This window comes from Cyprinus carpio, chromosome A24, assembly GCF_018340385.1.
Source record: "Cyprinus carpio isolate SPL01 chromosome A24, ASM1834038v1, whole genome shotgun sequence".
Lineage (NCBI taxonomy): Eukaryota > Metazoa > Chordata > Actinopteri > Cypriniformes > Cyprinidae > Cyprinus > Cyprinus carpio.
In genome coordinates, this window is record NC_056595.1 from 15074716 (window position 1) to 15204373 (window position 129658).

The 129658-nt window shown below is 35.2% G+C and overlaps 9 protein-coding genes and 1 long non-coding RNA gene across 14 annotated transcripts in view; 5 read left to right on the forward strand and 5 right to left on the reverse strand.

The window, feature by feature from the left end:
• The window catches only part of LOC109113266 (vasoactive intestinal polypeptide receptor-like), a 45671-nt gene extending 8945 nt beyond the window's left edge, over positions 1–36726 (reverse strand). Inside the window, 6 exon segments of the mRNA XM_042714317.1 lie at positions 4747–4882; positions 9456–9553; positions 11135–11235; positions 19220–19330; positions 23073–23163; positions 36215–36726. Of these exon segments, the coding sequence (XP_042570251.1) occupies positions 4747–4882; positions 9456–9553; positions 11135–11235; positions 19220–19330; positions 23073–23163; positions 36215–36268 (591 nt within the window). The 5' untranslated portion in view covers positions 36269–36726.
• Positions 36727–59386: 22660 nt separating this feature from the next.
• Positions 59387–65280, reverse strand: LOC109058547. The gene is made up of 8 exons (XM_042714318.1): positions 64802–65280; positions 64046–64627; positions 63345–63966; positions 61412–61485; positions 61111–61290; positions 60407–60567; positions 59644–59734; positions 59387–59549 (listed from the first exon to the last, which is right to left on the reverse strand). Exons 1-8 carry the CDS (start codon positions 65184–65186, stop codon positions 59467–59469), a joined length of 2178 nt encoding a protein of 725 aa, XP_042570252.1. The 5' UTR covers positions 65187–65280; the 3' UTR covers positions 59387–59466.
• A 1752-nt stretch (positions 65281–67032) lies between these two features.
• Positions 67033–71736, reverse strand: LOC109058546. Its single transcript, XM_042714906.1, has 9 exons — positions 71358–71736; positions 70511–70554; positions 70339–70409; positions 70108–70229; positions 69955–70015; positions 69211–69409; positions 69052–69132; positions 67552–67710; positions 67033–67474 (listed from the first exon to the last, which is right to left on the reverse strand). Exons 1-9 carry the CDS (start codon positions 71364–71366, stop codon positions 67033–67035), a joined length of 1188 nt encoding a protein of 395 aa, XP_042570840.1. The 5' UTR covers positions 71367–71736.
• A 2805-nt stretch (positions 71737–74541) lies between these two features.
• LOC109058585 (cystatin-B-like) lies at positions 74542–75275 on the forward strand. Its single transcript, XM_019075785.2, has 3 exons — positions 74542–74725; positions 74819–74920; positions 75107–75275. The coding sequence occupies exons 1-3, from the start codon at positions 74654–74656 to the stop codon at positions 75233–75235; spliced, it is 303 nt and encodes a 100-aa protein (XP_018931330.1). The 5' UTR covers positions 74542–74653; the 3' UTR covers positions 75236–75275.
• A 1299-nt stretch (positions 75276–76574) lies between these two features.
• On the reverse strand, positions 76575–80398 carry LOC109058582 (protein MIX23). Its single transcript, XM_019075783.2, has 5 exons — positions 80123–80398; positions 77355–77480; positions 77081–77227; positions 76930–76989; positions 76575–76847 (listed from the first exon to the last, which is right to left on the reverse strand). The coding sequence occupies exons 1-5, from the start codon at positions 80171–80173 to the stop codon at positions 76797–76799; spliced, it is 435 nt and encodes a 144-aa protein (XP_018931328.1). The 5' UTR covers positions 80174–80398; the 3' UTR covers positions 76575–76796.
• Positions 80399–80544: 146 nt separating this feature from the next.
• LOC109058581 (protein FAM162B-like) lies at positions 80545–83717 on the forward strand. Its single transcript, XM_019075782.2, has 5 exons — positions 80545–80743; positions 81972–82055; positions 82387–82498; positions 83155–83263; positions 83358–83717. The coding sequence occupies exons 1-5, from the start codon at positions 80692–80694 to the stop codon at positions 83472–83474; spliced, it is 474 nt and encodes a 157-aa protein (XP_018931327.2). The 5' UTR covers positions 80545–80691; the 3' UTR covers positions 83475–83717.
• Positions 83718–85237: 1520 nt separating this feature from the next.
• LOC109058580 (karyopherin alpha 1 (importin alpha 5)) lies at positions 85238–94533 on the reverse strand. 4 transcript variants are annotated; one of them, XM_019075778.2, is made up of 14 exons: positions 94381–94533; positions 93408–93544; positions 92683–92796; positions 92491–92590; positions 92306–92400; positions 91906–92037; positions 91718–91806; positions 91541–91640; positions 89964–90127; positions 89281–89359; positions 89064–89189; positions 88510–88637; positions 88209–88384; positions 85238–86997 (listed from the first exon to the last, which is right to left on the reverse strand). In XM_019075778.2, the coding sequence occupies exons 1-14, from the start codon at positions 94493–94495 to the stop codon at positions 86810–86812; spliced, it is 1743 nt and encodes a 580-aa protein (XP_018931323.1). In that variant the 5' UTR covers positions 94496–94533; the 3' UTR covers positions 85238–86809. The 4 variants fall into 4 exon arrangements, with proteins under 4 accessions (XP_018931323.1, XP_042570253.1, XP_042570254.1 ...); XM_042714319.1 differs by having other exon boundaries at positions 92306–92590; XM_042714320.1 differs by having other exon boundaries at positions 92306–92590; positions 93408–93541; positions 94381–94510.
• LOC122135351 lies at positions 92497–92846 on the forward strand. Its single transcript, XR_006153456.1, has 2 exons — positions 92497–92617; positions 92719–92846. It is a non-coding gene; the product is annotated as an uncharacterized LOC122135351 (long non-coding RNA).
• A 4418-nt stretch (positions 94534–98951) lies between the features above and the next one.
• si:ch211-161h7.8 (thiosulfate:glutathione sulfurtransferase) lies at positions 98952–102790 on the forward strand. Its single transcript, XM_019075763.2, has 4 exons — positions 98952–99132; positions 101646–101768; positions 101848–102010; positions 102136–102790. The coding sequence occupies exons 1-4, from the start codon at positions 98997–98999 to the stop codon at positions 102188–102190; spliced, it is 477 nt and encodes a 158-aa protein (XP_018931308.1). The 5' UTR covers positions 98952–98996; the 3' UTR covers positions 102191–102790.
• Positions 102791–104921: 2131 nt separating this feature from the next.
• Positions 104922–121694, forward strand: drd3 (dopamine receptor D3). 2 transcript variants are annotated; one of them, XR_006153457.1, is made up of 9 exons: positions 104922–105582; positions 106375–106675; positions 108081–108193; positions 109769–109905; positions 110970–111163; positions 112618–112689; positions 115704–116067; positions 120267–120587; positions 120674–121694. XR_006153457.1 is itself a non-coding variant. In XM_019075762.2 (8 exons), the coding sequence occupies exons 1-8, from the start codon at positions 105542–105544 to the stop codon at positions 120461–120463; spliced, it is 1419 nt and encodes a 472-aa protein (XP_018931307.1). In that variant the 5' UTR covers positions 104922–105541; the 3' UTR covers positions 120464–121693. The 2 variants fall into 2 exon arrangements, 1 of the variants encoding a protein (XP_018931307.1); XM_019075762.2 differs by having other exon boundaries at positions 120267–121693.
• Positions 121695–129658: the final 7964 nt, after the last annotated feature.

The window sequence follows — 129658 nt, forward strand, 5'->3', positions numbered from 1 at the left end:
CGTATCCTAATAAACTGCACCAAAGTCAACAAAACCATAAATACTTATGATGTAAAGAAACACAGGACCATGAATGACATTTTAAAAAAGACTTTACACACTCCCACTACTGCTATGGTGATGACATCATCTTAACCCCCATCATCAAAAAAAAAAAAAAAAAACATTGACAGTGACAGTTCATTTTAATTAAAAAAAAATATTAATTTAGGGCAGATTTCCAGTTTGTATCAATAAAACATAATTATTATGAATGGAGGCATGCTCCAGGCTGATATTCAGATTAAAAACAAACATTTTTACTTTAAATTTTCTTTTGCATTAAGTCTTCGGTACATGAATGGTAATCTGTTTCTTACAAATGTCAAATCATTTAATTAAAAATGATAAATTAATTTGCAATATAATTTGCAGGTTTACGTATATTAAAATAGTTATATATATGCTGTATATATTAAATACATAATGCATATTTAAGATGTAAAAAGTAAAGGAAGATATGGCTTTTCATTAGTAAAAACTTGTATATAAATATACATATACATACTGTACACATATACATAAGCTATACATACACTGTTTAATTTTTATGTATACTTTAATTCTCACATTACAAACCCTAATTACTGTAGGTACTTATGCATATGTCATGTATTGCCTAGCTAGTGCTTGCCTTTTTTGTGTTCCTTTGACTTCCAAAATAGCAATTTAAGCACTGGTAATAAACTTTGATGAAAGCAGCTGTTTTATTTGGGTAGAACCTGTGGGAGGTAGAGAGGAGTTTGTTGTGTGTGGACAGTGAGACATGTAGGCAGACTCCAGGAGAACTATAGACAAATAACTGTGAGACAAACACACAGCAATGAAATCAGACAGGAGGGTGTAAGTGGCTGAAGGTGAAAAGGAAAAACAGAGCAAAGATACAGCATCATGCTGAAAATGCCATGTCCTCCTGTTTAAAAGCAGAATGAATGAATGACTACTGACTTCTGACTGTTCAATACAAACAAAACCATCATGCTGAGGCCTGTAGATGTGGTGCTGCACAACAGTTTGAACACAGTTAATGATCTGTGATGTTCATATCAATGAAACTACAATATAGGGATAGACAAGATGGATCACTAGTTTGAAACTAGGGGCTGCAAAGAAGGTGAGAAGGTTTTTTTTTTTTTTAAAGCAAGAAAAAACAAATATTCAGTTACTCATAAGAAAGCTAAAATGTTCATTTCTCATTCATTGCAATGTACATACACTATTGTTCACAAGTTTCAGGGTCAGAAAGACTTTTTTAAGAAAATACTTTTATTAAGCAAAGATGCCTTAAATTGGTCAAAGGTGACATTAAAGAAATTTCTAATGATAAAAATATTTCAAATAAATACTTTTCTATTTATCAAAGCATCCTGAAAAAAAAAAAACATCATGGTTACCAAAAATATTAAGCATTGCAACTGTTTATAACACTGATAAAAAAAAAAAAAAAAAAAAAAAAAAAAGTTTCTTGAGCTCCAAATCAGCATATTTCTGAAGGATCATGTGACACTGAAGATTGTGCTGAAATTTCATCTTAAATTAAGTCTTAAAATAATAAACAAACAAATAAAATACATACATTTTGTAAATCAAACATCTTTTTTTACCACACCTTATAAATTAGTCTATGTACATAAATATAGTCACATCCTGTGTGGTGAACGGTACCTAAAATCACCTGTTGAAAGTTTGGTGGAGCCTAATTGTACAGAACTTGCTAAAGATTAACAAGTCGAGTAGTTGTTTTGACACCCACCTTGATTTTGAAAGTATGTAGTTTTGCACTTAAAAATAAAACTCTAAACTCTTTTTCTAAAAATACTTCTTTGAGCTCCATGATCCGAGGATCAAAGATTCTCAAGATTCACACATCTAAAACTTCATTCCTCTCTGCAACACGCTCAAAATGAGAGTGCATGCCTTACAGGCAGGAAAAAAGAATTGGGTGGATGAAGCAATCGACAGTTTAGACAGCAGAAGGGTCTGAATTATGCTTTCTGCTTTCGGGCGTGTAAAATGAGGCAGCGCAGGATGAATGGATCTGGCTCATAGTTCTAATACGCACAAATCATCCCAAATTACTCTGAGAGCCGCAGCCTCTTGCTCAGGGCACGAAATCCCTGAAATAGATAGAAAGCTTTTGCTGCAGGCTCGACCACACAAATGGCTAACAAACACCTTCTGCTGAGGTGAACCTCTCAACAGCCTTTTATCATGCATTTATTATGTATCACAGATAAAACCACTGCAACTAATTCTTTTTATAAAGCTGTTTTCTGGCAATCAGTCATTCTGTCTTTTCCCATGAGCCTACTTTTATTTAAAGGTGAGAGTAACGTTAATAAGACAGCTTGACACACAACCTAGCTGTGAATATTAACTGATTCCACAGGAGATTAGTAATATTTCGCATGCAGATTAAAAGAGACTGATGTAAGACTTTTAAGGAGCACTTTTTAACTACGTAGTTCTTCATAAAAATGTAAGGACTGTAATCTATAGGCTCTGTAAGTAGTGAAAGGAGACCTGGGTTCACATCTAAAACAAACTGAACTGACAGCTTTATATCTTCCAATTGTGAATTTATATCTCACAATGTAACTTTACATCTCTTAATCAATAACTTATTTCAACAACAACAGCAACAAAATTATATCTCATTATTGTGAAATTATTTGTATGAAAGCCTGCTTCATCTTCAGAATAAAAAGAAAAGAAAAAACAAGGTAATTGTGGCTTTTTATCTTTCATTTGTGACTTTACATAACACAATGTGACTATATATGTCATAATAACAACTTTATTAGACTTTATATCCCACAGATATGACTTTAAATCTCTTTATATCTTCCAACTGTGACTTTATATCCCATAATTTATGCTTTATCCTCGGGTTTCATAGACAAGGTTTAAGCCTAGTCCCAGACTAAAATGCACGTCTGGGCTGTTTTAACTGAAAGAAACTTGCACTGACTGATCTTAAAATATGTCAGATTCATTGTTTGTCTCAAGATGTACACCCGTAATGTTTGTATCTAGGCATATTTCTAAAAACTACTTAAATGTCCTAATTGAACTATGGCCTAATCCTGGTTTAACCTAAACCCTGTCTGTGAAACCGGGTCTATATGTCGTAATCACAACTTTACGTCTCACAGTTGTGACTCTGTCTCAAAATTAAATAAATAACTAAACAAATAAATACATAAAGCAAGTTTTATTTTCTATTCCACAAGGACAGAAGATTGTCTCTGATATGTGTGTGTGTGTGTGTTCCTAAAGTTTTTGTACCTAAAAACCTTTGTGGGAGCCATTAAAAAGAATCATGGAGAGGATGTAATGGAACCATATCAATGGCTTTCCTTTCAACTGCCCTTGCGTTCTGCAGGAGGAACTGGTTTACAGTGCTTGAAAGCTTGCTTGTAATTTTTGCAAGAGAAATAAAGCCACAATATGACTTCACTTTATATTTCACAAAGTGAATATTTTGAAATCATGTCTATGAACTATTTCTCACAGTTGCATTGCGGTTTATCACAATGTTACTCTTCTTTATTGTAAACTTAATTTTCTACTCCAAGGTGGAAAAGCTGTCATATACATTTTATTTGACATTTTGTCAAATGGGATAGATAGATAGATAGATTGATTTTGTTCTACAAAAAATATACATAGACATAAAATTTTCAGCAAATAACATGTGAAAACAGCGACTCGATTAGACGGTCTACATTCAGACGTGCATCCTTTGTGCCACAGTGTTTCAGACCTTTTTATACCAACAAAAATCACTGTAAAAAGCCAATTTTAAAGATTTATATAATATTTTCAAAAGTTGCATTTAAAATCCATTTGCTTTAAAAATTCGAAAGAGTCAAAAGCTCATTTTGAAAGAACAATACACTTCTGAAGATCCCACACAGACGGCCTTGATCTATTAAAAATTCCTGCTCAAACTGCAGACATTGAGAGACACCAGATCTAAATACTGGACACGTGTTACAGCACACCCACTCCATACAATATGATAAGGAGCCATGTTTTCATTGACAGCTTTATGCTACTTTGTCAAGTTAAATCAGTCATCATCTTAATAGCTGAGTCATGTCAGAAAAGTCCTTTACCATTACTAGCAGTCAGACGATGCTGTCTAAATACTGTGAAACTGATTTCTCTTATTTTAATAGAGACACTAGTAAATCAGCATAGTAATGGGACACTAGTAAACCAGCATACACTTGTCAGTACAATTGTGTAAAACTAGCACAAACAAAATACCCCATTGCACCAGTGTCAAAAAATGACCCAAAGTTCACATCACTTCTTGTGATTTTGCAATGTTGTGAAAGAAAAATCTGTGAAATTGAGTTAGCTTAAGGGGCTACAACAATAACAGTGGGAGTGCATGTCATCCAGAAACAGAAACATTGGTTCAAACAGAGGTCACCCACAGCAGAGAATTCAGCAGCAAGTGTGAAGTTATGCTCCTGGATGTTTAGTAGCAGACATAACAGTCGAGAGGCCCAAGACCAGTGAGTAAGAAAAAATGTAAACGTGATCAGCTGGGATAGACTATATTTACTAACATTGCTAGATAATTACTTGGTTTTCTGCGAGTGGATGTCACATGATATGCTAACTGAAACTATTACAGACTCCTGGGGGACTTATTAGAAAATAAATAAATAGATTGTGCAATAGTAAACTTACAGAGCCAGTGGAGCAATTTTCAGACTCTTGAATAACATCGTAGAGCACCGCATCTTTGACGAAGACTGCGATGGCTTTCAGAATGAAGGACACAAACAGGTGCATGTGGATGTAGTTCCGCGTGCAGTGGAGTTTCCTGGGGGAATACAAGGAATATAATCAGCCACGCTCACGGACTGAATTTTAAATATGTTAAGCCTGATTGAGAAGTCCCCTTCCCCCTAATTACACCCTGTCCTTGGAACTGATAACGGAAAAAATGACAGCTAATTACACTACAAATGAAATCCTAATTGAGCTTTCTGGTCTGTGTAAGGGGTTCGTTCAACAAGTAATTTGTTGCATTGTGTTGTAGTCCATTTCACACACATTTCTACTCATGGTAAACATGGGAATTCATAAATCTGATTTTAAATGAAAGGTACCTGCTTATTTAATGTCCAACATGCACATTTAATATTTTCAAGCTATGGCAGGCAGTCAAATACTGACCACACTGCATCTACCATGTGGAAAAAAGAAAGTCACGCAGGATTGGGAGCAACATGAGAGTGAGTACATAATGGCATTATTTTCATTTTATGGGTGAACTGTTCTTTTGAGAACACATCCAGAGCTGCTTTATCCAAAACATAAGTGTTTTTAAAACACAGAGAAAGACTATGATATCCCAGAACACCCTGAACATTATGTCTTTTGTTTATAATGTCCATAATTCAGACTAGTAAATCAGCTGACACTTTGTTTAAACGCTCTGGTGAGGTTTTACAGTAATACTCTTAAATACATCTACAAAGTTGTCATGCTGTAGGGATTGTTAGTTTACAACAAGACAATAAAAATGTGTTGTTGGGACTACATTTTTGCAGCACTTTGTGCAGATAAGGCTTGTTGCCTTATTGAAATAATCTAAATAAATCCCATTTAGCCACTATGAGTGGCTAAATGTAATAAACAAATACAGTTATGACTAAAACTTATACTGGCATTCAAAAGTTTGAGGTCTTTAAGAACTTTCAATGTTTTGGAAAAAAGTATGAAAAAATACAGTAAAGCAGTACTGTAATATATCATTACAATTTAAAAGAACTGTTTTCTAATTTAAAATATTTTATGTTATTTATTAATATAATTTATTCCTGTGATGGCAAAGCTGAATTTTCAGCATCATTACTTCTGTCTTCAGTGTAACATTATCCTTCAGAAAACATTATAATATGCTAATTTGCAGCTCAAGAAACATTTCTTATTATTATTAATGTTGAAAACAGTTGTTCAGCACTTGTGGAAATCTGCTTTACATGGAAAATTATATAAGCCAATTTCTCTTTATGAAAATCGTGTTAATATAATTTACATAAAACTTATGTCATACGTTATCAGATATCTCACCACAAGGTTTACATACTGGCACAATGAATGCATGTAATGAAGACCTGTTATCAACTAAGAGTTACAGTAAAAATGTTTTTCAATAGCTTATTATAAAGTCTTTCTTTTGTCTACCAATTACATTACTAAAGACACTACTAAAGAGAGCTGAACTGGATGATGACATCACTGAATCATCAATGAACTGACTTTAACTTGAAAAATGACTCTTTGTTATTGTATATCAGCTTTGTTATAGTTATGTGGCCAGTAAGACGAATTGTGTGGAACAATGTATGGAAAAGTTACTTCATTACTTAAGAAATCAATTTGTTTTGATACTGTGGCAAAAGCCTGCTGAAATGGGCCAAAAACATTATACAATACAGCAGGCAAAATCTAACTTATACAGCTCCTGGTTTGGATGTTTGAAGAGATCCACTGTAGTATATGGATGATAACACTGAATTAAACATATATATAGATATAGAATATAGAATAAATTAGCCCACAGATTTTGTTTGAAAGTGCATTACTGTAGATTTTTGCTTGCTGAGTCTAAATTATTCGACAGCATGTCAAGGATGCTTTTTATAAAGCTTAAATTTGTTTGAATCCATTTACATATAGGTTTTATTAAAATACAGCTTTTGAAGTTTTATATACGTTGTAATTCTCATTACATAACATTGCAGTTTTTACTAACTGACTATAACTTTACATTTTTTTTAATTAAAGTGTGTTTACTTTAACCGAGCACTCATGCACAGTATGAGCTCTGGTTTTCTCATTTCACATGCTGTGATCTGACACTATCAGCATGATCTTATAGACCAATGTTGCATCTCTAGTGCATGGCCATTTGCAGAATCACACCGACATACCACTGACAGATTTGGACACTACAAAAATTTTACCAAGTGTGGCACAATTTAATTAGACCACAGACTGTTTTCACCAAGCAAAGATAACTTGTGACCCGAGCCATTCAATAGAGTGGGAGCAAGTGTTCAAACCGGCAATTATAACAACCTGAGGTGTGATCAGGTCTTCAGTCAAATCCCACATCAGACTGATATCCTCTCAGTTAAGACTGCTTAAGCCTGCAGCTCGAGTGCAGATAGTGTTAACAGACAGGATTAGGAATGATTACATTGCTGGAGAGATGAACATGAGCAGCTTTATCGAGGAGTAGTGCTGCTCTGCCATACTGGTGACACACATGAACCTTATTACTGATGGAAATGATGGCATTTGAGGTGGGATGTGATTGAGCTTAGAGTTGGTAATCAGAAGGAGGGAGCCGTGAACTATCACATTTGTGCCCTCCAGTAAAGCACTTAACCTCAGCATACTCCAGGGAGGATTTACGCTGTGCAAGTTTACAGCAAAACTTATGCACTTTTATAAGTCATCCTCTTATATGTTTGGCAAATCAGTCAAATACTGCTGGGTAAGATTAGGGAAGATGCCAATGTGCATTTACTTTTAAAGTGTAACATATTTAGATACAAGTTAACATGTTTTTGTGCAGATGTTGTTGTATATGATGATTGTTGTTATTGTTGTTATAGTGGAAAAATTTTGATAATTTGTTTGTTTTTTTGTAATGTGTTAAATTGTTTTATAATTTTGTGCCATTTCTGGGTGACCAACTTACCACAAGGATCTAATTTTATCTTTTTACTTAAAAATAAAAACTGTTATTTTTACTCCACAAATCTAAAGGCATACTGATGTGTCCACAAATCCCTCTTTAACAAACACACACACACAAACGTTCTGATATTTAACATAATACACTGTCATATTTAACAGAGACACAAAATTAGGTCAGTTAGCAATTGTTCTGAATTCAAAACAAATTACCCCAAAGATTTTGTTTGTAAGTGCATTACTGTAGATTTTTGCTGGCTGAGTCTTAATTATTCAACAGCATGTCAAGGATGCTTTCTATAAAGCTTAAATTTGATTAAAATACAGCTTTTGAAGTTTTTGAAGCTTTTGAAGTTTTACATAAGTTGCAAAACTAATTGCATAACATTACCGTTTTCCGTAACTGACTATTACTTCATTTTTTTAAGTTAAAGGTCACATCCTTACCACAAATGTTCATAGTCAGATGAAACATAATCTTATCACAAATATTCATCAAAATTCAGATCAAAATTACAAAATAAAAATAACGCAGCCATTCATTAAAAGTGATGAAATGAGAATTTGTGCCCTCTATGGTCAAGATAAAAAATAAAGGTGGGGGGTCATTTTGGCCGGGGGCATCATACCGCATTTTACCCTATAAATATTGCATTTATTATGTTTGATTATGAGTAAGCTACATCCATAGCAGTTACTATAATGAGCATGTCACAGGAATGTGCCATGTCAAAAATTAATCATCCACCAGAAGAGCATCATAAATAATCTGACCCACAAATGTATGCAGTGTTTGAATGCATAAATTATATTGCCTAAACCATCTGAATGCCAACTTGGAGCCACTTAAAGGGTTTTAAACCGTGTTTATGGTTCAAAATATCACTATTGGATTTATGTGAGAGTTGGAATATACATGTAATAAAGCTCTCATCTCTGTCGTTAGCAGGTGAATCTGGGGTTGGCTACAATCACGGATGAAGCACTGTTTTCTGTGTTTAAAGCCTGTTAACCATTAGCTTAATCAAAATGACATCCTTCAATGTGAAACATTAGTAGGACTCAAACTGAGCCCAGTATTTGACAACAAAGACTCATTAATATTAAAAAAAAAAAAAAAAAAAAAAAAAAAAAAAATATAATATATATATATATATATATATATATATATATATATATATATATATATATATATATATATAATATATAATTTTTTTCTTTAGAAACATTCAAATGAATTCTATTCAACATTTTAAATTAGTATTTGAAAATATATATTTAAAATATTAATATTTTAAAAGTATAAATTTTATGTGTTTCACACTACATTTAAATCTCACTATTAAAAAAAGAATAATAGAGAGAGAGAGAGAGAGAGAGAGCACTTGTACCTTGTATTTGTACCCTGTTCTTCGACCTCATGCATTTGATTTGTATAAAAATAAGCAGATGTAATTACTTCACCCTCAGTTCATTTTGAAGAACTGTCAGTTAGGCAGGAAGTAATTTTCCTTAGAAATAATTGCCTTGGATAGGGCTTTAAAACTAGTTAAAGCAAGTACGATCGCATAAACATGACACATCTAGAGAAATGCAAAACTATTTTTGCAAAAGAACATAATTCACCCCTGCACCAGCTAATACATGTTAGCATCAGTTTCAACAAATACAGAATTTCTTACCTGGATATACAAAGTATTACGATGGCAGTGGTGAGAGAAATGAGAGAAACACTGTGCCCGATGGTGTAGCCGATCTTCACCGACCTAAAGAAACTATCCTGCAAAAGAAAAGAAAGAATACAGTTAACTAGTTCAAATAGCACAGAGGATTTTAAATCTTCTTGAATCTTCAAATTACACTACTGTTGGTTTGAGGTCAAGATTGGTTTGTTTGAAAGAAGAAATGAATACTTTTATTGAGCAAGGGCACATTACATTGAAAAGACATTTACAATGTTACAAAAGACTAAATATTTTAAATAATTCCTGTTCTTTTAAACTTTCTATTCTAAATGTTTCTTTAGCAGCAAATCATCATATTAGAATAATTTCTGATGGATCATGTATTTTTAATCTAATAAATGCAGCAGAAGACTTTTTATTAAAGCACAAAAAAATTGTAAAGAATTTGTACTTTTTTAAAGTTTTTTTGGTTTTTGTTGGGTTATTTTTTTTAATGTTTTTTTAAAATTGTTTATTGATGGTTTATTGCAAACCATTATGTTATCTAAATTATTTTGCTTTATGTGTAAATCTACATGATTTTAACAGCATACTGCTCTCAGTACATATGATGACATTGGGGTCAAGCATCAGACACGAACCAACAAAAACATAAAATTTCTTTTAAGTCCCATGCCCACATATTCCCAGTGGGTCAGAAGACCGTGCGTGCTGATTACCCATCCTGTTGATGTGAACACATGCTGGGAAAGCTTTCATCAAAGTACAAAGGTCATTTGCTCTTCACTTAACTAGACTCTGCTCAAAAGATCAAGGTGTTTCAATGTTATATAATTCCTGCTTCAGTGATGGATTATTAGTGTGTTTACAAATGCATCCAAAGCCTGACATGATGTGCAATGCTAAATAAAGGAACTATTATGTTTGGACTTGTTAGTTTGCACTAGGCAATAAAAGGCTGGCTGGAAAAGGAAGCTAAAAGGTTGACTGAAAAAGGGTAAACGTTAAAGTTTGGGTTTTTTGGGTGAGGAACACTCAATATAACATGAGAATGAGCGCTTTCTGTGGGCTAAAAGTTCAATACGTCAAGAGTCGGAGCATTTCAGTGTTGTATAATGCAAGTGGAGTAGAAAACACTAGTTTGACATAACTTTACTAAGATATTTTGCATGTATGATGCTCTCGCAACCACCTTAGAGATGGTTAAAGTAAAAAACAAAGTAAAAACCTGCATTTTTTTACCAGCATAATGATTTGTCAAAATCTGTATAGTATATGTAGAATCACAAGTAGATTTTTCACAATCTGAGGCAAACACTAATATATAGAAGGTGCTTGTTGTCATAAACATAAATATCATGGTAACACATGTGACATTAAAATTACACAATGAACATTAATTTAACAATATAAGATGTAACATAAAACCCTAATGTAACTGATCAAAAAAAGTAAGAAGAAATAGTTATTTTATATGTGAAGGGTCACATAAAGGATTCTGGGAATGTCAATTCATGGATTTCACTGTAAATTATAAGATGACTTGTTCTTTGCACTAAATTTAACAGTATGAAATGTCCAATTAGATTTATTACACTATAGTAAAGGAACTCTTAACCAAATAACAGGTTGTCATATTTTACAGTCTTTTACCATTAAAATTACTTTGTACTTACATCGTCAACAGTGCCATTCAGATTATATCCACAATACACTGCGATTTCCATTGGGTCCATCTCGGTCCAGCCATCAGCAGTGCAGGTCTTTGAGAGGTTACCTGTGTGAGAAATTTAAAGGTCATTAACCTCAAGATACACACACTGGCTGCTCTGTTTAGAAGCTGCATCTGTTTATTACACTCTCAATTTTGACCGCAGTGAGCCCCGATAGCTGGCGTCCTGGAGTGTGTCCAAACAATTAAAGTCAAACAGCTTTATTACTAAAGTAGAGAAATACGGTCCATGTCATCCCTCTCACTGAAGTGTTTCTTGCACAATGCACAATGTCACACTGAATGCAAAACTCTGCATCTGATCAATACACAAAGAGGCCCGACAGAGGACTGTGGCTTACTGAGCGTATTGTTTTTATCTATGCTGTATACAAATATGAACAATGATTATTGAGATGCTTGGAGGAGAAAAAACAACATTTTTCGGGTCATAGGACTTGTGTTGAGGAAGCTACACTGAAAGTGTAGAAACAATTTTCACTTAGAAATTGCTTTCAAATGTACAAAGGCATTATTAACACTTTATTACTATTAAAAACTTTTGTGCAATTAACACATTGAATTAAACATTAACGTTTGAAATAGAAAAGCTGAAATAATATTTTCTTGTAAAACATACTCCAAAAATCTGCAAAAAATATTTTTTGGAATGTACTTTGAAACTGCAATCACAATTTGAATGAGTTAAAATACAGCAAAATACTCGTTGAAAAGGTAGCTAGCTACACTGTAAGAGATTAACTAAATTAATTAACTACACTGAAGGTTTACTTTGAGCATTGTTTTTATAAATAAAAAAAATAAAATAATAAAAATTTTGTAATTTAAGTTTTTGCTGTCACAAAAAAAAAAAAAAAAAATTAGCTTGAATAAGGAAAATTTATACTAAATACAACAAAACATTATAATTTATGTAACCAAATCAAAACCAGTACATACTACTATAGGTATTTAAATTAGAATGGTTTGTTTTAAATCTGTTTATTCAACACAACCAATTTACAAAAATGAATGAGATTTTCCAACTCTACATATGAGAGAGAGAACAATTAAGTTGAACTAATTCACAAGACTGAATCAGACGTTCCAACTCCACATGTAAGAAAGAGAATCATTTAGGTACAATTTTAATTAATTTAGTATCATTTTTTAGCTATATAAGTTAGTTTGGTCAGTTTTTGGTTAATCCACCACTAGAGTAAATTTTTTGATTTTTAAATTATTAGTATGAAAGAGAACTGTTTTTGATATTTTGATTAACTAGAATGAATCAGACTTTCCATAGGATAAATCGATTAACTAGAATGAATCAGACTTTCCAAATCTGGTCCACGAGATCCACTTTCCTGCAGAGTTTAGTTCTTAAAGGGGTCATATGATGCTACATGCACTTTTACAAGTAGTTTGAACTGAAATGTCTTGGCAGTGTGTGTACAAAACCTTGGTATTGTGTTTAAAAAACCACCCTATAATGATTTATTTTTTTATTTTTTTAATTTTTTCTCATTTTGAGATCGGGTTCGGATAAATGACATACCCATGATACTTTGATTGACAGTGGCATTTCAGCACTGACTGGACTGGCGTCTTATAACTTAGACCCACCCTGAGTGAGCTGTCATAAGTCCACCATTGTTTCACGGCCGGAGCAGATGTAAACAAGAATGTTTCCTAAGCAACTGAGGTGTTCTGTTGTTGGATGTAATAATGAACATAGCAGTCGTCATTTACTCCCAACATCTAAGCCGCTGAAGGCATAGTGGATTACGTTTGTTTTTTTACTCCCCGTTTGTTTAAGCGTGCTCTGAAAAGAACTGTTTTTTACAGGGTAAAAAAGTTTTTTTTTTACACTACCATTGAGAAATTTGAACCAAACTATGTTACAGACTTTTCATTAAGACCCTAAAGAATCATATCAACTTGTGGAAAATGGGCATCCTATGACCCCTTTAAACCTAATCAAACACACCTGAGCATGCTAATCAATGCCTTGAGGATCATTAGAAAATCACAGGTAGGTGAGTTTGATCAGGGCTGGAGCTAAACTCTCCAGCGCATTGGCCCTCCAGGGCAAGATTTGAGGAACCCCGATATACAGTATGGAAGAGACAACTATTTTCCCACTTTCCCACTCCACATACAGCATGAGACCACCATTCAAAATGAACTGGTTAGAATGAATCTGACTTTTACATTTGCACTACTCGTTTAAAAAAATTTGCTAAAAAGATTCGCTACTGGAAAAGCTATAGTAATTTGAAAATAACTACTGTTACACAGCTGAAAATGGAGTTGAGACCAATAAACTAGTGTTCAATTAATTCTGAGAGATTTAGATTACACCACAATCTGACTAAAGGGGACATTCAAGGATTAGGTGTAGGTATCCCACCAGGATGATTCATTTAAAGACAGCATTGCCTTACAGTCCACAGAGTTTGAAAAATATGATGTATACTTCAGGAGGAAGGACACATAGTTCCTCCTCAGTGCATTCATAGTGGGTCCCATGTTACAATGCCATGTATTGATCCAAAACTAACCAATCAATTTCACTCAGGCTTGAATTATAGGTGAATGAGTTCTTGTGTGGTTTCCCTTCAGTGTGCTTGTTATGTGAACGCTGAAAGAAGCTGTTTCATAACATTACATAATGAACACTGAATAGAGCTATACAACAGTGTTCTCAAATGGAAACACAGAACACACTTTAAAAACACACACACAAAAAATTACTTTCTAAAGGAACAAATGCCAGCAGAAACAACTTAAATGCTTCATATCTATGCACAAAGACCACCTGTGCCTGCCCCGACAGGAAGTGACCTCCACCTATGTAACAATAATGTCTGCAGCTTTTTTGGGCTCTGACTCACCCTGGGAAGAATCAAGTAAACAACATGAATCTGTAACATTATTATCAAAAAATAAAACAACAACAACATTTTGCTGATATTTTCCCCTTTTCTACATTCAGTGCTTGTGTCAGAATTGAAAATAATAATAATAATGAATAAATAAATGAATAAAAAGCTGGTTTCATAATTGGAAAACACATGCAAAACTTATCTGTTTCTAAACCTTCTAAATCTAGGCAAAAAAAAAAAGAACATTCTGTATTATCTCCCCTATAATTAACCAAAGACAAAATTTTTGTCATTAATATATTTTGTCACTTTAATAAGCTGTTGAGAGTTTTATTGTTCATTTAACGTGTATTGATCTGTTCATGCATCATTTGGAAGATGCACCATAAAAAGTCAATAATGGTAAGTACTAAACAGCTGCAGTATGTCAAGGCTACAAAAGCAGCACTTCTCTGGTACTGTACGTGAAGGTTTCTGTGTCTTCAAGTTAACTGGCTGAATGGCTCATTAAGAAAATAGACCGAATAAATTAACTGACGGAAAGCACAAACAATAAATTACTCAACAGATTAATCAACTAATGCAATGATTAATGAAATGAATAATACACTTTAACATTAACTTGTGATTAACATCAATTAAAGTATTTCTGTTACTGACAATTATACGGTTAATTTAGTGGGCAATAAAAAGAGAATAAAACATGCAGCAGCCTGACAAATTATAGAACAGTAAAACTGAAGCTATTGTAAGATACATTATATAAATTAAAGGGGTCATATGATGCGATTTCAATTTTTCCTTTCCCTTTGGAGTGTTACAAGCTCTTTGGTGCATAAAGAAGATCTGTAAAGTTGCAAAGACTAAAGTCTCAAATCCAAAGAGATTTTGCGATACACAACGCAACACGTAAAAAGACAATATAAGTCATTATAATCAGTAATCATGTCCCCACTGGATGCAACAAATGCCTTGTTTGTAATGGGTTTTATTGGTTTTGTCTCATCCAGCTGGGAGACGCCATCACAGTATGTTAAGGGGCATAACATTTCCTTCACATGCTTGAGGTATTCAGCCAATCACAACACACTGGATAGCTGGCCAATCAGTGTATATGTTGCTTTTTTAGAACGATGAGCTTTGTAAAAATCAATGCGTTTCAGAAAGGTGAGGCATAGAGGAGCAACAATAATGTACATTATGTGGAAAATAATGTTTTTTTTAACCTTAAACTGCATAAACACATTGCAGTACACCAAATACATAGCACAATGTTCTTTTGGCAACTTCATATTTTAGATTACTAAAAAATTGAGGTAACTGCAATTGTTTTGAGATAGCTGGTGGTTCCTGTAGATTTGAGATGTTTTGTGGTCTGCAGATTATATTTTACTCTTGAAGTGAAACTCAAGAGTAATAATATATTATTATAATTATTGTAATATAATATAATTATGTTTTACCTGAAATAGTTTTGAATAAAATAAATAATACACGCATAAACAGCATGCATTTAATAAATAATTTTTCTCTTTTAGAATCTTGCAAGCAAAATGCAAATAATCACAAGACAAGCTGAAAGAACATTATCAGAAGACACAAGACAAAAAAACTTAATTATAACATTAATAATGAAAGGTATATCATGCTTATGATATAGGATTAAGATTATTTTACACTCGCTATTAACTAATCCATCTAATAATTTATGCTGCTTCCTGTTTGATCTGATATGCATATTGTTGTGATTACCAAAAACTAAATTTAATACAGTGCATTTATACAAACATGTTACTTAAAAACCAGCACCTGAAAGCTTGTGTAAATTTATTGAAGGGGATGTTTACTCTCTGCTTTTAGTGTAAGCTTTGTTTGTCATGTAAGGTTGATGCCAACCCTCTCACATTTATCTATGGGTGCAAACACCCACATGCAATATATCCATCCTCACACATTATTCCAGTGGACCTCCGGCTTTGTCATAGGCCACAGAGATCCCATGAAGCAAATCCAAAATGGTACTTTAATCCTTGGTATTAAATTATGAACAGATTATTATCATTCTGAAAAGCATAATTTGTCCTTTCCCATTCAAGAAAGAGCATTGTACGGTGCTTGTATTTTTTTACTGAAAATCCATCAGAAATGTGTGGGACTTAAGTAAAAGAAATTGCTCCTGAATAGTATTTCACCATCTGCACCAGTCCAATATGTATCATTTGCGACAGTGCCTTCTGAATTAAACTTTACAGGATGTTAGACTATATTAAGCTTCCCAATCATAGGGAAGCTTCATTTCAATAGACACTGCAGGTGGCATAGGAAATAATATATCACCTCACAGGAAATGGAGATTAAGTCACTGGTCAATGCATATATAATATAATATAGATATAATAAATGTGATAAAAAGGTTCAGTATTGCATTGACCTTTATTGACTTTACTTGCATTGAAATTCACCTCACCTCACATTCACTTTTGCCTTAATAAACTCATCATTTGTTGCTTATTAATAGTTTATAAGGTAGTTGTTAAGTTTAAGGTTGGGGTAGGATTAAGCAATCACAAATATGGTCATGCAAAATAAGGCATTAATATGTGCTTTATAAGTGCTAATGAACAGCTAATATTCTAGTATTATGGGTATTAAATCAATAGTACTAAATATCATGCAATAGTAATAAATATCTGACTCAAATTTGATGCCATTTCAGTCCATTTCAAATAAACACATTTTGTCAGTTGACAAATATTGCAAACACAACATATAGGGATCCTGTCAATCACAATGCAGCTATAGTTTCCTGGTACTAGGAGCCTGTGATGTGAGTTCATACACTGCTTAGAACATCACAACGATATGTCTACAAACTGGGCTCAGATGGTCTATCTGTTCTTTTTCATTTAACTTAGCTCTGTTGCTACAAAAAACTTGCTCATCAAATGATGATGAAGCACTAGAGGGGCTTCTGTATTTGGCTGTGGGGAGTCATATAAGTTTGCAGAATGCATGACTGATCCACTTTCTGTGAAAGATCAATGAATTTGATTACATGTTCAGCACTTAAATGTGGCCAACTTCATACTCAGCTGCATATGAAAAATTGGCTCTTCATCTTCACAACAACTTCACAAAAACGAATTTCTTTTAGCCTGGAAATGTCACTGGTGTGAAAACTCTTAACACATAGCAGCGATTGTAAACCTCTGTGTTAAACGAAGGGCTGCATCTTCTATCTAGACTGCTAGCTAGGAACCACTATGGCCACATAGTGGTCCACTTTCAACAGTTCCATGTAATTAGCTGCTGCACGAATGAGCAGTTGAAAAAAAAAAAAATGAAAAAGGACATTTCAAAGAAAAATTACAAAATCTTACATTCTCACAGCTGGTCATTCCTAAGGTGTTTAGTGTGTTCAAAAATAATTGCCTAAAATCCAGAGCTCCTCAAAGCAAATGTGCTCTCTTTTTCAAACCTCTTTCACCACTGCAGAAACACTTTTTATCCTCCAACACAGACTGTATTTCTATTATAAGGAATCAACATTGGTTTCCATTAGATTGTACCTTATGCACATTCTGCATTACACATGGACATTTTTGCAAATCTAAATGTATCTACAACATTGCAGATTTTGATGAATGTTACCTTCAACAGTTAATCTACAATATTTACAGTGGAATTAAAAAGTCTAAGGCTACTGGTATAAATAAAATGCTTTTATTTTGCCTTTACAAATTATAATGCATATTATCACTATTAAACTAATGTGTTTTTTATATTTCTTTTGTTAAAATCCTACAGCTTTCGGTTCACGTCCATCATTTTTTAAATCCAGGTTTTCATTATAGGTAACTCAGACACGAATATACCAAATAACATATACAGCAGGACTATAACATATACAACATAAAGGACTATTTTTTAATAAATTAACAGATTAAAAATGCATAGGCACATCTCCTACCATTAGAATGTAGTTCAAATCAATGATTGAATGTGCATTATATGAAAAAAAAAAGTTATCAAGACATCTGGGAGAAATTTATTAAGATCGCCATTTCAGAAGAAAGAATAATTTACAACACGTTATTATTATTATTTATTTTATTGTGCCTGTTCTGTTAACCTCTGTTTGTATTGTGTTTATGTTATGTACAAGGAAACACAATAAAAAAGCACAATATATGTCAGGCAAACAGTTTAACCTAAACTTTAAAAGTAGTAGTAAAGTAAAGGTATTTAATATTTGTAACATGTTCTATTAAGAATTGTATCATTGTTAAAAAATAAGACATTTATATGATCATGATTAAGCTTAGTTAATAGCTGGTTCTTGATCAATATTTTTTAAGATAAAAAAGTTAAAGTGACAAAATTAATAAATTATTATATAAATTGTATATAAATATACATTTTTAAAAACTAGGCTAAATATACCTTTCTAGAACTTTGCACTAAGACATCCTTTGTATAACAGGTTAATGTATGTCTGTTGAACTTTGGTTGCTGCCAGATTTTAATGAGTTTAATGTGGCTGAGACAGAATTCTCAGATAAACAAGTGTGACCTAACAGCAGTACATACTCAATCAATGAGTCTGATTCGCCTCCTAATGAATTAGACATTCCATCCACTCAAAGCAGTGGTTCTGCATATAAAATCTAACCCCAGTCACCAGTTGTATTGCATTTTTATATACTATACAAGATTGCATTGTCTATAATTAGTTTAATGTCTAAAATAACAAAATTCGACAAAACATGCTATTAATGTTTTAAACAACTTGTACATTCATAGTAACATACCACTAAAATCCTGTTTTCTAGAGGGGAAAATTAATTTTTTATTTACTGTCTGACAAATAAGGGTTTGTTTTAAAGTCACCATTTCCCCAATTTCATTACTTTGCCTTGAGAAGTCTGATATCAAGGAAACTACTCCAGTGAGTTTGTGGGAGTTTCAGATTAGCTTCTGAACAACTTCAGACACTGAAGTGCCTCAAAGCATTTGCTTTTGCATCGATGTTACAGCCCATGACAGCCCATGACTGAGGCTGACAAAATGACAAAAGACACTCTGCACTTTTCTTCAAGCGTTACAGCTGTTGCTTAATGCCTTGAAGTTCATTAAAGGTTTTGATGGTGATTTCAACTTACCCTCATGATGATCAGAGAAGTGTCTGAAGTAATTTGGACAGGGAATAACCACATGTTCCCCAACTTTGGCTGATGGCCAGCAAGCAATAATATCCCACATCCCTTTGCAGCCTGGCAAAAGAATAAAGAACAATGCTTAGCATTAACTCAATATCATATTACTCCTGATGTTGTACAAAAGCATAAAACATCATTAGGATTTGAGTATAACTAACTACTGTATGTCTTAAGAATACTTTCTATACATATTGGTAACACATATTCACTATTATCTGATTTATTTGCTACATTAAATTGATATTTTGATAAATTGACGATACTAACTTCCTGCAGAAAAAAAATTACAAATTCATTAGAACACACTGTATAACTTATGATGAAATTCATTGGTAATTTTTAAGGCTGGATTTTTTTTCTGCCATGTTCAACATTATACCAAACCAAATAAATTAATGTTATTGTTTTTTTTAATGTTATTCAAAATTCTACACATCAAGATAGAATCCATTTCTAACTGCAAGAACTGTCAAAAAAATCCCTCTAGATTAATTAGCTACCAAGCTTCTTATCCTTAAACCTTGAGAACCAATCCTTTCAATTAATGCCTAAATGTTCTTTACCTAAAAAAAAAAAAAAAAACTCTACTCTATTCTGTAGCTCAACTGGTGCTAGCAACACCGAGGTCATTGGTTTCAATGCACAAACTAAAAAACAATGTACACCAGTAATGCACTGTTATTCATGTTGGATAAAAGCGTCAGCCAAGTGAATAAACAGAAAGGTAAACTACTGTTTAAACGTTTATGTCACGATTACCAGCTGATGTGCCCTTGATAGCCAACAGAGGGCACTCCCATACCTTTGCCACTCTGTCCTGGACTACATTTCCCATAACCCATTGCCCGGACTCATCATGCCTGATTATTTTCACCTGTTGCTCATTACCTCTGCCTGTATAAGCCTGCTGTCATTCTTTGTAAAGTCTTGCATTTGTCATGCCGCATCTCTTACCCCTGGTATTCTGGTTCTCTGTTTATATATATATATATAAACAAACAAACAACATGGTTTCCTTTGCTTACCTGTGTTTTCTGCTTTGTTGTTGCTTTTGGTCTGTCTCATAGTGTTCTGACCTTTGCCTGTTACTTCAACTATGATTGTGGATTACCCTTTAATGCACTTTAGTACTGCACAACAGCCTTTGTGTCCCCATGCAGCTTTCTGACAGTTTGGATTTAGTAAGACTTTTTTAATCCTTTTTTTTTTATTTTTTTTTTTTTAGAAATTAAACCTTTTAATTCAGTGAGGATGCATTAAATGTATCAAAAGTCACAGTAAAAACATTTATAATGTTGCAAGACAAATGTTGTTCTTTTGAACTTTCTGGTCATCAAAGAATCCTGAAAGGAGTCACAGCAGCACAACTGTTTTCAACATTGATAAATGTATCATGTAAGAAAGATTTTTGAAGAATCAAATGACACCAAAGTAATGGCTGCTGAAAATTCAGCATCAGGAATAAATTACATTTAAAATATATTAAAATAGAAAAAAAGTGTTATTTTAAACTGTAATATTTCACAGCATAATTTTTTTACAATAGTCTTCATCAAATAAACAAAACTCTTTAAATAAATATTTTTTATTGACTTTTGAACTGCTGTAAATTAACCTAAATACTTGCTAGGGTATTTTGGGTGGTTGGGAGGGTGTTTTTAAGTGGTTGCTAAGCTATTCTGGGTGGTTGCTGGGGTGTCTTGAAGGGTTGTTATGGAATTAAGTTGTTTTGGGTGCTTGCTAGAGAGTTGTTCATAACTTGTAGTTTACTGATATAGCTGATATAGGTTTCTGGCCTGGCCCCAATGGTCCATCCCAATCCAAACAGACATTTGAGATACGAAAAGCTTAGTTATATCACATCAAAGGACACTAGAAAAATGCAAGTAAAACAAGTTATTTTTTTAACTCTCAAGTCCATCTTAGAACAATACACATGGACACTACAAGGCTTCACTTCAAACAGTTGCATGAAATGCTTGTGGGCACAACAGATTCTTTCATTCATCCAACTCTTTGTCCATGATGGGGGTCTGACTTTTACAGCTGCCTTCCACTTCAAAAAAATTGCCTTTCATGCCTGATTGCCAGTTCATCTTGTCAACCTGAAGAATGAATCAGTGGAGGATAACCTACTTCATACCTCAAAGGAGCTTGCAGATAATTGTAGATATCTGTACAGTGCAGTGGTCCCTCAACCCTTTGCTGAAAATCAAAAATAATCAGCTAGGCTGATGAATCAGTATTTTGTCAGAACGCTTACAGTCTTATCAGCATGTGCATGATACATCTCATTGTCGTGGATGATGGTAATCAGGCTTTGTAAATGGTGCATTTTGTTTTTTACATTTTTATATTTAAACCATTGGATGGATGAAGCATTTTTTTATTCATAATTATTATATAATAAATTGCATATGTACTATAATATTAATAATAATTTATATATTTTGTATATATGTGATTTTATTTTATTGTTAATATTATATTAATATAAGTATTCAAATACCTTCTAATACTTAAATCTTTTTAATTTATTTAAAAATATTTTTCTACAAAGTAAATATGCATATATGCACATGTAACAAATTTAACGTCTCCCACATTCTCATTTGTGTAAGAAATTGTCATGTGACGAATCTACATTTTGGTGGATAACAGACTATAGTAAAATGCTTGCCTGTGGCATAATATGATATTCAGCATTTTTAACAATGTACTCGAACTGCAGAGAAATCCGGAGACAACAGAAAAACTCAGATGAAGACGTCAGTGATGTGCTTGATGACTCCATAGGACGCCGCCGTTTTAGTGGCTCAGTGTTCTAATTTTATGCACACAATTTACATCCAAATATTATTAATTAACACAGAACAAAACCTATAAATGTGACCCTGGACCACAAAACCAAAAGTCACTGGGGTATATTTTTTAGCAATAGCCAAAAAAAACTTTGTATGGGTCAAAATTATTGATTTTTCTTTCATTCCAAAAATAATTAGGATATTAAGTTAAGATCATGTTCCATGAAGATATTTTGTAAATTTCCTACCATAAATATATCAAAACTTAAGATTTGATTAGTAATATGCTTTGTTAAGAATTCATCTGGACAATTTCAAAGGTGATTTTCTCAGTATTTTGATTTTTTTGCACCCTCAGATTCCAAATTGACATTTAAGAAAGGCAACTGACCAAATCGACCAGTTCGGTTTGGGACCCCAAGGTCAAATGTCAAGCTAAGCCTATGTCAGAAATCATTCTTATATGTTGATTTGATGCTATTATTAACATCAGTGTTAAACATATTCTGTTTAATGTTGTTGTGGAGACTGTAATACATTTTAATTTTTTCAGGATTTTTTGTTGAATAGAAAGTTTTCAGCATTTGTTTAAAAATACATAATTTTGTCATTTTATAAAAATGCCTTCACTGTCACTTTTCACAAATTGAATGCATCAATGCTGAATAAAAGTATTGATCTAATTAAATATAACAGAATTCTCTATGTATACACGTACACCTTTGTTTCTAAATTTTCACTGCTGTGTCATTTTCACCATAATAGACAGTAATAGATTTTTTTTTTCTTTTTACTATAAAAACTACAGTTTACTAGATCTACTAGATTTTTGTTCCACTCAAATAAATTCTAGATATGAATGTAAATGCATTTTGTTTTTGGCCCTGTTTTAGCACCAAATATTAGCTCTCAGTGATCTACAGTTACATCAATGCAAAATTGTTTATTGACTGTGAAAATGGCACAGAGCAATGATATTTTGTGAATATCACCTGATGTGACGTTTCCTGCTGTTTTATTCTCGCACCTCGCTCTTGCCAGCTCAATCTCATTCACCACGTCACATATGTGAACAGCACCAACCTGCAATAGAGACAGCAAGAGACAGGGAGAGAAAGAGAACAATTCAGTTGTTCAACCAAAACACAACCTTCAAAGCTGCAATCTCTTTTATCTCAATATTATTCTCAGGATAGTACTTTAAGATGTCAGCTTTCATCCTGTAAGGCTTTCATTTCATATGCATATTTATGGATTGCAGGGAAATGGGGGCTTATTTTGGCGAAATATTTACAGTGAAGGCCTACTGGGATTTAGATCATCCACTGCTTGAAAAATCCACAAACTGAACTACTTATTAGACTTTTAGCTTGCCATACACCATTCTTATTGACAATCTGACAGTCCAATGTACAACTATACGCTAGCGGCACAGAGACAAAAGACCACCTTTGCAATGTGGAGATGATATCATGCTTGTAGGGGAGAAAAGGTGCGTGGGGCCAGTGAGTAATCGTAGGATTGCTCACTGATGTCCGCTGCTGATGGCAAATTCATGCTGACAGTCAGTGGCAGACAGCCTGTGGGTCAATAAGAATGTGAAAGTCCAACAAACAGCTTGAGAAGGTCAATGAAGACATGGTGCCAGGGAAGAGGGGTGTAATGGACAGAGCCGACTGAATCCCTATACCCTTTCCAAAAAGTAGTATACTTCAAGTTTATTTTATTAAGTATACTTAAGTAAAGTATATTTTTAAGTATACAAATATCAGTGTACAAGTATTTGTAAGTGTACTTTTCCATACCGCTCGGGACTAAATTGGCTCACTTTCTAGTATATAAAAGTATACTTTTAAGTATACTTTAAGTATAACAGTAGTAAACTTTGAATACACAACTAGTTTACCTCTATGTACTAAAAGTGTACTTATAGGTATACTAATAGTTTACTAATTAAATACTTGTAGCATTTTTAGTACACTCTGAAGTATAGTTTCAGTAAACTACTAGTTAAGAAGATTTATACTGCAAGTATACTCATTTGTGATCTTTACATCATACTTTAAGCATACTACTATGTCCCTATTTAAGTATTAATTTGTATATATCTTGTTATATGAATATCTGAACATACAAAACATCGAAAGAACAGGGTTCCTGCTTGTAAACAAAAACATTTTATTCTTTTTTTATAAACACTTGAATGTGTGTAAATTTTATAAATAGTAATAATAAAAAAGAAATCAATAACATTTTGAACAAAAAGCTGAAAATAGACTATTAATTGGATTTAGAATGATAATTAAAATGTAGATGGAGTCGATCAACACTCTAAAGCCTTACAGTTATTATTACCTCTTCATTGGTCGACATTTTATTCAATAATGTTACACAGTTTTGATGCTGTTTTATGTCTGATGATTGTGTTAAATTACATGTGAATGCATCTGTTGTTTCGGTTTCTACTTCATTTGTGTTTTTTTGGAAATTCTGTACAGAAGATGTGTAATAGCGCCCCTACCGTATAACAATGAAAACATGGATTCTTGGAGCACAAGTATAGATATAGTTAGACTTTTTGTGTAAGTGTAAGTCAAGTATACTTAAATGTCATTTTAAGTATATTTCTGAGAAGTACATAAAACCCATGTCTGAGAAGTACATAAAAAGTAGACTGAAAGTATACTTTCCTATTTTTTAGTTTAAAAGAAGTATACTAATAGCACACTAAGGGTAGTGTTAATAATGCTGTATGTGTGTGGGTGTTTGTTTCATGGTCTTTGGGTGTGCGGTATTTATTGTCTTGAGTTAGCATCTAAGCGTACTTCTGTTTGTATATTTGTGCGTGGGCCTGCATTTGTGTGTGTCTGTGAATTTCAACTCGAACAACAGGTTAGTGAGAGATAGAAAGAGTTTGCTGCCGAGTTTGCTGCACTTCTGCTGAGATCAGTACTATTTGACCACTACTGTCACTCAAATGAATGGAAATAATAATCAAGTTTTTGCCATGTATTATAGACCTTGCTGGGCCAAATCACACCTGAGCATGGACAAAGGCACTGAAGACATTTACAAAATAAATATATTTCAGTCAATGCCTTCATAACCAATTGATGGTGGAAAAAGTAGTGTGGTGTTGGAAATACTTTTTAAAAATGTTTTTGAAAGGTCTCTCATGCTCACTAAGGCTGCATTTATTAGATCAAAAATATAGTAAAAACAGTCTCTTTTTTTCTTTAAAGGGATAGTAAACCCAAAAATGAAAAATTTGATGTTTATCTGCCTACCCCCAGGGCATCTAAGATGTAGGTGACTTTGTTTAGGCGGCGGTAATGCACTTATAAGTCTGCGATCCGCCATAAAGCAAGAAGAAGAAGAAGACGCCTCACGCGCCTGCTGCTGAGAACACACACAAAAGGACGTGCTCAGCAGAGTTCTAACAGTTTGGACATTGCATGAATCAGAGGTAAAAAAAAAAAAACTATATAAATACTGTTCAGTTTATTGCACAGACCAATCGTTTTGTGTCTTTACACATCAATGTATTGTCACGAGCCGCAGGGCCTTTAATATAAAGTTTTCTTTTTGAATATACACTCACTTAAAGGATTATTAGGAACACCATACTAATACTGTGTTTGACCCCCTTTCGCCTTCAGAACAGCCTTAATTCTACGTGGCATTGATTCAACAAGGTGCTGAAAGCATTCTTTAGAAATGTTGGCCCATATTGATAGGATAGCATCTTGCAGTTGATGGAGATTTGTGGGATGCACATCCAGGGCACGAAGCTCCTGTTCCACCACATCCCAAAGATGTTCTATTGGGTTGAGATCTGGTGACTGTGGGGGGCCATTTTAGTACAGTGAACTCATTGTCATGTTCAAGAAACCAATTTGAAATGATTCGAGCTTTGTGACATGGTGCATTATCCTGCTGGAAGTAGCCAACAGAGGATGGGTACATGGTGGTCATAAAGGGATGGACATGGTCAGAAACAATGCTCAGGTAGGCCGTGGCATTTAAACAATGCCCAATTGCCACTAAAGGGCCTAAAGTGTGCCAAGAAAACATCCCCCACACCATTACACCACCACCACCACCAGCCTGCACAGTGGTAACAAGGCATGATGGATCCATGTTCTCATTCTGTTTACGCCAAATTCTGACTCAACCATCTGAATGTCTCAACAGAAATCGAGACTCATCAGACCAGGCAACATTTTTCCAGTCTTCAACTGTCCAATTTTGGTGAGCTAGTGCAAATTGTAGCCTCTTTTTTTCTATTTGTAGTGGAGATGAGTGGTACCCGGTGGGGTCTTCTGCTGTTGTAGCCCATCCGCCTCAAGGTTGTGCGTGTTGTGGCTTCACAAATGCTTTGCTGCATACCTCGGTTGTAACGAGTGGTTATTTCAGTCAAAGTTGCTCTTCTATCAGCTTGAATCAGTCGGCCCATTCTCCTCTGACCTCTAGCATCAACAAGGCATTTTCGCCCACAGGACTGCAGCATGCTGGATATTTTTCCCTTTTCACACCATTCTTTGTAAACCCTAGAAATGGTTGTACGTGAAAATCCCAGTAACTGAGCAGACTGTGAAATACTCAGACCGGCCCGTCTGGCACCAACAACCATGCCACGCTCAAAATTGCTTAAATCACCTTTCTTTCCCATTCTGACATTCAGTTTGGAGTTCAGGGGATTGTCTTGACCAGGGACCACACCCCTAAATGCATTGAAGCAACTGCCATGTGATTGGTTGATTAGATAATTGCATTAATGAGAAATTGAACAGGTGTTCCTAATAATCCTTTAGGTGAGTGTATTTTAAAAGGTTATTTATTTCTGTGATGGCAAAGCTGGATTTTCAGTGTCGTTTCTCCAGTCTTTAGTGTCACATGATCCTTCAGAAATCATTTTAGTATGCTGATTAATTCTTATTAATACTAAACACATTTTTAAAATGTTTTTGTGGAAGCTGTAATACTTTTTTTTCAGGATTTTTTGATGAATAGAAAGTTCAAAAGAGCAGCATTTATTTGAAATATAAAAGTTGTGTAACATTGCAAATGTTTTACTGTCACTTTTAAACAATTTCATTCATTCATGCTGCATAAAACGATTTATTTATTTCAATATAAAAGTATTTATTTCAATATATACAAATATATAACAAATTTCTACATTTTCACTGCTGTGTCATTTTTACCACATATCAAATGAAGTGTTGTATTAAACAGCATTCAGTAATTGCCATTGTATTTTTAACATTCTTGGAATAAATTGGCCAATTCCTTCATCTTGCTAAGGCTAATTTCACTTTTTGTGCATCAAATATTATTTTCACACGTTTTGCATATTTTGACAAAATTATGACTGGAAATGGAGCAGAATAAAAAGATTATTTAGGACATTCATAACTATACAATTCAAATAATAAATAACAAATATGTATTATATATTTACAATAAATAAATATATAAAGATTATTTCACTTTAAGATTACTTTCATTTTAAATATAGGCTATAAGCATTTCAAAAGTATAAAAGTGTTAAAAGTATAAAATCTATAAATTGGAAAGGAAAGGGGGAAAAACAAAAAAAGTCAATGTTGATTTCAGAGCTCTTTCAAACCTAGATGAATTTAACTGACCATATCACAAACAGTTTAAGTGAAAATCCACAAAAAGTACACCACTTTCAAAATATCTTGAAGAGAAACCCTGGAATGAATCTGCCTGCTCTGTAACATTGTCAATAACATCTAAATGATGGAGCTGCATTTTATAATAAATATTTAGGAGAAGAGCAGCAGAAATGATGCTGAAAATATAGGTGTTATTTTTACTCAGTTTCAGCTGTCACTCTCCGGTACTTTGGTGCATGGATAATAGGGTCAGCTCAGTGAGAGGCTGCTTCACTGCCATCATCAGTCATGCGTGCACCTATAATCCCCACCAGCAGAAGATTCCATCACACTTTTTATTGCATCATCTGACCTTGTGTGTCTTAAATAGGAGTGGAAGGAAAGAGTACACACACACACACACACACACAAAAAAGTCTTAAATGTGCTAGTCAAGGATGGTAACGTCATTTGGTTCATGGAAACAAATAATAAAATGCTGGTATACATTCTATGGAGCTTCTCCATCTGAGGACAAAGAAGCCATTTAGAGTTGTTTACAATGATTTGCCTAAATTACAATAACAGTGTGCTATTCGTCTGATTATAAATCTCCCAAATTTCTGCAAATATTTCCTCTCAGAGTTACATCAGATAATGGAGGTGCATTCCTTCTTACTCTGCATTGCTGTACTCATCAGGTGCAGGATCCATTGCGTGTGAAAACGACCCAATAAAGCAGTGGGTCAGGCATGGGGGTGATCGCTGATGCATTCCTGGCGAAGCACAAACATTCAGCTTCACATATTTGTGTTTATGCTCAAATTATTTGTGAGAGTTCAACTATGTAAGTGGATTCGCCCCTGCAAAATCCAGCTTAGGATTGCTGTGTTTTGGAACATGATAGCAGGTCTAAGCTGGTCATTAGCTGGTCCAAGCCTTGTGTTTTTACACATTTTTTTCTCAAACAGCTCATTTCCAAAAATATCAGTGCATAATCCGTCTCTCATTGGATATGTCTAGCCTACATTGGGTCAATATGATCTAGCTGGTCTCCCAGCCTGGCCAAACAAGAGTTTGGCTAGTTTAGTTGGTTGGCCAGCAGGTCTCAAAGCTCAAAAACCATTAAACAAAACCAGCTTTGGAGACCAGAAAACCACTTGTTTAAGAAGTTTAAGATGTTTTCTTTTTTTCCAGCAATGGAGACAGACCTTATTAACACTAAAGAAGTCAGTCTGTGAAGGTGTCTCTGCAGTCAACACTTTCAGCTTTGATAAAAGAGTATATTCTTTCTAAGAATCTTAAAACAGTCTTTATGGGTGGTATTGATCTATTTATTTAATGTCAGCCGTGCTTTTCAGTGGCATTTGAGAGAAAGAGACAGAAGGGTGAGGGCTTGCTCCCTGAACAATGACCATGTGGTGACTCAGACCTAGACCTTGGCAACAGAACATCAACCACACAGCTTCTCATTTGCACACCAAATGAGAAGCAAACCAGGAAAAAAAGTATTGCAATACTAGAAATTAAGTTAAATTTAATTTAATTTAATTTAATTAATAACTACATAAATGTCTCTGGACTTTTTATATGCATTAAATCTCTGCAAATAAAACATTTTATTAGTTTCACAAGGTTGTCAAGGTTCTTAACATTGAAAAAATACATTACAAAATACATGCTATTTTCATTGAGGATAATTTGGTCCATATTTGTGTTACGATTAGACAATCAAATTATAATATTCTTGATTTGTACTGATTATGTAATCACTAATCAGTCATTATTAGATTAGTTAAAGCGATTAAAAATGCTTATTCCTCTCCTCTATGGACTCTTTGATTCTGATTGATCAAACATGACATTGTGCAATTTGATATAATGGTGACTAAAAAGCATAACGGACCAATTTCCTACATAATTTTGCTAGTTTGATTCCTCTCATATCCTTCTGTAGTTTCTTATCATGTAATAAAATAATTCAACTGAAATTAACATTTTATGCCCTTCTTTTTCATTTATTCGAAAAGTAAAAGTAAAAGTAGCAAGATAAAATATAGTCAACAGGTCATTATTGCAAAATAAACCCCTTCAGGTTGGTACCAGACCTGATCAGTTTATTTTGAGATAATGGCCAGATAGATGCACTTTATCCCTCACATATTAACTGTTTAGTTTGTCAGTATCAAAATAATAAGACAGTAGGTCTGTGCATGCTTTGATCCAGCTCAAATCCTCAACTAATATCACTAAACACAGCACGCAGGGCTGATATACACACAAAGCTGAGCTGAATAATGAAGTCCTGTGCCTCAGCTGACTTATCGCAACATCTGCTGACCTCTGGGAGGAACCTGCTATGCTCGCTCCTGAGCCAGATAACAGTGCCGCTCTGCTCAAGCCTGTTAGTGTAAGTGCAGGCAGCAGCAGGAGATTCTGCACATAGTGAGAAAGAAACAAACGGCAAATTGCCAAGCAGATGTTCCCTAAAACTGTCTAGTGTAGTGTTACAGAGCTGGCTTAGGAACACAGATTCCTTTACAATTTAAAGGTGGTGTGACTATTTCATGACTATTTGGGAATGCTTAACAGCACTTTGGTAGCACTTTGCCTTACCCCAAAGAGACAAATTTAGTGATGACCACCTCCCTACATCGTTTGAAATTTTTTGTAGTAATGGTTCTAAATTCACTCTTACTAAATCTTTAAGTTTATGGGGGAAGAGAATACCAAGGTATCTTATATCTTGTTTGGGCCACTGAAAGGGAGCCAACTGGAAAAATAACACAGGGCAATAAGCTGTCAAAGGAAGAGCTTCAGATTTAGACCATTCACTTTATAACCAAGCTTAGAGAATGAATTAATAATCTCCAACAAACATGGAACTGACTTTTGAGGCTCTGAGACAAACAACAATGTCATCTGCATACAGGATCAATTTATGAACTCTTCGCCCCACAGAAACCCCAGGAAAGTTTGTAATTGCTCTTATAGCCAGAGGTTCTAAAGCCAAGCAAAACAGTAGGGGAGATGAAGGAGATCCTTGACGGGTCTCTCTTGCTAGTGAGAAATAAGAAGAAATCTGTCCATTAGCCTGTACTAAAGCTTGGGGAAGTGTATACATTTAATCATATCCATTTTAGAAAAACATTCCCAAACACAAAAGTTTTTTAATGTTTAAAATAAATACTCCCACTCCACACAGTCAAAAGCTTTTTCTGCATCCAGTGAGATTGCTGCCACTGGAACATCTGTGTCAGCTACTGACCACATCATATTAATAATTCTCCTAATGTTATCTGGCCCATTTCTACCACGTATAAATCCCTCTGATCCCCATGCACTAAAGAAGTAATAACCCTGTCCAACCTGTTCGCCAGAATTTTTTGTAAGTATTTTAACATCTACAGGAATTAAAGAGATTGGATGATAACCCTTACAATCAGGTGGGTCACTGTCCTTTTATGATTTGGAGATAATTCCATTTTGAATCATGATAATTCATTCATTCATTCATTCATTCATTCAATTTCATCCTCAAGGAAAGTCTTTGCTTGCCCACACTAAGATGTTTTTTTTTATACCAAAATCACGGACTCACTGTATCAAGACCGCCCCATTAGTTTTGCTAATGTTTTTTCCTCTAATTACTTAGATGGTCTGCAAAATGTACATTTTAAGGGTGAGCACTCCCACGTCTTCACAGAAAAAAATATTTTATCCGTAATCTTGCTTGCTTTTATTTTTTCTATTTATATATTTATTTATTTATTATATTTATTTATTATTTCTAAAAGAAAGTGTTTTTTTCCATTCTCTGCAAAGTTCCATTTAGCATTTTTCAAGCAATTATAATTATAAAATAGATAATAATAAAATAAATACATAAATAAACTTCTACTAAAGACATGGGACCAATAATTCTTAGAGAGAAAAAAATGAATGACGTCAATGACAAATTATTTCCATGTCCATGTTTGCTGCAAAATTATGTTTTATTTATTATGTTTATTTTATTATGATAGCATGATGAGAGTATGAGATAGATAGATAGAGCCTTTGGAGAAAATGTCTGAAACTGCACTTGATTTCTGCTGGATGGTTAACTCGAATGATTCTGATAAATCTCATGTCTCCAAAACTCACAAGGGAAGCTAGCAAGGCCAGTAACATTGAAAGTATAACAACAGAAACACTGGTCATCAGTGGATGTAACACTGATCAGCCCATCTGGTAAGTGGTCCCAGCACAATCAAAAGCCAACCCCAACTACAGCTGTTTTCCTAATTCTGCACAAACGCCGCATGCTGAGATTCCCTTTGTTAAGGTATCCATGATTTTGGACTCACACAAGGACTGCTGGTCTATAACGTGCAGGTTTCTTTACAAATATTCAGAGTGACTGTGGACTTGTTATGTAGTCTGCTGAGCACAAAATATTTTTGCTGGCAAGAAGGTCAGAACTGTACTCTTTATAAGCAAAGAATAGAAGGGGAAGAGCATATAAAACTTGAATAAACAGGAAATACATCTGCTGCACACTCACACTACTGCTGTAAGTGAAACCGCCAAATTAATCAGTCAGCAGACTATGCAGAGCAGAGTCATAAATGACCACCCCAGAGAAAACTATAAACTTCCTGCATGCACATCTGCTCTTTGTCACACCAAGAATTTAGATAAGAGAATATTTTGGGGATTTTTCTGCTGCTCCATAACACTGAGGACCATCGACCACTATATAATAACAACATGTCAGGTTTTGTTATTATAAAACTTTTGTATACGACCAAAGCATGACAAAGCTTGCTCAGGGGAGTTACCAGCAGCTGTTTAAATGATTTCACACTAACACTTTCACACTAAAATATGTCAACAAAAGCAGTCTAGACGAGACCAAACCGGCAATATCACATGCAGATGAATGAATAACACTTTCACACTAAAATATGTCAACAAAGCAGTCTAGACGAGACCAAAATTAATAATTACGATTTGATAATCAAAAAGTAATCTGTTAACATAAAATACAGTTATCTCTGTCAATTGAAATTTATTTATTTTTGATTATTAAATTATTGATTTTTATTTCTTTTTAATATGTATTGATTTCTCCAATGATTTTTTTTTTTTTTTTAAAGATTAATGTCTGTGTCCGAAATCACCCCCTATACACTTAAATAGGGCACTATTTGAAGGGACAGCCATTTGTAGTGGTGTACAAAACCGTTGTGGACTTTTTTGAGTGTGCTTATTTATTACCATAATGCACTCCAATAACGAGTGTACAACTGATCTACACTTAACAGCTAGAGAATACCCAAAATGCACTGTGAGGGTTGTTCCGAATGAATTCCCACATCTTGGCAGTAGATGGCGCCTACAACTGAATCATCCTTTCATCCATTTTCCAAACCGCTAAACGTATGTATGTATGAACGTAATGTAGTGAACAGGGAATGAGAGATTTTGAACACAGCAATTGGCTTGCACATATGGGCGCCCAGATAGATAGAGCAACACGACAACCGGAGAAACACGAAGCTCTAAGTGAGTGAAAGACACTAAGCTTTTTTATTTCACACCTGAAGAGTGCTATAAATATAGTGGATTGTACAGAACACAGATGAAGGACGTGGTCACGGTGCTTGAGCAATAGGTATCTCACATCTATTCTTCATGAGCAAGTGAGGTGAACAGAAGTGCATTATGGGGTTTGGGCGCCGGGTGGGAGTGTTCTTGGGAGTGGGAGTGAACAGATGCTGCAGTCAGAGGACTTCTAAAGGTATATATATCTAAAGGTACTTTCTATGGAGTTCCAGCACTAGCTCTTCAGAGAGTGAGTAGCTCTTATTGTCTGGAAAATTTTCTCCACACATGTAGTCTGCTGCCTTAAGCATTTGTTTCCTTCTGTGTGAAGAAACAACTGAACTCAAGTACAAAATAGTTACCCTAGAGAACACATTTATCAAAATATAAATCTAGATCTTTTGATTATATCAAAACAAGATGGCATAGTTTTGCATCAAGAATGTTGTGTGCTGTAACAAAACAACATTATCATAACTCATATACAACTCAGCTGTGAAACTCCTTGTTTGTTTTCTAATGGCCATTTTGTTGACAAAGACGAGCAATTTGCATCAAGAATGTTGTGTGCTGTAACAATATATATATATATACCAAATACCATTTTTTGTACTTAAAAGTAATTGTGTTGTAGTATTGAAATGAGTTGATCTTTTGGATATAGAGATTTTTAGAGACATCTGCTGATAACTTTGCTGGGAAAGTCTTCAAAAAGAGTCCTCCATCTTATTTTAGACCCATTTTTACATAATTTGTGCTTTAATTTATTAATTTATTTGTTTTAATTTAAAATCTTTGAGGAAAGTGGAAACTATGCTTGTTACTTGAAATAAAATAGACTTCAACTGAAATAAAATATAAGAAAACATAAACTTAAATTATTTCAACTAGTTTCCAAGTCAACATTTCTCATTTTCATTTAGTTTATCTTGGTGTACTAAAATGACTAAAACTAAAATAAAAATGATTTAAAACTATATTGAAATGTAATAAAAATTACAAAATACACAGCAAAATTACCAAAAATGAGTAATCACAAGCCTCTAATTGTACTGCAGCTGCTAGTTGCTTCTTAAACACAAGCTTATCTATATTTTAAACACATGCTTAGTTCGAAAATTGTCTCACGCATAATGATCGATTTCTTGTCTTTAAAAGTTTGCCTCCAAGACCATTAGAATTCAGAATAAGTGTGAAGCACACATTAATTTATCTTCAGTGAAGCTGAGTGTCAAGATTCTATCAGTTTGAAAACACGCTCTGTTAAAAGCGTGTTGACCTTAGAATAAAGTAAATAAGTGAAGAAGGCGGTGGCAGAAACCATCCATGAAGCTGATGAGATGCCGACTATCTATCCAGGATAAAAACAATGCCACAAAGCTTAATCAAACATTACAGTCCACCAAAGGCTAACAGTATGTAAACTCAAAACAGCAAAGCCACAGCTTCTTACGGTATATCACACAGCTCAATTACATGCTGATATTGTGTCTAAACTGAAACAAATAAATTTAAAACTAAACTTTGATGCATCTACTGCACTGCAACCAGCTGCTCTCCATCAAGTGTGTTGCTTTTCTCCATTGTGAAACATCCTCTAATACAGTAGTCAACGTGAATTCCCATTTTTGCTGAAATAAATAGCAGCAGGAATGTCTCCTAAAGGATGCTTTTAGCTGATGTTTGGTACATTTAATTCTTGAGTCAGTACCATAATGTCTTTTCATTTAGCTTGTGGCATCTAGTGATGGTGAGAGTGGAAGACCACTGCGACCTTTATCAGTGATTCAAGAGGGTGAAGTGTGCTAAAAGTGCAGATAAGAGGCTTTTGTGAACACTGATGTGTGTATGATTTACACTGTCAGCGAATGCTTCGGGTTATAATTGCCATGTGCCTAATAACTGAACCAGAACTGTACGACATTCTGATTTTGCAGTTTAATTTTTGGTTTTTCTGGTTTTGCAAAGTGCCTTATTTTTCTGTTAATAAGAACATTTGTAAATCTCAATGACTTTACAGTATGGAGATATAGATAGATATAGATGGACATGAGAGAAATCAAATTAATTGAGCAATCAAGCAGTTAAACCTGTGTAATTAACTATTTGATACTCAAAAAGTATTAAATTACTAAAAATACACAATTATGAAACACTTTAAAATGACATTAATATTGTAGATAGATAGATAGATAGATAGATAGATAGATAGATAGATAGATAGCAACAACCATAATAATAATAATAATCAAATAATCATAAAGTTCCTATGTGAAAACCCATATGAGGACAGTTTGCAATGAATAAGCATTCGCTGAGAATAATGTACGGAGGGATGCTATAGTGAATCAATAAAAATGCGTAAAAATCTGTAAAATAGACGAATACAGGATGGGGAAATAATATCATGACCTCGCGTGGTTAAAAACTGTTATTGAAGCCTAAATGAAATTGAATTCAGTTTAACTCAAGTAAATGTTTAGGTACGTGAAGATGACTCCTCATATCTCGACAGGTGCTCTCACCAATTCTAGGAGGTTAAAAAGTAGCCTATTTTAACACATTTAACACAAAAAAAAATAATTACGGATATCTAGCATTTTAAAGACATTATAAATAACTCGCTAAAGTCCACATTATCATGCCTTTATAAAGTAAAAGACACAGTTCCTCCACTCGTGCCGTACGCGCGCACTCCTGCATTGAATCAGCATCCAACTTCTCGATGGCTTTCTAGTCCTATTAATGTTTTTTACTAAATATGCGAAGTATATAATGTTATAGTCCTCCACAAATTAAATATACTTTACACATTTAATATCAATTAAATCACGTAAACACGCCAACAATATCTCATACTGGCTGCAATTAAACAATATCTAGTCATTGTAAAATACCGTAAGATAAAAACAAACACTTACCGGAGAAAAGGAGCTCAATGTTGAAACCAACAAAAACAATTTTGGGGCGTCCATAGCAGCTGCTTTTTCCTCCGTGAATGTTCGTTTACCATGAAAAAAAAAAGAAAAAGAAAAAAACTTTACATTCCGTAAAGTTTTTCCTGCTTTTTTTTTTTTTTTTTACAAGCGCGTAAAAGTAAACTCAGTCAAACTGTCTCATCGGACATGGTGCTGGCAGAGGAGCGAAACCCAAGTTCAGATGTGGGAACATCTTAACAGCCGTAAGGGAGCAGTTCTCCGGGTGAGCGCCTCATATCGTTGCTCGAGCTGCTGACAGTTCAGCAACCAATAGGCGAATCCCAGGCAGACCACGAGAGGAGCTTTACAGCTTCACTACTTGCGAGATATTGACAGTACACTCCAAAGCAGCACTCTAGTTCGTCATCGGCTTACGAGTGTCACTGTTGCGTTAGTGCGAAAGCAATAGACATTTCAAGGTCTCTGCTCTTTGTGAGCACCTGACTGCGGGAAATGACTCTTATGCGAGCTTATGTATGGTTAGCAGAAGGCTGCCATTTAAATAAGTTGTTTAAATATCACAGTATACACAGCATAAGGTTCCTGTGGGAACCCATTCGAGGACATTTTATATACAGTGTGCAATGAATAAGCATTCGCTGAGATTAATGTGGCAGAAGTACAAGTGAATCAATGCTAAGCAAAAATCAATAAAATCGGTGAATACAGGAAGGGGAAATAATACCATGATGTCATGATGACATTTAAAGAAATTGGTCACAGTAGCTATATAAGGTCCTCTGGTAAGAATTACTTAATTATTCATTTTTTTATTTCAAAATATGTTTTTAGATATGAACTGAGAATTTCCTTATAATTTATGGGGGATGAGACATTTCCAGAATTCCCTCATTAATTTGACATATTTAACATAGTTAAAGGAATAATTCACCCAAAAATGAAAATAAGCTGAGAATGTATTCACCATCTGGTCATCAAAGATGTTGAGTTTGTTTCTTCCTCATAACAGATATAGAGAAATGTAGCATTACATCACTTGAACACAGTGGACCCATGCAGTGAATGGGTGCCGTCAGAACACAAGTCCAAACAGTAAGTAATCCACACAATTCCAATCCATTAATTAAAGTATTGTAACGCGACAAGATGTATGTTTGTAAGAAACAAATTTGCAAGTGAACTATTCTATTAATGTTAATAGTATTATTTTAGATTTGAAACCCTGATGGTCTTTGTGTGGTTAACACTGTGGTTAACTATGTTCGAATATTTTAGTATATTAATATTCTATCATAATGTATGATCTCCTGAGATGTTGTTCTTCGACTAAAGAATTAAAAAACTGAAATATTGGTCTGGAAATTTAAACTAAAAACATGCAAATTGGACACACTTGCTTTCTTTGTCATTAGCAGATGCATCTTATCCAAAGTGGCTTTTAACTCTATCAATTGTATAATTGCTGGAACAGCATGAAGTTAAGTGCCATGCTCAAGAAAAGGGCACTGGTTGATTGGGAATGTCATCTGATGACTATTCAGATACAAAATAATATAATTAAAATACTGCTAGAATCCATTATTCTGGATACAAGTTTATTATGTAAGTGCCCAGATTAATATGTTGTTACGTTACATTTCACACAGTAATCCATCAAAATGCAGATCTAAATAGCTTCTGTACCTTCAAATCTGAAATTGTTGCAATTAATTTAAGAGAGCTTTTACAATAACTAATTAACTATGAATTCAGTTTAGTCATATAATTTAATATAATGTGTGTGTGTGTGTGTGTGTGTGTGTGTGTGTGTGTGTGTGTGTGTGTGTGTGTGTATAATATATGGCTATCTGGCCATGGTCACGCATGTGTTTCTCAATTAAATTAAGTTGATATAAAAGTGATTTAGAGACAAGAAAATCTTTCAGCTGTGTGTATGTGAGGCTGGAACACAACTTGTCTTTTGATGAATAAGTTCATTTCTGTGTCTCAGAGCAGAGCTCATTCTAATCATTTTCCATTTAAACTAACTAAATCACATTTGGTGGAAAGAAAACTCACTGTAATATCTGTTTTGACACTGCTGAGGACCCCACTTCTGGCTGTTCAGTGATTGATATGCTCTCTCTCCTATGCATGCAGTTATTGAGAAATTACCATTCTGTGCATGTCGTGTTTTTACTTAAGCTTATTATGCATGTGTGACATCTGTCATAATCTAAATGCTTATTCATTAAAAGTGCATAATTAATGTGCCTGAGATCAGTTATGGTTTCTTTCTTCATGAATACTTGTTTACAACTACTGCTATCATAAAATTACTCAAATGTCCCTTTCAGAGGCGTACAGCATCATTTATATCATTGATTCAATTACACAGCATTTCACATTTTATTTAAACAAAACAAAACAAAACAGAAACAGAAAAATTCCATCACCCTCAAGCCATACAAGATGTAGATGAGTTTGTTTCTTCATCGGAACAGATTTGGAGAAACTTAGCATTACATCATAATTGGATCAGTGTAATGAATGGGTGCCATCAGAATGAGTCCAAACAGCTGGTAAAACATCACAATAATCCACAAGTAAAATGTGTTTGTAATAAACAAATGCATCATCAAGACAGTTTAACAATACAGAATATTCCTTTCTCTTTTGAATCAGGAGAGAAATATGCACAGATCAAGCACTGTTTGCACACACGCACACACACACACACACACACACACACACACACACACACACACACACACACACACAAAACAGTCCAAAAGAGTTCTAAACAAACATGTTGGTGAATTCTGATGTAAGAAGACAACAGGGGATAGACTTTATTATGGATTGGAGATGGAAGTGTTATTGTAGATTATGGACTGGTATATTTTTTGGCCAAAAGCTAGTTTAAAGTTAAAACAATGATGTTTTTATCAGCTGTTTGAACTCTCATTCTGATGGCAACCATACAGAGGATCCTTTGGTGAGCAAGTGATGTAATGCTGAATTTCACTGAAAATCTCTTCATATAAAGAAACTAACTCATCTTGAATGGCCTGAGGGTGAGTAAACTTTCAAAATGTATTTTTTGGGTGAACTGTTCCTTTAACAGAACTGACTGACACAACCAGTCAACATTGCGTTGCATTGTAGTGTCAGTCACCATATAGATTGTGCATTTTATTTTTAATTTTTTTAATGATCTGACACATACCGTCATTACTGCTTTTCAAATGTAGCTTTTTTGTAGCAATTAAATGGATAATACACAATCTTGGTGCATTTTAAGGTCTGACCTGAGTTTATGTGCATGACACATACTCCCTCTAGAGTTTTAAGATGTTAAGATCACTTAAAAAAAATGCAGATGAGAATCTTAATTCCATAACCATTCAAGGGTTGGGCCAGTGAGGGCAGCTGTATTCTTATGCAGATTCTTACCTTTGGGAACCATTGTACTTATCAGATCTGACTGAAAATAGATAACCATTTTTAGGGCATAATTTCCCCTTCCTATTGAAAACCCTTCACTTTTTCAATAAATGCAAATATTGGTCCTGGCAGTGCTCTCATGGCTGTGAAGAAATTACTATTTACAAACTAACATGGTGGCAGCACTTTCAGGCGGCAAACCCAGAAAAGAGTTGTTTTAGAGCTTCAAATTTTGCTAATGGTATCTGGTGATGGTAGATTTTCATTTCACTGAGGTATCTCAGCAAGTCACAAATGCATAGCAAACAGCATACTAGAATACTACTACTATTTCTGAAGTAGTTTGAGGACAGTGGTAAGAAAATGTACGTGAAACATTTTTGAACAGGATAATCAGTGTAAATTGTACTTATTTTGCCTTCTCAGAAACATGTAAGTATCTTCTGTAGCTTCTGAAGGACAATACTAAATGAAAAAATCTGATATTTAAAATTACACAAGAAAAAATGATACATCATCAACTTGTTTAAAAAGTTTATATCCCCGTCTATTAATGCATTGTGTTGCCTTCTTGAGCAACAGTGAATGTTTTCACAGAGCTTCTCAAATTTACGGCCCAAAAAGCCTAAAAAATTTAAGTCACTCAGTATAGGGTTTGGAAGTTCAAAAACTAGAATGGAAGACTTCATATTTTAATTGATATGCCCTTTCACATTTTTTTTCAGCACCTCTGTTTTTCACTGAAAAGAAGCATCTGTTTCCTTGGAGAGTGAGTGAAAATTACCACAGAAGTTACGCTAGAAAAGATTTGTTAAATCTTGGATAAGTCATTAGTGAATATTTCAAGGCTTTGGTAAAAGTCGCAAGCTTGTTATGCAAGCTCATTAAGTGTATATGTGTGGAAGAAAATGTGCAAGTCTTTAATTAACAAAGTTTGTTGTGTTCTGGCAGAATGTCATTACTCATTGCTGTTTAAAATCACTCACTGTAACTTGTAAATGACTTGTAATTTTGCAATAGGCTCCAACATGCTTTTTGTTTTTAACAATCACTTAATTGTTATTGTAAATGACTTGTAATTTTACAATAGGCTCCAACAGAGTGGAAGCAGAGAAAAAACTGGCCTTGTATAGCCTACATATTCATGCAAGCACAGATGAGAAATGGGCAGCCTGTTGTTTATTTGTTTGATTTTTTCAATGTTTTTACTTTTGGAATTTAAAAATTGTTTGGTGGGATGATGAATTGTTTATAGAGTGTGGTGTGCAAATGATCAAGAGCTTATGAGTGTGTTAAGCTTAACGTGTTACAAATAATGTATTTGTATTACATTTAACCCTAAAATTTTTTACTGGGAGCAAAGCGAAGCAAAGCAGATCAGTTATAGGGTATATGTCTGAGTATAAGCTACATAAACTGAAGAGGAAAAACTAAAAGAAAGAAAAAATGTAATGTAATCGTGAACAAATATTAACAAAAATAATTAACCAAATGCTTTTGTAGAGTGAATACATTTATATATTTGCAGTTACAGTGTGTATACATATATACACACTGTTATTGTGTACTTGTGTAATTGTGTACACTGTAATTGTGTATTCACACACTGAGTGAATACATATATACATTTGCAATTACATGTCAACTTTCATTAGAGTATTAGTATACTGCTAGATTCAGTTAGGGCTAGTAGAATAAGTTGACATGTACTTGTACTTGATGTACAGTCAGTAGAAAATGTGTTTTACTAATACCCTAAAGAAAGTTAGTTGATATGTAGTTACAAAGTTACTTATTTTGCAGAATGTCTAAAGTGGACTATCAAAATAAAGTGTTACTCAAAACAGTTATACATATTCATTATTCATAAGGGAACAAAACAAGTGTCTACTCTCTTTATGGTTTTATTAGTGAGTCATTGAAACATTCAGTGATTCATCAAAACACTAATTGCTTCATTTGGAACTATTTTCTTTGGTTGAGCAACAAAATACAAACTTAAGTGACAATATGTGTCCAAAATGTAACTCGATATTAACTTACTGCTTATTAATATGTAGGCCTATCAAAGCAATATCATCATGATATTGCTATCTTGTTATATGTTTCACAGTGCAATGCAATGAAATTTGTCAAACAATGACCATAAAGTTCCCATCACACACAACTTGCACCTATCAACACAATTAGACTGGTTACACACAGAGAAACAAACAACACAAAGGCCTAATTTTACCATAGAACTGCTGCTATGGCAGAACTTTCACCTTGTCTATTTATAGCAGTCATTTTATGTGCAGTAAACACACAATTGAGGCTTAGTGGGCAATCAAGTAACCATAATAAAATGTGTTTGTTTACAGAATGGGGCTGAGGAATGAGGAGCCACACAGGAGACACTATAAACCATGTGAAACAGGGTGCTTTGGAAAAAACGACAACCTTGCACTTCACAGTGCCAGTGCAGTACTAAATAGCCTTGACAGCATAATGGACATATGAAGAAGTGAACAGATATTTTTAGATCCACAGTGTTCACTAAATGTTTATTTTGCCAAGTTTCTCTTTAGAAGTAAGGGTTGCATAGCTGGAATATTAAGTCTGTGAATGTTTGAGACATTTTGTAATATATTAAGTCTACTGGTGGAGAAATATGCTCATAATTCTACCAAAGTTATTCTAATTTGGTTCTCTTTAACCCTGTCTAAGATTCTTAAAAAAGTAGCATATTATGCACTTTAAAGTCAACATGAAATGGTATTTGCAACCCATTTTACTTCTGTAATGTATGTTTCTATATGAAACAATTTTCAACGAGAAAAAAATGTAGGGTAAGACTAGATTTGTATTCCCTGAGAATTGTTTTAATCGTTAAAAGTGGGCTTTATGTACCAAAAAATCAGAGGACTTGGAGATGTCAGTCCAAATTAAAAATCATTTCAGAAGCAGAGATTGAATTGCGATGTGTTGAGGCAGTAGTGTCATAAAAGTGGTTTTGGTTATTCTTACCCTAGATAAAACTATTTTTTGGGGTCCAAACACACCTTATGTCTTATTTGATATCAATCCAAAGCAGATGGCTGGGTTATCTCATGCAAGGATCGTGATTGAGAAAGGATAACATCCTGGTTTGAGGTCATCTGGTAACGCCTCAGTCCTTTTTGAAGTGACAGATTTGAGAAAGATTTTATTCCATGTTGAGACTGTGACACTGAGGGAAGGATAACGTAGTGCTACCTTTCCCAAGAAATGACCAGTAAAAGTGTGATCTACGGAAGTCCAGGTTCCAGGGGAGCATCTATTTAATTCCTATACTAAAAATGTATAAAAGATCTCCAGGCTATTATTTGGCAACCTGTCTTTGATGTTGCTATCAAATCAATGTGGATTGCAGTCATTTACCATCCATCTATTCGCTTTCCAGCGCCACTTCCGAACAAAAGTGGCATCTGATTTTAACTTTCAAAAGAAGCGATGGATCCTCCCAGAGGTCATTATCCTGCCTGCATGAAAGCAGGACCCCATAGATGGCGTACAGCACGGTCACAGACCGCACTCCTAAACAGCCTATTTATATGAGGCTAATTAAACCACAAAGCTGTGAAGCAGACAGCAACTCCTTTTCTTTTCCCGGTGTGTACCCACATGTTAAGGGTTGGAGCAGCTGTGTTAGGATTCACCCCCATTAATGTTCTACCACCTGGTGTTAGAAATCCTCGCATGATACTGTTCCCTCTTGTTCATGGGCACTAGTTGCATTAGTTTTTGAGTCATTCTTTTTCTATTTTTAAAGTGTAAATTTGACAGGAAGCAACTGTCATACAAACTGTTTGCCAACATGCTCAAAGAAACTCAATTACAGTGGGACTTGTTACTTGTTGATTCATGACAGTCAATACTGCAGCATTTCCGTAGTCTAAAAATACATCAGTGTAAACTCGATGTTCACTTTACTTTCGTAACTATTGACTTCAAAAATCCATTGAATCTAACTAGCAGAGCCATGTTTAGCTCACAGAATGCTGTGAATCCAATGGGCCTCTTTAATTAAAAAAATAAATAAAAATTCTACTGTCTTTCTGGTTCTCTTAGAGCCACATTCATGACTCTGAGAACTGAGAAAGTGACTGTAATTCTGCAGTCTTTTTTTACTAAGGAGATTTACTAAGACCCAATCCTGGAAGGACTGATATTGACTGAGTGACTACTCCAAGATGATAGGCAGTAGTTTTTGAGGAATTTTGATTTTGATGCTCTTAATGCTAAATGTCAGTGGCCTTTAATCAGCTTTACTGCCATGAGATCACAAATTTTATATCCGGCTATAATTCTAGAAGTTAGGCTGTGGATTAACCACAAACTTTATATGATACCTAATCTTTAATATTTAATGTTTAGGATATGTGCAAGATACGTAAAAATAGTGTTGTAGTCAATGCCTTTAGTTTTTCTTGTAATTGTTCTTTTTAAGTACATTCAATTTTCTCCATTTTTCATTGAATTAACTAGAATTTTTATTTTACTTATTTGTTTGTTTGTCTACTTAAAATCTTTCGCTGTGGCTAAATTGTTCATGAGAATTTGAGTGTACTTAGAGTTTAAATTAATTTAAAAGATCAATTTTATGTAAATTCTAGATTTATATAAAAAAGTGCTAAATTATGGCAGCAAAATTGCCAGATTATGCTAATATTTATAACTGCTACTTTCCAAACCAATTAGAAATTTATATCTGTTAGTATACTTTAAAATATCTAATATTATAGAAAGAGGTACAAAAACTAACAGCATTTATCTATGTAAAAAAATACAAATAAAAAATATTAATTAATATCGTTTAGAAAATCAAATGCTTTTTATACAATTTTTTTTCATTACTTAAATTGCTAAAAATATTAAAGGTTTTATGAGAGGGACAAAAGTTTTTCCTTTCTCCACTAGATTGTATACTTTGTATTTTCAGTAAATGTTTATCCATTCTATCCATGAGCCTTCAGCAAAATTTACAATTCTAATAAACAACAACATTTTGAACTGTTTACCACTGCTATTGTTATAATAGATGCTGTTCAACATAAAAGCATGCTTTCCTGTTCCTGATAACACCCAGACTCAAGCACAAAATAGATGCAAATGCTCTTATCATGAGTAGTGTAAAAAAAAGAAAAAATTATACTAAGAAATTCTGAATTATAATGCAGTCTCCCATTGCGTGACTCCCATTTGTCAGTTCCTCAATGATCACAGTGCCCATAGTCCAGCATTTTTAAGGAGATCTCTAGGGAAAAAAATATAAAAGGGAGAAACAAAACCGATGAGAAAAACTAGAACCATTTCTGTGCTGATTAAGAGGCCTGTGCCTCAGTATGCAAATATAACGTTTCGAGTATGTACATGACTGAGAGGGTTGACACGCTGTGAGATGCACAATGCATTTTCAATTCTTTATAGAAATTTCACATGGGCCTCACATCAAGCCAAAGTAAACTCATTCAACCTTAGAGAACATAGTGTTTCTCTTAACAAAATATTTTTCTATTTCATCCAATATGAGGATGTTTCCACATAGGCCTGTGCAGAGAACTGATGAAGACAAGTGGATAAAAGAGCAATGAAATGATTCAGATTTTTTAAGTAAAATTAATTTCTACTAAAAGCCCCATTTGATTGAAGCAGACAATGGCTTTATACCCATTCCCTCTCTGACTTCTGAACAGTTACCCCCTCCAGGCTAAACAAAGTCAGCATGCCCGCAACATATTCAGTCATTTGCTACACTAAAATGAAATCACTGCTGTCCAAGGGAACAAGAGACTTGACAGGAGGAGAGATTTCACAGGCCTTTTGACATTAATTGCCTTTGGCTCTGTAAACTCCATATGAGCATAATTCTATAAAGAATACAAACTCATTTGGGCTGTTTACTTATCTTACAAACAAATATTTCAGAGTGAAAAGGCAGTTTTTGTATTTTGAAACATTCCTTTTTTTTAGAAAGTGTTGTTGAAGGGATAGTTCAAAATATGAAAAATCTTTCATCATTTATTCACTTTCATGTCATTGCAAACCTGTATGACATTTTGAGACATATTTCTACAGCTTTTTTGTCCGTACAATGAAAGTCAGTGGGGTCCAAACAGCATTGATTTGACCCAACTGACTTTATGAGAAAGGTTTGGCATTACACTGCCCATTAATTAAAACAGGCAACTTCCACAACTTATATAAATGTAAATAGAACAGAACAGTGATATAAAAGAATGTTAAGAGCTCAAAAATTGTCCATGTTTATACTAAATAATGGGCAAAATACATACATTTAATTTGACGCACTCATAACCAATCAATCACTTTTTATCTCTCGTTGCAGACTTGGAGAATTATTCAAATACAATTTCACTCAGGACAGAAATCAGCATATAAATGAAAGACTGAAACGTCTGCGAGATCAGAAGTTTGAACATCAACAACATGCGTGTGTCATAACTTCCATGAAATAGGCACCTGATTCTGTCATGTGTTCCCTTTGAGTTTGGGAGCCTGAAATATATTTTAGACTCTCGTATTTGACCCAACTCAACCTTGAGTTTTGACGCTGCTAGAAAATTTACATTAAATCTGACTCATACTTATATATTTAGCCAGTAGAAGCTTTTAAAGAGATTAGAGGTTTTTTTTAAGAGCAGAGCGAATTCCATCAAGCTGTCAGGAGTTTCTCCAGTTGTATTAAACCCTTTTATTAGGTCAGACTGACTCTGGATTTATTGATACAATGTGACACAATATGCACATGACAATCCAAATTAGCTTTGTGATATTTGCCAGGACACTTTAATCTTACTCTCAGGAAAAAATAAAACAGCACTGAAGTGTCCTTGTGTCTGTCTTTGCTCAGTATTACCAGAGACTGTGCCAAGCTCTTAGACTGCCAACACGAAAGAGTCACTCACCTACTACTGCATACTTTCGCTGTTTGACTCCGCAGGGACCCCACGAGAGTCAATTAGTACAGCCTCCGAAATTTAGTAGTCACTTAGTATTTTAACAAAACATGTAAAGGATAATTCATACCAGAATAAGTCATCGTTTGCACTAAAAACACACTAGTAGGCTTACTAAAAAAGCCATTAGAAAAGTATAGTGTAGTCAAAAATAAACACTGGACCCCCGTAAATTTTATTCTATGGACATGTATCAAAATATCTCCTGTGTTCTAAAGAAGAAGAACAGGTTTGGAATGTAAATGGGTGAGTAAATGATAACAAAACTGGTTGAACTAACCCTTTATGCATGGTGGAGGGTCTCAGAATCAGCTGTCACTGAGGGGGACCTGGTTTATTATAGTATTTACAAATGGATTCATCTACAGGAAATTACATCATTGGTATGCTCAACATTGTGTAAGCATGTTTTCCAACATTCCTGCAGCTGTTCATCAGACTTGAGGCAGTAGCTTAGGTTATTGCAGGGACAGTGCAGCCCATAAACAGAGATGGTCTTTATGTGCTCTCCTGAAACTGTCTAACATCCCCTACAGGGAAGGGGGGGAGCTGTGATTTCCACTGAATCATGAGAATGTATGCCTTTGAATCATCTGTTTGAAGGTCACATGTGTCCAGCACTTGTGTTTATTAAATAGCACCGTCTACGTTCCTCCATATGATTCATGTGGTCCTTGGCAGAGAGTCTTGAATGTCTCTTGTGCTCTTCCACCATTGGCGTGTGTCTAGTGTGTTTGGGGCAGCTCCTGCTAAATTAATTAAACCATTAATGCAAAAACGCAAAATAAATGACAAAACAAATAAATGAACAACTTACATCACTCTATAAGTTGCCAGATTCAGCAGAGGAAAATTAAGGGACAAAGCTTCTTTATATGACATATTCCGTTTGAGATTCAAGAAAAGCATTGATGCCAGCATATAATTTACTACAGAGTAAGCCTGCAGCTATGTATGTCTCCTAAAATAGGTGCTAAATGCATTTGAGATTCACTTGCTGACATATGACTGCATTGCTGTTGAAAAGATAAATCAATTTTAATGTCTTACTTAAGTGTCACAGACCATTACACGCATCTCAACTTAGCTTCTAGGCAAATTATAATAGTGGAAAATGACTGTAAATAAATGTTTCAGAAGCAATGACTCACACTTTGACATGCTTCGTATTTCAGATATTTTAATTAATGTAGGAACCAATGCAGTTGAAAAATGTGCACCAATGAAATTAAGTAAAAGAATGTCTTTTACTTAATTTCTCTGTTTCCAAAAATACAACTCAAAGTGCAAAAAGCATATAAAAAAAGTGCTGTATCTGTGTAGCAAAGAGCAACATCCAATGTTAGTGCCTTCGTACAGTTTAAAAGGTGTACCACATGCATTCTGCATAAATTGTTTACATTCTAATATGTATTTTAACCTATATTTTGAAGCTAAATATAGGACAAATTGAGTCCCATTAAATAGACAAATTGAGTTCTGATTTAATAGAGAATGCAACTCTGTTTTGTTAAATACAGACTCAAATTCTCTCAGGAATTCTTTAAAAAGGCAGGAAAATAAAAGAGAAATTCATGTGGGGTTCATGATGCCAGAAAATATTACTGCAGAACATATTTTAATGGTTTGTTGTACACAGTACAAATGACAAAGAATTCAGAAGAATCATCTAATATTGCTTAATTTAGATCTTTTGAGATACTGATGCACTTTCCAAAATATGGAGTTTCTTATTAGAAGGCATTTTGCTCATTTACCACAGGCTTGCTGGTGCACATATAAACAAGATTATTTAAGATAATAGGAAGGGCTACAAACAGCTACAGCTGGAGTAAAAATAGGCCTTATTTGATTCGAAGAAACAAGTCCCTTGGCCAAACCACAGGTCAGAGCAATCACTCAAGTTAGCTGTCAGAGCGATTAAAAGATGAAGAGAGATATGATCCTGTATCTGCTGGCCAGGCTGACTGCACCTGATAAGAGATCAGAGCGTTTGACATATGAAGTGATATCAAGCCAAACTGACCAATAGGATTATGCTCATTAATTGTAGGGTTTTTATTATTTTAAGATGTTTGGAAAACACCAGTCACTGTTTCAGCGTGATTCTTTACAGTTAAAAGGATAGATCACCCAAAAATGAAATGAGAATATCTAATCAGGCTTGTGTCATTGCAAATCTATGTGACTTTCTCACTTCTGCAGAACATAAAGGAGTATATTTTGAGAAATGTCTTTTTTGTCCATGCAATGGAAAGTTGTTTGGAACTATCATTCTTCAAAATAATGTGTGTTCCAGCAGAAGAAAGAAATGCATACAGTTTTGAAATGACATGAGGGTCGATAAAATAGATAATTCACCCCAAAATGAAAATGTTGTTGTTTCAAATCCATGGGACAGACATTCTTTCAATATGTTATACAGGATGCTCATATAATGCCCATATAATGAAAATGGATAGTCACCAGGGGCTTTTAAGCTCCAAAAATGATGAAAAGCCCCATAAAAGCACCATAGGTTCATTATTTTTGCATAAATACTTGCCAAATATAATACATCTCAACAGGTTTGCGGTCAAAGATGCCAAATGTTATTGATATTCATGTCTTGTAACTAAATTAAGTGATAAAATGTATTGTGGAAGAGGATTTTTTCAATAAAAAATGAAAACTTAGAAATGTAATGCCACTTTACAGGGCCTTTTTGACCTTTTTTGATCTTGACAGCCCCTGGTCATCATTAACTTCCACTGTGTGAAAAGAACATGAAGATGTTCTGTTTAACACCTCCTTTTATGTTTGACAGAAGACAGTCATATATGTTGGAACAGCATAAGGATTAATACAATTTTGGGGTGAACAACTGTATTCCTTTAATGAACATTCTGAATAACTTTGCTTGAATCAACACATTCTGTACTTATTATAAAAAAATAACACATGATAACAGCATCACATGCTAACAGATGAGAAACAGCCACAGCAAATTAAAATTATAAATCTTGTTTTATGTCTTCAAATAGATTTCACTTGTTCATCCAAATGTTTATGTCATTCTGAGATGGAGCTCTGTTCCCGATCAATAAAAGCTCATACAAAGTGAACTGTTGGCAGGATTGAAGTGAAAAGATAAGAATATATATATATTTGGAAAAACATTAATTCATTTCCATGCAGCTTGTCTGCTAGATTTACTTATCTCTCAGTCCTACTCTTGCTTGAAATCTCATGACATCACAGATGGCATCAGAGCCATATCTTGATATCACACACCCACCATGCAAGCGCCTTTCTGAAAGGGGGACGTGTTGAAATCACTGGCTGTTTACTAGATAACATCTACAGCAGCTAAAATTACTCTAGCCATTAAATGGTTTCTCTGTTGTATTTATAGCTTCAGCCTCCACAGTGAGCAGCTCCTCCTGATGAACAAATGCGCAAAACTCTCAGCGGTAATAAAACAGCAACCTGCACAGTAAGCAGTGTGCCTTATGAACACATCTAATTCATATTAATGTATCTCAGGTGCATTATAAACTACCTGTGTCATATGTGCCATATTGGGACGAGGTTTATCTCTTTGGCCTTATTAAGCCAAAACAGAGCCTGGATTTATCTGGTACCACCTGCAGAATGCTGACTTTTAGGTTTTTTCCAGTTCAAAGCACTTTTTTTCCAGTTCACTGGCCTTATTACTGTAGGTTTAGTCACTACATACACTTTTCACTTATACAGAAAAGAAACCTAAATACATTTATACAAAAGTGACAACTATTCAATCCTTTAAATAAATTATATTTACTTGATGTTTCATAAGAAATACTGTTAGTTACATCTATATAGTTTTCCCCTACATTTTTCAGTTTTAACCAGCATATATATATACATACACACACACACACACACACACACACACACACACACACACACACACACACACACACACACACACATATATATATATATAAAGTTTTTGCAGTGCAGTGAACTAATTTTCCATATTATTAATATATATAACAAGTACACTTTCTTGTAGTGATATTTGGCATATAATTGGTACTGCGCAGACTCTAACGTTCACTACTGTGTTCACATTGTGCATGCACATACACCTCAGACCACACAAAAGAGCAGTAGTAAATAGCCACCTGAGGCCTTACAGCCTTTCGTAATAGACAGTTACTTTTATCTCTTTCAGAGATTCTATTTTAAAGCCCCACAGCTCTTGTTCAACACTAAAACCATCGCTGTGCCACACACTGGTTGAAAATGTCTTATTGATGATATCCCTGAAGCTTTTACATTAATTGGCTCGTTTACGACCGCAGTGAGTGGGGGACAATGGACATTGTGTCCAGAATCTGGAAAGCTCCGAGATCGAACATTGCATTAAACCAGGGCACTCAGCCCAGTTAAGCAGCTCTGAAAGAAATTCAATGTCTTTGCACTAATAGCAGTTCAACAAAACACTTTCAAATAAAAAATTAACTAAATGTACCGAAAAATGAAAACTTACTTTAAAAAAAAAAGTTAGACCTTAAACATGTTGCTAATGAAGTCATCACTGTTGCCAGTGTGCATATGAGTTTTCCATATTATCTTGTGTGTGTGTGAGTGTGTGTGTGTGTGTGTGTGTGTGTGTGTGTGTGTGTGTGTGTGTGTGTGTGTGTGTGTGTGTGTGTGTGTGTGTGCGTGTGTGCGTGTGTGTGTGTCTGTGTGTGTATATATAAGTTGGAATATCAAGAATTTGGAATATTTGGAATAATAGCAAAAACTGTTTTCAATACTGATGATAATAATAAGAACCATTTTTCATAACTGAGCACCAATATTAATTTAACACCAAATTGGCATATTAGAAGGATCATGTGACACTGAGGACTGGAGTAATGGCTACTGAAATTCAGCTTTGCCATCACAGGAATAAATTACATTTTACAATATTAAAAAAGAAAACTGTTACTTGAAATTATAATAATATTTGTCAGTCTGTGACTTTCTTTCAGGCTATGTTCATTATAATATTATTTGCAGAGCTTTTCAGAGGCCTTGGGCAACTTGTTAATTTAATGTATGGCTGCAATATCCTGAGACAGTGAAGTTCACATTACCATTCCATGACATTAATTTTCAGAGCACCTATAAGTGGTGACTTTTTTTACAAAGGTTTTTCATAAATGAGGCACTAATGTGTATGTGAATATGCAGGAACTGGAAATATCTCAGCACACAGAGCAGTTTGCGTTCGGATGAGTCACGTGTCTAGTGAACTCTGTTATAACTGACTTCCCTGTAGCAATATTGCACACAAGGGAAATGAAAGTCGTTTCAGTGATTCTGGGATGTTCACTATTAATAATGAAATAATCCCTAGTTAATTAATGCTTCAGACTGTCGACTTGCAAAGTCAAGCAAAAAGTAGAAATACAACAACTTTCTCAGCACAAACACTCTTCTTGCATCGGGAAATATGCTGATTGTGTGTTAATAATGGAAATACTGACAAACAGGTTGCTGTGGAATATTAAAAAGCATTTCTAAAAAAAAGGAATAATGGCTGAAGAAAATGTCTGTAACATTTAACTATATTCTATTTATTAATTTATACACATTCCCATTCAAAAGGTTTTAAAATATAACAATAATACTTTTATTAAGAAAATTAAATTGATTAAAAATGACAGTAAATACTTCGTTGTTACAAAACATTCATATTTCAAATAAATGCTGTTCTTTTGAAAGTTTTATTCATTAAAGAATCAGCATATCAGCTGCTTTGCCATCACATGAATAAAGTACATTTTAAAATATATTAAAATGGAAAACAGTTATTTAAAATTGTAACAATATTTCAGAATTTGACTGTTTTTACTGTACCTATAATCAAATAAATGCAGCCTTGGTGAGCCTTTTTAAAAATCGTACTGACCACAACGGTTGTGAATACATATATTACTTTATATATATATATATATATATATATATATATTATTTAATGGGACTTATCATATATATCATCACATGAAATATTTTTATTTTACCATGAAATAATTATTTGATTTAATTAGTTTATAATTTCTCATTTAAATATATTAAGATTGCAAGACACTAAATAACTGATTTACTGTATTCTAACATATTGTACCATATAATGAGATGACTCAAAGATTACTTCATAAATGCACAGCCCAGTATGATAATTCAATGAAATGGCAATGTAGTAAACCCCAGGCTTTCTTTCTCAACAAAAATGAGTTCAGACAGAAAAGGTCAGATTTTGCTGAAGCTCAGAAAAAGACGTGTTGGTAATGATGCATCTCTACCTTCCTGCCACCTGCCTGCTTCATTCCCATGCTGCCACGCAGATGGGGATTAGCTATACTTGCTGACTGAGATTAAGCATATGAGAACAATTTCTACAAAAACCTGACATAAACAGTTTTCTATATTAATCACCACGCTTATCAAAAATAAATCTAAGAAGCAAATAAACACAAACAAAACCAACTTAGGTGTAAATCCATCTGTGATGTGGGATCACACCTGCTGCATTTCACCCTGCGGGTGTTGTACATCAGTGCAGATCATGTGCGTGACAGAGCCACTGAAGTAGGAAAGTGGCTGTTTAGTCTGTCATCAGTTTTCTCAGCATCTCAGCCTGAAGATTCAAAAACAAAGTATGAGCCAACATATTCCAACCCTCAATTTGGGGCCAAAGATATCACATAAAAGAATTTCTATTCACTGTTAGTCACGGAAGCTGTAAGCGTGATTATGCAGTGACACAAGTGCATATCCAGAGGAGAAGCAGCAGGCAGAAAATAATGCTAGTGAAGAAAGGGTATTAGCAACATAGTGAGGCTTTTTACAAGGCTTGTGTAACTCGGTGAGGACAAACAGGGTCAACTTAAGAAATGCAGGAAAGGCTGAGGTACAGCTGGGGTTCTTTATCAAAGACACAACCGTTTCAAAGTTTGGAGTAAGAGTTTTAAATGGTTTTGAAAGAAGCCTCTTATGCTCACCAAGGCTGCATTTATATGATACAGTGAAAACAGCAATATTGTGAAATATTATTACAATTTAAAATAACTGTTTTCGATTTTAATACATTTAAAATGTAATTTATTCCTTTGATGTCAAATCTGACTTTTAAGCAGTCATTTCTCCAGTCTTCTGTGTCACATGATCCTTCAGAAATCATTCTAATTTGCTGATTTGCTTCTCAAGAGACATTTATCACTGTTGAAAACAGTTGTGACCCTTAATATTTTTGTGGAAAATGTGATGTATTTTAATTTAGGATTCTCTGTTGGAAATAAATTATAAATTTACATTATAAATTTCTTCACTGTGACTTTTGATCAATTTGATGCATCCTTATGCAGAACACACACTTGTTTTTGTTTTTCATACAAAAAAAAAGTATGCAGTCCAGTTTTGGTCCCCACTTACTTTCACTGTACACACAAAACAGTTGAAAAAAATTTCAAAATATTTTTTTATAAGACCAGTAAGATCAGAAACAGATTGAGAAAATAAATAGGATCAAATTTCATGAATGGTTTTATGCCGACATCAGTAAAGTGATTTAGGAATAGACCCCAGCAGGTTAGTGTTTTTTTTTTTTAAGACAATGCCCGGCTACAGCCCAGGCAGTTTAGATAATCAATGTTTCTTGAAGAAAGGGGCATTACTGGAGCTTCTGTGCTCTGCACAGTTTGATGTCTGTATCATTGACTGTGAACACGTGTGATAATCTCTCATTCACTTGGTGTCTAAGGGATTGAATGTTGCTGTGCTCAGTGATGATATGCAGTGAATTACATGTGTGCATGTAATTGACTTCTGTTTCCGATAAGGAGGGTAGGCTGTATCTTGTCGGCTGGCCCAGACAATTTATTAAAAGAATTGAAATATGTCTACAGAATAAAACATTTTGCATACAACACTGGAGTCCCCTGTAGTGTGTGCACCACCACAGGGTGCAACAATTGACTAGGACATGCCTCATGTCCACTTTGGTCCAATTTCAGCTAACAGCTATAGGAGATCGATTGTCACTCTACAATATAAAGTTCAGCATTTACCACTGCCTAAAGATCGGAAACTCAAGTTTCCTCGATAAACCAGAAACAATTTGCATAATGGAAGTTTACTTTTAGATACTGTTTATGAGCCACTAAATTATCCAAATTGTTAACCATGCACAATTAGTCTCTTGGAGTTAATGAGAATAAATGAGAAGCAGGCAGTGTCAGTATGTCTGTGACAGCAAGACTTTCATACTAAGGTCTAATATGATAAATATGAAAGTCTGTCATAAATATGAAGGGGACTAATGGCAGATTATATCAGGATTTGGAGAATAGATGTTGCAAATATGAGAGAGCTACACATGAACACAAATTCCGCTCCAAGTTCCAGTCCCAGCTTCCGGCTTCCCATACATGGACGGCACATTGTGAACATCAAAATTAACTGACAGGCAGAAAGCGCATCAAAAACATTCTGATTGACTAAACAGGTCTTAGCATTAAAGATGATGGTTTTATTTTACATTTTGGTTTAATGTAAATTTCATATTCACAAATACAAATTTAACTTTTTACAGTGTTTGAGGTAAAAATTAAAAAAAAAAAAGTTCCCACATTTCTTTTTAGTTTACAGAGACTACAGAGACTGTCACAGGGATGAGTATGACATCTCAGTAAAGGTATTTCATTGGGTTCTTTTCGGGAGTAGGATTATTTCTGCATAATATTCCATTAAAAAATCCCTAAAGCACATTTATGTGTGTTGTTTTGGTGTGTTTGCTAATACATTGCTAGGCAGTTATGGTGTTCTGGTGGTTGCTTACTTGACCAGTTTTCCATGATTTGCTGTTCTGGAATTTTCAACCATTTTATCATCCTCCAGGATAAAATTGTAATAGCCCCATCAAATATTAGGGGAAAAATGGTTTTACAGTAAAAAATAACAATAAAACGCAACCCTGACAAAATAGCCTAAGCCTTAATTTTCTGATATTCTTTCTGTGAAAGAATGTCTTGAGCAGACTGCAAGGTCATTTTCTACAAAAGTGAAACTACCTGTGTGCTGACCATGTTCAAAAATGAACTAGTCACACAGGAAGTGTCTCATTCTGGTTTAATTAGATCAAAAGGTATCTGTGGTTTTCTTCGGCCTAAGCTTCCTGGAACAACAAAGCGGAAAGCTGAACTTGATATAAACATAAACACATAAGTACAAACTGTCTAACACCACACTTCCTCTTGAACGTCATATTCACTGATTTTGATGCTTTGCTCAGCCTGTTAGATAATGCCATTGCAATACACACAATTATAAAAAGATATACATCCAAAAAAAACATTCAAATCAGCAAAATTACGTATTTGGTACAAACTTTACTTTTTTCGCCCTAAAAAATCAGCTGCAGCTCTAAGGGCAGAGAGGCTAAAGGACATCAGCGTTCATAACAGATTAGTCTTGTTAAGTGTCTGACATTGGGAATTTCCTTGATTTGTTCAATGCTGCCAAGTCTGCCATCGAGTTCTAAGCGACCGCTTTAGTAAAAGAGATGCATTGTTTAGCTGATTGGATTTTAATGGGCTGAGCTGAAACTAACAGATGTGCACAGCACCAAGCGAACGGGTTAAGAGAAAACTTTCAACAATGGAAGGAAGTTATGCTATACTCTGGATATCCTTTGATAATGTTTGCTGCTGTTCATAAATCCTACACTGCGATTAGCGCCTTCGTAGATTCAGTTCTGATAGGAATTGTGTTCACATTGACATACAGAAAAGGAATGTACACATTAAACCATTAACATGTCAAAGTACACTCTTATAAATGAACGTTGAAACAAGGGGTTTTCGCAGCAAAGCCATAGAAGAACCATTTTTGGTACTCCAAAGAACTAATAAGTGAACCATTCGTAAAGGTGCTGTATGTAAGATTTTGACTCTACTAAAGCATAAAAATACCATAATATGTTTGCAGATATTTAAGAAACATGCTAAGTTAACATACTTCTTTTTCTGAAAAACAATGCTACAGTCAGTTATTCTCCTTTGAAAATGTGCGTTCCAGGCCAGAATTTCAATCTTTGTTTTGGTTTGTGAAACCCGCCCACTGCCAGTTTACCCAATTGTATTTCGGCACCCCGGGTTGCCAGTTGGCGGAAAACACATTCATTTCATTCATTGGTCAATTGTGCCCGTTCCTGTTGGTGTCATCAATCTGGCAACTTGTGTGTGCTCAAGTCTGAGGAGTAGGGGCCGGGTAAAAAAAAAAAAAACCTCTCCAGTATTTTGAATTTGGACTGCAATACCTAGTTCAACCACTCAGTGTCAATTCTACATACAGCACCTTTAAAAAAAAGCACCTTTTTTTTTTTACTTAGTGCGAGTAACATTTTTCCACAAACCTTTTGAGCAATGGAAACGTTCCATTGATGTTAAGGTTTCTTCATGGAACATACCTACTAGATACTTGCTAGTGACATGTTAACACAGAATGTTGCATGGCATAGCATACACACCAAGGCTATGCAAAGATCTCATCTAATGATCCCTTTCTACATATTTGTCAGGATTTTAACCTGTCGAAGCTTTACTCTTCTGGAAATGTTCTTTGGGGAGCAGTGATTCGTCTTCCTCTACATTTATAATTCAGTTTACTACTCTCGGTTGCCCTGCATCTGCTACCCTTTTAGAGCTTCTCTCAACTCTGAACCATGTCCTTCATCCATCTGCACTCAGATTCACTTAGCACTACAAATGTGAGAGCACAGTAATCAATGTTACCAAGCGAGGAAAAGGGTTGCAGTGTTTTAATGCATTAAGCTTGGAGTGCCTCCACAAGCTTATGAAGCTACTGAAAACTCACCAGTTTTTAAGGTTATTTTGTCTTTTAAATCAATGCTAGTTGCTTATGATTTAATTTGACTGAGTTCCTTAGGACCTTAATCAAATTTGTGAGTATGTGGAGAAAAGACCAACTCAAGAGGCTCTTCAGGAAAACCCTCAGTCCAGAGTATATTTTTATTTTTTTTTTTGTTATTTTGGTGAAGTTGTGCTTTTTTTTTTTTTTTTTTTTGACTAATACATCATTCAGCTACCCTTGTGGCTCTCTACGTTTAACCTTCACAACGATGTACGGATGAATGCGTCAATAGCAAGATAAAACAAATACATGAAATATGTTGACATTTTCCACAAAATTCAGTGGGAAAAGTGGAAAGTCGTTCCATTAAACACTGCTAATCGCTTGTTTTGACATATCTTTGGTCTCTAGTCAACATCAGTCAGCTCTGATGAGTTTTTTCAGGGATCTGCTCATTTTTCTCAACGAATTGTCCTCTAAAAATGGAATGACTGGATCCACAGGTGGGTTTACATGATAAAGAGAATGAATTATTGATGCCCGTAGCTACTGCTATTTCAGCACAATAACAAACGAGAGAAGGTATATTGTCATCTTTTTCCCCATTTTTGCTGATGGATGATTTACTATGATTAAAGTAACACAGTCTGATTAATTGAAACATTTCCAGCTTTTGGTAAAAATTTGATTGGAAAAAGTAACCCTGTTAACGAAACATTTCTCTTTTTAGGCACACAATGCAAAAGACTTTGGAGTGGACTGGTTTGAAATCTTCAGAAGGATGGGGGTATCTTAACTAAAACCATATGCTGGTTAAAGCAAGAATAATATATTAACGTTATAAACAAAAAGTCTGTTATCACTATCACACTTGCGTAAAATATTCTTAGTGGTGTCAAGGGATAAACTTGTTTAAAGTGTCATGATTTGCTATGAAAAGGTATTTCGTCTCATATATTTCATGTTGTGTTTTCCAGTGATGTTAAAAGCATGTTGCATAAATAAACGATAGAGCATCCCCTAGTCTTTGCAAAAAGGAGTTGTAAGTGACCAGGGACAAATGGCGCACAAGTGAATATCACACTTATTTTTAAATGTTAGAGACAATAAAGGATTTAAGTCTTAAGCATATATCCATACATTTTTATAAAAATGGAAATGTCTGATGTGTACTGGTATCTATTTTGCTTCTTTCACAAATACATTTTTACTTTATAAAAAAGCAAATGCACAGTGGCTTCTGTACCTCTTTGCTCTTTCAGAACAGATGGAATGTAAAACACAAAACTCAAGCAAAAAGTTTTTTACAAGTCTATACATAAATTCATTTTCAAACAGGGCAGTAGAAGTAGAATCAATATTGCAAACTCATTTGTTGTGAAATCACTTACATGAGAATACATTGATCAAAACTGCAAATTAAGTGGTTACTAATAAAATGTAGATTTTATGTTTTCACACACACCTCATAAACAGCACTACTTTTGAGCATAAAGAAGAGGCAAAGTTGGACATGCACAGCAATGTAATATAGATGAGGATCTGCTGACCCCTGCTGACAATACAACAAATTTGTTCTGAATACCTTGACAGTTAAACTGCATTCTGACGAAAAAAAATCTGACAAAAATGCACATGTATATTAATAAGACCATCAAATTTGTTAGCTTTTCACATAGATCATAAAATTAAAATGCACATGTATATTAATAAGACCATCAATCTACACAAAACAACTAACATTTATGAGCTTTGCTAGATAACCATACTTGTAAGAATTTTTGAAACTATCTACAATTTTTTTCTATATATATATATATATATATATATATATATATATATATATATATATATATATATATATATATATATATATATATATATATATATATTAAAGAATTGATGGAAGCCACAATGTCAGTCAGCTCTGTGTGTCATTTGACTGTGGTAAATCAGCACTGCAGGCTCCTGACAGAGGTTTTGAATGCTATACATATGTCCTGTAAAAAAAAACAAAAAAAAAAACAAGAGTTATTAGTATTTAGTAATGAGTAAAACCAAATGTTATTCAATCTGATCCAAGTTCTCACTCACCAGAGGGTATCATAAACACTTGTCCAGAGTTGTAGACTGACTTTACACCATCAATATCAACACGTACACAACTTGAGATAATGCTGAATACCTTAATAAAGAGAAACACAGTACAGTTGATATATAATCTAAATAAATGCAGTAGAGTGTGGAGTGTAGTCCATTATTAATTATCAAACATGCCAGCCTGGGATGATGAAAACATCATATGTGACCCTGGACCACAAAACCAGTATTAAGTCGCTTGGGTATATTTTTAGCAATAGCAAAAGCAATATTGTATGCAGTCATTGTTTGTGTTTTTTTTTTTGTTTTTTATTTTATTACAAAAATCATTAGGATATTAAGTAAAGATCATGTTCCATGAAGTTTTTTTTTGTATTTATTTTAGTACTTATTTTTGATTAGTAATATGCATTGCTAAGAACTTCATTTGGACAACTTTAAAGGCGATTTTCTCAGTATTTTGATTTCTTTGCACCCGCAGATTCCAGATTTCCAAATATTGTCCTATCGTAACAAACCATACATCAATGGAAGGCTTATTTATTCAGCTTTCAGATAATGTATAAATCTCAATTTTTTAAAATTGACCCTTATGACTGGTTTTGTGGTCCAGGGTCACATATAGGCAAAAGGGACAATAAAACAAATGTAACCTACTCATGAACTAGTTTTTATAATTATATCTCAAAACAGACAAAACTCAGGCCACTATTGTGGTTATGCAATTAACCGAGATAAAAAGACACTTTCTACTCACAGAAACCGTATCAAGGTCCACCTGTGAAGGTTTCTTCATGAACGACCCCAATAGAATCTTTCCATGTGAGAAAGAGTGGCTCTGGAGGTCAACCATGTGGCCCATTGCTCGGCCTCCATGGGAGTGCCAGTGGAAGTCATCAGGACTAATAACTCTCCCATCTAGAAAGGAGAACAAAAACACTGCTCATGAATAAACTATATGAAACAAGTCACAAGAAGGCAAATTACATTTTTCCCAGCACTGAAAATAAGCAACAGTTTCGGCATTTTACAACGTTTTTTGTTTAAAGTTTATATAGCTGCAGTACTTCTGTTTCTCTATTTGAATACAGAATATAGACTATCTCCTCCTGCTGATATTGACAGTTACTTCATAGCAGGGGCAAAACGTATGTACTAGTTGGTCACTGGCTTAAGTCTTTACGGTATGTTTAAGCGCAACTTTTAGTTCAGACTCATGCAACACGAGATGACAACACAGTCAGACTTTGACAACACTAGCACTTTGTTGTGAATCTGGTGAGTAATGGCCTTTACAGGTTCAGGCCCAAGAAGGGGGATCTCCTTTCTTGTCACTATTGTGCATATGAGTAAGTCATTTAACAAAAGGCTGTTCAGGCAGAGTGTCTCGTAACATGGCTACACCTGATATGTAAAAGACTTGCTCGTTGATTTAATGCATTTGTGATTGTAATGTCATACCTTTAGAGGCTGGGGGCCACAGGTGAGAGAACCACTCGTGCAGGTTATTCCAATCCTCTTCCTCCAGGACAATAGGCTGCAGTGGAGGCCCACACAGACCACACTGCGCCAACACCCGTGGAGCCTGTCGCTCATGCGGTGTCACTCTCAACGACAGCATCACATTAGACGATGGCAAGTCTGAATAAAAAGCAGTTACAAATATGCTATTAAAGCTGCCATTTGTAGACTGTGGCAATTTCTACCTGATGACACAAATGACAGACTGCAGGTTTACAATATTTTGCACATGACTACTTACCAATATCATCATCCTCTTCATCATGTCGCTGAAGCTCAAGCATTGATGACGGCCCACTTCTGAAAGCAACGTCACTACACAAACAGAATTTTAAACAGTGACTATTTGCATTGGTTATTTTTATCTTAATGGTCTGGTGCAGGCATTAGAAACAGGTAATAAAATGATATATAATATCAGTAAAAATAACTGTTTTCTATTTGAATAGAAAAATGTCACTGATCACTGAATCACATTTACATTTAATTATTTAGTAGACGCTTTTATCCAAAGCGACTTACAAATGAGAATAGAATCAATCAGACCAACAAGAGAGCAAGTTTCAGTTAGCCTTGCACATTTTATTGTTTATTTATTTTTTGTCTTTAGATGTTTTTTTTGAAGACTCAGCTGCTCGAATTGAGATAGGCAGGTCATTCTACCAGCTGGGAAAAGTCCAGGAAAAGATCAGTGACATCCTTCAGAAGTCATTCTGATATGCTCATTTGCTGCTCAAGAAACATTTCTTATTGTCACAGTTAATATTGTATTAACTGAAATACAACATTAAATGTGACAATAAGAAATGTGTATTCTGTTCATCTTTGATTAACAGAAAGATAAAAAACATTATAAATGTCTCTACTGTCACTTTTGAGTAATGTGTCCTGAATTGTATATCTTTTTTTTTTATATATAATTCCTTATTTTAAAAAACATTATAAATGTCTCTACTGTCACTTTTGAGTAATGTGTCCTGAATTGTATATCACACACACACAGAGACACGTATACATATATATACATACATACATTAAATTACATTTTAAAATACTCCTACTACAGTTACTTTTTTTAGATTACATGAATACATATTCACGCAATAGCAATAAATTATTCATGATTTATTGATTCTCTCTAATTCCTATTTTTCATCTTTTAAAAGTCCCTTCCTAAATTAGCCTACCACTTACAGTATATACATTCAGAAGTCTTTCAGTTTTGTGTACATTCAAACCAGTCAGGTGGCTTCACAGCATTTGACCACTGGATTTACAAAAATAATTTCAGATCATTTCAACATTGCATCAATAACTAATGAACACATTAATTTTTATTTGACATCACTCAGTAGATTATTTAACTAGATTATTTAACCATGTATCACTATGTCTTTGGAAGGCTTTTGTCTTTCAAACGCATAAAATGCTTCTTATTTACATGTAATGCAGGCATTCACCAAACTTTTTTGTCATCTGAAACTCTTTCACCTAGTATATTTACTTGAGGTACCCCTAAGATTTTAAAATAAATATTTTGATAATTATCACATTTGCATGTTCATGGTTCTCTGACATTGGTTAATGGTCACATGACATGCTGGTAAGCAAATAAAATATTTAGTCAGTGTTCTATTTTGATTAATATATTTAAATGATTTCTTTTAATTTTACATTATGATGATTTAATTAATTATTAGCTTTTCATTAAACTCACGAAGCCACTGCAGTTCCTTTACAAACCCCAGTTTGGGAAACCTTGATGTAATGTAATGTTCAATGCACTTTATGTTGTTAATAACAACGAGTGGAATATATTTTTTTACTCTTTGTATTTTTATATCAATACAGTATGATTGTAAGATTGTTGTGATAAATGAGTTAGGTCAAAAGTAATCTTAAAGTAATCTGATTATATTACCTAAAATGTGTAATATAATGGATTACGTTACTATCTACAATTTTCGTCATGTAATTTGGAATCTAATCAGCTCTGTATAAACATTTTTAATATTGTATAAATTACTATGGATAACAAAAAATCTTGTATAAAATCATACTATATATTAAAAAATATACAGTATGCATTACAAGATGAACTGCAGTTAAGTGTATTTTCAGTATTTACACTCATTTGTTTAGGCCAGGCATCTGCCTTTAATAAATCAACTTACACATCAGATAATCTGTTGGGTCCACTCGATACTCTGACACTTGTTTTGTTTCTGGTCCCTGATGGCTCCACGGTAACACCGCTGGTGAAGCCAAAGGTGGCCCGACCATTTCCCTGAAGCTGATCATCATTTTGGCCCATATTCTCACTCGAGTGATCTGACTGGTCCTCAAGAGAGTGAAGGAGGTTTCTGCGTCCCTGTTTCCTGCACCTTAGTCCACTTTTTACCATGTTTTCAGGTTTTTGAGAAGCAAAAATGGCATTCATTGAAGCTAAAGATCGTTTTATTGACTTTGGTGTGTTGGTAATGTTTCTTTTTAGGTTCCTAGCATGATTCTTTGTTTTTTGTAATTCCATTGAATTTCGGTCCTTATTAAACACACCATGAAGAGGAGTATTTGTTAGTTCAGACTTTTGTGGAGGAGGCCTGTGAAGTGTAGGAAGCCCATCGGCTGGTTCCTGAAATTGCGGCGCCTCCCACCAATTGGAAGGAGCTTTTCTTTGTCTTTTCTGTGGAATGTTGTCTGGTACAGAACTGTCTGGTTTTCTAAGAGAAGATGAAGTCTGTTTCTGTGCAGAACCAGTTTCACGTGAGTAGACCCAGTCAAACACTCTGTTCTCACCTGTTTAATTAATAGGAAGAAACAGTATGTACAAAAACTTAAATCAACAGAAGTAAAAACAGTTTGGGAATGAGCTTACCTGATAGGATGTCATGCTGTCTGTTAGGACTACATAATTCTGGACTAATTTCTACATCATTCTCATTCAGACAAGCTCCCACTTCCTCTCCTGGTGATGCCACTTGAGGTTGAGTGGCTGCTGATTTTGGTTTCCTTCGACCACCTGTTTTCTTAGCAGTCTTCTGCCCAGCTCCAGCTTTATGTCCAGCGTCACCTGCTATTGCCTTTTTAGCACTGTCCAACAAATTGTGAGTTTTCTGCTTTTTCTGATTCCCCTGGGCAGGCCTGATAGACACTGTGTCCTCAGAATCAACAGCAGCTGCTTGCTTTGTTGATGCTTTAGTACTGGCTTTCCGCCTTTGTGCCATACCCAACACTTGCTTTGGCTGAGGCTCTGTGGTACTTTCATTCGGGCTAGCGAGCCACCACTCTCCCGGAGATCTCCTCTTCCTCCTGCCACACATAGGACTGTCTGAGGAAATGTCAGATGCTATTGTTGGTGGATCTTTTGGTTTTCGTTCCACCCTTTTTGTCTCTTTTCGCTTCTGTTTTTTGCCTGGAATCACAGCGTCTCCCTTGTGTGAAGACTGTTTATTCACAGCTACAGTACAAAAATAAAACAGAAAAGACATTTTAGTCCACTCTGCACTGATGGTTGTTAAGGGTGCCTAATCTCTGAGTCGGGAGTATTAGATGTCTGTATAACCAAAAAAATAAAAATATGCTTTGTGTAATTACCAGTGAAGTGCATAATGCAAGTGCCAGAGGAACTAACCTGTTGTTTGTTCCTCCTCTTGCTCATTGAGGGCAGGTGAAGGTTCATGCTCTTGCTCCTCACAGGAAGGATCGATCTGTTCCAACTCTATTTGTTGTTTAGAAGTTTGTTTCTTTGTTTTAGGGGCAGTTTCCTCTTTTTTGTCATTCTTTCTTTTTTTGTTGGATTTCCTGGAGTGTTGATCTGCTGCAGCAGTGTCTTTACTGGATTCCTTCTTAGCTTTTGGCCCTGGTCTCTCCTGTTTAGATGACTTTGAGGGTTTCTTTGTGGCTCTAGACTCAGTAACTGCGATTTCTTGGCTGCCACCTGTATTTGTTGTATCTTTGTCAGAAAGCTCAGCTGGCTCAGGTGCCTTTCTGTTTGCACGTTTCTTTCCTGTAACCATCACAAAGAAATATTTCAAATATAACCACAGGTAACCTTTAAATAAATCCTATGCTGTTTTTAATTTATGAATGTATTATAAAAGTAATAATAAATGTATTGATAAAGTATATATACTAATACAGATCCCTCAAAAAGTAAAGGTATGAATGTTTAATTGTGTCACACGACTGACTTTATACTAGGGTGCGCTGATCCGATATTCAGTATCGGTATCGCTCCGATACTGCCACTTTCTGCCTGATCAGGTATCGGTCAGATGAGACTGATCCAATGGCTGTCTGTCATCCTCCATTCAGCATTCAAACTGCGTGTCACGTTTGGTTACGACATTCAAGACGACGAAACTCTATCTAAGATGTTCCTAATATTATAATTGATCTGTAGATAAACATCAGTTTTGCATAAAAGGACTTTATCTTGCTGGAGTTTAGTGCTAATTCTAAAGCATGTTACTTTTTACCGGGTGTCTGTTAGAGATCACTACACTGGAGTAGAGAGCACTATGAATTATTTGTTTTTCAAGCGCGCAGTAACTGAAATTTAAAACTGTTAAAAGAAAAGGCTCAATAAACTATCGCACAGATATAATGTGCTACGCATCAATGTCTCTTCCATTTGTGCTTTGAACTTCTTTATGTGGAGCGCTGGGCGCTGTGATTCAAGCACATCATTCTGCACACAAGCGCTTGGGCCGCTCTCTATTGGAGCCTTTCATGTTCATCTTTTGCGCAATGAGAGATTGTTAATAGCCTTTCTTGTTCTGTTTTATCTGTCATATGTTGCTGCCTCATTACTGTGCTATAAATGTTAGAGAAATGTATGTAATTTATTGCATATATTCATATATAATTATATTTACTTGTTTTTCATGAATGTATTTTACAATACACAGAGCAATGTGTAACATTTTGCCAGATTACATCTATTTACTTTTATTTTTTGCCAGATTAAATATTTTTAGTTTTTTTTTTATTATTGTGAAATTATATTTTTTTTTATTTTATCAAATTAGTTGAATTATCCACTAACCTAGTTTATAATAGTATTTTTCTCATAGATTATGATTAAATATTTTTTTTATTTGTTATTTTTCTTTGTAATGAAGTTGTCTATATTTAGTAAATTGTGTGTAACACACAAAAAAGTGATGATGAGGTCAACACACACTGAGGTATAGAAATAAAAAAATAAAATCTCTGCTGGTATCGGATCGGTATCGGTTGATCAAAAATAATAGTACATCCAGAAAAGTAAGATAATAATACTGTTCAAAAAATGTGGGGTCACGTCAGTAAGACCTTTTTTTTTTTTTTTTGAAAGAAATTAATTTTTTAGCAAGGATGCATTACTGTCTATTTATCAAAGAATCCTGAAAAAAAAGTATTCCACAAAAGTTTTTACAAAAGCAGAACAATTGTTTTTTAAACATCGTTAATAATAAGAAATGTTTCTTGAGCAACAAATCAGCATATTAGAAAGATTTCTGAGAGTAATGGCTGCTTAAAATTCAGCTGTGACCTCACAGGAATAATTTATACCGTAAATCATATTAAAACAGAAAACAATTATTTCAAATTGTAACATTTCAATTCTTGTTTTTACTATATTTTCAACAAAATAAACGCAGCCTTAGTGAAGATAAGAGACTTCTTTCTAAAACATTAAAAAAAAATACACATATCTTATGGACCCTAAACTTTTAAATGGTAGTGTAAGTCTAAAAAATATCTTATGGACCCTAAACTTTTAAATGGTAGTGTAAGTCTAAAAAAGCGCTAGCATAATTTGTTTGCAGATGTCACTTCATTTGGTATTTTGTTATGAAATGTTTTGTGTCCCTTGAATCAGTTTGGTAAATTGTGATTATGTTTGACTGTTTTTGTGTCAGTTTGAAATGTAACTCTGTCCTCCACCATTTCAGTTACAAGGTCTGCTCCGTCCTCAAGATCATCATGAGTCACAGAGTCTTTTACACTCTTTTTTGAGCCTTTTCCACGTTTTCCTTTCGGTTTTTGTTTACCAGACTCAATTTGTGCTGTGTTTCTTTTATCATCCTTCCCATGGAGATTTGTTGTATCTGTTTCACTCTGTGAGAGCTGATCTGTAGAGTGCGGTTCTGTAAGTACATTCTCCTTTGCGGTGTCTGTTGGGACAGGTCTTTTGTTCCCGCTGACCTCTGCCTTGCGAGGAATGACAAAAAGAACAGGAGCCTCATCATCTAGGATCATGAAATCCTCCTCTAAATCGGCAGGTGGAGGAGCTGGAACTGTTGCTTGTTTCCTGGAACTTATCAATGAAAAAGTGTTACGAAAAGTAACAATGGCATATGTGGTTTAAGATCAGAATGTCATAATTAGACTCACCATGGGGATTTAGGCATCAAGACCTGTTTAAGCTTGTGCTGGAAAGACAATCCTTGGCCTGGATCCTCCACCACCTGATTCTTGCATTGCTCTGCCTCCTGAAGTTTTGTTTCACTCTTCTGAACCATAACAGGAGAAAGTTGACTTGGATCTTTATTCTTAATAAAAAAAAGAGAAGATTTAATGAAAACAGGGGTTAAAGCAAATGTTTTCACACATTACACAACCTACACTGCATGTTGCGCCTGCATGAGACTGTTAATTTAGCTTAATGCTGAGCAGGATTTATTTTAGGTTTTACCACATATTCATAGATTAATCCTTACAAAATTATTCAGTCAAGAGCAAATTTGAGCAGAGTGATTTTTCTTTTGTTCTTTAATATTAATAACACAGACAGCAAGCAGCTCTCACTTTCAGACCAAATGCACGGTTCTGACACACACATCAGATTTTCTCAGTTTTCGATCATTTAAAACTTTTTTTTAACTTAGTAAAGACTGCAAAATTGCCATTTTGACTTAATTGTGTGTGTATTTGGCCATTTAAGTGCGAAAAAAGTTGTGTAATGTTGAATTGTGTTATGTGATGGTCTGTGTTGTGAGTGATTTGGCTGTGTGTGTTTTGTAATAGTGCAGTGTTAGAGGTGTGGATTTAGTTGTCTTTCGCAATTTCTTGTGCTTGAACGGTTTAAAATCTTTTGAATGCTTAAATTGGCTAAACTTAAAAACACATGCATATGATAAACTTTCGTGACAAGCTTAATTTGTGACATGGTAGCACTTTTTTATCTTTCTCGAGCACAACGTGTAGAAGCACCTGATTCTCTTAATTTCTTACACCAGCTACCAAAAGGCTTGCCGTCTCTGCCTATTTCTTCTATTCACGCCCAGCGCCATTCATTTTTAAGTCCTTTATCAATTAGGATGTCTTCCCCAGGCTACATAATCTTATTTTCCATCCTGCTGACTATCTCCGCTCATCTCCGGCATCTATGCTTAGTAGGACTTGGTTGCAGGTGGATCTCAACCACACCTTTTCCAAGACTCGCCCCATTCTACTTCTGATTGACTAGTAATGTTAGTTTGGTTGAGAGTGAAAGCTGTATTCCTCTCATACCATTGGTAGGTGAACTCGTGAACTGAAATGTGATATCAACAAGTTTGTTTTAAATGTAGGACTATCTTTTTTTTCTGCAGCCAAATGACACACGCTGGAGATCTTTAAGCCCTGTGAGAAATCTACAATTCTAAATAGAAAAAACAATTCAGCATTACAAATGATAGTCCTCCTTAGTTTCTGGAAGTGAAGACTGTGTGGCTTGCTCTGATATTTTATTGGTTTTTGCAGGCTTCACACTAAAAATTAAACATTTTACATTATATTTGTTTTTATTATAATTAAAGAAGTGTGATTATATATTAAATCATATTAATATTATTTATTAAAAACATATTAAATGTTGATGTACAACACTGTTGTTATACATTAATAACTGACCTTGATAAGGAACCAGCATTTGATTTAGTAGTTTTTCTAAACTCAAGCTTTTCCGGTGGTGATGCCAGAGACCCGCTATCCTCAGAGCAGAGAAAATAAGTGAACAGTTAGGCAATGAAACAAAAACCATAACAGTTATCAGACTCTTTTTATTCTTACCCATAGAGGGATTCCTTGACCGGTTCTGATTGCTGAGTGCAGGACGCCTTGCTCAAGTCTCCACCAATGGGTTCGTCATCCTCAACGAAGAGAAGAGGATCAGCCACAGATCTGACTCCATCCACCGTTTCATCTCTCTCTGTTGCCAAAGCAATAGGGCTGGACGTCTTTATGGGAGCAATTTCTTTAAATGGACTCTCTTTGTTAGGATTGAAAGAAATATTACAATTATTACAGATGACAAGCAGGTGATGAGATATGCTGAATAATAAGCTCTACTACAGGGCTCAAAAATAGGGATGCACAATATTATCAGAACGTAATTAGAATCTGCTGATAATGGTTTTTAAATGTTGACATGTATATTTAGGGGGCGCTGTTGGCCTACTTGTAATAAAATGAAAGTAAAATACACAAAATAACATTAAGATTAAGAAGATTAAGATCATGCTATGTTTTGATTTTTTTGGTCTTTGATTTATGTTTTTTTTTTCTGCTTTCATGGTCGGGCGAATAGTTCAGATTTATACTTGCCTTGCCAATACAAATTCTACATTTACTTTATTTAATTGTATAATTTTACATTTGCATATAGAATTTTAAATTACAATTTAATTTTTACATTTATTCATGTATTTTTCATAGTTTTAATCAAATACTACGTTTTCTTTAAAAGAAAATTTGCAATAATAGCTGGTAATTATACAGAATACAACTGATATAAAGATTGTGATGTAGGTTCACCTTTATCAATCATTTCATCCTCTTGAATGCCATTTTCTTGGACTAAAGCATCCTTGGGCACCTGACAATCAGAGTCATCCCATTAACAATTAACATCACATTGTGGAACTAAGAAAGAACAGACTGATTTCTAATGTTTCTCTCCAAGTGTACCTGTTTATATGATGCCTTCATCTTTTCGGGATCAGAAGAACTTCCACTTTTCTTCTGACTATTCACACCAGTGCTTTTTGGCAAGGGAGAAAGCAGAGGCAAACCCAGCTCAGAGTCAGCATCTATCAATAACAACAACATGGGATATGGTTGCACACAATGAATGGCATGAGAAAATGACAATGAAATGGCTGTTTTTAAGCAATGAGATGAATGTAAGAATTAAATTACCAATGTCATCGAAGAGATTGTCAATGTCACGCAGGTTCAAAACATTATCGATCTTGAATTCAGAATTTACTCTGAAAATCAGCAGCAACACATGATTAAATTACTCTAACTTGAAATAGTTAAGATATTAACCAATACCAATAGGTTGTTTTGAAAGTGTAACATTACTTACATTTCATGTCCTTGATAATAATGCAGTTTCTTTTTGGCTTTGACCTGAAATAATTGATTCAAAATTCACAAGTTCATTTGAAGAATAAAAAATACATGAAAAAATAGCACACATATAAAATATATAAAACTCATAAACACCACATAATTTACAAATATACACACACACTCATATCTATCTATCTATCTATCTACTACAGTTTGGTAAGCTTTTTCTTTCAGAAAATCTCTTATGTTCACACTACATTTGATTGAACACAAATGCCGTAAAACTGTAATATTGCAAAATATTACATACTGTAAAATGTCATTTGTTCCTGTGATGATGACATTAATCTTCAGCATCATTACTCCAGTCCTCAGAGTTACATGACCCTTCAGAAATCATCCTAATAATCTGATTTGATGCTCAAGAAACATTTCATATTATTATCAATGTTAAAACAGTTATGCTGCTAAATATTTTTGTGGAAAGGCATGACATATTTTTCAGGATTCCTTGATGAATAGAAAGTTCATAAGAACGTCACATGTATGTAATAGAAATCACAAATAATACGTTTATGTTAATGTAACAAACAGTGTGATGCTCTGTGTTGCTTCCTGACTGAACTGTCACTTCAATTCTACTTTCTTTTCGTAAACACTAGCTGTGTCTCAAAACACAGTGGGCTGACTATTCAGAGAAAGTTTTGAGCGTCTATGACGCCTAAACATGCTGTCTAGGTAGGGAGCTCACTAGGTTTTGAGCGCAGCCACTGTCTGACTCGCTAGGCCACAAACGGTGGCTACATGCAACTATGGTTTTGTTCTTCACGTAAGTTACACCCATAACTAACGTTACTGACCTGGGACATCGTGTCCAGCCCTGGTTAAAGAAATGTTTTTCCGCCAGTGAAGCTCATAAACCCGCAGATAGTCCGGTTCTCTGTTTCAAAGCCAACATTCCCGTGACTGGTAACTGTTAGCTGACCGCAATTCGGCGCTTACGTTACACTCTTCTTTGTTTTGGCAGCTTGAAAGTCTTGGTGCGAACTTTGCGTTTGCGATAAGTTTTACTTTCAAAGCAATAGCAAAATTAAGTATTAAAATGTTAATATCTCACAGAAAACATTAATATCTTTCATAGAGCCCGTCATTGTATTTGGCCCACAACAACAACACAAATTCTCCCGCTCATTTTTGTTCCTGTGCGGGAGAAAGACGCTCAATGAAATGCTGCCACCTAGTGCTGCGGAGGGCTTCACTCGCAGCCGCACTACAGCAGTAAACGTTAACTGGGGGAATCAATAAAACTACAAGGGGATACCTTAAAATTATTTAAATGATTAATTAAATGATAAAAAATAAAATATAATAAATAATATAAAAAATTATTACTTAAAATAAATATACTTTTCATTTAATTTAACTTGATGTACTAAAATAAATAAAATTAAAATTGAAAAGAAAATCTAAAATGGCAAAAACAAAATTACTAAACCTTGAACATATAAAAATAATAAATGATTCAAAATATTAATAAACATCTCAATGCTACTAAAATAACTGATAGTAACTTGACTAAGATATATCATATTTCTAAGACTACATTTTAAATACATTTTTTAAATTATTACTTTTCCTTTCGTATCCAATACAGTTTAATTTGATATAAAATTGAGAAATTTAATTTAATAAAATAAAGACTCACGTTTTTTAAATAAGAGTTGCAGATTTTTTTTCATCATAATTTTAAACTGCAAAATACTGCAAATAGTTCTTATACAAATTAATACACTGCTCATTCATTTGACTGATATTTTGATATAATGGGATTTTGTGATCATAATTCTATCTTCAAACACCCCAAGTTGGGGTCGAGCCATCAGCATCTTAACTTCCCCACTAAAACTTTACTAAAACTTTAAACCCTAGTGAGTTTTATGATTTTATTGCTGCAGAAAAATGGTACATAACAGTGCATAGATCGTGGTCATGGACACCCCCTGCCCTGATAAGAGCAATTCAGTTTGTGTAACTCAGTTACAAAAGCTTTGCATTTAATTTTTTACTTCATCATTTATCAAAAGAACATATAAACAATTTTATATCAACAACATATAGGCAAGCAAAATGAATGCAGCAATCATCACCCTTTAAAGAAATGCAAAAATATTTGCAAACAGTCAATAATAATGAGAGAGATAAGTATAATATAATTATTAATAAACTTAATTAAGTATTAATATATAATCAATATATACATTTATGTATGATTTTATGCACAACTTATTTATTTTACGGTACAGGTACACTTTATTGTACATACAATATATAATTATTTTCCTCTAATTTTAGTAGAATTTCCTCTTTTAAAAATTGAAAATCTATTACTTGAATATACACTGGCAGCCAAAAGTTTTTGTAAACAGTAATATTGTGAAATATTATTACTACTTAAAGTAACTGTTTTCTATATAATATTTTATATATTTTAAAATATAATTTATTCCTGGCAAAGCTGAATTTTCAGCAGCAATTACTCCTGCCTTCAGTGTCACATAATCTTTCAGAAATCATTATAATGTGCTGTTTTAGAATTATAATGTGCATTTTAATCAATGTTTAGCAGTTTTTGCTGTTTTAGCAGTTTTTGCTATATATTATATATATATATATATATATATATATATATGCTTTTTCTATTAATCAAAGATCATGGTTTTATTACCATTTCCACAAAAAGCAACAATTGTTAATAAAAAGCAATGTTTCTGCATATTAAAATGATTTCTGAAAGATCATTTGACACTGAAGAAAGGAGTAAAGACTGATGAAAATTCTGATTGCCATTGCAGGAATAAATCATATTTTAAAATACACTAAAATTGAAAATGATTTTTTTAAATTGTAATAATATTTCACCATATTATTGTATTTTTCATCAAATAAATGCAGCCATAAGAATCCAATAACATTCAAAAATCTTTATTATTACAAATTTTTGGCTGTCAACCTTCCACTGTACAGTATATCAGAATTGTCTTTAAAATGACGTAGACTTGCTCCCTGTTCCACAGGAGAAGACAGCCTATATTCAGCAGCATGTTTACAATCCAGATTATGAAGAATCCATACGGCAACACAGCAGGACTACAGTACATTGGACCATAAACAGTCCTGTGAGACCAATATACATAAACATCTCATTAACTGCAGCATGTCATTATTACAAAATCACATCTCATATCACTTTATTTTTTGATTGCCATTTGATTCTAGCTCACTGAGTTCATACCTCCTGCAGGTAGTGGAGAGGATGTAAATATGCATGAGCGACAGCCAGGTGTAGATGACACCCCAGATTCATAAGGTCCAGCCCGAGGGAGTGATTTCTGTACTGTATTTATCTGATATTTCTCCAGTGAACATAGGACATAGGCCTATTAAGGGGAAAAAAACAACACTGTAGCAATATATTTAACCAAAATGTAATTTTGCACCTAATTCACACTGGAAACAGTATTTTATTTATCTGCCGTTTGTGTGTTTCATTTCATTCAAATGTAGGCTACTTAACAATTTAAGTATACTCCAAAGGCAATAATTTGCTTGTTTGAAACTTGCAAGTTTCAGTTCAAGATGTTCTTTAGGCTACCAAACCACATAAAAGCAAATAAATAAATAAAAATAATAACAATAATGTAAACAATAATTCACAAAAAATATATATATATATATATATATATATATATATATATATATATATATATATATATATAAAATCGCGTTAAAAAATGTTTACACTACAACCATCCACGCCCAACCTGTTACACATGTGCGGCAATACGAGGATCAAACATTTCGCGGGGGTATATGAACAGAGATAAATTACCATAAGAAAGATCAATATTTTATGCTTAAACTTAAACATTTAGCCTGTCGTGTTTAGAAATATATTTAACCACAACACCCGAGCAGCTCTTGTCTGTTTATACTCGACAACACTTTTTGGTGTATTCCACGAAAATGGTCTGTTCCAATGTCTCGTGATCACCAGGCAGCCAGAGCCAGAGCCCAGGAGCAGAAGGAAAACTTTTCAGTCAGACAGTCGAAGTTAAAAGACGTTACTGAGTATTTCTGTTAACTTTCTGTATTTAAAATGCCTTTACGTTGTGGCGGAACATCTGAGGCGAAAGATGCAAATGAAGAGGTTCAGAAAATATGCGATGAGGTTGGTATTTTTACATTGCCGATAAACAGAAGTAACGTTATTGATGTATCATGCAACTAACGTTACAGACTTACATTTCCCGTTTTTCCTCAGATAAAGTCTCATGCCGAGGACAAAGCTGGGCGCACGTTTGACGTTTTCACCGCCAAATCTTTTAAAACACAACCTGTTGCGGGGACAAATTACTTCATTAAGGTACGAGAAAAACACTGTGATTTTATAAATGGCCTCATAGGGGTAACATCCTGTTAATATACTGAATCTGACTGAATTCTGAAATATATGAATGTGTGTCTGAAATGTCTGTAAAAGCAATCCACATATATAATACTTAACAGCTATAAAGTTTGTAAAAGCATTGTTCTAAATGATCTGTTTTAGGTGCATGTAGGTGAGGACGACTACATTCATCTGCGCGTCTATAAAACTCTGCCTCATGCTGGAGAAAAACTGGAGCTGCACAGCCTACAGACATCCAAGACTCATCATGATCCAATCGAATACTTCTGAAGCAAACTAAGCAAATCATCATAAATACTGCCCACTCATGCAGTTCAGTGTTACCATTTTTATACAGTAAACGCTTACATTAACACCTGAAGATGCACGTTAACTCAATAATTACATTTGATGACCTTAAAACTGTATTTATTGACTAGTGGGATCATGGGTAAACACTACCAATGAAACTCACTGTGAATTAGGTAATCCTTTAAATACATGTTTCTATGATGTGTGTGGCATAGCTGTAAAATAACAGTTAATTTTCTTATCAATGTTGTAATAAAATTGTTTCTTATCTCATATAGTTACTAGTTACAGATGTTTGGTCTTCACTTTTTGGGTTTTGTTATTAGTGATACTGATGGTGTTAATGGTTATTTTATAATTTATTTTATATTTATATGATTTTCAGTATTCACATTAAAAGGATGGATGAAGTTTTAAAGTTTTTTCTTTAAGGCATGTTTTACTTGCTATTCAAGTTATCATAAAAGTGCATGATTATGTGTGCTGGGGTTTTATCAAAGGTGCTTTAACCCAGGGTTTGTCAGCAATGGAAGGCTAGAGGGTGCATGGGAGAGTTTTTGAGAAAAACAGTGTAAAAATAAACAACAAAAATAAGTTGAATAAATAAATGTTATTAAAATAGGTTAAAAAAAAATTAACATTTGAAAATACATTTATATTTAAGTACATTTTAAAATCTATACATCTAAGAGTACAGTACTGAAATAAGTTTTTTTTTTTTTTTTTTAACTATAAATTGGGTTTAAGTTTTAGGATGGTCCCTCACACAAGGATCATCATATTTGGGAGTTAAGGCATCTAAAAGACTGAAGACCCAAAACTATCTCATGGCAATTCATACCTATTTTTTAGTTTAGGTGAATTAGTGGATAGTTTGTATGAATTTATCATTTGTATGCTTTTTGTATGATCCGCTCATGCCCCAGTGATGGTTATGTTTAGGGGTGGGCCTTCATGCATACTTTTGTCTAAAAATCATACGTTCATACAATTCATGTTTAGTTGTTGGATACTTTTGTCTAAAAATCATACGTTCATACAATTCACATCGTACAAATTCAATCGAAATTGCATACATTTAAAATAGTTCTTTTTCTTGAGAAATTGGTTGTTTTACAATGTAATTGTTTTTGTATGAAATCATACGTTATTGCAATTTAGATTGTTAGTTTTTTTACGATGTCGCCAGGTTCGCCAACTCAGATCAGGTTGAAAAACCCCATAACCTTTCAGGTGTAACGATCAATAACAGATCAATAATCTTAACATCAACATCAGTCACTGTATTGCAATAAAATAACAGACTAAGTTTCAGCAATTGGAAAACATTTCATGTTTTATAAAATACTTTTGTACACTATTTATACAAAAAAGGTTTACAGGACTTGGACAACAGTAGTGTTTCTTCACTGTAGAAACACAAAGCCACAGAGTATACTGATGGAGGAGGGTTTGTGGGGTGAGTGATAATGTCCAGGCTCAGCTCCAGGTGCTTTCCTCAGAACAACTGTGTGGTTTACATTGACAACAGAAGTAATATTCACTTGATCTTGGGAGGGGTGTAGTGAATTCGGCACCTTTCGTTGAAAACCTGGGGGAAAACGTGATCATTAACAAATATTTCTAAATGAAAACCACTCAACAGGATCAATAGGAGACATTCAATAACTCACCTTCAGACTTCGGTCATTGACCACTTCTTCAACATTTAGTTCAGACTGCATGAGTTTTAACTGAAGGGAAATTAAGAAAAATGATACAGAAATCAAACAAGATTACAACCATTTGTAACCCAAGTACATACTGTATATATAAAGGCATTACCTTAGTTTGCTCTTTCCTGAGTTGCTTGATAACTGACAAGTTGTCGCTATCTTTTGCCCTCTTTTCACGTAACTGCCCAACGACAGCTGAGGTCTCTGTAATACACGACTTTATTGCCTTATCTCTAGAAAGATGAACTTCCATGAGCTGAAAGGCATAGGCAGTAGAGAAAAAGGGCTTGTAATTAATACATTACAGAGTACTAAAACCAGTCATACAATCAAGAACAAAAATAGTAATCATTTTAAAGAGTACTCTTTACGGTGATACATACAGATTCATAAAGTTCTTTGCAGGTCTGTGTGGCGTCCACTTTGCCTGAAAAGGATGCAGTGGGCACAGTGGTATTGAGGGCATGGACAATTCTGTCATCTATGGTGCGCATCACTTTTAATACTTCCTACAGGACAAGAAGAAAGATGTACAGCATATCAATGTAAATAAAATAATAATTAAAAAAAATATATAATAAGAGCCATAAATAAACCCACAGGGAGATGACAAAAGACCACTAAACCTGCTGCCTTAACCTGACTGTACATGCTACTTTACGGATCCATTCAGAATAACTAAACCACCGACCAGCGCATAATCTAAAATACCTTCAGCCAGCATTCATTATAAAACATTCGTGCTATTAAGCCAAATACACACTGAACAGAATAATTTACTGCCATCTGGATGCGAGTTGTTATTCTCTTCAGCATTTCTGATGAAATCATCTGTGTTTTCTCAGCATTAGCGCTGTTTTCAACTTTTTACTAATGCATCCACTTACTGGATCACTGAACGTTCCAGAAGTTTACCGGTTTCAAATGACCTCCTGGGTAGTGTGCTTTATAGTGTCATTTCTAATCACCCAGACACTGACGCTTTGACTAAGTACCACTGGCAACATATCAGAAGTGCCGGTTTTGTGCCCAATTTCGACCCCCTGCCAAATTATTACCCCACTCGTTGAAGTCGCTACCTAATTGCCTAATCCTAACCCCACCCCTAATCTTAACCCCTCCCCCACACCTACTCCTAAACCTATAGTCATGGCCAAAAGTTTTAGCAGTGACAAATTTTTACAAAGTTTGCTGCTTAAGCTGTTGTGGTGTTCATTCACATTGTTTCTAGATTATTGTGTAGAGTGATCAGATGGATTTTAAGTAATTGCTAAAAACTTCATTGGCCAAAATTGTTTACTTTTCACACACACACAAAAAAAATTCACTGTTTTTTGATCCTGACACAAAATGACCAGCTAACATTAATTGACTAATCATATCAGCAGCACATGTGAAAGTGTGAATAAGTACTAGTCCGGTAAAATCACTATCGTACTAATTAGATTATAAGAGCAGACTGATGGAGGGAAGAAGTGCTTCCAATCATTGTGTTCTTGTTATCAATGGTTTCTTCCAAAGAAACACGTGCAGCCATCATCGCTATGCATCACAATGGCCTCACATGCAAGAAAATTGCTACAAAGAATATTGCACCTGAAAGAACCATTTACCAGATCTTCAAGAACTTCAAGGAGAGATGTTTGATTGCAGTGAAGAGGTCTTCAGGACGTCCCAGAGTTTCCAGCAAGCGCCAGGACCATCTAGACCATCAAGACTTTTGGACAACGGCCTGGTGTCAAGAAGGGCAGCAAAGAACCCACTTCTCTCCAAGAAAAACGTCAAGGCCAGACTGAAATTCTGCAGGAAGTACAAGCATTGGAGAGCAGAAGACTGGTGCAAAGTTATTTTCTCTGATGAAGCTCCCTTGCGACTGTTTGGGACATCTGGAAAATCGATTGTTCGGAGAAGAAAAGGTGAACGCTACCATGAGTCCTGTGACGTGCCAACAGTGAAGCATCGTGAGACCAGGGGTTGCATTTCAACCAAGAGAGTGGGCTCTCTCATAATTCTGCCCAAAAAGACTGCCATGAATAGAGAATGGTATCAAAACGTCCTGCAAGAGTGACTTTTTCCAATGATCCATGAGCAGTTTGGTGATGATCCGTGCATTTTCCAGCATGATGTACCACCATGTCACAAAGCAAGAGTGATAAGAAGTGGCTCGAAGATCATTACATTGAAATTTTGGATATGTGAACAGGCAACTTCCAAGATCTCAAACCCATAGAGAACCTGTGGTCAGTCCTCAAAAGGTAAGTGGACAAGCAGAAGCCCACAAATTGTGATCAAATCCGAGAACTAATGAGGCAAGAGATGGATTGCCATCAGTCAGGATTTGGCCCAGAAGCTAATATCCAGCATGCCAGAGCGAACTGCAGAGGTTATTAAGAACAAGGATCAACACTGTAAATATGAAATGACTTACGTTTTTTTGCCAATAAAAGCCATTGAAACGTATGATATGCTTATCGTAAGTATCACAGGCCCACTTCAAGCACTGCACATTACATTTAAAAAGTTTACAGTATAACTACATACGTATACATAGTAGCTGACAACATTTCAAGCGGAGTACTGCAGTGTGACAAAATCGGTTTCAGTCTACATTTTCTAATTACTGTGTAATTACTATGCATACGGCTTTATGGGTTTATATTAACTGAGGGACATTAGGAATACCTCAGAAATAATTCAATGAATTAGAAAACACATAAAGATCATTTAAAACCATACATAACGATTACAAAAAATGTCACAACACCTACATTATACACCTTCCGCTGTACGATCAAATAAACTTTAACAGAAAATCCTGGAGCTGAAGTTCATGAATCCATTTTGTCAACAACCCACATATTACACAATATGTACTTGATGGATTTAATTTAAAAAAGTATTTTGTATTGTGTATAAATGATAGCTCGTCTAATGCATGCATTTATATTTATAAGGAACAGCACAATTACTTAATCGCTCATGTTTGCTTTGCTGCTCATTGAATTTCACTACTGCATGTAACAGTCCACGAGGGTCAGTCATTCGCACAGCATTCGCGTTAACATAACAACTACGTGCTTATAACCATCAGTGTGCGTTTATAAATCCTGTATAACTGTATCCTGACCTCTGACAACTTCACACGTTTTACCTGAAACATTGAAAAGTCTTCACAGTTCAGAACTCCACCGGGCGCCGCCATAGTGTTCTGAAGAGGTCCTGCGCGCTGAGGGTGTCTAAATACTGCCTGGATTACATTTACTACAAAAACTGGTTCTTGACATTTACTGCACAACGTTACCTGTAATTATTGAGTATTACCGCATGCTTATATTATCGTGAGCCAACTTAACAGAGATTGTGTGACAGAATTATTTCTAACGATAAAAAGGATCCGGATTAAATGTGAGGGTGTAAAATCCAACAGGTGATTTATGCGAAATGTTTTACAGGAATGCAAATATTATGTATTTTATTTAACTTTACTTTTAGCTATACTATTTACAACTGCATGCGTGTTACGCTGACTTTACATAAGGATGTCCCTAACAGGCGGCTGCTCAGTGCTCAGGGTCCTTCAGTGTTTCAGAAGCTCTGCTCTCGCAAATGCACTCGAGCTGACTTTAGTTAGAGGAACTGAACCTTGGCGTTGTCATTTGGACACCGTTTCATGGCTTAAAATTTCCCTTTTCTTTCATCATATTTTTTTCTTCAGAAGTCATGATCTTCAACATGATCCGAGGGCCTCGCGCTGCCTTTGGCACTTTAATAGGTCAGTATTTTCCGTGTGATCTTTGTTTTGAACGCAGCCAGGCAGCATATGATGATGATGATGATGATGAGCTCTGGCACTGGGCACAAGTGGGTATTATTCAAATACTTATCGACATAAAACTAGCAGTGAAAACATGATTATAAATAAATTGTGACGTAGTTTTACTTTTCGAGACTGGCATGATTGGATTCATATGTTGCTTAAAGTTGTTGCATGGATTCAATTACTTTTAATTGAGGTTTTTATCTAGTAACGTTACGTGGAAAAGGTACAACTCTTGTGAATTGACTTGTTACGATTTTACAGCGACATCTGATCTTTCTTACAAAAATGTTATTTCCAGTAAAATAATAAATCATAACGGAGTTATTTTGTATATATTTCATAATGTCCTTATGTTATTAATATCTTAAGCCGTGGTAACTGATGTGGTATCGATTAGTATGTCATCAAAATAGAATTATATATATATATATATATATATATATATATATATATATATATATATATATATATATATATATATAACAAACAAGAAAATGTACCGTACCATACTAAATGTACTATAGTTTAATTCCTTGCAAAATACAACACACACAACTGAATTATTTTTTTCATAGATTTGATTTTTTCGTATATGTGTGTGTGATAAATATAAAAATAATTATTACTAAAAGCAGTGGTAATGTAGGGATTGATCTGTATGTCATATATATATATATATATATATATATATATATATATATATATATATATATATATATATATATATATATATATAAGTTAGTAAGTAATTTTACGACATATGTGTATTTTCAATTGCTGGTGTAAGATGTAGTGCTTGTCTCTGTAGTTTTCTGTTTCTGTTTTGTGCTTCTCTGTTGCTCCTCCCACTATCCACGTCACAGGTTTGGGTGTGCCACCTGATTTGTGTTCCAGCTTGTTAAGGTGTGAGTGGAGCACTATATAAAAACCCAGAAACTTCCAAACGGGGAGAGAGAGACCACGATTTAAACTTGTATCAGTGCAAATGTAACGGGAAACAACACATTTGCGTTGTATAAACATCATCATACAGTGAAAATGTATCACCATGACAGACTTAAAGGGACAGTTCAGCTAAAAAAGTTCCACTGAGGAATGAAAGTCAAACTATTTTAAAACAACAGGAGGGGGAGAAAATTGTCACATTAGGCTGAACTATACCTTTAATTTCCTTCAATAGGGCATGTGAGGAGAGGTGTGATGACCACAGGGAGCAGAAGACTGTGCAGCAAGCCTCAAGAGGGGGCACCCGTACCTCACCAGGGTGAGCACTCAAATATCCATTCAGTTCTACCTACCTGCATTAGAAGGCGGGGCATATGGCATGACACAGCACCTGCTATGACACAGCACTTTTACACACTGATTGAATTGCATCATTCCAGCACATTTTGTTCCATAGAAGGTTTACAATTGAAAGAAGGAACTGAATAAACACGCACATAACACGCAACAGTGTAATTATGGGTAGAACAAGATGAGTTCCTGTTTTGGCTGTTCTACAAGAATCAGATTGTACTAAAGGGAATTTCTTTGTTTTCCCAATGGACTGACTTCTCTTCATCTTGTGCTTCCTCCCTCCTTGTTGCCTTTAGCACAACGGCTTGGGTTTAAAGTACCAGGCTACCGCCCATCAGAATGGGATAAAAAGATGTTGGTGTGGTCCGGACGATTCAAAACCACAGAACAGATTCCAGATTTTGTGTCGTAAGTGGGCTATTCCTGTTTACATTGAGAGAAACCCCCAGCTCCAGGCATACTTCTGAGCATATAGTTGGTATAAGAAGTCATGTGGCTGAAGTTCTGCCAGCGTATTGGTGGAACACAAGAGGCGTCTGCTGTGAGGTTCAAATGAGATTTACTCGTGTACTGACAGGTTATTAGTGTAATCATGGTATCTGGAGGGAGATCAGAGTGGACTCTTGTGATGTTAGATGTAAAACAGAGCAGGCAAGTCCTCTGTGACCCGCCATACACACAGAAGATTTTTAATGAGGAATAGTAAAAATGAAAATAACGTCAAGAAGCGTCTTTCCATCAAGTTGTCATATACGCAAAAACAATGTGCATGGCTGCACACGATCAGTGATGCTTGATTCAAAAACAAATGACTCTTATGAACTGGTTCTTTTTAGTGAATCAAAAGCACACAGCGCTACCAGTGAAGCCAGATTCAAGAAGAAATGACTCTAATGAGCTAGCTCTTTTAACGATTAATTAAAAAAGATGTACCCATTTGATTTAGTATTAGCACTGAAATCAAATTTGCAAATATGGGTCGATACCCTGCCATATCTTCACGGATGTACTTTTTTTATGAAATAGTGTTTTCTATACTTATGAAAATACCGCACTGTTTTCAGATTTGAGATGATTGATGCTGCCAGGAACAGAGTGCGTGTGAAGGCCTGCTATGTCATGATGGCACTGACCATCCTGGCCTGCCTCGTCATGGCTGTCTCTGGCAAAAAGGTAATAAAAAGTGTGCTGCTGTATAAATGAAAAGCTGTCTTAGCTTGGGTAATACATGGCTTTCATATCCTTTAACTACTATCTTCAATGACAGGCTGCGAGTCGGAATGACAATCTGACCACTCGTAACATGGAGAAGAAGGCTCGATGGAGAGAGGAGGCACAGAAAGAAAAGGAGGTGGCCACTGCATTTGCAGAGAAAGCCCAGTGAGATGCATCCATCACAGCTTTCAAGGCACCTGGGATCATACAACAGCCAGTTATTTAATGTTAAATGCCACACACCATGGGAACTCCGGTGGACTTCCTTCGCATAGTAAACAGATTTTTAGAGTAGTATATAAAATAAAGTTTTGAGATTTTACCTGTGATTTTTTTTTTTGTTTGTTTGTTTTGTATTGTATATAAATATATTAAGAAAAAATAAAATGGTGTCCCACTGATATTTCTTTTACTTACTGTTATTTTTAAAGTCTTATTGTTAACTTCTTTGTTTTGTTGCTTATATTTAATAGTAATAATGTTCAAACTATATGAGCTCTACATTGATTTTGTGATGCCAAATTTAAATTGTAGCATTATATACTACTGATTCTGTTCTATTTTAATCTACTTATTTAAAAACAGTATTTACTTATTCAAAATGGTATAGAATTTTATCAGTTATAACATGAAAATAATTATCGGCTTGGATAAAAGCATCTGCTAAATGCATAAATGTAAATGTTATCAGAATTATCAGAATTTTAAATATTGACGCATTCCTACATTAAAGGAATAGTTCATCCAAAAATATAAATGCGCTTAAAGTTTACTCTTTGTCTCTAAGGCCTTCCAAGATGTAGATGAGTTTGTCTTCTTCAGAACAGATTTGGAGAAATTTAGCATTACATCACTTGGATCCTCTGCAGTGAATGGGTGCCGTCAGAATGAGAGTTCAAGCAGCTGATAAAAACATAGTGCTGAAAAAGTAATCTCGTCTGAATCAGGAGGGAAATATGCACAGATCAAACACAGTTTTGGAAGGAAGTTATTGTGGATTATGGACTTTCATTTTAGCCAGGAAAAAAATGGTTTAACGTTATAATAATGAATTTATTTCTTAAAAACCATACAGCTTCTCAATACACAAGATGTCAGATGATGGAGAGTGGAGAAAGATGTGGATTATTATGATATAATTTATTTTTTTGATGTCATATGGTTTATCGCGATTAATCGCATCCAAAATAAAAGTTTTTGTTTACATACTATATGTATGTGTACTTTGTATATTTATTATGTATATATAAATACATACACATACAGTAAATATTTTGAAAATATTTACATGCATATACATTTATATATTTATATATTCTTATATTTTATATTATATATAAATATATTTAATATATAAACATAACATTTTTCTTAAATGTATACATGCATGTGTTTGTAATCATATATACATAATAAATATACACAGCATACACGCATATATTATGTAAACAAAAACTTTTATTCTGGATGTGATTAATCGTGATTAATCATTTGACAGCACTAATTTTTATCAGCTGTTTGGTCTCTTATTCTGACGGCACCCATTCACTGCAGAGGGTCCACTGGTGAGCAAGTGATGTAATGCTAAATTTCTCCAATTCTGTTCTGATGAACAAACTCTACATCTTGGATGAACTGAGGGTGATTATGTTTTCAGCAAATTTTCATTTTTGAGTGAATTATTCCTTTAAGGTTCTCCTAGAGCTGATGTTTATTGTCTGTGCTTGATTGAGATTAAAATCCGCTGATGTTTATTGTCTGTGCTTGATTATAAATCGCATAAGGAAAATGATTCAAATCTTAATGAGTGGATGTTCAAAAAGGTTGAGTGTACGTGAATAAACACATAATGACTGGCCCTTTTGTGAATGAAGCAATGATGAATGAGTCTCTTACAGATCTCAAATTAATTAAATCACTTGACCACGGAGCTTCATGAAACAGCATTTATGCAAATGGCGTAACAGAGAACAGTTACACAATCTCAATACGACAGCAGTATTGAACACAAAGAGCTGGTCATCTCTTGGGAAGAATCTGACATTGAAATAAGAAAACCTAAGTAAACAATCATATCTTCAGCTAATACCCAGTAAATCTTAAGTTTAAATTTGTTGATAAATTCTTTTAAAGTCCATTTGTTTGTCATTTTCCACCTCCATTTTTTTTTAAAATGAGGATCATGGCACCTTCGGTATTAAGAGATTCTAACCCTCGTAAAAATAAAATAAAATAAAACCGAACAACAAAACAGAACTGAATAACTTTCTGCTCTGTATTTTGCCGTATTCAGTTCTAGTCACTTGGAAAAGATGGTGTGTCTGAATGTGTGTGCGCATTCAGCATGATTAGACATTAATATTTAAGTTTGTCTCACACACAGGTCAGGAAGCTAAAGCCTTATCAGCTCAATTTTCAACAGCTTGTTAAAATATGTTGGAAGTTTTGAAAGGGTTGGAGTTTTTTCAGCCAGGATGAGGCAGCGCTCTTAAATACTTAGTGTTTTCTGTAAGTACATCCCGTAATGCAGGTACACGCTATTCCTCTTCACCTCAATATCCTGAGAAGCTTTTTGGGGGCCTAAAACAGACTACAGAGGTTCGAATCTAAACAAATGGTGTCTGTTCTGAACTTAAAGTGCCAATGAAGATGATGCTCATGTGAAATTGTCTTCTTGAAGTATCAAATGGTCTAACGCACAGGATACAGGACCTGTCTTTTTGTCTGTCCAGCAGTCTCAGTGAGCAGGAAGACTCCAACTCCCAGAATTCCAAAGGTGCAAATGTGTAACCCTAAAAGGAGAGGCGGAGCCTATACAGTTCAGTCACTGTCGGAATGCATGTTCAACGCAAGTCAAAGTAAGAGTCCGTCTTACTGGCATTATCAATTAGAAAGCCCGGACCCCTCAGTATGTCTTTGAGTTGTGTGGGTCAAATGAGAAGGTAAAAGTGCCTTGCATTTAGCAGACATCCGTTTGAGTTTTTCGCCGCACATTGGCTGCGACTTTTATTGGGTGGGGGTATTTTAGAGACATGCAAACACAGTCACACGGTCAGTCCAGTGTTTTACAACAGATGGAAAGCAGATCCCTTGTCAGAGTCAATATTGCAGTCACGTCACACGAGCTGTGATTTCCCAGCTTCTAATAAGTCATCGCTGGATGCAGTTTTCCTGAATCGGGCTGAGGGACTGATGGGATGTGTGTGCTTTGAAAGGCTGAATGACAGTTTAATGACAGAAGTGGGATATATTTAAGTCGAAAGATCTACTGGTCACGTTTTCTGCATCAGGAAAGGAAGTCGCTATCGTTCTGGACCGGGCCAGGGAAGTAGGACAAGAGGGGGGAAATGGGTTGACCGGCAACACACGCTCTTGTATATCACACCTTAATTAAAATGTTCATGTGTTAAAACCTTTGCTCTGTTGGGTCAGGGGGTGTGGGGGTGGGGTGCCGCTCACCCTCCAGGGTGGATTGCTTGGAGAAGAAGGGGGTGGAGGGAAGTGTTAAAGTTGGAAACCCTCCATGGGAGCCTCACACTGCTGGAAAAGGAATTGCTGCTGCTGGAGGTCAACGGCAGGTGCCAGGGCTGGATCTTCATCCTCTGTGCTGAAGTAGCGCTCGATCAGGTCAAAAGCCTTCTGGTAGATCTCCTGGTTCTCATGGCCCTGTAGAAACTCCAATTTGTCCAACCCTGGTAGAAAGCAACAGAAAAGTTTTTTTTAATTAAAACATCTTTTTTGTCTATATTTTATGTTGCCATATTCATTCATTTTAGTCAGTTTTACTTTTGTGCAACTTTTTTTAGTTGGGTAACATTAGTTAGGTAACATTTTAGTTGACAAGGAAGTTCAAAATTTAACCAAGTATTTTATATATTAATGTGAACATGAAAATTAAAAACAAACATGTTATCCTTACGTGAAAATCTGATCTACTGAAATTAATGACGTTGGCAAGATTAACAATGGTTAACATTAGAAGGATTTAGTGTTGAAAGGTTGGGATGTAATGAAGGTTCTGAAAACCCCAGAGAACCAATTACAGGCATATGATCAGCTAAGGACAAATAAAAAAAGAAAACCTGTTTTTTTTTTTTTTTATCCCATTCAATATGACATTACAAAAACAACAACAATAATTAAATGATATTAAGTGATAAATGTTATTCAAAAAATAATTTTATTATTTAAATTTTACAAATCAAACAAATAAAAAAAATATTATGATTATTATTAATTTTATTTAACAGAAAAACAGTAGAATTAGAATACTAATATTCATGTCTGTCTAAATTCCTTTGCTTTCAAATATTAAAACAAAGCTTTTTTGGCAGAAGATTGCAGGAAGACCTTATAGCCAGATATTTTTTTAAACTGCATGTACTCTGTACTGTAAGCTCAGAGTTGTTGTTGTTTTTTTTGCACTAATTAGTTTGTCCACAAGGTGGCATCACTGGCCCAAGTTGTTGTTTCAGTCAAAAAACCCCAGATAAGACACAACTAAAACATAAGGCCTGCATAGACCAGTGCTTTTATTGATGACTTTTGACAAAATAGCACAGGTACTGGTCAAGAATAAAACCTAACGCTCGTGTTTGTGCACCCTATCAAATTTAAACTATAAAAAAAAGGCTAGCTTTTGTGTCAGAATCTTTGAGCCCAAATTGTACTTCAGTTTTCTTTTGTTGAAAAAAGATTTATAGATTATTCTCATTGCTTTCTTTCAGAGGTAGTGTTTGTTTGGAGCAGCATTTACTGTGAACCAAGCCACTCAGAGACTATTTGTTTTCCATGAATTTACGCAATTAGGTGGGTCATACTTCTCAGGTCAGAAAATATGGAAATCTGTATAAATATGGAAAAATCACATCCCTGGACTTAGCAAGTGGGATAGCTAACATACCATATGCCTCCTCAATGAGGGCGCAGTAGGGGTTGATTCCTCCTCCTCGTTTAGCTTCCAGCTCACCCAGTCTTAGGATGTTCTCCAAGCCATTCAGTGCCACCTGTACAATCTTTGAATCCATCAGCGTCATTAGGTCACATAAGGGCTTGATGCAACCAAGCTCAACAAGATGCCTGAGGAGAAGATTAAAACATTGAAATATAAAGCCGTCTTGGTTGCTGAGGCAGGAAGTGATCTGATCACAAATTTTCACAAGAGACGCATGTTAACAGCAGGTTAAAACAGTGATTTGTCCCACCTAATCTGCTCAGAAGAACCGCCAGATGTGGCGTTTGTGATGGCCCACGCTGCCTCCTTTCTTGTACGGAACTCTGCAACTTGCAGGATATTTATCAACGGGGGCAGCAAGTCTGCATCTATCACCAACTACAAAGATCAAAACAAAGATTGTGAGAGAGAAACAGACAATCAGGGCATTTTCAGACCTGCAGGTTATTTAATTTGTTCCGAAACAAGGACTTAAAATGTTACAATGTTGCATTTTCTTCTTGGTTCAGTTCGCTTTCACAAGGCAACATTTCAAAGTGTACCAAAAATTTATTCATGCAAGTTTGGTTGGATTGCTTTCTCACCACAAGCAAACCACTCTAGAATTTGTTTTAAATCGGGCAGTGACCACCTTATTCAGGTGATCTCGGACCCACTGTTAACTTGATTGACGTGTTTATATATGCCAAAATTAACCAAATGAAGGCAGAAAGTATGCCAGGTTCCAAAACAAATGCTACAAATGAGCCAGGTGTGAAAATGCAAACTGACATTTAAGTGTTAAGGGTTTAAACATGCATGTACCTGTATTTGTGCACGGTTCCCGGCTGTGATATTGGAGATGGTCCAACATGCCTCTTTTTTAATGGACTCTTTCGGGCTACTCAGCAGGTGAAGAAGACTTTGCAGGGCAGAGCAGTTAAGAATCACCTGTTCATGAGAAAACAAATGATGTTATGCCCAAAATATGGAACAGCTACAACATTAGTGCAGAGGAGGAAAGAAAATACAGTTGTTTCACCTGAGTCTGTAGGTCATCTCCTGTGACTATGTTCCCCACGGCTCTTAGAGCAGGAGACACCACCTTATATTCTGCATGTCTGGAACACATGGAAACATGACCTCAGAAAACTGCTTTTATTCTAAGGATTTGAAGTAGTGCCCATAAAAATAGGAAAGAAGCCATCTTAAAAGCCTAAGCCAGTGGATCTCAACCTGAAGGGGCTTGGGCCCACTAGGGGGCCTCAGCAAACTTACAGGAGGGTCTCAAAATGGCTTTAAAATTACTTTAAATAAAACAAAACATCATTAAAATCAGCTAAAACAACTAAAAAAAACCCCAAACATTTAAAAATAATACTTTAAATTTAATATTATTTCTTATTATAATTCGATGATTTTAAGTTTTCCTTTTCTTTAAGGAACCAGTGTTTCCGCATTCTTGGAAAACCTGGATATAAAAAAAAAGTGTCATTTCTAGACTCATAAGGTCACATAAATGTATGAAATCTTATAACTATAAATTAAAAGTAAATACACATTTTTATATAGTTATGCCAAGCTAAAATATTTTTTGGTATCCAGAAATCACGAACAACTGGAAGAGTCATGGGGTCTTCAAATTTTGTTGTCAATAATTGGAGCCTCAGAGAATCACTGGCTTAAGCTATTCATTATTCTTTCCATCTGTTTTTCATGTCTTACAGCAGCAGCTCCACTAGTCTGCGGCAGACTCCTGAGTCAATAACAGCCTGGATCTTCTCATTGGGACCATCAGACAGATAAGAAAGAGCCCAGCATGCATCAGCCAAAATGTCGGTATCATTGACAAAGAGCAGCCAGGACAGAACGCTGAGACATGGCGACACCTGCATTAAAAGACAAACACAACTTGGATCTCACTTTAAGTTTAAAGGTGTGTATACTCTTGTGACTTAATAAGGTTTAATTAACTAACTTAACAATCAAGCTCATGTTGATTTATGTTGGTTTAATAAAAGATGTTAATTAATCCATGTCATTGTAGTATAAACAGAAATGAATTCACATTTTCATTAAATTATAAATGAACATGTTCTAGCTTGAGCAAACATGACCATGATGACGTGTGTACATGCTACCCACGGCAATACCATTGAGGTTTGTGGCTTGTGAAATGAAGTATGACTGTGGCTGTTTGTGTGCTTGCTTGTCTTTTACATACACTAATTCAGCAGATTCTTTTATTCAAAGTGACATAAGTGTGATTTGCTGTGCTTTAGTCAAGTGTCCCAAGCTACAGTAATATAACTGTTGTTTGTGGGTTGCCCCGTCCTGCTATATTTAGATTTCCCATCTAGAGCCTCAACCGCTGTCACTACACAAATACACAGGAAGAAGTGTCTTGTGTTCACCACGGTTGCATTTATTTGATTAAAAAAAAAAAAGTAGGATGAATTTTTTTTTTTTAAATTTTTTATGTTTTAAAATTATATATTGTGAAATTTTTTATCATTTAAAATGTTTTGCTGCATTAAAACATTTCTTATTATTATCAAGGTTGAAAACAGTTGTGCTGCTTAATATATTTGTGGAAACCATTATACATTTTTCAGGATTCTTTGATGAACATAACATTCACTATTAATGTCTATGTTTATATTTAACACACGACTGCTAAGTACCAAATAATTAATTACAAAAAAAAAAATATTTTCTTATTGACTTTAAACTTTTGAACAGTAGGTTATAAGGCATTAATATCATATTAATATCAATATTTCATCAATATAATATTTTTTTTTTGCATTATTATGTAGTGTTGCAAGTCCGATATCAATAAGAAGATGAAATCTAAATTCTAAGTCCAAAATTTAAAATTCTCAACTATTTTGTATATATATAAAAAAACAAAAGTTAAACTAAGGTCAATCTGTTTGGATTGCTACAATCTGAGCATCACAACATTATAATGTACAACATGAAAAATAAATATTCATTAAACATGGTTTTCAACAGCGTACATTAATAGTGTTTGAAACAGAGTTAGATGATGGTAAGGGTAATCTAAAGGTTACAAAGGCGGGAAATTAGTTATAATTAAATACCTAATAGTTATGGTAATATATTTCAAAATATATATAAAGTAATTTTTAAAAACAGGCTTTAACTGATATTGTACAGATATAGTGTGCATCCCTTCTCTTCCATTTCTGCATAGGTACTTTGGAACAATGTGTATTGTAAAAACCAGTTAACAAAAAGTTGCACTGAACTACAATGAAACAGGAAGTGACTTTTACCTTGGCAAAATCTGGGGGTGGGTTTTTTCCTCTGCACAGGTTAGACAGAGCCCAAACTGCGTTCCTCATCATAGTCAGACGATTTTGTTTAGCCAATAACCTAGCATAAGAATCTGTATCATTAGAACAACTATTTAACAGTAAGGTTGTTCTAAAGCAAATGGTTGCATGACTTACTGTACTAGAGAGGGTAGAATATTGCAGTCCAGAACATAGTCCCTGCACTCGGTGCTGTCACCTGCAATGTTGCCTAAAGCCCACACCGCCTGCAGTGGAAAAAAAAACAGTTTCAATCACAAATTTAATCCTATTTTTTTTTTATACCTAGCTGGGTCCCATTTGTGCCCCTTCAGCGAGATGTTTACCTGTTCCTGTACGTCCTCGAAATCCGAGCTGAGCATCTCAATGAAAATGGGTACCGCCCCAGCCTGAATGACCACCCGCGTCTGGTGGGATGTTCCTGATGCGATGTTAGTCAGAACCCACGCTGCTTCAAACTGCACAGAAACAGGACGTTTGTCACCATACTGCAGAAAAGCATTCACTAATGCACCATTCCAGAGCCAATGGGATTAAATAACGATAGCGAGGAGACTTGCAGAACATACACATTCCAATAGTGTGAGCATGTGACGAGAGAGATTCGTGCCAGATTGCTCATGGTCTCGCTGCTGTGACTTAGAGGCTATGTCTGCAGGCTGTTTCTCTAGTTCTAGGCTGTATAGTTCGTTTTGATATTACTTAGACACAGCTTACTAGGCTCACCTGTAGCGTGCAGTTCTCTCTTCTTTTCAGGAACTCGACAAATCGCTCCACGACACCAGGGGTGGCAATGACCTCATCAATAGGGGGATTAGGCTCTAATGGGAGAATTAAAGATGGAATTAGCATCCTTTTATCATAAATATGATTATGCAAATGCTTGCATTTCAGTCTTTGGGGTCTTTCACCTTTAGATAAGAGCTTTCTGAAGCGCTGTGTTCCGATGAGCTGTTGTTCTGGGGAGCTGGAGAAGATCATCTGTATCATGTCCTCAGAAATAACACTTCCCTGTAATACGATGGAAAGACACAAAAGGTAATAATCAATTTTTTCATCAATAAGTAAAAGATTGTGATTAACTATCGTTTTATCTTTGTCACCGTGATTTGGTCCATATTGTTGGCCTGTGATTCCAGGTATCCACTGTCCAACATCCCATCATCCTCCAGTGTTCCATCCTCCTCCACTGTGGCCACATTTCTGCGCTTGAACAGCTGTTAGAACACATAAACTGTGCTCAATAAAAATACCGACATGCGTCACATAACAGTCCTAATGTTGCATTTCTTTCCTTGGAAGGAGCAAGCGAGTCATTTATTTATTTCTGTTAAAATATTTTCTCCTGTAGAATCAACTAGAAGGAAGGTATTTGCAGGCCATTTCAAAAGCTGTAAATATTGTGCACCTTTTAACAAGGCATTATTCTGTTCATTTGAGCATTTTGGCCAATCTGATACAGGAACATTGTAAAAACAATAAAAAGCATCTTTATTAACTAAAACCTGGACTGCTATAAAGGCAGGTCTTAGTAATGATGATTTTTCTACTGGCAAAGTAGTTTGCATTTTCACAAAATGAAAATAAATATATAAACAAATTAATAAACAACAATCAAACAGATAAATATACATATTACTGTTAAAATGTTTGGTGTTAGTTCAAATTAATCAAATGTGACGGTAAATACTTGGAGTAATGTCGCTACAGATATATATATATATATATACACATCTTTAAAAGAGAAATAAAACAAGACACTACCTAGATAACAATACAATAACAAGATACAAACCAAAGATCGACAAAGCCACTCCAGCTCTCTTACCTGTTCATCTTTCTTTTGTTTGCGAAGTTGCAGGCCTTCTTCCTCCCTCCTCCTCCTCATCTCATCTGTGTTGAGCGATTTGTTTTTATAGCTTTTGAGACGTGCATTGTCCTTCCCCTGACTCATGATGTTGCCTGCTGTAAAGACATGATCAAAGCAAGATGAGCACAAGAGGAATCACCAAGACTCGTTAAAATAGTTGCTTGATCTCAGCTAGATGACAGGCTTTGAAGGCTCATTTAATGTCACTTGTTTCCATCAGCAGTGGACACATACACCAATCACAATGCCAGATAGGCATGCGACAAAACTAATCTGACATAAGCAAAAAAATACAGCATACTAATGCAGTCTGAGCTGTAACCTACTCATACGACCTCGTCTGTCACTTAGCATAATATTTCCAAAAATACACAACCATTGTTATAATGTAAGTTACTGTGATTAACCAACAGGGGAAGTACGGTGACATCTATTAGTTACAATTTTTACTCTATTCACATGTGGTGTTTTCTCTTAAATGACCAAAGAATATGGAGATATTAGTAAGAAACAGAGCCAGACTGTCTTCTCATGGGCAGTGGCTCTTCAGCCCGCAGTGAAGGGGAGAGAGAGACCCATCCAACCATCTCCACCTAAAAACACCGCGCCAAACACACCAATCCAACCGTACATAGCGCCAGAGAACAGGAAACGACCGATTTAAGTCAATAAAATGTCATTTTAGCTCCTCACATGGTTGTGATCATCGACTGAAGAGCAGGTTTGTTGGTAATATCGTCTTTACGCCGAACTCGCCTCCCCCTCCCAGATCTGCGCAGCAGCCTCTGTTAGCTCCCCTGCTAACCCACCCAACAAGCTTGTCCGACTGCAGGCTTATAGTTATGTTTTAACAGGTTTATCTTTTGAATTTAACATCATATAGATGGTATAAAAGCACTCAAACACGAATAATCCACACTGGCGCACTGACCTGTCAAAACGGTCTCGTTTATCCCTGCGTCGTTTAAGCTGCTATCGTTCAGCCTCCGCCGGTATAGTGGTACTGCGCATGCGCACTGGGAGAGGACATCGTGTGCGAAGCGCATGTCTGGTTCTCGGTGTTGCTAGTTTTGTATAACGAACAGTGTTGCCATGTCCACTTTTTATAATAAACCTGGTCCTTTTTTAAATAAAGGAGCTAATAAATATGGATAGTCGAGGTGTGGTGTGAAGAGTTTTTTTTTTGTGTGCTTATGCCTAATTTAATCCGAAAAAATAAAAAAACGGCACATTTTTCGGTTTTCATTTGTTCAGACAAAACGAAAAAGCAAGAGTTTGGCTTCATTTTTAGTTTTTACGTTCAGGTGTAGAAAACGAATAAGCAACTTGAATATTCTTTTGTGTAGGCATACATTCTGCAACCTACCTGTAAAATATTTTTTTATCTCATCATCGCACCGCACTCACAATACCTACTTACATGGTAAACCATATGTAGTTTTAAACCTGTGTGGCAAAGCTGCGCGATGCACTGCAGCGCGGGGAGAATGTATTGTAGAAAAGCGCAGACCACTATTAATTTATGTAAACATATGTAGTTTTAGACGATAAACTGAGTTTATTTAATTAATATTGAGTATTGGCCAGCTAACTGATGGCATACAAAATTGTTATTTTCTCTGCCAACTAAACAAAAGTCACAGAACCGTTGTGTGACTGACTCGCAGCAGGCGCATAGAGTGGTGTATCATTCCTGAATTAATCAGAGTCTTTGAAAAACTCATTATTATAGACAACAATCCAATTACCAATTATTATAGACAGCCGCTTGATTTTATTCCTAAATGAATGAATGAAGAATTTTGAACAAACTCATTGAATAAAAAGCTCCTTTATTAACACACTGACTTACCTCCACCTAGTGGCGATATTACTTTCATAATTCAAGTATCATTTCATTTTTTTTCATCCCTGCGTTCCATTCGTAAGGGCTCATCTCTACGCCCTAATCCCGTCAAAGGGTTTGTAGGGGACCAAACGACTGTTTCTTGAAGTGCCCTTCTGCGTCATCATCCCATGACCACACAAAGGCACCGACATCATGCAAAGAATCTGCGCAAAGGCTCATGGGAGCCCGAAGTGTCCATCAGTTATACCCTCCGAAATCCTTCATTCCAAAGGGCCCTTTGAAGTGGCCAGTTTTGAGCACTTCGGTTTGGTATTACTTTACACAATATTACTTTTACACAAAGTAATTTATTTTAATATATTAAGTTCCTCCTTTGTCTAAAATGCAGCGTATTGTCTAACACAAAAGTTATGACTGTATGTTCACATAAATTAATAGTGGTCTGTGCTTCACTGTTGCGCAGCTTTGCCACACAGATTTTGATAGTTAGCTATAATAGATCAGGCGGTGTGCCAAAGGACCAAAGGCTCTGCCTCAGTACGCTAAGCCATTCATTAATCTGGCTGTTTGATGAAGAGAAAAAGATAAAATGTAGTAGAAATAAACATGTTAAGAATCAATAGAAGCGGAGGACTATTATCATGTTTTATTTTTTTTTAGGACTAATATTATGTTGTAATGTTTGGTTGACCAATCAGCGGAGAGGGTTGTTTCATTCCCGCCCACATGTAGAGATCTAATATTCAAGTTGCTTATGCTTTTTCTATCCCTTTCAATCCCTTAATATGTTAATTTCTTCTACTTTTAATCTCTTTCTCTTCGTGAAACAGCCAGATTAATGAATGGCTTGACACAAACCATACTGAGTCAGAGCCTTTGGTCCTTTGGCACAACGCCTGATATATTATAGCTAGCTATCAAAATCTGTGTGGCAAAGCTGCACAACACACTGCAGCATGGGGAGAATGTATTGTAGTGAAGCACGGACCACTATCAATTTATGTGAACATACAGTCATAACTTTTGTGTTAGACAATACGCTACGTTTTAGACAAAGGATATAATATGAAAAGAAATGACTTTGTGTAATTTACCTTCACAGCACGTCTATTTTTTTTTTTTTTTTTTTTGAGTTTTATTCATAGAGTACTTTCTAGAAATTTAGGAAATCATATGTTGTTATCCCACTGGTATGGGACTAGACTATTTGTTCTTCAGATTGCTTGTTTCAGTGATAGAATTTAGTTAAATGTGAATTTGACATCATGATTTGAAAGTGAACTTGTTTGAGCTATAAGAGCATATCCAAACCCTGAAATAACACTTAGAAAAATAAGCCAGTGTCATCAGTGTCAGAAATTAACTTTCCCATAAGTGGCAACTGATTTTCAGTTATTTATTTATTTATTTATTTATTATTGCTCTTTTTTTACGTTACCTTTTGTATGTCATCTTTAATGTTAAATTCTTACATCAAATGAATTAGAATAAGTCACTTTCACTTTTTGACAATAGGCTGTTACCAATTAAATCAGTATTCAGTGATATCTGAAGATGCTTTTAGATGTATTTACAGTGTAATGCTGATCAGACGGCTGTACGTGCATGTACACAGCAATTACAAATGTATAATGAAATTAGATTATTGTTTTATACAACATTTTTAATACAGAAATGTGAATAAAATGAAATGATACTTGAATTATGAAAGTAATATCGCCACTAGGTGGCGGTAAGTCGGTGTGTTAATAAAGGAGCCTTTTATTCAATCAATTCGTTCAAAATGCTTCATTCATTCATTTAGGAATAAAATCAAGTGGCTGTCTATAATAATTGGTAATTGCATTGTTGTTTAAAATAATTGGTTATTTCAAAGACTCTGATTAATTCAGGAATGATACACCACTCTATGCGCCTGAACACGAGTCAGTCACACAATGGTTCTGTGACTTTTGTTTAGTTGGCAGAGAAAATAAAAAAATTTTATGACATCAGTTAGCTGGCAAATACTCAATATTAATTAAATAAACTCAGTTTATTGTCTAAAACTACATATGTTTACATAAATTAATAGTGGTCTGCGCTTTTCTATAATACATTCTCCCCGCGCTGCAGTGCATCGCGCAGCTTTGCCACACAGGTTTTAATAGGTGGTTATAGCTATAATAATTCAGGTGGTGTGCCAAAGATGTAGTCTAGTAGGTAGTTGTGAGTGCAGGTGCGAAATAAATTAATATTTATGAGATAAACTAATATTTCACGGGTAGGTTGCAGAATTTATGCCTACACAAAAGAAAGCTCTGTCTAGGCTCTGCCTCGGTGCGGTTTGTGTCAAGCCATTGGTTAATCTGGTTGTTTGATGAAGAGAAAGAGATAAAATGTAGTAGAAATAAACACATTAAGAATCCATAGAAGCGGAGGGCTATTATTATGTTTTTTTAGGACTATTAAAGGTGCTCTATGCAGGATTGACACTGAGTGGTTGAACTTGGTATTGCAGTCCAAATTCAAAATATTGGAGAGGGTTTTTTTCACCCGACCCCTCCTCCTCAGACTTAAGCACACATAGGTTGTCAGTTTGACGACACAAACAGGAACTAGCGCACTTGATGATGAATGAAATTAAATATGATGTGTTTTCAGCCAACTGGCAACCCAGGGGAGTAAACTGGCAGTGGGCGGATTTTACAAACCAAAACAAAGACTGAAATTCCGGCCGGAACACACATTTTCAAAGGAGAATAACAAATGAATAATAATAATAAAAAAAATAGTTTGCGATTTCCTAAGAGTAATATTGTGTTGTTATATTTTTTATTTTTTTGGGTGTTGTGTTATTTTTTTTTTTTTTTTTTTTTTTTGAAAATAATGATGTTGTGAGATGAATTATTTATAATAAACACTACAGTATTCCATTCATAAATAAGAATTTTCTATTTTGATTTCATGGTGACTTAAAAAAAAAAAGAAGAATCGGAAGATACCCTGATTTTTTTCCACACGGTATTTTGTATTTGTATTTTAAATACATTTTCATGTATTTGTGCTCATCTCTGACTATGTTTGACTATGGTCTTATTTTATTTCTTTAGTATTTGTTCTAGCAGGTGTTTATACAGCAAGATCTGGCAACACTGGATAACGAGGTTTAGCCTACTCTTCTTCGCTGCACTGTCATACATTGAGTGTTTCTCTTTAAACACACTAAAAATGTTTTATATAAATATAATAGTTTCAACAAAAGATATACAGAAATAAATTAAGTCTAAAATAATGTAAAACTATATGTAAAGAAAGTATTCATTAGCATATATGAAAGATTTAATACAATACAGAGTATAACCATGTAAAGTTTTATAATATCGACTTTTTTATTTCACACATTTTTGAAAAACAATCAACAATAATAGGGATTTGGCAACCTGAATGAAACAATGCGATGCGCAACACTGCTTCTGTTGTTTTATCTCATGACTCCCTTAACGCTGTAGCTAGATTGTAGACATCACATCAGATTTAGGTCTATTTAATTTCTATACCCTCATCTCATCCTTCATGAATGTAGGCTATCCTCTAGTTGTTCTTTAACAGTAACGTTAGAGGGCAGGGTAATCTGTCTTGTCTTCTTCCCACAGTAAAAACAGGTAGCCTAACAGACAGACCGACATTTCATTTGCACTGTCATTGTGACTGCACTTATGATGGCATCTTTTCAGGTTTTACGTCGTTTGTGCGTGCTAACACTCAATAAACCGGTTTATCACGGTAGAGTTATCTCAGCATGCGGACTGAAGACTTCCACCGTCAATCACATTTCCGGACAACCTGATTCAGGTAGAGTTACTAGTAGAAGCACTTACTTCCTCTCAAAATAAGTGGATTTAATTGTTGCAGATAAAATGTATCAACCTTTGCAAGACATTATAGCCTACCTTTTAAAGGCAATATTTCAGTGAAGTCTGCAATGTCATTTCTTGAATAATGCTGCAGTGAACGACTGGCATAAAGTTGGCTTGACGTTGGACATTCGATAGTCGCAAATCTAGGGACCGTCTCTAAAGTTACATGCGAAACTACTATACACTTCTTTAACGTCAATAGCATGCAAGGAGAATGACTAACAGTCATGAAAACAACTGTTAACTGTTCATCCAGGTGTCAACTTTAATGCACACCTTTTATATTTTTTAAGAAATATTAAAATAAACTGTAAATCACATGGAAAACAATTTTTACTTTTCATTAACGAATGGGCTCAAATGGACTGCCATAATGTAAAATATGCATTCATAATTTGAAGTTTATTTGAATAATTATGAATGAATCATAATTTGAAGAAAAATATGAATATGAACACTTTACAGTATGCTTTATGAAAGTGAGTCATTCTGTTCAAATTGAGCTTCAAATTATGGCATATTTTACATTTGAGCCCATTCGGTAATGAAAAGTAGCAATTTTTTACATTTGATTTACAGTTTATTTGAATAATTATGAAAAATATAAAAGGTGTGCATTATAGCTGACACCTAGATGAACACTTTACAGTATGTTTTATTAATGTGAGTCATTCTGTTCAAATGCTATTGAGCTTTAAATTTGTGTTTAAGTCCATTCGGTAATGAAAAGTAGCAGTTGTTTTCCATATGATTTACAGTTTATTTTAATAATTATCAAAAAATATAAAAGGTGTGCATTATAGTTGACACCTGGAAGAACAGTTAACAGTTGTTTTCATGACTTTTAGTCATTCTCCTTGCATGCTTATTGACGTTAGAGAAGTGTATAGAAGTTTCGCGTGTAACTTTAGAGACGGTCCCTAGATTTGCGAATATCGAATGTCCAACGTCAAGCCAACTTTATGCCAGTCGTTCACGGCAGGGTTTTTTATTGACGTTAGAGAAGTGTATAGGGCAAGTCACGAGCTGAGCCGAATTAAGTCACGATTATTAATTTTATTACAACGTTATATGTCCTGAAGTCTATTCTGCCGTGTACCCTTGAATAAACACCGCATCCGTAGGCAATATCACGTAGGGGTTGTCACTGTGGCTATGTGATCGGAACTGGGAGTGCATCGATCTAGTAAAAGTTCACGGGTGGGAAGTCACGGGTTTGACTGCCGTTCCAGTGCACTTTCACGGGTAGAAGTTTGGAAAAACACGGGTTACGGGTTGCCTGTAACTCGGCATTATTATACAGGAATTTTAGACTTTTTGGTCCAATTCCCAACTAGGCTATCTTTACTTGATAAATAACACACATCAAAGTTTGCAATCTTTTAAGTAAATTAATTAATTTATTGTTTGTTTGTTTGTATGCATGTATGTGGCCTATGGCTATTTACTGGCTTTTTATTTATTGACTTATTTATTATTCATTCATTGTCATTGTAATTATTTTGCATTTTATTTATAAGTGTAAGTCAAATATAAGTGACTCATAATATCAGTTAAAAGCTATGCTGAAAGGAACCATTTATTAACATATATATATAAAAATAAAGAGAACTATTTAAGTAAAGTCTGCTATATGTCAGGGAAAGGCTTGTCTAGTTTGGACTTTGGTCCAATTCCCAATTATCTTTACTTGATAAATTACCACGATATTCACAAAAACATACATCAAAGTATGCAATCTTTTAAGTGAATTCATTAATTCATTCGTTGTCATTTCTTTTATTTATGTTTGTTTGTTTGATTAAGAGGAGGGGCGGGGTAAAATAATATTACTAATATTTAATCATAGTTATAATACAAATAGCTATACCACTTTTGAGAATATTGACTTATTTATTCATTCATTCATTTTATTTATTTGTCATTTTGTTTATAAATCAGGTCAAAACTCTACATTGAAAGGATCCATTTATTAACATAAAAGATAAAGAGTCATATTTTAGAGAAGTCTGTAGGGCCATATTTATAGTGTCAGCAAGGGCCATTTATTATATAGGAACTCTGGACTTTGGTCCAGTTCCCAGTTATCTCTACTTGATAATTAACCATGATATTCATAAAAAAACACACATGGCAATCTTTTAAGTGAACTTTTTATTGAATATATTTATTTATTGACTGCTTTGTGTTTTAAAGTGCGATTAATTACTGACTAAACCCCTTAGCAATTGTTTTGTATCTGCTTATTAAAACAAAACAGCTGTTTGACCCATCTTTAGCCTAACCAAACACACAACCTTTATGTGTCTACTAAGCATTAGCAGGATATTTAGTAAAATATTTACTGGTATTAATTAATGAACTTTATTTGCCAATTGTAGAATATCAACTCTGATCTTGTGGTGGTATCATTTTGAACAAGTCTTTGATTGATTTTCTCAATTTCAGTGTCCGCTGTGACATACGAACAGCTCAAAGCCATGCTGGCCAATCACAGCGTGCAGCTATTTGATGTCAGGAATACAGATGAATTCCAGGCTGGCCGGATCCCTGATTCTGTCAACATTCCTTGTAAGCCACTACTGAAGTGAATAATCTGTGTTGTTTCTGCATCCACACTCACTCTCAGTTTGTTTTATTTTTCTGTCAGTGGGACAGCTTGAGGAGTCACTGAAACTCCCACCACAACAGTTTCAACTGCAGTTTGGGGTGAAAGCCCCTGAAAAGGAAGATGATAACATAGTTTTCCAGTGCCGAAGCGGAAAAAGGAGTCTGACTGCTCTTGAAATCGCTCATCGTCTGGGATTCTCTAAGTAGGCTACTGAAAACACACACACTGATCTCATTATAAGCCCAGAACTCATATTATGTGGATGATCCAATTAATTAAATATTCCTTGTTGTTAGAGGCACTACTTTTTTTCTTTGTCTTTTTCAGGGCACGGCATTATGCAGGCGGATACATTGATTGGGAACAGCGTGAGAAGAAGTAACAGGACTTACTGAGCAACATTTTAAATTAACTTCTCATCACTGCAACAGTCATATTAATCTAGACCAATAATCTGGAAATAGAAGATAAAATTAAATATTGACAGTTGAAACTGAAGAAAGAATAAGTTAATAATAGGTCATTATTATAATGACTCATCAATTATTATATATGAAACCTATTTAATTAAGATGAGATTTCATTAATATGTGTATATGAATTACTGAGTGTATTAGAGTCATTATTTATATAGTTTAATGATTATTATTATCATTAATTACTAATATGATATTAATAATATTTAAGCCACCCTATTTCAGATAAATACTTATAAATTGCAACTTCAGATTGTTTCATATTTTGACACTTGCAAAGCAATATATTGCAACAGCAGAGTCATTATTAATATAGTTTTAATGACTCATCGATATAATAATCATAATAGAATTAATCTATTTCAGATAGATATTTGAAATAATTGCTCCTTCAGATTAAATCAGATAAATAAATAAAAAATATATAAAAAAGCACTGAGCTGTAAAAACCAAATGACTGTATATGCTTACAAATGTGCTTCATTAAAAATATTTTTACAAAGGCACTGGATAGTGATTAATTCATTAGTGCGTTTTAGTTTGTCCTTCTGCACAGTGTTGCCAAATTGGGCTACTTTAACACTGTTGCAGCGGCTTGTTTTTCATGTCCGCTGGTTGAAGCGACCTCAATAACGTGATATTTATCGCCTGGAATATGAATTTTACCAGGGGAACCCCGCCAAAAACGTGTATTTTACTCCTGGAACGCGATTTTTAACTGGGGACGGGGACCCCCCTCGAAACGCGATTGGGCGGGTTTTGTCGAGAAAACTTGGCAACCCTGCTTCTGCATTGCGTTATTACCACTAGGTGGCAGTAATGCAATTAGGCAAAATAAGGGAGCGTTTTATGGCCAGCAAGCAGCGATTGACGGTCACAGGTGTTCGGATGCTCATTTCACTGCTGCCTGTTTGGATGTGGTCGGCTGCACCTTAGTAAATAGCTGTCAGACTGATACTGAACACAGATCAAGGCTGGCACATTGTACATTTGAATGCAATCAAATCAATAGACCTTCCTTCATCCATCTTGGAGAGAATTATTTTGAGTGTCAGTTTATATAGCGCTGTTACTGTGGAGTTATAGACCATAGCCTATAGTCCCATCAGATGTAAGCAGCTTTGCAGATATTGGATTTGGCACACGGTAGCTGTCTCGTCTGAGCCTGGGCCTTGTTCTCTGAATGATGAGAACAGACTATGATAAATATGACCATGTCACTTTCACCCCAGCTATAATGGGGTCCACATCTCTGAGCTGGTTTGTAAAATAAAAAAAAACAAAACTAATTTCTTTTTTTTACCACAGGGGACCTAAATATGCCCGGGGTGTTTATTTGCTGTCATTTTTTTTCTCCATAGTCCAAATTTCTTTTTCACTTTATAGTCCCTCGTTTGCTCTTGTTTCTGATTTTCTGACCTCACATCTCACCAGTATGAGAGAAACTGGGGCAAGCTGTCACAAGGCAATTTACCTCAAAAATCAGATTAGGAAAAAAAAAGTGTTTTCTCTAGCAGTGGATTTGTATATTGGTTAAACACCAAGAAAAACAGTTAACCACATTAAAATAAACTTAGATAAAAAATAAATGAATAAGTAAAAAACAAGCATTTTTTAATCTTCATGTTAAATTAATAACTTATTAATACATTATTAAAATCAAAAGTTGTATCTGTTAACATTATTTAATTGACCAGGGCTAACAAAGGATTAATAAATATGTAACAAATAAATTTCTTATTGGTAGTTAATTTTAGTTCAGTATGCATTAATGATAACCAATGGGACTAAATTGTAAAGTGTTAACAAAAATTATTTTAGTCAACTAAGAATTTACCTTATTTTAACATATTTATTAACTTTATAGAACAAGTATATTTTTCAAAAACAGGGGCAAGTTGTCACATTTTTATTGGAGATTTTATTGGAAGTTATCATGTGTTTGAAATGTTATTCACCAAAACAATGGTTTGATATTTTAGGTAGTAACCTTTAACATTTACTGTTATTTATTCAATTATATTATTTCTGTATTTCTTTACAGTTTATCTTACACTTTATGTATTATTTGTCATTTTGTTTTCAGTCAGGTAATTGCAAGTTCCAGTGTGACAAATAACTTTATTTTGAGATGAATACATTTACATTTATGTTTATTAGATATTCCTCTGACCTAATAATAGACGGGTTAATGGCAGCTTCTATTGCGACAAATTTGGATGACAACACGCCCCGCTATTGGGGCAGCGTGTTTCAATAAACAGTAGACTATAATTTTTCCATGGTAATAACGGTGGAAATGTTTACTTTAAGTGTGTCTATATAGAAACTGACTTTCAATAATAAAGAAATATTCACCATAGTAAAAGGCGTGACAACTAGCCCCGTTCCAATAACCCCAATCCTCAATAAGACATGCATTTTAACGTTATCAGGTCAACGTCTTGTGGCTCTTGTGCTGTTAACAGGTCTGCTGGGTCTGTCGCAGGTAACAGCTATTTTCAGGCAGTCATTGGTGGTCACAGCATGAGTGGGAACAGTGTAGACCAGTTGTGTCTACAGCGGTTCTCATTCCAGTCCTCGCGCCCCCCTGCTCTACACATTTTGTATGTTATGCCGTGAATGAATGTTCCGAAGTGAGGTAACTTCAACAGATTTCCTCTGCTCAGGGAGTAGGGAGCAATGAACACTGTGTAGGTACCATGTCAATGGGAACACAGTTCATGCACGGAGCTCACTTCTAAGGAGCTGATTATCTGAAATCAGGTGTGTTACCAATGAGAGACGTGCAAAATAAGCAGAGCTGGGGGACGCGAGAACTAGAATTGAGAACCACTGTAGACACATCGTTCGAAAAGAGCTATGACATGATTTACAATTGGGCTTTTTGAGAAGTTATTTTATTCTATCATCTACTTGGATTTACCTCACAATATATTTGGTCTTTCATTAAGCACTGAACTAATGAGAACAAAGATGTTTCGTGCGTAAAAGACCTCTTGGAGACGGAGTGAAGCTCGTCTCGCGGGTGAAACCACCCGGGCGAATCAAGGTCTGTGGGAAACCATTTGGGTATTGCCTGCACGGAGTTTTTCAATACACAAAGGCATCGTGTGGAAGTATTTTTGGAGTTATAAGTTTCACCTACGCTATGCTCTCCCGGCGCGCGATAAGGATGGAGTCCCTTTCTCAGCACCAACGGCTTGCGCCAAGAGCTACTGGACCGATAACTTTCATCTCAAAGAAAGATCATTCAGATGTGGTTCTGTTTCGGTTCTACGCTGGAGAAGCATAAAAGGTAGACACATTGTAAATTGTGTAATCTGCTGCTTGAATGATGCACAGAATGATAATCGATAAATGCATGCATTCACACTGGCTTTCAGGGCACATTTCTGCAGATTATCACCAGCATTATATTTTTTTAATTTATTATTATTATTTATTTTTTTGCGTCAATGAGTGACTTTATATCAGCACTGGGGAATCAAAATGTCAGCTTTTTGATCTTCAGTGCATTTTAGAACATCAGTTATCATCCATGTTAAATATTTGTTATTTAGTTCAACTTTGAGATTAATTAATTATAATTTGTTTATTGGAGCTGTATGCATCTGACATTATTGATATTACTATATATACTATATATATATATATATATAATATATATATATATATATAGCCTACTTAAATCAATATGTGCATTATTAGTCTTAATGTATTTATTTATTAATCTATTATAATCTAAATGTAAATGGTTGCATAAAATGGACTGGAGACAAATCAAGCATGGATCACCAAATGAGCCTTCGCAAAATAGATTTTATGATTACCTATTTTTATTGCTGAATAGAATTTTCAAATATATAAAAGCTGCACTATGAATCAGAAAAAGTCATCTGAAGTCACTGAACACTTGTCATATCTCAAGCAGTCAAGTGTTTTCAGAGTCTCTTTGCAGAATATAATAAAATCCAGTGTGGTTTTAATATAGTTTTGTTTTAAGATAGAGTTGTTATGTTATATTTTGTGTTGTCTTGTGTTTTGGTTTGATTTGTTTTTTTTGTTTTGATAAAGTATTTTTTTTCAGATCTTTCACACTCATGGCAATGTTTAGCAGCAGTGAATGGCTGTGGAATGACTCAGAACATTCTCTCACCCCTGGGGGAAACTACAGCCTGATATCAGGAATTGAAGAAGTGAAGAGGAATTACTATGCCATGCTCTATTCCATACTCATCCTGGCTATTGTATTTGGGAATGTTCTGGTGTGTATTGCTGTGCTCCGAGAGAAAGCTCTCCAGACCTCCACCAACTACCTGGTTGTCAGTTTGGCCGTAGCTGATCTCTTGGTTGCCTCACTGGTCATGCCCTGGGCGGTCTATTTGGAAGTGAGTACACAAGAACATACAGTAGCCAATAGTTCAGAGTGTTTCTGTATTTTCAACTATTACTATACAGTCCAAAAAAATAAAGGTTCTGTATTGGCATTGACGGTTCCATGAAAAGTTTAAAATTCATAAACACTTTCCGTTGGACAAAAGCTTTGTTATAGTGGAAAAAGGTCTTTAGATGATTAAAATGTTCTTCAGACTAAGTACAAAATGGTTCTTTTAAGACTGAAAGATTCTTTGGGAACCAAAAATGGTTCTTCTGTGGTTTGGGTGATTTGGAATAGTGTCTTGAAGTCTTGAACAGGCACATTTATACTTAAGACATCAAAAACATCCTAATTTACAGAAGAGTGTTTACAAAAACATATACAGGAACTCAAATCAGTGAATCGTTTTTTAATATGTTCATTTACATAAACCATCCGAACAAACTGATTCACTAGAATGAATTGGACTTTGCAGCATTAATACGATTCACTAGAATGAACCAGATTAAAAACAACTGAATTACTGTCAGGCTACAGAAAAAAAGTTAAGTTACTGTCATTTTAGGCCTTATATTTAGATGTGTTTTTGGTGATCCAATTACAAGCAGTCACGATTGGGGTTTGAGTGTCTGCTGTTTATGCTGTAGAACAAAATGTTCAGGTATCAGCAAGTTATGGTTACCACAGATTTTAATTTACTTATAAATGGTAAAACCCCATCTAGAGGGAACAAAGCTGAATTAGTCTGCCGGGTTTTGACGTCATCCCTGCAGCACTCTTTATTTGAAAGCTGTTAGACTGGAGAGCAGCAGAAGAGATTTTAACATTAAATGTTAAATTAATTGCAAATGTTTGCACCTGGTTAAAAATAATAAAATATTATTATTGTTATATTAAAATGTAAAAATATTATATAAAATGTCTTAATCAACCTGAATGAATTAAGTTACAACTACAGTATCATTTTTACTGTGTAAGTTCAAATTTCCTTTACTCTTCTCTGGTTTTGGTGGTAATGGTTAAAAACCTTCATTCAGAGACAGTCTTCCTACTCCATTAAATTTGGCTGCAGATCTCTTGAGTAGCTGCAGGAGGGATTGTGCTGCTCTTGATTAGTGCCAGAAAAGAAGATCTTCCTGTCATGATGCACTACACCTAGCAGTCTGATTCAGGAGCATGCAGTTCATTCATCTCTGCCAGAGCCTTATTACACCTCCCTTGCCACTCGAATGGGCGTTATTGTTGTAGGCCCTCTCATAACGAGTGTGGGATAAAAGGTGGGACTCTCGAAAAGAGTTCTCTCTTTCCTTACAGTGGAAAAACCATATCTGTGAGACAGTGTGGCTAGAAATAAGTAGCTCAGTTAGACAGTTTACGTCCATTTCCCTTAATATGACCCTGTTGTACCTATGCAGGTGGTCGGCGGAGCTTGGCTCTTCAGTCGCTTGTATTGCAACGTTTTTGTGACCTTGGATGTGATGATGTGCACTGCAAGCATACTCAACCTGTGTGCTATCAGCATCGACAGGTAGGGAGTTAATAATAAATGTCTGCTTCATTGTTTGTGGTTCTTTTAAGAACTGTTCACTGAAAGGCTTTTTGGGGAATCAAAAATGGTTCTTCTATAGACCTTATGTAGCTCAGACCCTTTTCAGCGCTATATTCATTGTCTTTTCTATTCCGTTGTTTTTTCCACAGCGTGAATGTAAGGTCGTGTAAATTTATGAATGGACCGTTCATTTTAAAATCTTCCCTGTCTACTGACATTTGTTATGACACCCGCTTTTTCTGTATAGTGAATTTTGTTTTGACTAAAGTTTTCTGTATAATGTTAAATTAGATTTTTACAATTTGTTGCCATGACAATGCAAATGGCATAAAAACTGATAAAAAAAATTACTCTAAAAATTATCAAAAAAAATTTATACTCACTTAATGCACAAGTTTTAATTAATGTAAGTTAAAATATAAAATTACATGCTTCATGTCTGCCTTTAAATCTTCCAAAAATGGGCCCCATTCAGTTCCATACTAAGTGTCTTAAGGTACAGTCACATTAGCAAAATAAAAAAATAACAAAAAATCGTGTAGAGATGTATGAAACACTGCTCACACAGATGTCTCTTTCAAACAGACTGTGGCAAATTCTGAACTTAATCAGTTGCAAAATCTGCATGGGGAAAACCTTTGCACATATGCGAACTTCCTGTTTGCATGAATTCCTATTGAAATAGCTGGATTTCGCCCACAAAAATTCCCTGATCAATGAGGTGACTGCACTTTTACTGTACCTTTTCTTTAAATATATACACAAGGGATGAGTCAAAACAATTTATGTGGTTATCAGCATTATGGCAAATTAGTTTAACTGAACCCAAAATATTCCTTTCATATGGTATCAGCAAGTGACAGGTGCATCATTATCACCTTCATACATAGAGCTGAGAGGGGTCCTTGTTTTAATTTTGATTGCATGGCATGAGTGTGAAAACATATAGAAGTTTAATTAGTTGGAGAATGGCAAGGGGAAAGATGCTGATCATAAAGGACGAAACAAGGGCTGAGAGAAAACGATTCAGTAGAAAAGACAAACCTGTATGTGCAGGGAAATATTCAGCCGGGGGAGAGAAAAAAACATAATTAGGTTGATTATGCCTTTCAGAATGGCCTGGTTCACCCCTCTCTTTCCTCTGTGGTATTCTGTACTTGTAAGAGTAATGTGCTGCAGATATAAAAATGCTAATACAATTGTATTTGTTTTATCCTTTTGAAAAGGTCGAGCATAATTGATCCCTTTTCGGCATATAGATGTTGCAAATTCTCTTTCAATTACCCTGGCATACATTAGACGTATTAATTTTTAATCAGATATTTTCTTTTTAACGCTTCATGGCAGATGCTGAAAAAAACATTGGAGTGAAAGCTTATCTGAAATTGGGTTTGATCTTTTTTTTCATATCAGACCAGGTGGTATATTCAAAAATTATTCTGTGGGGTCATTTAAAATTTTGTTTAATCTCATAACTTTTCATGCTTCAGTGAGTGTGGCCTTTTTCTGATCAGTATTCCCATTTCTCCTGAGATTAATTCTTGTGTCTTTGAAGTATACGGCTGTGGTGATGCCAGTGCTATACAACACCACTCACAGCTCCCGCAAGAGGGTTTCAGTCATGATCGCCACAGTTTGGGTCCTCGCCTTTGCAGTCTCCTGCCCCCTACTGTTTGGATTCAACACTACAGGTGAGCCTCTGTAGAGTGTTTTTCCAGCTAAACTAGTGGGTTGTGACTCAAAAACAGGTCATAGGTGTCCTCATACAGGGAAAAGTGCATAGAAGTCATTGTGAGGCAACGTTTTTGTAGCAAAACATTTAGTTCAATCATGTTTTTACAACTGTTTCGGGGTTAATGCTGTTGAGATCCTGTTTTGTGCCAAAAAAAAGAAAGAAAAGAATTAAAAATGAATTACACCACCTGTAATAATAATTGGGGGCGGGATATTCTCATTCCAGAGAGCATTTGATTGGATAAAAATCTGTGTTGTACATGATAAGTTGTCATTATTTTTGTCAATTTTCTTAGAAAAGAGAGACTATAAACTTCAAATGCATAAGGTACATGCGAACGGTTAATTGAGAAATCGGGCAGTTTTTAAGCTTTAATGTAGTAAGCAACTTGTAGCAACTTTAGTAGTTTGTAGTATATCTATTATAAGGGTAGCTTGACTGTGAATCAACTACTTTAAATGATATATAGTTTGATAATCTACAAGTAGCTTCCTCAACCATGTATTTTCAAAATACAATAAAGTAATAGAGTATTTATCTTGAGGGTTAATTTTATAGCTATAGCTTTCAGTGTGCTTCCATCAGATGTCAATCAATTAGGTTGCGAAGAAATTAACCATCCATTTAATTAGAGTAATCAGTTCATTAGTTTCACGGTGAGATATAATGAATGTCATCTCTCTCTCTCACACACAGACACAAGCCTCCTAGATATGCATGTGATTTGTTCTGCTTAGGCTGCATGTACTGCAGATGGGAGAGAAGGACTTTGAGGGTCTAATTATGCTGCCGCAGAAACAATTTTATACATCGCAGATTACTGCTGATAAGAGTATTGATTATACTTCCAACACAGCTGGCATACATCCACACTGACTTATACTTCATATCTGTGATTTTCAAACTTTGTTACACAATGGAATATTTTACTAGCTTTATTACAGCAAACAAAAGATCCACAAGACTGGTGAAATGTATCTACTGCAAAGGATGATGAATATGCGTGTTTGTTTTTTACAGATGACCCGGCAGTGTGCTCGATTTCAAATCCTGATTTTGTTATTTACTCCTCTGTGGTATCGTTTTACTTGCCATTCGTGGTGACTCTTCTGGTCTATGTGCGCATCTACATCTTTCTCAGAAGGAGGCGGAAGAGAATCACCTTCCGTCAAGGCAGTGGTAAAGTTCAGCCAGCATCCGCACCACTATCTGCGGTAAGAGTAGATATTCTCACATTTCACATCCACACATAATCTCCTCAAACTGTTTTGGATTCTCTATTCTATTTTATACTTAATAGAAAATAGTAAATAGTAGCGTGTATTTTATATTAGTATCTAAGCTCCAACTTGGATCATTAGCAGCCAATCCTGGACCGAAACTCTATATTACATTTCACTTAAATTCAAAGAAGCTTGGAACTTGGTCTGTCTTTGTTAGGAAACATTACTTGGTTGTTTTATTCAGTGAAACAACTCTCCCGATCAGCAGACAGAGCCTTTGTATCACTGCCTTTTTGTGAAAGTGAGATGCACAGTCAGGTCTTTGGAAAAGTTCCAGCAAAGCCATTCAGCTACACACCCTAGGAATTTTATTGCAAGATTTAGTTCCAGCTAACTGGAGCAAAATTTGATATGGAGAAAATACTTTGTAGGCTGCCTTGAATAATTTCTTCCTATTAAAAAGACTCTTTTCCCCATTCTATCTAATTTGAATAAAGAAAATGAAATCCAAGCAAAGACTTGCATATTTGAGCTGTAAATTGATTTGCATTACGGGGTGATTTTGTACTGTTCATATTTTAAATGAAACAATCTACAATAACTTACTTTAGAATGAAATTTATCATTTACTCACCCTCATCTCATTCCAAAGTCTTGTGACTTTATTTTTTCCATTAGACAAAAAAAGAAGATATGTTTTAAAAATCTATATTTTTTTCTTTTCTTTTTTTTTCATTACAAAGAAAGTCACCGGGGTCCAATGTTATTTTAAAATGGAATTTATAGACTTATCTTTACATTTAGAATTTTAGTGTACAGCAAAACAGAGACAATACTAATGTTCACATAGTTTTAGGGTTAGTTTTCATTGTTAACTAAAACAACTAAAATGTCACTGAAATAAAGCTCAAATAAAACAATATTTGGCAAAAAAATTAAGTAAACTTAGAAATTTTGCCTTGACAAATAACTAAAATAAGTTTAATCAATAAAATTACTGAAACTAAAACTGAAGTTAAAAAAGGAAAGAAAATAGAATTAATAAGACAAAAGCACATAATAAACTAAAATTTAAATGTAAAAATAAATAATAAAATAACGCTGTTCTGAGAAACATTGTCAACTGCCTTAGTCATAATAGATGATGAAGACACAGCCTGATTATCAGTAATTCTGTTCAATTAAGGTAATTTTGGTTCTTAATGATAATTCTATTTAAGTGAGGTAGATGATCCATTCCAGCCATATAAAGGGCTTCAATGAAACAACACAGTCAGCATCAACTGAAAAATTATTTTTCCATAGCAGCCTATTTCAATTTCACTACCTTGATCCTGGCATCTTTTCTTGTCTGTTTCTCCTTTTTTCTGCTCCTTAAATTTGTTTTACATGCTTTTGCATTGGCTTTGTTTTCCACCCGCTGACTCTTTAACATTTCTCCACAGGAGACGTGTTTACAAGACGACGCTCACCAAGAGAAAAGAGACCTTTCCCCCATCAGGATCAATGTGATAAATGTGCGTATACCATTGTGTGCCTGCATGTGTGTATAGAAATGTGTGACTACTTTAATCTTGCATGAAATGAGGCTTTTCAGAGCAAAAGAGCCTGTGAAGAAATCTTACAAGGTATTTTGAGATTGCTGGAAGCATTCTCCCTCCTGTTTGAGCATAGCGAGTGTGCTTCTGTTGCCATGCCTCCACAGACTTATCCCTGCGGCTGTAAGCTGTGAACTGGAAATTTGTGGCTCTGATGTATGGTCCCCAACTTGCTGTGGCTGGTGATTTCCTTCCTTCACTGGCTCACTCTGTCTGTTGAAACTGTTTCCACAGGAGTCACATCAAAGTTATAGGACTAATAAGCTTTGGTATGGAGCCACAGCTGTTAGTTGAGGCCTTGGGATCAGAGCTGTGAGATAAAGATACTGGGAGATACTGATTATTTGACAAAAAGAGGAGGTGCAATGTGATTGATTAGATATTTGTATTAAAGAGATATTTGGGTGAGTTCAAAAGTTTAAGGTTAGTAAGCTTTTTTAATGTTTTTAAAAGAAGTCTCTTATGCTCACCAATGCTGATTAAAAATAAAAACAGTAATATTGTAAAATATTATTACAATTAAAATACCTGTTTATAATGTATTTTAAAATGTAATTTATTCCTGTGATGCAAAGCTGCATTTTCAGCAGTCATTACTCCAGTCTTCAGTGTCACATGATCCTTCAGAAATCATTCTAATATGCTGATTTACTGCTCATGAAACATTTCTTATTATCAGTGTTGAAAACAGTTGTGCAGCTTAATACTTTAGTGGAAACATATTTGATTGGATTTTAAATACACATCTTTTTAAACATTATGAATGTATTTACTTTTACTTGTGATCAATTTAATGTATCCTTGCTGAATAAAAGTATTTATTTTTTTAAAAAATCATACTGACCGAAAACTTTAGAATGATAGAGTACTGTATATGAAGAAAAAAATGTTTATTATACAGGTGCATCTCAATAAATTAGAATGTCGTGGAAAAGTTCATTTATTTCAGTAATTCAGTGTATTAAATAAATTCAGTGCACACAGACTGAAGTAGTTTAAGTCTTTGGTTCTTTTAATTGTGATTTTGGCTCACACTTAACAAAAACCCACCAATTCATCTCAGCAAATTAGAATACTTCATAAGACCAATAAAAAAAACATTTTTAGAGAATTGTTGGCTTTCTGGAAAGTATGCTCATTTACTGTACATGTACTCAATACTTGGTAGGGGCTCCTTTTGCTTTAATTACTGCCTTATTTTGGTGTGGCATGGAGGTGATCAGTTTGTGGCACTGCTGAGGTGATGTGGAAGCCCAGGTTTCTTTGACAGTGGCCTTCAGCTCATCTGCATTTTTTGGTCTCTTGTTTCTCATTTTCCTCTTTACAATACCCCATAGATTCAGGTTTGGTGAGTTTGCTGGCCAGTCAAGCACACCAGCAACATGGTCATTTAACCAACTTTTGGTGCTTTTGGCAGTGTGGGCAGGTGCCAGATCCTGCTGGAAAATGAAATCAGCATCTTCAAAAAGCTGGTCAGCATAAGGAAGCATGAAGTGCTCCAAAATTTCTTGGTAAACGGGTGCAGTGACTTTGGTTTTCAAAAAACACAATGGACCAAAACCAGAAGATGACACTGCACCCCAAATCATCACAGACTGTGGAAACGTAACACAGGTTTCTTCTACACTTTTTCCTTCCACTCAACTTTCTGTTAACATGCTTGGATACAGCACTCTGTGAACAGCCAGCTTCTTTGGCAATGAATGTTTGTGGCTTACCCTCCTTGTGAAGGGTGTTAATGATTGTCTTCTGGACAACTGTCTGTGAATCAAACTGAGAGACCATTTTGAAGGCTCAGGAAACCTTTGCAGGTGTTTTGAGTTGATTAGCTGATTGGCATGTCACCATATTCTAATTTGTTGAGATGAATTGGTGGGTTTTTGTTAAATGTGAGCCAAAATCATCACAATTAAAAGAACCAAAGACTTAAACTACTTCAGTCTATTTGCATTGAATTTATTTAATACACGAGTTTCACAATTTGAGTTGAATTACTGAAATAAATTAACTTTTTATTGAGATGCACCTGTATATAGAATACATACCGTAAATATACAATAATATAATTTATAAGTATAGAAGATAATAGAAGAATATACATTTTCTTCAGAAACATATCATAACATATTGATAAAAAATGACTAAAAGTGAATACATTGTTACATTTTATGTTTAAAACAAGACAAAAACTATATATCATTAGGGTAAGAAAAATTTATTCAACCAAATTTAAGATATATTTTCAAAAACAAGCTTTAAAAGGTTACATTTTAACAAGGGTTTTCATATTTTTAATGGAAAATTAGCTGTTTATTTTGTTGATTTGATAAAGACAAGTGGCCACAAAGAAAATTTAAGGTTAAAGAATTTTAAACCAGTTTTCTGTGTTTTTCAACCACTTTTAAAATGTCAAAATATAACTATGTGTAGCACACCTGAGCTGAAAGCTATTGAGAAACGTACTGTAACTGGGATTGAATACCCGCTGGGATTGAAAATCAAAAAGTCTTTTAAATATCTTTTAAAAAGTCAAACATTTGGATTTGTAATCAAAAAGTCTTTTAAATATCTTTTCAAATGGCAAGGTTATATTATAGGAAATTATGCATTGAGTTTAATAAGATATGGCTGGAAAAACAGCCAATGAGTAGTCAGTAGTCAGAGGATTACTGCTTCATTGCCCTTTCTTAAAGAATTGCAAAGTCAAGAAAGCAATCCAACACTAGTCCAATGTGTAAGGCGGTGTGAAATCAGCTTCATATTGCAACAAAAATACTCAGTAGTCCTTGAGACGATATCATTCTATTTGAGGAAATGAGGACAGCATACCTCCTTGTGCTAATTAATTATAGAACAGACATACTTGCAGGAATAAAGATATTCTGCGCACCTTGAAGTTTACATGCTTGTGTTTCATCTCCCTATCTGTTCAGGAAACCAAGGAGCAGGTGATCCGTCCGCGGCTCCTCGCCAGCTGCCCATGGCGTAAGCGGCCTCAAACCGCCCCTGCCGAGAACTCGCTACTGCCTCCTGTGATCACGCTGAACTACTGCAGCATCAGCCAGGCGTCCTTTGCTCGCACTGAGCAAGATGCAAACCGTGAGGAAGAGGAGGGTGGTGACGAGGAGCAGGAGACAGTTAGGAGCTGTGAGCTGAAGAAGTTGTCAAACGGACGCACACACACCTCCCTGCGTCCACCTCGGCCCGCTCGCGTCTTGGTGTGTCCCAGTCAGGTCCGCTGTAGAAGTATGCACTCCAAGGAAAAGAAAGCCACACAGATGTTGGCCATCGTTCTGGGTGAGACGCTTGCACTGCTTGTACAGGCTCTATTATTAGATTCCTATGTTGTGGTTAGTGTCATAGAAATTCCATACTTCTCATTTAAAGGCATAGTTCACAAAAAAAAATAAAAAATAGAAGAAATTCTGCCATTGTTTACTCATCCTCAAGGTGTTAAAAACCTGTATGAATTTCTTTCTTCTACTGAACACAAAAGAAGAATTTGAAGAATGTGTGTAATTAAACAGTTTCTGGTCCCCATTGACTTCCATATTTTATCCATACTGAAGTCCATGGGGACAAGGAACTGTATGGTTACACAAACAGTTGGAACAACTTGAGGGTGAGTAAATGATGACAGAATTTTCATTTTTGAGTGCTCTATCCCTTTAAGACTGTATACTACCACTCATTACGGAGCTATTGAAATTCATCTTGCTGCTTTTTGTTATTTTTCACAATTTTCTACAAATCATTCAGCTCAAACTGGTTAGCAGAGTTTTGAAACTTTGAAGCTTTGTTTTATCAGTAATTTCAGCTTATTGTGGTTCTTTGTAAGCTTTTATAAGACTAAATCTAAGATTAAAGTTGGAAAATGATTGGCTAATATTGTTAGAACGTTTGCCATTCAGCAGTAAAGACATCATTGTAATATTTGCATGCTTCATTGTGTTTGGTCTTCCTTCTTGCATTTATTTACATACTGACATATTTTGTTTTTTTCATTTGTCGCCCTGAGCATCATGATGACAGTGACACAGTGATGTGACATTTAATTTACGCAGAATTTGAAAACTGTTTCACTTTACATTCCATCTTGTTTTGGCCCAAGGCCATTTGTATTCATAATTTGCAAGGTTAAACTCACTTGTCTGTTTTCCCTTGGTGCCCCAGGTGAGATCATACTGTATATGCATTTTACAATAAGTTACAATAAACGATCGCAAAGATTAAATTGAAGGTCAAAGATACACAAGAATAGCTACTGTTAAAAAGTTTGTGGTCTGTAAGATTTTTATTGTTTTTGAAAGATGTCTCTTTATGCCAAGGCTGCATTTATTTGATTAAAAATACACCAAAAACAGGAATACACTGAATTAAATTTAGTTTTCTTTTTAAATATATTTGAAAATTTAATTTAATTTAACTGAATTTTCAGCAGCCATTACTCCAGTCTTCAGTGTCATCGTAATGGCAATTTGGTGCTCACGAAACATTTCTTATTATTAGCAACATTGAAAACATTTGTGGTTCTTAATATTTTTGTAGAAACTGAGTATATTTTGTAATTTCACTGACTCGATTAACTCGACCTATCTCATACATCATTATCAACACTAATATTTATCCCTCTCTTACATCTCGAAGGAGAGAGAGGAGGTGACGGGGAGGGACATGTAATTTATGAAATTCATAATCTTGCTGATTGATTACAGCAAATGTATTTTTATCTTCACTAATCCAAAATTGTTTTTCTTTCATATCTGGTGTCCTGACACCTCCCCCTTTCAACCCGAACACATGCCACTATACTATTTTTTTCAATCAATGATTCACTTAGTTTCCCATCTGACATTTTGAAAGTGGGTTTCAGAGTCGCTCTCTGAAGCTCAGTCTGCGTCTGGCGTGTGCTACAGCTTGTCAGATTGCCAGCACGAAGCCACCTGGGGAATATTGAAAATTCTGAATGCCAATAACTTCATAAATCACCTAAAGAGTACAGTCAAATTCCAACCAACATAGTTGTTTTATACAACATCAAGTATATAATAACCAATTTGGCTCTATTAGTGTTGACTGATGACCCATAAGTCGGTTTTCTGTAAAGTCTTAAATGACATTGATCTGAGATGTCTGCTTAATTGAGGAGGAAATTAAATCACACTCATGGAGACAGATCGAGGAAATGGCTCAGCTGCCTCAGTTCAAAGTCAGTTGGTCAGGGTTGTCACATGTTCAAGGTTTTTGGCCACTAAAAACACCTGTTTTTTATTATTATTTCACATTCAACAAAGCAGTGTGTCATTTGCAGAAAACACTTTAGAAGTAGAAGTTCAAAGAGTAGTTCATCCAAAAACCCTTATGGCTTTATTTCTTCTGTGCATCACAAAAGTGCAAGTTTGAAGAAATGTACTCTTAGCACTTTTCAAAATGGATGTTGCCATCACGACCAGCTTAAGTCAGAGAGTTGAACTCGACAACTGAATCAATCTGATTCTAAATGAATCATTCAGTCTGCTTTTGTGGACTGGATCAAATGATTCATTTGAAAAGATCTCACTCAAGAATAATACATTAACAAATTAATCAGTGTTGGTTTTGTATTTTTATATACTATTGTTGTTTATTGTTTTATTGACTTTTCAGCACCATTACAGGAAATATTAATAATAATATATATCATAAGAAAACACAAAGTACTTTTTAAAATCCATAATCATTTTGAAGTCTACATATATATGGAATCGGTGATCTCCTGTATTTTTCTGTTTGACATCTGGGGATTGTCCGTTTATTTGAGTTCCATGTCTGGCATCCTGTCAGCTCCTCCCTGAGTGGTGGTAACCAGTTTTAGAAACTCGACTTGTATAGCTTCCTTGCAAAATCAAGGCACAGTTTTAATTGTCTCTCTGCTTGGTGTATACAATCCAAGAAGAAAGGAGAGGGCATCATAATATCGTTGATACCTTTGACCCAGTATAATTTTACAAATGCATAATTGCATAGTTTCCAGTCTTTTAACTTGATCAGTATTCAACAACTGTGCCAAACAGGTACTGCGTACTCTAACACAAGCCGCACATACCCTTTATAGATGACAACCAATTTTTGATATTGAACAACAAATGTCTTTACATTTCTTTACAACATGTGATCAACTTGCCCATCCCATTTCAAATCACTCTGGATGGCAACTCCTAAAACTTTAACAGAGTCACAGATTTTCAAAGTGTCCTGGTCTATAGAAAGTGACGGCCAAGCTGGTATCATGCAGGTGACATGAAAAACCTTTTTTTTTTTCTTTTTTTTTTTTGAGTTTCATTTTATGTTTCTCTACCCAGATGCCAAGACTATCAAGACTAACGTCTGATGGAGATACAGGCAGATGAGGGGTCCACCTCTGGGCTATAGTCATGTCGTCCACATATGTGACCCTTGACCACAAAACCAGTCTTAAATCGCTGGGGTAAATTTTTAGCAATAGCCAAAAAAACATTGTATGGGTCAAAATTATAATTTTTTCTTTTATGCCAAAAATCATTAGGATATTAAGTAAAGATCATGTTCCATGAAGATATTTTTGTAAATGTCCTACCATAAATATATCAAAACTCAGTTTTAGATTAGTAATATGCATTGCTAAGAACTTGATTTGGACAGCTTTCAATTATAATTTTCTCATTATTTTGATTTTTTGCACCCTCAGATTCCAGATTTTCAAATAGTTGTATCTTGGCCAAATATTGTCCAATCCTAATAAACCATACATCAATGGAAAGCTTATTTATTCAACTTCCAGATGCTGTATAAATTTCAATTTCGTGTTAAAGTTGACACTTAAGACTGGTTTTGTGATCCAGGGTCATATATTTCCAGTGGTCTATTTAATTCTGAAAGGCACTGTTATCAGTGCTATCAAGTGGAATCAGTGCTAGGAAGTTTATGGGCCCCAGTATGGTTCACTGAGCAACTCCACATGAGGGATATTCCCAATCAGATATATATAAATTTATTCATTCATATTTATCTTTATTTTTTATTTCAGTTTGAGTAATTGTAGTAATTCAGCTTCAAATGATTCATGTCAGTTAGCTGCAAGGCATCATTTCTAATTTTTCGTTAAGTTTTTTTTAAGCTGTACTTTATTTTATTTCACATTTATTTCAAATTACTGAAAACTATTTTCAATAGTTTTAGTTGACACAACATAACAACACAAAGGAATTGCTACCTCTAAATGTGATCTGTTTTTCACACAAAGCTGTGCTTTGGCTTTAAAAGTCATATGAACCACTTTTATGTTTTTTATGTCCTTTTTGACACTTTAAAGCTCCAGTCCCCATTTATTGTAATTGAATGAAAAAGAGTGACCAGCACATAATGCAGTTTCTCCTTCTGTGTTACACTGAAAAAAGAAAATTATGTTGTTATGTGTGAATTATGGTGAACAATTTCATGTATCTGTTTATTCATTGTTTGCGGTTTTTGTCTTGCAGGGGTTTTTCTTATTTGCTGGCTGCCCTTCTTTGTGACCCACATTCTAAACACTCACTGCAGAGCTTGTCACATTCCTCCTGAGGTCTATAGCGCCTTCACTTGGCTCGGCTATGTCAACAGTGCTCTCAATCCGGTCATCTACACCACATTTAACACTGAGTTCCGCAGAGCCTTTATTAAAATCCTGAGCTGCTAAACCATTGGCAATGCTCCCATATAATGATCAATGCAGCTTCCAGACATTATGGATTCATTTTTGGGATGCAACGTGCCATATGCAGAGGATATTAAAGGCCTTGAACAGTCTGAATTTGTTCAAGGTAATTTCAAATTCATTACAAAGTGTACTCTGTACACTTGTGATTGGTGGATTTGCATTCATCTAAATCTTCTTCAAACTCTATAGTTCACATTGAGATGACGGACCAATCTGGAGTTCCAGTTGGTGCTTCTCATCCAACAACAAAGCCTAGAATATCTTCTGGACCTTATTCTCCATCTCACCTCCTTGTCGCATGCGGAGCGTATTCTGAGGTCATCATGTGTTTGCATGTGTCACACCGCTGAATGAAACCGAATTGAGTTTTGCCTGAAACTCTTCAGTTGTAAAAAAGCAAAGAAAGTTATTTATGTGGCTACAAAGGCTAGTGATTTGTCAAAGGGACCATAAAGCAGGTGGACCAAAGGAGCGTGAAGTAGTCAAAGATCCAGGACTGTGTTGTGCCTTTAATGGTTTCTCCCTCCTAAGGCCAGGTTTCTTGAACCAACTGCATATCAGGATAGAAAAGAGAAGAGATGGTGATGATTGTTATGGATGAAACATGATATTGTGCTGTGAATTAAAGCTATATTGAGTCCCATAAACCCTGATGTCATCTGAAATATATACACAGAAGCATTATGCCTCATTAGTTTTTTTGATACAAATAATATATATACACATTCATATACACTAACATTCAAAGTTTGGGGTCTGTAAGATTTTTATGTTTTTTTGAAAGCATTCTCATATGCTCACCAAGACTGAATTTATTTGATCAAAGTGACTGTTAATGGAAAATGTGAACTAGGGGTGTCGCGATATACCGGTATTGACGATAACCGTGATATGCAAGTCAAGATTTATCGATATCGTGTTAATTTAGTGTGTGATGATGTATCGGAATTAGCGATAACCGCGATATTTAAAATAAACAGTTATCTTATGATAACGCCACATGTAAATACTCCAGAGCCAGTACCTGGTTGAGTGCCCAGGTGGCAGTATTGTGTGTTAACGCTGACACCTGTCAACACAAGAAGAAGACGCAGCACTCGCGGCTACTCCGCGGAGAGCGGTGTTCAGCAGAGTAAGTTGCCATTATTTTACAAGTCATAGAATGGGAAATGTTATATTAACCAGTTAACAGCAGTGTTCATATATTTAAGTAAAGGGTGATTATTTTAATAAGTACTGCGTTTTCTTTACTCGTCTTATTTTTGTTTTTGCAATAAATATGGTTTTTGTTTGTTCTGAGTTTTTTTTTTTGTTCTTATTTATTATCAGTTACACAATTAAAACTGATCTTGAAAAACTGAGCAACCACATCGCTACATTAAACTCTGTAAAATGTTAAGCTGGTCGCAGTGCCATGCACTTAATGCCTCATTTGCGGTCATTCTTCAGTAAGGTTCATTAGTTAACATTAGTTTATTATATTAGTTAACATATATAAATAACATAAATAATAATGAACAATATTTCCACAGCATTTATTAATCTTAGTTCATGTTAATTTTAGCATTTATTTATGCATTATTAAAATCACAAGTTGTGTTTGTAAACATTAATGCACTGTGAACTAACATGAACAATGAATGACTCTATTTTTATTAACAAAGATTAATAAATTGTGTAAGAAATGTATTGTTCATTGTTCATTCATGTTAGTTAATACATTAATGTTAATAAATCACATCTTATTGTAAAGTGTTACCATTAATATTTCTTCATCATACTGTTGAACTTGACAGTATCTTCTCTCTTGTTATTTCATAGGAGCTTCAAACAAGACGGAGAAAGCCAGAGTCTTGTGCCCTGCGTTTATCAGTATCCTTATGATCGTTGGGTGAAAAAGAAAAACTCAACAAACAAAGTAAAAAATGATTTGACTGATATCTTTTTCCCCACAAGGTTTCTATAGATATCGCGATATATTGATTTCGTGAATTATTTTGGCTACAATAACCGTGATATGAAAAATCTAATATCGTGACAGCCCTAATGTGAACCCATGGTCTCCTATCTTGTTTAACAAAATCTGAACTACTAGTCAAACACATCTTACACAGTATTGGACCACAAGTTCTTTAAAAGTGATTTTTTTTCTGTCTTACCTCATGTATTATTCATGCCTAGGGAAAGAAACATGCCAGGACTACAATTGCCAGGAAACAATAGATGCATGGCACCTTTGCATATGCTATGTGCACAAATATTGGATTGGAAAGACAAAAGAGTCTGGAGGTTGAAGGAGAAATATGAAGAACGTAACCCAAAGAGAGGAGTGGGTGTGAAAGTAGATAAGTCAGTTTGGTGATTTGAAGTGAGTGAGTGAGTGAAAAGGTGCCACTGAGTGAATTAAAACAAGCGAGTTGATTGGCTAACAGTGTGAATGACTGTGAATGTGACCAAAAGCTTTGAGTAGACAAGGAAAAAAGACACTCTGAATTTCAACCATCATTGAAGGAGAGCTCAGCTGGAATCCAACTGATTTTATCAAAATGTTTTTTGCCTGACAAGAGGAGACAATACTCTTGATCATGTTTATACAAACATCCCTGATGCTTACAAAGCAATTCCCCTACCCCAGGTTGGACAATCTGATCACCTCTCCCAGTTCCTGCTACCCAAATACACCCCAATCATCAAACGTGTGAAACCCACTGTGAGGGCTGTTAAAGTTTGGCTGGAAGAAGCAGACTCTTTACTACAGCAGGAGTTCCAGAAAACAGACTGGAATTTGTTTTCTTCTCGAGCCACACTGGACTCCCACACAGATGTTAATATCTACACTAGCAATTTTCTGCATCATATCAACGAATTTGTTGGCAAGGTAACCACCCATAAAGCAATTAAAAAGTACCCCAATCAGAAACCCTGGATGAACAAGGAAATACGGCTCCTGCTGAAGGCACGTGACGCTGCTTTCAAATCTGGCGACCGTGATGCCTACAGCTTATCCAGGTCCAATCTGAAGAGGGGAATTCAATCTGCTAAAAACAACTACAAACTGCGCATTGAGGACAGATTTAAAAACAACGGTCCTCGGCGCATGTGGACAGGCATCCATGCCCTCACAGGCTATAAACCAGCAAACAGCACATCCCCAACCAGCAATGCCACCTTCCCTGATGATCTAAACTACTTTTATGCTCACTTTGATCGTGGAAACACAAAACCACCCATCAAAGCCACCTGACGACATGCCTGCTGATGATATAAACTACGGGACGTGTGCTCCACCATGCGTTAGGTGAATGCTCATAAAGCTGCCGGCCCTGACGGCATCCCTGGCCGAGTGCTTAGGGCCTGCTGCCTGTGCAGAACAGCTGACTGTGGTCTTCACCAAAATTTTCAACCTCTCTTTGGCCCAAGCCATTGTTCCCAACTGCTTCAAAACAACCACCATTGTGCTTGTATCAAAACATGCTGGTGCAATGGCCCTTAATGACTTCCGCCCAGTTGCTCTTACTCCCATTATTGCAAAGTTTTTTGAGAGGTTGGTCTTCTCCTACCTGAAAACATGCATGCCCCCTACACTGGACCCAAACCAGTTCGCCTACAAATCCAACAGGTCAACTGAGGATTCCATCGCCTCAGCTCTCCACTCTGCCTTGACGCACCTGGACAGAACCAACACATATGTCAGGATGGTATTCATTGATTTCAGCTCCACCTTCAATATTGTGATCCCATCCAAGCTGATCTCCAAGCTCTGTGATCTTGGCATCAACTGCTCCCTCTGTAACTAGACCCTGGACTTTCTCACAAACAGACCACAGTCTGTTAGGATCAGTAACCACACCTCCTCCGTCCTCATTTTAAACACTGGGGTACCACAGGGCTGTGTGCTGAGTCCAATCCTCTACTCCCTTTTCACCCACGACTGCATACCTGTGCATGGCTTTAACTCCATAATCAAGTTTGCAGATGAGACCACGGTGGTAGGCCTGATCAGCGACAATGATGAGACAGCCTACAGGGAAGAGGTTCAGCATCTAGCAATGTGGTGTGCCAACAATAACCTTGCACTCAACACCCAAAAGACCAAAAAGCTGATTGTAGACCACCGGCGGACTAAGAAGGACCACGCTCCCATCTACATTGATGGGGCTGAAGTGGAGCACGTGGCGAGCTTCAAGTTCCTTCTAAGTTCTTTCCTGGACCCTCAATACCTCCATACTGATTAAAAAGGCACAACAGCGCCTTTACTTCCTTAGGAAACTAAGGCAAGCTCACCTGTCCTCCCAACATCCTGCTGAACTTTTACCGCTGCACTATTGAAAGCATTCTCACAAACTGCATTAGAGTGTGGTATGGCAACTGCACTGTTTCGGACCAGAAAGCCTTCCAGCGGGTAGTGAAAACTGCCCAATACATCATTGGTGTCGGGTCTACCCTCCATCAAAGACATCTAACACAAACGCTGCCTATGGAAGAGTGAGAAGCATCATCAAAGACTCCTCTCACCCCAGTCACAGACTGTTCACTCCTCTCCCATCGGGGAGACATTATAGGAGCCTTCACTGTCACACCAGCAGACTCAGGAACAGTTTCTTTCCCTCAGAGGTCAGCCTTCTGAACTTCAATCTCAGGTGCTGAAGACTACATTCTAGATGGACCACCTAATGCTAAAAAAAAAAAAAGTGACCTGAACAATAACATGTCTGCAATCCTCACTCACAGTGTTCTTATTATTCCCTCTGTTTTGCACATTTCTGATTTTTTTGCACATTCCTCGCAACTCTGGATGCATTTGCACTGTTATGGTCATTGGCCATATATAACTTATGCTATTTACGTACCTCACCGTATAATGCACCTTTTTTATACTCACTGTACAATGCATCTTCTGTTTATACTTTCTTTGCACCGTGTTGTATGTACAGTCATTTGCATTGAGCTGGTCTCTGCCCTCCTACCTCATAACTTGCACTATATTTCATAAAGTTTAATGTATATACACACATTCTATATTTATTTTATATACGCTGTTATTTGCACTTCTGGTTAGATGCTAACTGCATTTCATTGGCTCTGTACTTGTACTCTGCACAGTGACAATAAAGTTGAATCTAATCTAATTGAATCTAAATTATATGGAAAAGGATTTTGAAAAAGCGTCATGCTTAAGTGTGGCTTGACCCGAATTGTAGCTTTTCCAGACACACACTCTGCATGTGTGCCCTAATGAGTGTGTGTGAGAGCTGGTACAAAAGAGTGACAATGTGAGTGATGGTCTTCTCTTACTAATTACTAAACGCTGGCGAGACTCCAGGCATCTCCTGAGCTCCGGCTTTAATGTGTGTGGTCCGGCACGCACACCGAATTATGGCTGTGACTTGCTGTCAGTGCGAGTGACAGCTAATGAATTCAAAATTGGCGTTTCTCTCACCAAATCCATCCCTCCTTCGGTCTTTCTGTTCTCAAACCCTCGTATCTGTCTAACGCACTTACTTCCTGCTGTAGATACCAATCTGGCTGCATTGTGGACCGGATTTTGTTAACAAAGGGGTCCTGTCAGTTCGAAAATCGTTTCTTTATGAGAGTGTGCGTATACATGTTTTTTTGTGGCTGAACCCCTGCCAGCATTTGTTCTAAGCTAGTCGCTAAGCTACATTCAGTAACGGCTCAAAATGGAGGTGGGCTGTTGGAAAGACGTGTGAAATCTTGTTATATAAGCTTCTGACTTTCACATTATGCCTCTGTCCACCCACCAGCCCATCACTCTATAGACACAACAACCTAACTCAAGCACACCTGGGAAAAAGGCCTATATGGGACCTCTCCATATCACACACACACATACACATCAAATTGGAACATACATACATTCTAATGTTTTTATATACAGCTAATTACTATAAAAAAATGGAAGCCCATTTCTGTAACAAGAAAAAAAATCATGCTTTAAACAATAATTGTGACATACAAGGTCAATACACTGTATAATTATGAGACAAACTATGATATAATTCCAAAGCTTTTTTTTTCATGATTTTTATATCATAGGTTTTACCTTTTAACTTACTGATTTAATTTACTTCTTGGGACAAATTTCTTTCTACTTTTCAATAAGGGATGCAACAATACGATAAGCCAATAATTATTATGATCAATAACCGCTGATATTACAGTTCTATACTATTTTGAGTAAATAAACTAAAAAATAGAAAACTAAAATCAGTTGTTTTAAATGTTACAAGTGAATTAGAAAATTAGAAATTACCATATTAAAAATGCTATTCATTTTGAAATTTGCTAAAGATTATATTTAACAGTGTCAATGAATTATTAGTCATTTAAAGATTAAATGACAACAAAGGTAATCTAATTTTAATAATTTAATATTTAAATCCCTAACCTCATGTATAAGCAACCGTAATATAAAACAACCCTCCATTGTGGTATGGTAAATTTTTTCAGGCACTTGACATTTTGACAGCAAGGGGAGGTGTGACAGCCTTTAAAGAAAGACAGCATAACGCACGTCTTCATTACTGTGTAGCTACTGTAGATTTAACATTAAAATAGACACAAACAGAGGATTGTATTCGTCTCACTGGTGACAGTTTAAAGACTATTGGATTTACCATATGCCTGATGTGCGAGAAGACAACCAGAGGGAACTAAGATAAGTCGCCCAATTACAGGAGGACAATAGCTCAGCTGGAATCCTGGCTCTCTACAGCCAAATTAAAAGCATTTGCACACACACTTAAACATGTATGAGCATGCATTTCGAGTAGCCTGTATGTGATTAAACTAGTAAGTGAACCTCAGCTGGTTAGTTTTGAGACCCACATGTCAAGTTGTGATGCTTCACTAGAGTTGGTTCTTCATAAAGTGTCCTGTGGTGAGCTTATACTGTAAATCTGTGCCGTTGGGAGATGGGACAATGGTCGTTCGTTACTGTTATCTGCAGCAGCAGTGCTGTGCAAATTCTGATAATTATGCAAATCTCCCCCGATCCCCTGGAAAAACTGACAATGGCTATAAATAAACTCAGTTTGACACCCTTGTCAATCCGAGAGATGCACCTTCATGACCGCCCCACCCCTGTCCCATTATCTGTCCCGCTTTATCTTTTATCCATTCTGTGATAAAAAGTGGAGAGAGTTGGAACTACTTTCCTTACGTGACTACCATATGAAGCTCCCAAAACAATGCATTTAGAGTGATTCATTGAGTGGAGAGGAGAATTTAAGGGCCCATTTATCTCTACGTTCTCAAGGTCTCCTCTGACAAACCACATTGACCGCAAGTTCTGGTTAACATACGTCCTTGGTTTTACTACCAGCACAATGATCATATTCAAAAGTTTGCTGTAGTGCATTTCTTTCATTTAATATTGACCCAACAACATGTGATGCTGGTTATCATTTGGACACTGCAAGACCAGAAAGGATCAATTGGAGATGACAGTGCAAGTTGTGCTGACTGAAGGGAATGAAATGAGATGCTGTCAAACGCAATTTAGTTCCCAGTGGACCGCACCACAGACTCTGTTCCTCGCACTGCAGTTCTCAATTAACCACCTTTGTAGATCCATTTAGTCTCCGATACTGCAGCATACAGATTTTGCATTAGAATTGATTCATGTTTGATATTTGCTTTTATTTGTCATGTGTCTCCTGGCAACCAAGCGCATGTTTCTGCATTAGTTGTGTTGGGAATGACTTAAAATCTAGTGTGTGATCCTCAGTCATTTAGTGAAGGCCATTTTTTGTTTGTTTGTGTTGTAATGTAAGATAGCTACTTAGTGTAGATTGTTAAAGCTGTGAACTGTATTCCAGCCCTAAGCTGTAACAAAAATTACAGTTGTATCAAAAAACAGCTTCTTTGTATTCTTTCCCATACATGGCAAAGAATTAATATTTATTTTTCAAGTCTTTCTGGGCCAGTTACATTTCAAGACAGCCTGATCCAACATTTCCTTCTGAATATTGTCATATTTATAGACAATAGGTGCTCTATTAATAAAAGAGTGGCACGTTCTTCACCCTTGTTCCTCATTTCCTATGATAACCCTCATTCTGTCAATACATCTCACCTTCAGAATGTAGGGCACCTCTGTCACAGAGCATGTGAATGTGTGTAAGGACCAAAGAAAAAAAGGAAAAAATTGTGTACACGCATATGAATGAAGCAGCAAACACATCTTTAAGCAGCTCTGACGAGGTCCTGGCACTTTAGTTTTCACACCAGTCGCTTGTCAACAAATCAGTCCTCATTCTTTACAAAGAACAGAGCAAATCCATAACTCAAGTAATTACCATGCAATCACATTCAAAGTTTTAATAATGCTGTGTTAATTACTCCCACATTCATCACTCACCATGATGAGCCTGTAATTTCTCTGACAGGAATAGTTTTTAAGCATCCTTTACACAAGTATGGCATAGCTACTCTACTAGCTTGGTCACTCTCATAATCTGTGTATATAAAGGTTTATACTAAAAAATTATATTCTATGCTCAGTCTGCTGAATTTAATTATGAATTATTTTACTCTCGCTCTCTCTCTCTATATATATATTTACATCATATTTAATTCCTTATCTTTTATTCTAAAATATGGAAAATAGAATTTAATGGAATAGTTGTGTCCAAACTTTCGACTGGAAGTGTATAATGAAATTCATTTTGGCTCCCAAAGTAAAACCGATCTACCTATCTATCGAGATAAATATTCATGGACAGGATAGCTATGAATAAGCAGGTGCAAGTTATTTGAGGAGGTCAAATGTTTTAGTATCTTCAGACTTTCCATACTGATATTTTATTTCATTCCATGTCAGCATATTGCGTTTTTAAATGGCAATATAATAAAATTTACTTTGAATTCAACATTTTGCCTCAAAGCCTGAGCATAGTTTTAGCCCTTCTAGACAGACCATACTGAATCTGGACCCCATCTGTTACAGTGTATTAGTTTCTGGAAGTCTATCTGCCCTATGCTTCACAGAGCACACTGCTGGTTTAGAGAACCGGGACATAGTAAAAATAAAAAGTGAGTTTTAGATGGAGGTGATTGATGAAATGTGGAAGGAAATCAACAGAGAGCCATAAAACCTCTCTTTATCTCTCTGAGTAATGCTTGTTAACAGAAGTAGATAAGGACAATCAG

Bases quoted from the DNA above. Each gene is read 5' to 3' on its own strand.
- si:ch211-161h7.8 (XM_019075763.2), top strand. From the start codon at position 98,997: ATGATGGCATCTTTTCAGGTTTTACGTCGTTTGTGCGTGCTAACACTC. The intron at 99,133-101,645 runs GTAGAGTTACTA...TCTCAATTTCAG, and splicing joins TTCCGGACAACCTGATTCAG to TGTCCGCTGTGACATACGAA. The intron at 101,769-101,847 runs GTAAGCCACTAC...TTTTTCTGTCAG, and splicing joins TGATTCTGTCAACATTCCTT to TGGGACAGCTTGAGGAGTCA.
- LOC109058582 (XM_019075783.2), bottom strand. From the start codon at position 80,173: ATGGCGGCGCCCGGTGGAGTTCTGAACTGTGAAGACTTTTCAATGTTT. The intron at 77,228-77,354 runs GTATGTATCACC...TATGCCTTTCAG, and splicing joins GCAAAGAACTTTATGAATCT to CTCATGGAAGTTCATCTTTC. The intron at 76,990-77,080 runs GTAATGCCTTTA...ATTTCCCTTCAG, and splicing joins TCAGGAAAGAGCAAACTAAG to TTAAAACTCATGCAGTCTGA.
- LOC109058581 (XM_019075782.2), top strand. From the start codon at position 80,692: ATGATCTTCAACATGATCCGAGGGCCTCGCGCTGCCTTTGGCACTTTA. The intron at 80,744-81,971 runs GTCAGTATTTTC...TTCCTTCAATAG, and splicing joins TGCCTTTGGCACTTTAATAG to GGCATGTGAGGAGAGGTGTG. The intron at 82,056-82,386 runs GTGAGCACTCAA...TGTTGCCTTTAG, and splicing joins GGCACCCGTACCTCACCAGG to CACAACGGCTTGGGTTTAAA.
- drd3 (XM_019075762.2), top strand. From the start codon at position 105,542: ATGTGGTTCTGTTTCGGTTCTACGCTGGAGAAGCATAAAAG. The intron at 106,676-108,080 runs GTGAGTACACAA...GTACCTATGCAG, and splicing joins CCTGGGCGGTCTATTTGGAA to GTGGTCGGCGGAGCTTGGCT. The intron at 108,194-109,768 runs GTAGGGAGTTAA...TGTGTCTTTGAA, and splicing joins TGTGCTATCAGCATCGACAG to GTATACGGCTGTGGTGATGC.
- LOC109058546 (XM_042714906.1), bottom strand. The intron at 70,410-70,510 runs GTAAGTAATGTT...GCTGATTTTCAG, and splicing joins TATTATCAAGGACATGAAAT to AGTAAATTCTGAATTCAAGA. The intron at 67,711-69,051 runs GTCAGTTATTAA...TTTTTTTATTAA, and splicing joins AATGCTGGTTCCTTATCAAG to GAATAAAGATCCAAGTCAAC.
- LOC109058585 (XM_019075785.2), top strand. From the start codon at position 74,654: ATGCCTTTACGTTGTGGCGGAACATCTGAGGCGAAAGATGCAAATGAA. The intron at 74,726-74,818 runs GTTGGTATTTTT...GTTTTTCCTCAG, and splicing joins TTCAGAAAATATGCGATGAG to ATAAAGTCTCATGCCGAGGA. The intron at 74,921-75,106 runs GTACGAGAAAAA...GATCTGTTTTAG, and splicing joins GGACAAATTACTTCATTAAG to GTGCATGTAGGTGAGGACGA.
- LOC109058547 (XM_042714318.1), bottom strand. From the start codon at position 65,186: ATGGTTACAGGAAAGAAACGTGCAAACAGAAAGGCACCTGAGCCAGCT. The intron at 61,291-61,411 runs GTAAGTAGTCAT...CTTTTTATTCAG, and splicing joins TGAAGAGGATGATGATATTG to ACTTGCCATCGTCTAATGTG. The intron at 59,735-60,406 runs GTGAGTAGAAAG...CTCTTTATTAAG, and splicing joins TGGACCTTGATACGGTTTCT to GTATTCAGCATTATCTCAAG.
- LOC109058580 (XM_042714319.1), bottom strand. From the start codon at position 94,495: ATGCGCTTCGCACACGATGTCCTCTCCCAGTGCGCATGCGCAGTACCA. The intron at 92,797-93,407 runs GTAAGAGAGCTG...GTGTTCTAACAG, and splicing joins AACAAAAGAAAGATGAACAG to CTGTTCAAGCGCAGAAATGT. The intron at 90,128-91,540 runs GTAAAAGTCACT...CTTTTAATGCAG, and splicing joins CACCCCCAGATTTTGCCAAG to GTGTCGCCATGTCTCAGCGT.